The 143747-nt window shown below is 44.7% G+C and overlaps 7 protein-coding genes and 1 long non-coding RNA gene across 9 annotated transcripts; 6 read left to right on the forward strand and 2 right to left on the reverse strand.

The window, feature by feature from the left end:
• Positions 1-6529: 6529 nt before the first annotated feature.
• Positions 6530-9406, forward strand: LOC311315321 (zinc finger protein Eos-like; the record flags this gene model as incomplete). The annotated part of the gene is made up of 7 exons (XM_084445972.1): positions 6530-6569; positions 6681-6785; positions 6903-7160; positions 7464-7631; positions 7757-7906; positions 8069-8200; positions 8438-9406. 7 exons carry the CDS (start codon positions 6530-6532, stop codon positions 9322-9324), a joined length of 1740 nt encoding a protein of 579 aa, XP_084302098.1. The 3' UTR covers positions 9325-9406.
• Positions 9407-13186: 3780 nt separating this feature from the next.
• LOC311314865 (small ribosomal subunit protein eS26) lies at positions 13187-15060 on the reverse strand. Its single transcript, XM_084445381.1, has 4 exons — positions 15018-15060; positions 13939-14116; positions 13504-13634; positions 13187-13273 (listed from the first exon to the last, which is right to left on the reverse strand). The coding sequence occupies exons 1-4, from the start codon at positions 15018-15020 to the stop codon at positions 13238-13240; spliced, it is 348 nt and encodes a 115-aa protein (XP_084301507.1). The 5' UTR covers positions 15021-15060; the 3' UTR covers positions 13187-13237.
• A 2435-nt stretch (positions 15061-17495) lies between these two features.
• Positions 17496-19822, reverse strand: fkbp11 (FKBP prolyl isomerase 11). The gene is made up of 7 exons (XM_084445845.1): positions 19548-19822; positions 19248-19414; positions 18937-18999; positions 18148-18235; positions 18004-18037; positions 17792-17862; positions 17496-17708 (listed from the first exon to the last, which is right to left on the reverse strand). Exons 1-7 carry the CDS (start codon positions 19621-19623, stop codon positions 17506-17508), a joined length of 702 nt encoding a protein of 233 aa, XP_084301971.1. The 5' UTR covers positions 19624-19822; the 3' UTR covers positions 17496-17505.
• Positions 19823-32816: 12994 nt separating this feature from the next.
• On the forward strand, positions 32817-33941 carry arf3b (ADP-ribosylation factor 3b; the record flags this gene model as incomplete). Of its 2 annotated transcripts, XM_084445847.1 has the most annotated exons (4): positions 32817-32964; positions 33106-33216; positions 33387-33511; positions 33780-33941. In XM_084445847.1, 4 exons carry the CDS (start codon positions 32817-32819, stop codon positions 33939-33941), a joined length of 546 nt encoding a protein of 181 aa, XP_084301973.1. The 2 variants fall into 2 exon arrangements, with proteins under 2 accessions (XP_084301973.1, XP_084301974.1); XM_084445848.1 differs by lacking the exon at positions 33106-33216.
• Positions 33942-38698: 4757 nt separating this feature from the next.
• On the forward strand, positions 38699-60971 carry erbb3a (erb-b2 receptor tyrosine kinase 3a). Its single transcript, XM_084445811.1, has 29 exons — positions 38699-39069; positions 43787-43944; positions 44566-44752; positions 45658-45783; positions 45876-45938; positions 46123-46241; positions 46440-46581; positions 47704-47817; positions 48066-48183; positions 48316-48389; positions 48486-48576; positions 48786-48803; positions 49316-49533; positions 49786-49918; positions 50068-50161; positions 53686-53840; positions 53962-54015; positions 54492-54633; positions 54717-54836; positions 55178-55276; positions 55376-55561; positions 56167-56322; positions 56553-56628; positions 56723-56869; positions 57155-57252; positions 57382-57567; positions 57674-57742; positions 57861-58128; positions 59708-60971. Exons 1-29 carry the CDS (start codon positions 38988-38990, stop codon positions 60574-60576), a joined length of 4362 nt encoding a protein of 1453 aa, XP_084301937.1. The 5' UTR covers positions 38699-38987; the 3' UTR covers positions 60577-60971.
• A 276-nt stretch (positions 60972-61247) lies between these two features.
• pa2g4a (proliferation-associated 2G4, a) lies at positions 61248-67992 on the forward strand. Its single transcript, XM_084445404.1, has 13 exons — positions 61248-61421; positions 62464-62592; positions 63858-63963; positions 64806-64875; positions 64999-65091; positions 65222-65285; positions 65411-65489; positions 65631-65709; positions 65836-65969; positions 66104-66198; positions 66281-66408; positions 66580-66633; positions 66732-67992. Exons 1-13 carry the CDS (start codon positions 61340-61342, stop codon positions 66792-66794), a joined length of 1176 nt encoding a protein of 391 aa, XP_084301530.1. The 5' UTR covers positions 61248-61339; the 3' UTR covers positions 66795-67992.
• A 746-nt stretch (positions 67993-68738) lies between these two features.
• LOC311315235 lies at positions 68739-70098 on the forward strand. The gene is made up of 4 exons (XR_014630667.1): positions 68739-68770; positions 68873-68899; positions 69646-69668; positions 69783-70098. It is a non-coding gene; the product is annotated as an uncharacterized lncRNA (long non-coding RNA).
• An 834-nt stretch (positions 70099-70932) lies between these two features.
• crbn (cereblon) lies at positions 70933-95261 on the forward strand. Its single transcript, XM_084445924.1, has 11 exons — positions 70933-71020; positions 71488-71597; positions 71736-71938; positions 73382-73531; positions 76393-76555; positions 77181-77243; positions 77390-77474; positions 78248-78363; positions 84067-84131; positions 89592-89723; positions 93495-95261. Exons 1-11 carry the CDS (start codon positions 70948-70950, stop codon positions 93676-93678), a joined length of 1344 nt encoding a protein of 447 aa, XP_084302050.1. The 5' UTR covers positions 70933-70947; the 3' UTR covers positions 93679-95261.
• The last annotated feature ends 48486 nt before the right edge of the window (positions 95262-143747 follow it).

Consider the following 143747-nt stretch of genomic DNA (forward strand, 5'->3'; position numbering starts at 1 on the left):
ATTGGGTTGGACTTCGTCACCGGTCTCCCCCCATCCCAGGGAAACACGGTGATCCTGACCATCATTGACCGTTTCTCGAAGGCTGCCCACTTCGTGCCGCTGCCTAAGCTCCCCTCTGCCTCTGAGACTGCGGACCTGCTGGTGACTCACGTGGTCCGTCTCCATGGCATCCCCCTCGACATTGTGTCAGACAGGGGGCCGCAGTTCACCTCTCGGGTCTGGAGGGAGTTCTGTCGGGCTATGGGGGCCACTGTCAGCCTGTCCTCGGGCTTCCACCCCCAGACCAACGGGCAGGCGGAACGGGCCAACCAGTACCTGGGCACTGCCCTGCGGTGCATCACGGGCCGGAGCCCGGCCTCTTGGAGCGAGCGCATCTCCTGGGTCGAGTACGCCCACAACACCCTGCCCAACGCCTCCTCAGGTCAGTCCCCGTTTGAGTGCTCCCTGGGTTACCAACCGCCCCTTTTTCCTGAGCAGGAGGAGGAGCTGGCTGTCCCGTCAGTCCAGGCCCACATTGACCGCTGCCGCAGGATCTGGAGGATCGCCCGCTCGGCCCTGCTCCGCTCCACCCGCAGAAGCCAGCGGTATGCCGACCAGCGTCGGACCCCGGCCCCCAACTATGTGCCTGGCCAGGAGGTCTGGCTCTCCTCCAGGGACATTCCGCTGCAGGCAGGTTGCAGGAAGCTGGTCCCCCGCTTCCTCGGCCCCTACGTCATTGAGAGCGTGGTCAACCCTGTGGCGGTCAAGCTCAGGTTGCCCCCCGCCATGAGGATCCACCCGGTCTTCCACGTCTCCAGGATCAAACCTGTGAAGGTCAGTCCCCTTTGCCCCCCAGGCGATGCTCCTCCCCCCGTCCGCCTCATCGACGACCATCCGGCCTGGACTGTCCGGCGGTTGCTGAGGGTCCGTCGCCGGGGCCGGGGTCTGCAATACCTTGTCGATTGGGAGGGTTATGGGCCTGAGGAGCAAAGCTGGGTGCCCCGCAGGCACATCCTGGACCCCTCTCTTGTCCGGGATTTCCACCGGGCCCACCCTGGCCTGCCTGGTCGGTCGCCGGGAGTCGCCCGTAGAGGGGGGGGTCCTGTCACAACCCATGCCTCTAACCCTGCCTCTCTGCCTGCCCCTAACCCTATCTCCGAGAACGAGTCCCCTGGCACCTCCCAGAGGGCGCAGAGGGAACTGCGGGCTCGTCGGCGTGAGCAGCTGCCGGTCATTCCGGTGATTGCACCCCATCCTGGCCAGCCACCACCTGCAGCCCATCAGCCCAGGAGGTTAAGAAGCCACTCCACACAGCATGCGGCGCCAGATCGTTAACCAACCAACCTAGTGGGTACACGTCTCTAGCTCCCTGCCTCGTCTGTCTTTTGAACCTTGCCTTACCCTGTTCTCCCTGTCTTCCCAGTTCCTGCCTGACCCACGCCTGTACGATTACCCAGCTCCTGCCTGACCCACGCCTGTACGACAACCCTGCTCCTGCCTGACCCACGCCTGTACGACAACCCTGCTCCTGCCTGACCCACGCCTGTACGACAACCCCGCTCCTGCCTGACCATCGCCTGTACGACTACCACGCTCCTGCCTGACCATCGCCTGTACGACTACCACGTCCCCGCCTGACCCACGCCTGTCTACGGATCGCGTTACTGCCTGCCTCTCCCCGGATCGCAATAAACGTGCCTACGGGCTTTCACCCCAATCGTGTCTGCTCTTGGGTCCTCCATCCTGACCCCTAACAGGATCGCTGTGCTTAGGTTCTCGTAGAACTTCTCCACTTCCTCAACTGGTGCTGCGTTGGTGGTAGAGTACACACTCAGTCGTCATAGTGTCCCCCCGAGGGAGGACCAGCACCACCATCCGCTGCTTGGTTCCTGCGGACTCCCGCCGCTGGAAGTATAGGATTCTCGATGATCGGTGTCTCCATTGTCAGGCTTTACAATGCTAGTTAAGGACTGTGGGGCGCAACTCCTCACAGCCCTACTCTGGACGCTTTGGGCTTAAAGCCCTCATCCACCCTTGCTCCACACCTCCAGATGGTATACGGTGCGGAGCCAGGCCTGTGGTTTTTGTTCCAAGTTACCTTCTCCTAGATGGGTTGCCTTCTATGGCTATGAGCCCCATCTGCCCATGCTATTTGCCCATAGCTGGGACAGTGGTTGACAGGAGCCAGGGCGTGTCCACACACAGGTGGGCCTGCGCGCCTTGCCTCTGGGGCCCACTGTTGCTCCGAGATCCCCTACAGTTTAGCCTGGGACCGTGAGGTACCCAGTTACCATGTGTGGCCACGGGGAGGCACTGTAGGAGTCTTGGCAGTGGAGTGGCTTTGTACCGGCAGAAGGAAACTTACGCACTCGGCTCCTCTTTTCACCCTCAGGAGGGCTAGCCAGCCGCGGTAGCTGACAGCAGAGTAGCAAGCAGCATGCACTAACTACAAGCACTACTACCACAGATCTACTGCACTACACATCACACAACCCTGCACAGTAATGCACACACAATCATACTGTAAAATGCCTTCATATAACTGGCATGTCTGTGGTTGATGCAAGAATGCATCAGAGCTCATCAAGAATGGTACTTTGTCTTCTTTTTTGGACCATAGAGATGAATAACATATTTTCTTGCAACCGGTAGAGCCTCTGGAAGGCAATCAGTCAAGCCAAAGGTTCTCAGATCCTGAAGCTCATTTATGTGCTTGTCAAGTTTATATTGTCAAGTTTAAAGCTGTGGATTTGCCTATTTTTATGTAGGTCTATCTCGCATCAACCTGAATATGCTTTTGAACAGCACGTCCTAAGGGGGATGTACCAAACTGACACAGTCATGTCGCTAAACCCCTCCTTTGGAATCCAGTTGGAAAAGGTTGGATAATAAAATATGATGTATCACTACAGCCAGTCCTTTTCAAAAAGGAGGCTGCACCGAAAGCTGTGAGAGATCTCATCCATCTCTATTGCAATGATACAGATTGCAATACAACAAGAAAGTGCCAGTGTCTGTCTGTGGGATTGCACTGCACATAATATTGCTCCTGCACTTCCATAGACTGTCCTAATGCTAGTGACTGATTCACCCCCTTGGAAAACAATTTTGACCAGTAATTATTCAGTTCCTCCCCCACTGCTCAAATAGTCTGTTGATTTCTAAATATCACAAAAAGTAACTAAAAAAATTAAACTGAGAATAAGCACTTTTTCAATTTTTCAAGAATGGCACAGAAAAAGTAGTGTATTCCACTGTGTGTACTTAACCCATACTGCACTTTAAGTCTGACTACCATATAGAAGGCTGCCAATATAACAATATTTGTCATTCCTGCTGCATTAAGGTGTATGAGATATAACCTGATCGTCATCTATAGATTCCATATGAATATGAAGTGGGTGAAAACATGGTATTCCCTGTTATTAAGCAGTCATTGTGTTGTATGAAGGCATTTTACAGTATTATTACACCAGGATAAGAAGTAACTCAGAAAAATAAAACTTTGCCATATCTGTCTGTAACACGGCCTAGTAGTCTATAAAAGCCTGCTGATTCACAATACAATAATATTGTGACACTTTGGTTGGTTTGGGGTGTTAGGGTTCTACCTGTAGACAATCTGTGGAAATATAAAGTAAATCCAACCAGTAGATGGAAAATGATGCAGGATTACCTTGGAACTCCTTTTTCAGGGCAGGCCTGGAGTATTTGGCTCTTTTTTGCAAATGTGGTGAATCACTTTATTGAAGAATTTCATGGCTTTTTCAAAACAAGTAAAAAGTCTGATGATTCATTTTATGAAGGGGATAAGTCAAAGTTATGAAAAAATAAGGTCAGATTTTGTTAGAGTAGGACCAGGATTAAAAGTGAATATTCCTTATACAAAATAACTTTTTGCTCTTTCCGCCTATAATAAGGCCTTATATAGAAGGCTGCTGATTCAAAATAGAACCAAATATTGTTATCCTGGTTGCAAGGATTATCTTGGAATTCCCTCTTTCAGGTTAGGCGTTTTTTGTACTTTTTTGGCATATGGGGTAAGTCAGTTCACGGATGAATTTCATGACTTTCGCAGTAAAAGTAAAACTTGGGACAATCCATTTCATGAAGGGGACATATTAAAGATATGAAAAAACAATGTCCCGTTTTGTTCTACCCCGGGAAGGGGTATCTCAAAAACTAAGGCTCTTTTTGAGGGTTGGTTCCTCCACTAAATGTCTCATCTATCTGGCAACCAATAAAGCGCATTTAAGATAAGTGAAAGGGTGTCTGTATTTCATATGGCAGTATGCTTGATATGATCTTTGGAATAAACCTGGTGTGTGGGGGGGTATTTTCTCATAGCAGGTGGGGATCATCTTTAGATCAGGTTCATGATCAAGGTCAGGTTCAATGTAGCCTACCTATAATGCGAATATCTATGTTCCCCTTGTGAGAAGGAAAAAGACACATAGCATTGTGAAGCATGCCCATGCTCTTAACAAGGAAATTCAGAGCCATACTCAACAGGAAGAAGAGGGCCTTCGTGGCAGGGCGAGGACAGGGAGAAGGCCGGGTCAGTCAAGAAGGAGCTAGGAGGGAGGTGAGGCCAAGAACAGCTTGAGAGAGGCTGGAGGGCAAACTTGAGCAAAACAGCACCAAGGAAGTGCGGGACAGAATGAATAAGATCACTGGACATATCCAACCAGGTCCAGCTGTGGGGGGAGGCCAAGAACGTGCTAATGAGCTATAACCAGTTTTTCCAACAGGTTTGACTCAGCTCCCACCCCTGTGACCTCAGAGACCATGACATGGTGGCTTGGATCACAGACTACTTTACCGGCAGGCCACAGTATGTCCAACTGCAGGGCTGCCTGTCTGATGTAGTGATAAGCAATAGCGCCCCCCAAGGAACCATACAGTTCACCCTCTACACCTCTGACTTCAGCCACAACTCTGGAGCGGAGCGTAGCCTACCACCTCCAAGAAATTCATGATTGAGCGTTCATAAACTCTCGCTCTTCTTCTCTCCATCAAACATTGTAATTCACCGACGCACCACCTGCGTCGCCAGTTCCCCCTGTGTTCAAAAAGGGTGTAAAAATCCGTCTAAATCGGTACGCCAAGTTGAGAGGTGTCCTACAAAAGCGCGTAGAAAGGCGACTAAATATCCGCCCTTTTTGCTTGATAGATCGCGCTGTGGGGGGGGGGAAGGCGTACGCCTGAAATCGCGGAAAAGACCGTGTAAAAGAAGGCGTACCTCAATGATAAATGAGGCCCCAGACTTCTACAGCGTGACGATCTGAAAATCACTTGACACTGCACTCAGAGGACACACTCAGACATGGAGAGGATGCATTTAACACTAAAGTGATATGTGCAACAAGTTGTGCACTTGAGTAATGTAGATTGTTAGGCCCCATATATGTTGTATTCGAACTCGATTCTTTCGACATTCTCTGTTATGAGAAATCATTGGCGTTGGATTAAGTGGGTCTGTATCCCGGTGTTTCGCGGACACCGGAAATTGTTTAGAATTCGAGGTGAACGCTGCCGGGAGATGCTGTCGTCGCAAGAGAAAACAAGCGGAGAAGAGACAGACACATAAAATCAGAGAGACAGGGCCTTTCGTGCAGGTAACGTGACATCTGGTGGCAGATATGTGATTGGGAAATGCATTTAACAACTTATGACTTAGTTTAAGTGTTTGCGATGTTAAGTTTATGTCAGGCGATGCTATCGACCAGAGATGCTAGTCGACTGATTAGCTGTCTAGCCTAGCGCATTTTTCTGGGCGGTGGGTGTCATAGCAACCGCTGTAAGAAACATTATTCCCGTGCTGTAGCAGGCTAGCTAGCCACAGGCATGCTAGCTACTAGAATAGGTAAGATAGCTAACTAACCAAGACGTAGCATTGGGATTGGACAATGGACACTGGCAATAAAATATTTGGAGCTGCTTACTTGTTTATAGCACGACTGGCTACGTGTTTTTTTTGTTATTATTGTGTCGATATTATGAGCTGTCACTTCATATATCACTAGCTAGCCAGTTTTGTTTGCTAGCTAGCAGTAGCTATTCTCGCTAGCCTCAAGTATGCTATCTGACGTTAGCTACGTCACCTAGCTAGGCGTTAGCAAGCTAGTTAAATATTTGTCAGCACAACAGTTTGTCTACCTAGCTAGCCAAGTTAGCTAGCCCTGTACTGCTAGCAAGCAACAATGTTTGACAGGTGCACGCACCGAAGGTGAAGTTGGCTAAAAGTATGTTTGTTAGCTTGATGTAACGCTCATTTTCAGTTACAGTACCAATTATCTGTGAGCTGGTAGTCAGACTATATTAGTTAGCACACAGGTTTCACCAGCCTCATGCATAACCATTGCAAGTTATGTTATAGATAACTATGCAGCTTAGCAGAACTGGTTTCTAGCTACATGTCTGGTTATCATATTTTGTTCAACATCGTTATTCATCAGCTACTTTTGAGTGTTGAAGTGTTAAATGTGTGTGTGTGACAGAGAGAAACATTGTCAGCTGCTTTTTTCCCCTCCATTTAGATTGTGTGAGTATGGATGCTGAGGACTGCAATGGCCGATCCTACATGTCAGGTAAGACCATAGTATTTTAATGAGTACACCAGGTTTTGTCCCTGTGTGTGCCGGCGACACCGGGGGAGGGCTGTCAGAACATGTTCAGACTGTGTATGCTGTGGACCACAGGCAGTGGAGACTCTTCAATGGAGAGGGAGTTCTCAGGGGCCCTGGGAGGTCCAACAGTGAGCACCCCTAACAGCCAGCACACCTCCCCTACCCGTTCCCTCAGTGGTGAGTGCCAAACAGTTTATCATGCTTGTCATTGGTTTCATCATCATAGTCAGTATTTCAGCTCTCATATCCTCATACCTCTGTGGGTATCCTCTCCATCTCTCTCTCTCTCTCCAGCCAACTCCATCAAGGTGGAGCTGTACAGTGACGAGGAGGGGGGTCGTGGTGCTGGGCTGGAGGACGAGGGGGGGGACAGAGTGGATGAGGGGGGCCCTGAGCAGGGGAGAGAGCCTGGAGGCTACAGGGATCATGCCAGTCCTGAGCTAATGCCAGCAGGTGCCACCAGGCTGCCCAATGGGAAGCTCAAGTGTGACATCTGTGGAATGATCTGCATTGGCCCCAACGTCCTCATGGTGCACAAACGCAGCCACACAGGTGACTGATCGATCGATTGATTGATTAGTCCTTTGTACTAACAGATATAGGTTAATTTGTTGTAGTTGGCTGCAATTTTGCCTTACATGGTTAGTTCATTTTTATCACATTCTTTTTCCTTGAGTAACCAATGTTCATTATTTAAAAGATCTGAGGGAATCAACTTCTGTCAAGTTAAGGGTAAAATGATTTTATGTAAGTTGAGTGGGCTAACATGGGGAACAAAATTGGTTTCACACTGGTGTAAATGACTAGGCTTGGTGATGAACAGCATGTGTGTAACCGAGTGTGATTCTACCTCAGGTGAGCGACCATTCCAGTGTAATCAGTGCGGTGCCTCCTTCACTCAGAAGGGGAACTTGCTGCGCCACATTAAGCTGCACTCTGGGGAGAAGCCCTTTAAATGCCCCTTTTGCACCTACGCCTGCCGCAGACGAGACGCTCTCACTGGCCACCTCCGCACTCACTCGGGTGAGAGGGATTCACACACACACACACACACACATGCACACTTCAGTCACTCACATTATTCACACAGACACTTGACATGAATACACTGTTGCTATGTAATTGTGTCCTTGTTGCTCTGTCTCCAGTGTCTTCTCCCACTGTGGGGAAGCCCTACAAGTGTAGTTACTGCGGCCGCAGCTACAAGCAGCAGAGCACCTTGGAGGAGCACCGCGAACGCTGCCACAGCTACCTCCAGAGCCTGGAGACCCCGCAGCCGCCCGGCGCTCACAACCAAGGTAGAGCTGTTTATCTCCACACACACACACGGCGCCATCATTACCACCCACGAATCAAAACACACACATAGAGTACATGCGTTTTACTTAACCTTACACACACACGCGCGCGCAATGTAAAAGTGATCTATTCTCGTGAAAGTGATGCCATGTGCTCTGCAGGAGAGGAGCTGAGGGACCTGGAGTTCATGCCTGACTCGCTGATGCAACCCTCCTCAGACAAGATGGCGTTCATCGACCGGCTGGCCAACAGCATCACCAAACGCAAGAGGTCCACGCCGCAGAAATTTGTCGGTGAGCACCTAATTTTTGATTGTGAGTAGGGGAGGTGAGCAAGAAACGGCTCATACACACAGGGAGTGAGCACGAACAGGTGCTGCATCTTCAGCAGGTCTGGGAACAGAGGATCGTACTGTACAATCAGCTCCCAGCTGGTTCCTTACTCTCCTCCATGCCTTCCGGTGTGGTTGAGAGGCCAGCTTGGGTGAAGGTCGTGGAAATAACGCCCGCTGCCCGTTTTCTGCCCCGCAGGACAGAAGCACATGCGCCTCAACCTGGCGGACACGCCTTACGAGCACAGCGCCGCTTTCGACAAGGAAGGGGAGACGCATCACGGGGGTCTGGAGCAGCCGCACTTCCCCGGCCTAGGAGGAGGAGGAGGAGGGTTCCTGGGGGTCCCAGGAGGAGGAGGGGGATCAGACACCCTGCGACCCCTGCGGTTGTCGGAGCTCCGGCCAGCCATCAGCTCGGCCCACGCCCCCATGGCTCCGCTGGGGCCCAGGCTGGACTGCACGGGGGCCGGGGCGGGGCTGGGGTCGGCGGGGGCGGGGGGGAGGGAGGCGGCCGAGGGCCACGAGGACTTGCCGCCGGGCCGAAGCCGCGCCCCCTCGCCCAGCAACGGCTGCCAGGACTCCACGGACACAGAGAGCATGCCAGATGAGGTGTACGGCAGCACGGCGCCCGCCCTGCCGCTCCACAGCAACAACAACAACAACCATCACAACCTCCACCACCTCCACTCCAACCACCACCCTCCGCCCCCACCTCTGCTGCACCACAGGGCCAGGGACAGACTCAGCCCCGGCCACGCCAAAGACAGGGACGGGGAGAGGGAGGAGGGAGGGGGTCACCCAGTCGCCCCCGCCCTTCCAGCCCTCCCGCCAGCCCCGGGCTCCCCCGCCGCGCCCTCCTCCACCTCCAGGGAGGCGTTCCGGGTGGTGGACGGGGAGGGGCGCGCCGTGCGCTCCTTCCGCTGCGAGCACTGCCGGGTGCTCTTCCTGGACCACGTCATGTTCACCATCCACATGGGCTGCCACGGCTTCCGCCAGCCCTTCGAGTGCAACATCTGCGGCCACCGCAGCCAGGACCGCTACGAGTTCTCCTCGCACATCGTACGCGGGGAGCACCTCCTGGGCTGAGGAAGGGCTCCTGGCCAGACCGGCTGCTTTACATAGGGCTGTTTTTAATCTGAGACAAAGACCTGGCTGGGTTTGGTCTGCACTGCACAATCACAGAGCTTAGAACGGAAGGGGGCAGGTGTGGAAGTATGAAGCCGCTTTTGTAAGGGAATTTTACACAGGCATTGTTACTGTTACTATAGAAACCTTGAGTCCAAATAGGCCCGATAGATGGAATAGCATCATTCTGACAAGGAGACTCACCACTTTGCACTTTTCGCAGTGGATAAATTCTTAAAAATAAAAATGCACTTTCAAATTGATTTTATTCTTAAGTAGATGAAGAGTCAATGCACTTTTTTATCCTCAGAAGTGCCTTGTCTGGTGTGGTCTACCTTCTCTCTCTAATCCAGGGGGAACCCTGGCGCACAAAACTATGATGCTCCACAAATGTGATTTATATGTGTGACTTTTTGAATAACGTTAGTTCTCTTCTTCTGCACTTTAAACTAGCTAATGCAAAAAACAAAAAAAACACAAAAAAAACTTTGATAAGCTTACAACTTGCAATGCAGTAAGACAAATCACCAGTCTTCTTTAGAGGACTTTGTTTTTCCTGGAATTTGTTTAACTAAGACCCATTTGAAAAGCACTTTTCACAGATCTATTCCATTCCCTAACTAACAGAAGCAGAGTGCCTGAGGGAGGGAGTCCCAGTGTTGCATAGGTGGTGTACAGTAGATCATGGTAATTGTTGTGCAGACCAGACTCAGGAAACCAGGTCTTAGTCAAATGGTTAGAGGGATTTGAGGCATTTGCCTCAAATATGGAGTGCACTTTTCCATTTTACTTTGTGTGTTTGTGTGTGCGTGTGTTCATTTGGACGTGTAGTAAGTTAAATGAGAGTGAGTTGAAGGATTTTAGTAGTGTGAATGTGGGGATGGGATGGGATACTGTATATTAGTTTGTTTTCTGTTTCCGCTGATGCTTCTGTTGCACTGATACCTGCCGAGATATGATGATTATATTCAACTATTTTTTAGAAGAGCTCATTTATGACCTGCACATTTCTCGGTGCAGTTTGTAGAAATAAATAAAATGTTTTTCCTCATTCCTCAAAAAAGTTCCACTGCCACGATGTTGGAGAAAGATGGAAGTAAGGTTGTTCAGAAATTCCCTTCATTATCTGGCCCTTCTTTGATTGATGAGAAAAACCAAAATTATTTACAAGTGAGATCTACGACCAGTTTTGATGTATTTCATTGTATTGTGCCTTTCATGATGCTGACCTCACTGATGATGCGTACGTACGGGGGACATGCATGCAGCACCAACAGCGATGTCTTGCCAGCACGACTTTATGGTTATGTTGACTTTTAGTGATGTGAAGATGAAGGGAGCCTGAAGATCATGGGTAAACCCAGATGATGGTACCACAGTCCCATTGTATACCTGATGCCCCATATAACCCCAGTTGCACTGTCCCCATTCATTTGGCCTATTCAAGATGATAAAATCGTCCTTAAGGAGAGTGACATGCCGGGGATAGAGAAGCACTTTTCAGGCATATATCAAAGATATTCAAAGTCTTTATTTGAAGAGCTCAAGTGCATGTGATCGCCACCTGCTGCTATGATGTGTATGAGTGAAGTGGTGTGCGGTCACAGTCCTTGGTGGTTGACAAGCTATGTACTTAGAAGACTTAGAAGTGACTTTAAAATGTCTATTCCACTCTTACTGTTTTTTTTCTTTTTCTGTTCTCATTTGAGTTGTATTTGTTTTTATTATAGAGAGCACTGATGTTCAGAAACCTCTTATTTCAAGATATACAAGCGACATAGTAAACAGTATTTTCTGCAGCACTGTGCAATGATCAAATTAACTGATAAATACTCAAATAGAATCAGACAAAAAAGGAGTAGGGTTGAAGGTCTGCTTCAGAGCCCGGTCCGTTATTCTGTCTGGTTTTCAGTAGGTGAAGGAAGTTTGTTGGATTTAGGCTGTAAAGCTTCCAACACATGAAGTACAGTATGACAGATGAACAGTGGAGCATCTATTATGATTTCCAAATGTGATACCTCAAATGATAATTGCCTGTTTTTGGGGTATGGGGAATATTGATGTAATCTTTTTATTTCTGGTGGTCAATTAAGTGGTTTAGGCAGCAATGTATCTTAACTCAGTACATGATTTATTATTGAAGTTATGTGGAAACATCAAATGCTCACAACATCAAGGCATAGTTGCACTTAATTGGTTGCATTAACCTCAATATCTGCAATGCTGTTCTAAACATTATGCCTTATCAATGGACACGTAATGACTGTTCAGCAAAGTTGAGAATGAACAGTATAAACGCAGTGAGAAATAGTCTGACTAACATCCAATTGAACTTCATCTGGCACCTCGGAAGAAAGGTTTTAAGGGGGTTCCTAACGATCTGGGGCCATATTAAAGTTTTGATGGCAAATGATGTATGTCAAATCTACACCAAATTGCGATTGTAAAATATAGCCATTCCCATGTGTAATTTACAGTACTTTACATTTGCATGAAATCTTCATTGTTATTGACGATATCAGCTTATTTGTGATGTTCCCCTACATTTTTGCATAGAAATCAAGGAAATTATCATGATGCTTTATAAAGTGTAAGAAGATATTGGAAATGGGGCCCCAGCTACAATCCTCTTGTTGGTGTAGTTTGTATGTGTTGTAAATTGTACTATTGTGCCTTTTGCCTAAGGTTTTCCACACCTTTAAATCTTGGTTGTGTCCCAATTCTTGATGTGCTCTAAGAAACCAAAACTTATTACATAATTTTTGCGTATTACACTTGGCAAGCATTCATATAATCTGGGCTCTCCTCACCAACCCAAATTGATAATTTCATGACCTAGACAGAAGGCACTTCAAATCAGATGGTTGTAAAAGTAGCACTGTGGGTCCAAATGTGAACCAGTCAGATACCCTTTGCCCAAACATGTTAGTCAACATCAAAGTAAATTCTACTTGTAGATCTCTGAAAACCAAATGGAATACATAGTAATAATGCACATACTGGTAACTGCCAAAAAACTAGATAAGTATGTGATTGGATCTTTGTATGGTATTGCGGGTCTCTTTAATTTGGTCATTTTACATGCCTTGATAAAACCATTCAATCAATTTGAAAGAGCTAGCCATGAATTGTTGTGGAATCTTATTAGTCAATGACTGTCCAATTGGATCTGCAGTTGTCAAGCTCATACTCTCAAAAGCTATGACCAGCACATGACTGGTTTTTAATGTGTAATATCACATTTTTGTCCTGCTTCCAAAGTGGAAATGTGAAGGCTGGATGGGTTTTCTTGGTGTGCTACACTGGACAGCTGTTTTTAGAATCGGGTGCATGTGGTACCTAAGCGCTAGCCGTTTTACTTACTCAGCTTCTCCCCCAAATAGTCTTATGGACAAAATGATAAAAGCTTTTGTACTTCTACTCAACACCCAGCCCTGCTTCAGAAAAACATATTTTGTTACTGATGTGTAGTTCATGTGTTGGCTTTTCCCCCTAGCGTTTAAATGTCCCTCTTCTCTTCAAAGTTTCTCTATTGCACTGTGTTTGTGTTCCCTTTGACTTGACTATCTGCTTTGTTAACTTTTCTCCTCTTTACCCAGTGAACGGTATTGTTTCGCTTTAACTACTGCAGAGCCTTTTTACCTGTATCATAATGTAATTATGTCTTTGTGTAATCAAGATTAAACTACTGTAAGTTTTGTACTGTACTGAAGGAGAGTCTATTCCAAATAAAAAACTACTTGACTGGCTGATACTTCCTTGATCTGCAGGACACTGGTTATAAAGCCTACATTGTCAGTGGTGTGACTTAAGTAATGAGAAGTTATTTTTATAAAGATGTTTATTTGATTTTTTTCCCACAATGTCTTCTTCCTCACATGGGTTTCGGAGGAGGTCTGGGTGCACCACCCTGTAAAGAAAACCTCATTAGACAGTTCATGTAGACCACACCTTAAATAGGACAGGCAAATGTAAGAGTTATAGTATAAATAGTTGATTTAATTGATGATTTAAGTATATCATCTAAAAGGTATACTGAGCTTTAGGTTAGTATGAGTGCATCCAGTAAATTTACAAGCTAGTACTCTAAGCTGCCGTGTTGGTTTTATTCTAGAAGGGGGCTGGTGGTGGGATACTCACACTTGGCCTGAACCTGGGGGGTGGGGTGCGGTCCTTCCTGGCCTCACAGGAGCGGTTTCTCACCACCTTACTGTGGATGGCACAGCTCACACAGTAGTGCAGCTTCACGTACAGCTTGGGCAGGACGTAGGCTGCAGAAGGCAGAGGACAGAAGTCATGAGTAAGATGTCAATATTATTTGAGCACTATTTCACCCTAGAGAACATCAATCGCATGGTAGAATGGAAGGGGAGAATTATTAAGCCCACTACTACATTTAGTAGAGTACAATGCTATTTGACAAATCTGATGGCAAGGTCAATAACAATTTCATCAATAGGTTACCAGGACTAAACTCTACAATCTGAACAACATAATGTACTGAGAGGGCAATTAAGGACTTTTTGGGTTTAATCCTCAAAATTGCAATGGTACCGGACACCTGAAGACACTCACAGTCAAAGACGCTGGCCTCAGAGATGTCCCTGACCGCTGCAGCTTCCACAATGTTCCTGATGACAAACTTCTTGATGGCCTTGTCCTTGGGGACACAACGGGCACAGTTGGTGCAGCGGATGGGCTGCACATGCCCACGGCCCTTCTTGGCACGTCCGTTGTTCCTTCTCTTCTTGGTCTATAACAGACGTACAAAGACAGATGCGTAAGGACATGTACGTGCTGATTATCGCTTACTTTTAACAGTACTCAGTTTACTGTGTAATGCATTGCAACTAACTTCAGGTACATAGACCCAATTTGCACTTTCCGTTGTTGGTTATATTTTATTTTTGCACTGTTGAGTCCTGCACCCTGTCTAATGTCTCCCTCAGTGTAGACTATGCACCATAAACCCTCAACAAATTCCTAGTACTGTATGTGTAAACCATAGATGGCAATAAACTGATCTTGAATCTTGTTCATACACAACCATAACTGGCCAAGGTAACCGCACTGAAAAGCTAATTAACATCCTTGACATTTAAATAAAACCTTGAGTAACTTGAATGGAGGAAAGGAAATGTAAGTTAAAACTAGTACTCAAATTTCAGTGCGTAACGTTAGTAGTCTAACGTTACTACAAGGCTGGCAATGCCGGTTGCATCAATGCATCTTCTGGGAAAGATAGTGCTGTAGAATGAAGTACTCAAAAAACCTTTAAAGGCTGTATGTAACTGGGTATTCCGAGTCAGGGTTACGAAGTGTTACAGCTTTCACTGACTCTTGGATGGTGAATTCCTAGCTCTTGTAGTAGTTTCTTTAGCTAGCATGCTAACATGGCTACTTGCTACGCTAACGTTAGCTAGTATTAGCTACCTGCTAACAAACTAGCAAGCAAGCTAGCTGGAATACACGACAGCCTCCGATCCCTAATATGTTGCTTTTCTCTCCATATATAGTGAATTCGTAGGTCATCTATTCTACAATAAAAGTGAGGTGGTGGTCTTATTAAGTATGAAACAATGTTTTGTTCAATACTGTGTTTTATGAACAATAATTTGGTTTTTGGGCCACGAGTGTCTGGGCCATGCACTCACCATGTTGGACAGGAGAATGGAAAGAGGACCGGAAGAGCCTGTGCTGGCGAACTATAGTCTATACTGTAAACTCTCGAGGTTCAATATGGTCTGAAAAAATATATTGAAACGTGTATTTATTTTCATACAAAGGTTCGACATATTATTTGAAGCGAAAATAATCACTGAATGATATTATATAGTCATCTTCTCTTACGTGGGAAATAATTATGTAGTGAAGGAGCTAGCGGAAGGATATAAGCAGTAAACTGGCAGTACTCTACCGGTGTCGCAATTTACCGTAATCTCTCTGAAAGGCTGTTACAATTATTTGAATGGAATGGGATTTGATTAATATTGCCCATGCAGTCAATCAATTAAGCAGTTGCAAACCAAAAGTTAATGTCATCAAGTTATTGGGAACTGTCTAGTACAGTTGATTTAGCTGGCGTAGTTACCCACATGTAGAAGACCAGACCAGACCATCAAATTGGAAGGCATAGACTTCTGGCCCAAGTAGGACTGCAACTGTGGTATTGCTTTGAATATGACCATTCCATGAAATGGTCAGTACATTACATTGTCGGGGTCCGGTAAGTAAAAACAGTTAGTCTCGGCTCAAATCAAAACAAAAAAGGCAATGAAAAAAAGTAGACCTAATGAAGAAGTGCTGTACTTACCTAACCAAGTCATTTGTTTAGTTTCAGAATCTAATTATCTCTGTGCAGTCAAGTGGCTATAAAACAGCAGAGCCACCCAGTAACATTAGGAGAGAGGTGAGATAGCAGCGTCATGTCCAAGAAAGGGCAAAAAAAGGGTTTGGGGGTGTGGTGGGCGGAGCAGGTAGCGATGACAGAGCAGGAGAGGCTCCTGTTGATGCATCAGAGGGCGCAAGCAAAGAAAGAGTTGGCCAAAAGGAAAGAGGACATGCACAGTTCCTCCTGGTAAGATCACATGGGTAAAAGCTTATTCGCCACACTTTCAATTGTCTCTATACAATGTATTCCCTTCCCTCCTCTTCTCCTCATAGCCTACAACCAGGAAGAGCTGCAGAAGGAAGAGAGGAATAAGCTGACCCAGCAATGGCGGACAGTTCTACGTCAGACGATCAGCTGAGTATCACCCAGGAGCAGCAGAGTTACACAGTGAAGGACAAGGTCATCAAGACTAGATCTCTATCCTAGTGCTTTGTGAGTGACCTGAGTTAACCCTAATCCTCACTTTCTCTCACAAATAGAGTGTGTCTATTTATCTGTCTGGCTGACTTCCTGGTCCATCTCCATGCTGCGCTCCAGGCTGAGCTCCAGTCAGAGGGAGAGCGAGGGGGTGGTGGTGCTGAGGGCTCGGGAGGAAGTCACCCTGCAGGTCTGCCAGCTCACCACCCAGCTGAGTCACGACCAGCTTACCAGCCTCCCCTTCCACAGCAACGACGAGGTCAGGAATCTGCAGGGCCTCACTGCTAAGGTGTTGTAAGACACACACACACACACTTATCTCACGTGTCAGCTGCCTCACACATAGTGTTAGTAATTCCCACACATCATAGATTCTCTTATCCACGCATACTCCACATTTCACACTTACTGACAGTCTGACTTGCCGTACACCTTCACTTGTGGCGAGTGACATTTACACTGTCTGTCCTTTTTCTGTCTGTTGGCTTCAGAGGGAGAGGCTGCTGCTCCTGGCTGAGATGGTAAATGATAAGTGGATTGCGCACCAATGGCGGCAGCTGCCATGCAAGGTGCTAACCTGCTCATTGGGAGCAATTTGGGGTTCAGTGTCTTCCCCAAGGGCACTTCGACATGTGGACAGGAGGAATCGTGATTCGAACCGCTGATCCTACGATACAAGTTCTACCTCCTGAGGCACAGCCGAATTGTGTCGGAAGCTGGAGACTGGGCAGGAGAAAGTCCTGTCTTTCGGGCTAAGTTATAACATGGTTCTCATGCAGGAGAAGGCCTCTCTAACCTTAAAGAACCAGCAGCTTCTCCGCCAGTACCTGGATGAAACTTTCATTAGCGATGACATCCTACGCCACTGCAACCCCCTGTTCATGGTCTCCTGGAGCCCTCGCGCTGCCGAGGACGGCCACACTGTGATAGAGGAGTGCACTGTACACTGCAGAGAGGGATACTCATCTAACTAACAGGTGCAACCAGGGGTGGATTGGAGGGTAAACCCAAGCAAACTCAGTTTACCCACCTCTTGAAAATGAGGCTGAGAGTTTACTCACCTATTTTCTGATCAACTGTATTACATCCAGATTGCCTGCACCTTTTGCACATTAACTACCATATATGTCACTACAAACTCTGTAGCATACCTGAACTTGATTTGTGACTAGGAGAAAACTATGAACTATCAATTTGTATAGAATCCTACTACCTATTTTATTTTCAGGCATCATTTTACCATATGCTGAAACACCTAACAAATAAACAAAAGGAACATCACCATTCACAATAATAAATTGTATATTTTATTTAAATAGTGTGACTATTGTGCATCATTTCTTTTTGCTCTTCTTGTCCTTCTTCTTGTTGGGCCGCTGGGCCTTGGCCTTGTTATAGAGGTAGAACCCCACCAAGCCCAGCAATGTGGGCACCAAGCCTAGACACACCAGGGGGAGCACATCGTTCACCATTCTCTGCCATGGCGTCTGTGGGGTCAGGGAAAGTACCTCCACCTCAAACTCAAGTGCAGCGTCACCTAGAGTAACACGGACAAAGCTTTAGTCATAATGTGCGTGTGTGTGTGTGTGTGTGACAGTATAGAGTGCATGCATATAGTACCAGGGATAGTGGGAGGGTATCCTTTCTTCCCATAGGCAAGATGAGGTGGAATAGTGGCCTTGATTTTTTGTCTGGGGGATAATAAGAAAGAAAACAGTATTTTGGGATGTTATATTTTAATGTATCAGGCCCACAATTTCAATCGTTCTTTTTGTCGGTGGATAGAATGCATTTCAATGTCTTTTCAACAGCTGAACATTGATTATACTCACCCTACACACAGACCCAACAAGCTTTGCTCCAGACCTGTCAAGAACATCACACATTAGCAACATAGTTTCTTATTTGTTACATGTGTTCCCATTATAGTATTGTATATTGTTCACATCACACAGAATTGTGCAATGTAAGTTTACCAGTAATAACGGTCCTCTTCCCCAGCTCCACAACGAGGGGCTCCCGGGACAATGATGAGTCTATCACCTTGCCGTCCGCTAGTTTGCCCTATTAAAAAGATCACACCCGGTTACAACAGTGATTGGACACGAGAGCAGTGTTAACAAAATATGTATCCTTCAACGAAAGAAATATAAATATATAAAACAACAATGCAAATTGTGTAAAGTAGTATGGTCGTTGAGAAAACAGTCTCGAAGTGGGTTGGGGCTCTGGCCATGCGCCCTACTGACGCAGCTGGAGTGCTGACGTGTTGCACCCTCATCAACAGCAGAATGTCTGGCACGCGTAAAAACGAGTATATTTAACACCGAGTAGTTAGTTAGGCTAAGTATACCGATAAGTAAAACACACAGTAAGCATAGATAACTAGCCGTCGGATACGTAGACACAATGACAGAAGTTTCAAGCAAGCTAGACAAAAAACACATAAAAATATCAACATTTGTTAGCAGGCTTTTTGCCCCGTTTCAAAAAAGGTGGACTATTGAAACAGCTGGATTCAAAGTAGCCTAAAGATTTTTGTGTGCACATGTGTAGTGCCACATCAATAACGTAGGCAAGGCTACCTATGAGTGCACACTGCAGCAAAAATCCTGCAAGCATAGTAAATATTACAATCACCCCGAATTTAAATGCTATTCTTAAATGATCATAGCTGCGCGAACTCTGCTGCAGGGCGGTGCCTTTGCTTTGAAAGAGAAAAATATAAGTTGAATGAACATGAATAGGCCTACACTTTTTCTTACCGTGTAGTGGATTTCAAGCGTGTCCCCCATTTCTGATAATACAGCACAAGTTTCAGGTTTCACCTAGAGGGAAGATGGAAAACGTTTAAAGAGTGCGAACTACGTTGCATTGTTTCATTCCATTCGAAAAAGGATTGATTCTGAAAAAAAGGATCAAAGGATATCAATGCGAACGATATATGCCTCATAACAAAACCTTGTCAATCAGGACAGGCAGTATGCTAAACTTTATTTGCAACACCGATCCTTGATTTTCAGAAGCTTCGCATAAATCAGCGAATTTAAATAGGAAATTAACTGTGAAAACTCACCAAGGTCTCCAACAGTAATTCCTCCACCCCATTTTCGTCAGGGTCAACGTCCTCTGCAGCAATACAGGCAAATGCAGCGAGAAAGACTAGGATGATAGCAGTCTTGACTTTCATTGTAGCTGAATCAACTTTTGAAGAAGCCAACCAACTTCCGTAAGTAGCCTGTCCTTTTGTAGCACAACAGAGACCACAGCGACCAAAGGGCGCAAATGTGTGAAGCGCAGATTCTTATTTTAAAAAAAGAGGCTTGACGCCAGTTAAGGATGAGGTGTTATTAAATGTGGAGATAAAGGGGCCGACCTGCGCACGTTGTCCCTGTCCCAACACCTGGGTCGACCGGTCCAGTGCCCGCCTGCCTCAAAGATTCCGCCAGCATCCCACAAGCCCCTGGTTGTTGGTTGCGCTTGCTATTCAGCGGCGCACGAGGGCAGTTTTTAGTAGGCTAGAAGGATTCAAATGGCTACATATAGGCTAGCCTACTCATTAGCAGCATCTGATCAAACATAGGAGGCTAATGTAATACGGGTTACTAACAAAAACACATTAGGTACCGCTCGCGACCAGACCTTGTGACCCATCCCAAATAAATCAGTGGTATAGGGCCTATAGGCACTCATCTGGTACAACAAGACAGCTTGTCTGACCTTTGGACCTTTGGACCCTCGTTCCCTCTGTTCAATGTTGCTGGCCGAACACATGCATCTCTCTGTTGGCACCACAAGAGGCAGTGGTCCGTCCATAGATCAAGGCTGCGTCCCGAATTGCATACTTTCATACCATATAGTATGCCAAAAAAGGATGTACTGTAGGATGTCCCAGTACATAGTATGCCACATGCAGTATGAGATGCATCTGGCTGCAGACAAAATGGCCGACCTCCGCAAGAGGCGCCTCCGCAGTTGACAGGAAATCACGTGACCTCTGCAGTTGACAGGGAATCCGTTCTGTTTTTTTGTGAGCATGCGCAAGAGGCTCCTCCACAATTTACAGGAAATCAGGTGACCACCACAGTTGACAGGAAACCGGACGGTCGTCTTTTTCGTGAATGACAGTGTGCAGTCCAAGCCCCCAGGATCAGCTTGGCGCATTGAAGCCACCATGGGCTTTCAGGCCAAGCCCGGTATTGCAAGTCATGTCACGGCATGCGGCCCAAGAACCCTTATTTCCCATGTTAGTGGATGATGATAGATAGGGCTAGAAAAGGAAAACAAAATTTTTCTGGGTATCATTCAGCATCAGAGACCAATCTAATCAATATAAACTTTTAATTCAATGGGGTTTTGGGGTTTTTGAAGCCACCAATACCTGTATCGAGCCATTTAAACATGTGCTGTGCACGAGCCTCGGGGACGCGCTGGTCGCGCGTTCGTGAGTCCTGCGAACTCGGGAAAGCACGTGACCATAGGAAGACCCGCCCTACTCTGCCTCTGATTGGATAGGAAGTCATGTAATGACGTCGCTAACATTTGCTATGCTTTAGCAATGAAGCTTATGATCATGCTAATCAGAACGTATGTCTATGATGCAAATGATCATGACATGTGGTTACTTTAGGACATCGTTGGAAAAGATCTAGAGGGTAAGTGGGTCAATGTTGAATAACTTAGCTAACATTATCTAATGTTACATTTCTTTATATTAACATCAACTATATTGATAGGCTAGGGAGCTATGCTAACGGTAGCTAATGCTAACGGCTTAGGGTTAACGTTAGTTAATGCTAACGTTACGTTCGGAGGTCTCAGATGTATTTCAATTTTAACAATGTTGAGCATGATCAATGTGACATTGTTCATACATTGATTACAGTCTGTAATCTTGTCTGGCATTATTTAGCTATAGTGGGCTGATGCTTGCTGCTGCTACTATAGCATTTGCCACATTATACATCAAATTAATCAAGCATAGTTAGTGTTATTACCTGAAGGCATTATTACCATTGCAAGTAAGCATGCCATGTATATGCCATGCCTGGAAATCAAATTAATAGTGTAATTATTCCCCATCATAGCTCATTGTACACTGATATAATCATTCTCCTTGCCTTTGCTAATACTCATCTCTTTTATCAAACTTTGTGCTAGGAAAGAAATCTGGCTGTCATTCATCGCTAGTGCTCATCCAGGCTGTTGTCATCTCCCGCCTGGACTCCTGCAACTCCCTACTTGCTGCCATCCTGCAGCGTTGGCCATCAGACTCCTGGAGAAAGCTGCTGCTAATCCCGTGTTCAACGGCCCCATGCTCTTCCACACAACTTCCCTACTCCTATATGTATAGTCTATATGTTTTTACGTGTTTCTTTACATGTCTTTACATGTGTATTTGTCAGGGTTTGTCTGTTAGTGATTGTCGTGTCCCCACTCTTGGCCTGCACCTTGACGTGGTGAGTGGGCTTTAAACCATGCCAGGCCTTTTATAGTTGTGTTTTGTGTTTTTCTGTTTGCTTAAGTGTCTAATATTGAAGGTACAAAACCTTTAAAAAAAGAAAGAAAAAAGAAGCCCCTTCCTTCCCATAAAATTCCTGCGATTGTAACAGGTGTATTGATTCCACCACACTTGCCCACACTGGGTTCAAACCCGGGTCCTCTGACTTAGGAACGCACATGACCACCTTTCTAGAACACTGCCACCAGCTATCCCAATGAAAAGCTAGCGAATCAATTGTGCACATGGGCAGTACTAATACTGAGGACAGAGTTTAAACCAGTTCAACCAGATATTCACTGAGCCTGACGGGCACCTGCCAGCTAAAAAACCTAGTACTGTCACCCTCCACTTCTGCTGCGCCTGTATCCAGCCATAGGGGCTGATTATTTATAATGATGTTGATGAAGTTTAAAACCTTATTTACACATAGTGTTTGCTGTTTTAAAAGATAAATGCAGTGATATGAGGCGCCACCTATTGGTGAGGACAAAATCATTTTTTGACTGACTAGATGAGATAATGAATTCCTGATGTGCATAATGATGTCACTAAATCCCACTGTGATTGCTTTTTCAGTCAGTGAACAGGAAGCAGAGCAACCCCTCTGTGTTCGATCACCTGATAGAAGAACCTCCTAGGTGAGACCACACTACAGTACGTTGCTCCAGTAAACATATGAAGACCCAGCCGTATTTAAGCTGTCTTGTCTAATTTGAGCTGTCTTGTGAAGTCCCTGTTTTTCACATACTCCCCCCAACCCCCCCCCCACCTACAGATGTGTAGTGCTCTGATCTACAGTCCCCCAAGTACAGGCAAGACCCCAGTGGCGCGGGTGCAGACTAACGAGTGTAGGCAGGGAAACACAAAGGTGTCTATAAGGAAAGGAGCTGACTGCCTTAGCAAGTGGGTTGGTGAATCAGAACACATAATCAGCTCTGCCTTCTCTTTTAGCCAATGGGGCAACTGTGGCGGTGGGGGGAGGGGGGTATAATTATTGGACAGGACACCTGACCATCATCCTCAGTGTTGACTGAGAGCTTGTGATGGCTGTTTGTTGGTCTCTCCCAAGGTCAACCTAATGAGACCCTCCTTCATCTTCTTCCACAAGATAGACCGGCTGGCCCCAGTATGCTCCAGCAGACAGGACCAGATACACAGGTGAGGCCTGTCTGTCACGGAGCCACCGCCTCGCTCCGCCTCTGATGTAACTCGGTTCTTCAGCTTGGCTGCGTACTTGATTGATGTTGCACATGGGCGATTGGAACTAAACTAACCTTGCGTTGCATTTGTCTCTCTCTCTCTGGCTCTATCGTGTCCACTCTGCTGGCGCTGATGGATGGGTTGGACAGTCAAGGGGAGCCAGTGGTCCAGTTCCTGTTCATGCTTGGTTGTTGCCTACTCACCTTCCCATCTCCTGCATCACCTGCCACCTGTCTCCACTCTGCCCAGCTGCACCTCATCCCTCATTACTCTTAGCATTAATACCAGTCAATTTCCCTTGGTTCTCTGTAAGATCATCCAGTCATCTACCAAGTCTGCTCAGCTCTTCTGTCTGCCATATTTTGGAGTTGTTTATTGAAATTGAGTTAAAGTAGTTTGTATGGGTCAAGCATCCTCCAGTTTGTATGACTCAAGATCTGTTTACTGCCATGTATATGGTTCACACATACTAGAAATTTGACTAGGGTTAAGGCATACACTGGTGACATGTTTTTAATTGTTTTGTGATCACTGTCTTTGTGATATTTTCTGATGACCAAGCCTTTGATCTAAGCAGAGCCTTAGCACATTATGGAGGAACCATGTCCCTTTCTTTTACCGATCCCTGAGAGCAAGACCTGTGAATGTCCTGAACAGTGTGGTGGCCACATTTGTTGGGAATTTGGGTGGAAACAGTGTGGAACATCATTGCATAGTTTGACTGCCATTTCATACCAACATTAAGAGAAAGTGGAGAAGTAGGCTATACCTAGAAAATACTATAGTTGTGCAATTCGTTTGTACAGTCTAGTAGTTAAATGGTTAAAAATGGGCAAGCAATAACATTGGAGGGAAATGTATACTGACACTGATGATTGTTTCAGAAATGGTCTGAGACAAAATAATGAAATGTTATACATCAGTATTGTGAAACACTGAACATATTTTAATGACTGACAAGGAGAGAGGAAACAGTCCAAGTTAATCAATAATAACTAGGCTCACTATGAACAGTGTGTATTATTGGCTCTGTTCTGACATCAGTGCACAGTTCATTCCACCACTGTGAGGCCAGAACAGAAAAAAGCCATGGCCGTTACAATCTGCCGTAGGGGGGCTTGGAGCAACTGGGGAACCAATCACCTCAAGGCAGCAGAGCTTGACCACAGCCTGGAGGTCGGAGGGAGCTGTTCATTTGCCCTGTAGGCTTGAACCACAGTCCTAAACTGGATGGGACAGCGCAGGGAGCCAGTGCAGAGAACAGAGTAGGGAAGTTTTGTGGAAGAGCATGGGGCTGTTGAACACCAGGTCAGCAGCAGCTTTCTCCAGGAGTCTGATGGCCAACGCTGCAGGATGGCAGCAAGTAGGGAGTTGCAGGAGTCCAGGCGGGAGATGACAACAGCCTGGATGAGCACTAGCGACGAATCACAGCCAGATTTCTTTCCTAGCACAAAGTTTGATAAAAGAGATGAGTATTAGCAAAGGCAAGGAGAATGATTATATCAGTGTACAATGAGCTATGATGGGGAATAATTACACTATTAATTTGATTTCCAGGCATGGCATATACATGGCATGCTTACTTGCAATGGTAATAATGCCTTCAGGTAATAACACTATGCTTGATTAATTTGATGTATAATGTGGCAAATGCTATAGTAGCATCAGCCCACTATAGCTAAATAATGCCAGACAAGATTACAGACTGTAATCAATGTATGAACAATGTCACATTGATCATGCTCAACATTATGTTAAAATTGAAATACATCTGAGACCTCCGAACGTAACGTTAGCATTAACTAACGTTAACCCTAAGCCGTTAGCATTAGCTACCGTTAGCATAGCTCCCTAGCCTATCAATATAGTTGATGTTAATATAAAGAAATGTAACATTAGATAATGTTAGCTAAGTTATTCAACATTGACCCACTTACCCTCTAGATCTTTTCCAACGATGTCCTAAAGTAACCACATGTCATGATAATTTGCATCATAGACATACGTTCTGATTAGCATGATCATAAGCTTCATTGCTAAAGCATAGCAAATGTTAGCGACGTCATTACATGACTTCCTATCCAATCAGAGGCAGAGTAGGGCGGGTCTTCCTATGGTCACGTGCTTTCCCGAGTTCGCAGGACTCACGAACGCGCGACCAGCGGGTCCCCGAGGCTCGTGCACAGCACATGTTTAAATGGCTCGATACAGGTATTGGTGGCTTCAAAAACCCCAAAACCCCATTGAATTAAAAGTTTATATTGATAAGATTGGTCTCTGATGCTGAATGATACCCAGAAAAATTTTGTTTTCCTTTTCTAGCCCTATCTATCATCATCCACTAACATGGGAAATAAGGTTCTTGGGCCGCATGCCGTGACATGACTTGCAATACCGGGCTTTGGCCACTACGTCAAATGGCTTCATGCGCCGGTGAGCAACTTTCATTGAAATGAATAGGCAGCCATTTTCAATGCCGTCTCCAGTTATATTATACCTCCATGGTGCAGTCAGATAAGAGAAGATATTTGTTGTTTGCGAGCCGCCATTAATTCCAGTGAAGAAGAAGATAAGATATTCTTTATTTATTCTTTATTAGTCCACTTGTTGCCGAGAAGCCTCTGATACTGCGACAAAGACAAGGTTAGTTGTCTTTTCTAAGGTTTTATTCAGTGTTGTCTATCAAACTTTATGCCAAGTGGCTCTAAGCATTTAGCTAACGTTAGCTAGCGATGTTTCGTTGCGTCATTGTTGCAGGTCATGTAGCTAGCTAAGCAGTTATTAAAATATTTGTGTAAATGAATTAGTTTAATTGAGTTTTTAAATAGATATCGTTTGAGTACAAACTGTTTGAATCACGTTACATTAGCTCGCTAATTGGCAGCAGCTGTAGTTAGCTGGTCGGATGCTAGGGAGATGTTTTCTTCTTTATTGGAAGTTGTATTGGACAGTTTTACTATCGGGAACTAGTCTGGCTAACTCCCAGAGCGTGCAACCAGTGTAGCACGCAGTTGACGTTACTAGCCTGACAGCCAAGGTTAGTGGGCTACCACTAGCTGGCGAGTAGCCTATTGTATGATTACGTTCATTTTATTTAGTGTATTTAAGAAAAATTTAATGTAACGGTCAGATTGTGAATACACCTTGGGGACTTTTATTTTGTTAGGCACGTATGAGTTAGAGGCAACGTCAGTGCCCCGCACTAGTCAGCTGTGGAGATACACTGGCATAGGAGAACTTGGTTTCCCACTTTATTTTATTCCTCAATACTAATACTGTTTTCTGTGCATAGTGCCGATCTGTGTCATGCATGAACAGAGTAGTAGATGTGGCCGTGAGACCAGGCATGGTATGTTTGATGTAGAGCAATAAACGGACACACTGTACTGGTTTATTTACATGGATAGACAACATGAATGTAATGGTTAAAAATATGCGTCTGCCTCAGGGGGGCCCTCCATCCAGCCCTCCACCCCGGGGACCCCCACCAAGCCCCTGGTCACACCCCAGCAGGCCCCCAACACAGGCCCATCCACACCCAACTGTCGCAGCCCCTGCCCCTGCAGGCCCACCATCCAGTGGCTGCAGACAAGACAGCAAGCCAGGTGAGCACTCTCTCTCTCCAGTGACATTAGGAACCGTGTTCAAGTTCAAGTTGATTTGTGTATAATGATGGAAGTCCTAGGCAACTTGAAAAAGTGCATTTGACATTTGGGACTTGTTTACTCAGATCCTATCCTCTCTCTGTTCTTTCCCCTCTTTCTTTCTCTTAAACTAGCCTCCAATGGACATCCTCAAGATCGCCATGATGGAGGCAGAGATCGACCCCAGCGATGAACCCATGGGGCTCGACTCCTCGAGCGACTGCAAAGAGGACCTAGACGTCATCGAAGAGTTGTAGAGTTATGAGTAGTACTGTAGCTGACCTAGTTCTTCTCATGCAGCCATGTCCGTCAACATGTGGGGTCAGCTACACCATGTGTGCCAAGTCCACAGTCATGAGACAGTTGTGATTGATGGGTTTCAGCTAGTTTCTTTCACCAGGCAATCAGGCTACTGAACAAAGGACACTAGTGACCTGTAGCATACTGTTGCATAGACTGCACTAAGTACTGTATACTGATCACTTATAACACTGAACATTGAGATAAGTATCGAGTAACAGGCTGAGCACTGTTATTATTGGGTAATGAGCCTAGCACAATCATTACTATGAGTACTGAGTACTGAGAACTTAAACACTGGACACTTGTGTCTGAACGCTGCTATTACAATGTCACACATTGTATATTTGAGTAACGAGCCGAGTACAATCAATGCTAGAGTACTGAGTACTGTGTTTTAAACATTGCATATCGTGGTGAGTGCTGCTACTACTATGTTGCACATGCGTGTATTTGTATTTGTGTAATCATTGCCATTGCAATGTGCCTAATTATTATGTGTGTAATTATTATGATTATGATTATTATTAACATTGAGTGTAATTATTGCCATTGCCGCTGCAAAGTCTCCATCAGGATTTTATTTTTAAGGATTTGATGAATATGTCAATGATAAAAACAGTAGGCTACATTAATTGCAGGACAGATGACTATGGTTTGATACTTGCTGATAGAATTTGTTGTGTTTGTGTTGAGAGGGAACAATCAATGTGAGCAGCTGAGACAGCAGGCCTGCTCCTCATCTGAGCACAAGCCTGTCACTTCTGCAGGAGATATATCTTAAAACCCTGCACAAATCACTAATTTTGAAACATCAACACAAACTCAGTTATTGGGAGTTGTTGTATTGTTGGGATTGATGTGAGGGGGAGGGGGACTTAGTGATAGGGAGGTTGCAAAAACAGCCTTTTTGTAAGCAGCCTGTTTCTCCTATGAAGTGATAGGAGACAGTCTTTTTCAGGATCACAGTTCTTCTCAAAATTATTCTTGTTGAATGTAGCCAGTAAAGGCTTACTGAATGTTAAACAAAAAAATTGAGATACACTTGGAGTTCTATTTGGCCATCTAGCTAACGTAATGCAATTGGTAGCTAACGTTAGTTAACTCATGACCAACGTCCGATTTCCTGTCCACTGCAGAGGTCACATGATTTCCTGTAAATTGTGGAGGTGCCTCTTGCGCATGCTCACAAAAAACAACGGATTTCCTGTCAACTGCAGAGGTCACGTGATTTCCTGTCAACTGCGGAGGCACCTCTTGCGGAGGTTGGCTGCAGCCAGGTACTCTTGTGCAGTATGGAAAAAATACCAGGACATACTACTACATCCGGTCGTATTTTGCAGTATGCAAGCCAGCACACTTTTCTGGCTATTCTCACCCACAATCCAATTGCACAACGGAAATTACATCACATGTGCAAGTCGCGACAATAGACGATTGTCGCTTTATGGACTGCAATGGATGAGGGCAAATTTCAAGGCGCAATGTATGCATATTGTGTGCAAAATGCATAGGCCTACTTTCTAGGGGCAGCTGTAGTACATACTGGCGGCGGCCGGGATGAAATCAGAGTCTGGAGGTGTTTGCCTCCAACTCCGCACGCCAGGTGTGGCCGGCCATCCTGCCTCGCTGATGTTAAGATCTCTGCATTGCTACAGGAGATCCCATGCGGCAGCAGGCACAAAAGGGTGTCTCGACTTGAGACGCCGGGGGGGGGGCTCCGCTGTTTCAGTGAGCCTGTCGAGGAGCAGGTGGTTAGGCTCCACAGCCCGGCAGGCGAGATGAGCTGTGGTTCCTGTGTGCCGGAGGCCAGCGGGCTGGATTCCTGCAAGGATGGGAAGGTTGTCCACAGGAGTGAGATGCAGGCATCCTCTCACGATGCACAAGCTTCGTTGATAGGCGGATCAATGAGTTGGGTATGAGCGCTGTGACACACCACCGGTGCGCAATATTCACTGGTCAAGTAGACCAGGGCTAGGGCTGCCATACGCAGCCTGACCGAACCAGTCGCCTCTTCAATGCCACACCAGTTGTTAACTTCTAGCGCAGTGACTCGAGGAATCGGAGGAACATGAGCGACCTGTCAAGTGTCACGCCGAGATAGGTTGGTTCGGCGCAGCATGTTTGGCTTCCTTGTTGTTAAGGTGGAAGGCCACCAACACCTCATTGTTCTCGTTGTTTACAATGGGTAATGAGGTCTAGGGTGCTATAGAGACGAGAGTTGTATGAGCACTATGAGCTCTAGGCTTTTTTTTTTCAGTTGAAAAAAGTTGAACTTTTTGGGCTAGAGCACAGGCTGTAAAAAGCTGTTCTGACGATTACAACGGTCGGGTATTGGCAAAACTGCATACAGCGAACGTTAGCACTAGCTAACATTAGCTAGCTATCTTAACTTGGCTAGTTAATCTGCAGTCTGCAAAAACACAACACTCGTTGCTAACATAGCTGTAAAACATTGGTGGTCTAGGCAGCTCTAAACTCCAACTCTAGTGCACTCTAAGAAGCTGTAAACTTGTCACTCTTCAGCGACATAGCCTTATTAGGGAATAGGAGCGAAATCCCTAGGGGGCGTAGCCTCCCGATGTAGAACTGCTTGCCACCGACAGCTACCGTTCTGTTATGGAAGCTGCTACTACTTGATTATATTATACCTCCATGCTTGTGAGCTTGTGAGCTAACTGGCAATAGCTATCTGGTTCCATCCTACTAACCAGTTCTGAAGAGAAACAAGCTAGGAATGAAGATTAGTTCCATGTTGGTGGTCTATTACTTTTCTTATGTTATATCGCCATCTTGTGGTACAAGCAGTAGCAAGACTGGACAAAAGCCCTCAGTTCAAATCAGTTTTATTTGGTGTCATAGGCTAGTACAAAGATCAATTATACATGTATAACTTGAAGTGAAATGTTATGTAAGTAGCCTATGAAAATGTAACTACAATAATGGTGTTTTATTTACTTTTCTACTAAATGCAAAAAATATACAGAATGGGACGAGGGCGGCAGTTCAGGACCCGGATGGCCTGGTTTAATAAGATCACTAAATGGTCTAAACTTTGTTTTGTTGTTTTATAGCTTTATTTAAAAACTTCACAGTAACAAAATATCTAATGTAACAGGAATCATCAAGATTCAGGATCTCATCATCATTGTAATGTTAGCTAACTGCTTTAGCCACTGACAGTTACCATTATGTTATGGAAGCTGCTGCTGGTTGTGACCTCAGGGAGCGTGTGAGCTAACTGCCTTTCATGGTCTTATTGTGCTGGATTAACAAACACAGGGGTAGGAAGAGCAGGCCAGACATCTGCAACTAACTTTACGATGATTCCTGTAATGTTAGCTGTTTTGCTGCTAATGCGAGTTTGAGTTCTCCTCCATTTATCTCAGAGAAACAGCAGTTGAACCAACAACAGCAAAATAGCTAACGTTACAGGAATAAACGGTGTAACTGCTTTAGCTACCAAAAGCTACCATTAATGTTATGGAAGCTGCTGCTAGTTGTGAGCTCATGGGCTAACTGGCTATCAGGGTCTTATTATTCTGGATTAGCATTGGAAGCATTTGAACTGATATGTCCAAGTGACAAGACCTATCTTAATTTAGCAGATGTTAGATTTCATGTAATTTCAGTTAACAGCTATTTCAATGGCATAGCTGGCTGGTTCCGTCCTACTAACCAGTCCTGAAGCGAAACAAGCTGGCACCAGCCCATAAACCAGGCTTCACCTGGTCTAGTTGTTTTGGGGGCAGTCCACTCAACAGCTCTGCCACTTTCAACAGCTATACCTTATGGAGACTGTTTGGAGAATTTCACTTTAGTAGACATATATTGTAAACTGATTGTATAAACTGATTTTCCTGACTTCAGATGCCTGCCTGACATGGAGGATGTGAATTTTGTCACAATAGCCTACTCCTCAAAGCAAAATTCAAAAGTTGATAAGAGCCTCTAAAGAGACACACACACACAACACTGTATTCACACATTCAGCAAACATATATTATCATGCCATATTTACACTGTGACCTGTTTGACTATAAGTAGAGCCATAGATAGGACCAAATATATAATGTCTGCTCTATTAGCACACTATCTTGTCTGTCTGCCAGCATTGAAATGGGTTTGCAGCATCGTGGATTATGTTACATTTTCAATTGAGAGGGGAAATGAAGGTGCCAAAGAACCTGTATGAAAACATGTATCAGCTGGTTTATGGTTAGGCCTATTCCATGTGGTCAGAATGAAGGTGTAGGCTAGGCTACTATTTAAAGTGTTTCATTATCGCGAGATTCGCGGGGGGTCTATAACTACATATCGCGAGGTTTCTTTTTACTGTAGGCTACATCCGAATGCGACTCGTTAGCGCTGGAGGTAAGTGGAGAGGCACCTAATAGCTTCATAATAACAAACATGATACAATTGGGACCTCATTTTGATATCATAAATTCTCTCAATGCACACGTGATCTGATGCATATAATTTCTCGATTTTTCCAGTTATGTAGGCCTAGATCTGACTTGCTGGAGGCTGGGATGGCGATGAATGGGGGTGGATATCATGGGATATGCTCGCACTGTCTGATGAACGTTCTGTGCTGAAACATGCTTAGGCTACACATTATTGCAAATAATTGGGATGTTTTTTTTATGATAGTCTTCATAACACAATAAGCGGAGTTGGTCAGATTTGGTAAACTGGCTATCTTTCTTGCTACCATTTTACATGGACCGGCAAAGGCCGTGGTGGAGTCCACTACGATGGTAACGGATGACTTGAAAGTCATTTCGTCAATGCTTTGGTTTGTAGCCTACGTTAAACATCAAAACTGGACGATCGAGCTTTGGTGAAATAACACGGGCACCTTGAATAACCGGACGTGAAGGTCGTCTCATTTTAAGGGGGGGACAATGCCCAATAGGGTCTTATTTTAATACGATTCTATTAGGTTGATGGTTGGTAACGTTAGCTAAACAGGGGTGAGTAGCAGATAGTGACTCTCGAGCAGGACCATGGACAGGGCACCAAAAGCGAAGGGGCTGGAAAATTTGGCTTCACTCACTTTGTAGGCTAACTTAATAAAACATAAGTTTAGATGTTTTAATATTGTATATTAAACCAGTTATACTACGAAGAGCTATTTAACATAAAAGATTCAAGATCTGTTTCAAGATAGTAGTCGAGTAGATCCATCTTGCAGATGTTTCCACGGCTTTCAACCTCCATATACTGTCAGCTGGTTGCTAGGCCTTTTCCAGTTTGGAGTTTGCAGTGTGTTGGTTGTGGCTTGATTATTATGCGAGTCTTCTTGGGGGTTGATTTGGAGGAGAGACAAAGCTGAACAGATTGTGCTCCAGCCTGGAGTCATGGCACCACCATAGTTGCTTCCTCTCAGTGTGAATATGATTATTGTAGTGTAGGCATGCGGGTGTACTGGTCTGTGTTTTTAATAATATGCATGGCGTTTTTTCATGGATATAGGTCTTTCATGTAGGCCCAGGTATGTCACTAATCACTAGTCTCAAACAGTCCATGAATGATTCACAGAGGTCTGGTCTTTTGACTTGAAAAGAGGGAGTGTGGGTGTGATTTACAAGCTGCCAGACGCGTGAGTGACTGCACAGTTGCCATGATTGCTTCTTATACAAAATGCATTTTTAGAGTGTGATCAGTTGACATCACTAAAAGATCATTGGATGTAGGCAGGGTCTGGCACAACTATCATCCGTTTTAGATCAAAATTAGGATTACGCTCCATGTCTGTTAGTATATTTACCAATCTCTGTCTGCATAAACAGTGTTCCTTGACACAACCAATCCACATTCAACTAAATTGTCTTCTCTGCCTTTCAGACATCCCTCCTAATCCAACCCCACTGTTTGATTGGACGAGCAAGGCCCTGTTGAACTCCAGTTAGCCATTCGCTGGGAGCTGCCGTCAAATCCTAACCGAATCTCGTGACGCATTCACAACAAGGAGAAGATCACTGTCTGAATCATGGGGAACATTTTCGGGAATCTGCTGAAGAGCCTGATAGGGAAGAAGGAGATGAGGATTCTAATGGTGGGACTCGATGCAGCAGGAAAGACCACAATCTTATATAAACTCAAACTGGGAGAGATAGTCACCACAATCCCAACCATTGGTACGTCCTCAGAAGACTGACGTGTCTAGAAATGTCTATATTGTCTATAAAGCCAGTAAGGGGTTTAATGTAGGTGTTATGGCTTATGTGTACCATGCTGTAATATGTATGGTTGTCTTGGCTGTGGGCACCATTTCCCAGGGTTCAATGTGGAGACGGTGGAGTACAAGAACATCAGCTTCACAGTGTGGGACGTGGGTGGCCAGGACAAGATCCGCCCGCTCTGGAGACACTACTTCCAGAACACACAGGGTGAGCTACATTGACAAAATACTACAAACACAGTGAATCCTTTGTTAGCTCAGGTTTTAGAGGGAGGAGATATGTTGAGCATGAAACACATTTCCTGAACACTCCACACTGTTTCTTTTTCACTCTCCAACCTGCCCACCCCCCCCCCCTTCTCTCTCTCCCTCTCTCAGGTCTGATCTTTGTGGTGGACAGCAACGACAGGGAGAGGGTGAATGAGGCCAGGGAGGAGCTGATGAGGATGCTGGCGGAGGATGAGCTGAGAGATGCTGTTCTGCTGGTGTTCGCCAACAAGCAGGTAAGATAAGACCGCCCTCTCCTCCCCCACATACACTATCAACCTCGCATGATCCGAACCCAGAACAGACCACTCAAACCAAACCCATTCCTCTTATGTCACGGCAAAAATGCCTGTAGTCAAGCCAGAACTAAACCCATCACTACCTTCCCTGCCCCGGATGAAGGAGTGAAAGAGTGGATGGATGGATGAAAACATTTGTGAATTCTTAAGAAATGTGATGCTTCCACACCACACCTAAATCTGACCTCTGTCCGACTCCCATCAGGACCTGCCCAACGCCATGAATGCGGCGGAGATCACAGACAAGCTGGGCCTGCACTCCCTGCGCCATCGCAACTGGTACATCCAGGCCACCTGCGCCACCAGCGGGGACGGCCTGTACGAGGGCCTGGACTGGCTGGCCAACCAGCTGAAGAACAAGAAGTGAGGGGGGCAGGACACCCCACCAGGGGGCGGGGGCTCGGTTAAAGGGTGTGGATGATGGGTGTGGGACGGTGCCGGGCATTAGCGGAGATGTTTTTTTTTTTGGTTTGTTTGTTTGGATTTTTGGTTTGTTATTTATTTCTTTTTAAACGAGTGATTGATCTTTTTTTCTTCTTCTTTTTTTCCTTTTTTGAACGAGGCTTTGAGAGCTATCAGTATTATAAACTGACTTGCCATATTCTCACCAGTTACTGATGCATACACAAATACACACATGTACACAAGCAAACACAGTTCACATCTCTGCTGACCCTTTGTCGACCTGTTGTCAGCAGGTGAGATAGATGGTAGGGTACTAGATACGATATTGAAACAAAGTGTGACTTCAAAACACACAAAGTGTGACTTCAAAACACAGACATTCTTTAGATATGTTTCTGTTATATAAACTACGTATGTTTTGCTCTCTTGTTTCACCAGTCAGTAACCTCTGATCCATTCAAGTTGTTTGTGCCTCTTGCACTGTTCTCTCTCTCCCTGACATCAGAGGACCTCTCCAACTAACCAGGGTTGACTACTATTACACAACGTTCATTAGCCTCACTTTGTAGACCTTGTAATAATTCCATCATGATTTTATCTTATGGTCTCTTTTTCATTATTGTGAGCAACCATGATGCATGATGCTGTGTGTGTGTGTGTGTGTGTGTGTGTGTGTGTGTGTGTGTGTGTGTGCGTGCGTGCGTGCATGTGAGCGTGTGTCTGTGTCTTTGCATATGGGTATGTCTGTATAATACATGCATACACGTGTGTGAGTGTGTGACCTTGCCGGGTGAGCAGGGGGTTTAGGTGGATTTTGCAACACGCAGAATATACAACCTTCAATCATTACATCACATTATAAACCCCAGCTGTACTCGGGCTGTCTGGGTCTCTATCTAGTCACATCCTCTCACTGCCTCTGTGGTTGGTGCTGTATTTACATACACTTGTCTGGTTTTACCGATAGTGATATAGGTTTCCATGGGCTGCGTTTTACCTCTAGATAAGGCCTACTTTCCTGTCTTTATTCTCTATCAGTCTAGCTTTGGCAACATGCGTGCGCTGTGTTGAGACGGGTCTGCTTCTGTCATGGGCTCCTATCCCTCTGGTGTGGTCGGGTCAGTGTGCAGCGCTGGATAAATGTACCGACCGAACTTCTAACATTCCTGATGTGGCTAGCGCTGCATGGCTTACCAGTGCCGCTTGATGTAGTCTGTAGTCTCAGTGGATAGCTGGATGTATAGATCGCTAACAGTGCCGTAGAATGCATCTTCTTTACACTCTGAATGAATAGATGTTTTAATGCTCATTGTTCAGACGCCTATGGTGGTGTCCTTGGATATGAAACTAATCTTGCAACTGTCATATCTTATGCGTCACACACACACACGCGCACCTGACTCATGCAAACACAAGTGTTGTTTTCTGCCTGCCTGCCTACTTGCCTGGCTTCCTGCCTGCTTTAGTTATTAGTCATATACTTACAGCATCATGTTGCTCTAAAGATTGTCTCTTTTGACTGTTTGATTTGAAAGATCCAATGATGGTATATGGGTACAAACTGATAGCTAAATATGATTGAATGTTCATGTTTTTGTGAATGACTACAAGTATTTATTTGACATCTTATTACTTAATTTATTTATCTATCTATCTGTAGTTAGGCACGCTCTAATCTGTGCAGTAAGAGTACGCAGTTAACCAATCAATCTGTTTATTGTATTTGTAAAGATTCATCAGAACATCATAATAGTAACTCCATGAACTGCCTGTCACTCTGCAACTCTGTTATCTCATCATCACCAATACCAGCAGAAGTCAGAGGTTACTGTCAAAACAGTGTTTTCATGTTTGACATAAACACTGTTATAGTTACAGTATAAAATACACTATATCCACCTAGTTTAACACTTCAGTATTCACATTCAGCATCTATGGTACAACTTGTGTTGAATTGTTTGAGTTTTGTGGCCTTATATTTAGCAATGTAAAGAATATTTTATTTCATGTTAGTTAGCAGATCAACCAATTAGGTACAGATTCTGTTTCACTGTCTATTCTGTTATACATACATACATATTCCTTTCTATATGCCCTCTCTTTTGACAATGACATATTTTGCTCCACAGTGCAAGATGGATTGGCATGTTTTCTGTCCTCCGTGTTCCTTTTGGTTGGAGTGTGCGTGGTTCATTTTTGGTAGTAGATTTCTTGTGTTTGGGTCAAATATTTTGGTGGTTTAGACTGTGTATGTGAACAAAAACTAATCAATGCAGAAAAAACATACCATAAATGACGTTTTTAAGAGCTTTATTGATAATTTTAGTACATTACAAAAATACAATACTTGACAGTTTAACAACAATAATCAGATTAAAAATCCAAAGTGCCATTGTGCAATAGCCAGTTGAATAACAGGCCTACAATTCAAAACAATATTACAAAACAATAAACAATTCAAGTCAGGTCAGATCAATTGTGGCCCAGTTAAGTCTCGGGTGTGTCCTGTTTTGATCAATGGTCCTTCTCCTTTTGAGTTCGGTTTTGATATGTTTGAAAACCATACATGAGCCAATGAAGGTGCCATCGATAGACATTTTGCACCGGGTTTTCCATAGTTTAAAAACAGTGATACAGATACATATATAAAACAGTTTATGGTTGTCGGTGCTGTCAAAATTGGCATAGGCCTACACCATTTTCCACTCACAAGGCACTTTGACTCCTATATCATACATTTTTTCCCATACATATTTGGCTCTATCACATTCTATTATAAGACTCATTTATGAACTCCTCTGTACCAATATAACTATAGTAAAAAGCAGTGATGGCCATGCGGTGTCGTCATGGATACCCCAGTAAGGCTGTGTGACAGGAACACAAAGAAACAACCTGCTGTGTTGAAAATGAACACATTTTCGGTACCTGTCCTGTTGGCTTTGTGTGAATGTTATTATAGAATCAATGAAACCAATCAAATAAGGTGGTGTTTTGTTTTCAAATCAACCCAGTGTGCATCTCGTATAGCTGTGACAGACTTCTCCAAATTTTGGATTGACCAGAAGAGGTCAGTGTACACCAAGTAGGCCTACTTCACCCCAAGCCTCTCTTTTGAACAGATCTCTGAAAATCACCTCCTGATTCAACCCCTGGCTATGGTGAAATATTAACTAGGCTATTTCATGGCGTCCTGCATAGGTCTAGAGGCTAGGGCATGTTATGGTGAAGATATGAAGGAACCTTGCTGTCAAATTCTTGAGTGTAGCCTATAGGTGATTCATTTTATCTAACCAGCCCAAACTACAATTGTTCATCAGTACTACTAAACACGCACACGCGTAAAACAGTTGCATTGGTTTAACTCACTCCCCGTCAGGCTATACCGCCCACCATAGCTTTTCGGTGGCGTAGCTGGCTGAAGCGGTGTTTATGAGAGGTAGTCATCGTTGGCAAGTCAGAGGACCCTAGATCAAACCCAGCATGGGCAAGTGAGGGTGGAAGTAATACTAACGAGCGACGCAGTGACACCTGTTACACACACACACACACAGACTGGAGGTACAGGCAGAGCCAGTTCCAGGGAGCAGTCTAGCTGGTTCACCTCCTCAATCAACAAGGGATGTTCTTTGTCTCGCCAAACCAGAATTAACCCCAGTCCAAGAAAGGTTCTTGAGACTTTTTCCACATATGCATGATCTCTCTCTGATCCCTCTCTCACATCTCTCTCTTCCTCTCTCCCCGCCATCCCCATATCTCTCTGTCTCGACGGCAAGCATCAGCAAAACCGAGAAAATGGTCAAACTATTAGGCCTATTATATAATTTTCTGCTTATAATTGTTGTGTTCAATTGGAACTTCTCTAGAAGGACTTAGGCTACTACGGCGCATCTTAAGGGCATCTTTCTGTCGCGAATAAAATGGAAAAGTTACATTTGCAGTATCAATGTGTATTCACTCGAGGCAAACACTGAAATATTTTATATGAAATGTGATTTGTTTTCTGTGACGCAAATTAGAGAATGTGCTAGAAGAATGTTTGCCCCCTCTGTACGCGCGCTTGTAGGGGTTGAGAAGTCAATTTGACCTATGGACAATGCGGTCATTGTGATTGCTCTGGTCTGGTCCAGCCCAGCACCCTTCAAAGAAAGAGTGATTAACCAGTCGCTGATACCGTGGTACAATACGGCCCTTCATGGTGAACAGCGGCGCTTCTCAGCAATGTAACCATCAGTAACCAGCTTGTCAAGGCGGCCCCGGAGCCAGAATACCGTGTCTATTGATTAGATAGACGTTTTTCAAAGTCAATTTGGCTTTTTTTTTCATTTTTTTTTCAAATAGGCCTACTGTCTTGAATTAGTTTTATGTTGTAGGTTGATATGTCAAATCCCCTTAATTCTGATGATTCACATGGACGCTTGAAGGTCTAATGATGAAAATGTTACCAGAATCGAATCCATATTTAAGATTTGAGAGGCTAGATAAGACATTAAATTATTCATATCCTAAGTAGCCTAAATCTTGTTTTATAAGGCTAGCGTTCTTGCTAAATCAACAGGGCTGGTAGTAGGCTGGAGCGCAGCAATACATCTAGGCCTACAGGCGCTTCTGCCTCTGATTGGTCCAAGAACAATTTTCCGCACCAATCAGTGACCGGTATTTGTTTTACTCATCGGAGAAGTTGACAAACGATAGTTTGTGCCAAGCTTGTCGGAGTAGCCTAACCCTCCATAGGCTATTGGAATTGACATACATAAGTTATTCCTTCTCGTGTATTTTCTGTTCACTCGATTTTAATAGGAAAAGACAGAGAAACAGTGTCAATAAATTTCGAGGACTTTTGAAAAGCAATAGTCAATCTCTTTCGGATACACCAGTGATAGTTGTACGGCTTTCTTTGAATGGGTGAACTAGCTGAACCAGCAAGAAGATAATAGTCTAGAGTCGGCATTTTCCCACAGGTCGTTATGTTTGGTAAACTAACGTTACGCCAATTGTTGCATTGAGGATGGTTCTACTACGACAGGTGCTCGGCTTGTGCGTCGCGCTACCATGGTTTCTCCAGCCCGTCTATGCTCAAACCCAAGAAGGTAAGTTAAAGTAGCTATCCAAAGTAGCCTGCCTACGTTAGTAATTTTGGTTAATCTCTACAATTTTGTTATTGAAATGCTGGGACCCAGTGTAGGCATGTATCTGTGTAACCTATTGTTGCCTCAAAAACTAACAAATACAAACCTAGGCTAGCACTAAATTCACAAAGTTGAATCGCAGTTAAAGAAAACGGTGTCTACAATAATGTCCACCTGCTTCGGAGTCAAAGGGCTATCTCTTACACTCTACCTGTCAATTAAATCAGTGCTGCTGTCAATCTGACCTAGAGACTGAACCAGTTTAGTGCAGAACTTGTTCTGAGTCACTCAAGCATTAATTCCCCCTCTCAGCTTGCTCTTACTTCTTAGTTTGTTTGTCTCAATTGTCTGTTTTATTCATAATTGCTGCTAACCAAAAGTAGGCCTAGCTTCTCCCTGAACATAAGAACTTCTGATGAGTCTGGTTTTTCTGGGACTTTTTCGTTTAACTGGTCTCCTGGTTTTACATTGCCAGCAGTGAACTCCCAGTGAGACAGGTGTGTGTGTGTGTGTGTGTGTTAAGAATAGAGAGAGGCGTTGTGATTTGAAACAGTCTTTAAACACAATATATGTGTGTGTGTGTATGTGTAAAGAATAGAGAAAGGTGTTGTGATTTGAAACAGTCTTTAAACACAATATGAGTGTGTGTGTGTGTGTGTGTGTGTGTGTGTGTGTGTGTGTGTGTGTGTGTGTAAGTGCGTGCGTGCATGCGTGTGTGCGTATGTGTGAAGAGTAGAGATTTGAATCACTCTGGGTAATACTAAGCACAACATGAGCTGAACTTTGGCTCCGGGCTGCTGGCTCCAGAGCACAGGGACATGTGGTGTCGCCCTCCTCAGGAGGTAAACACCGTCAGGTCAGGGAGGACATCAGCTGACCGACAGACACACGCAGCGCTTGGCATCAATTAAAGGAAATACACTGAGGCAAAGCAGAGAAAAAAACTAGAAGGGCCTGATTTTGATCTGCATCTAATCAATGAATGCCCCCTGGCCCATAGCACTGCAGCATAATTAGTAGTCATTCTGAACACTAGTGTATGGGTCTTTGGTTATTACGTGCTAATCACTAGTCATTGCATATTGTTCTATAGTGTTTATAACAGGATTGACTAGACCTGACATGAACATGTTTGCCAATTAAATATACTGTCTTACTGTAATCTCAGTTGGATGCTGTGTTTGTCATTAGGGATGGATAGGCTGCAGGGCCAGGGTGAGCTGTGTGTCAACTCCCATGGAAGACACAGATAAGGATAACGGCTCTGTAATAAACACCTACTGGTCACTGCGTCATCTCACACTTGGCTTGGTCCTATTTCCATCTCCTCAAACTTGTTTGTGTCTTCTCTTAGTGTTAAATAAAGAAAATGTTTTGTTACTCCTAGTCACATTCTTACGACTGGAACAGTCTCACATCATATCATATTCACTGCATGAGCTGTCCTTCAGCAAGGCTGACTGTACACGAAATACAACTACAGAGTAGTCAATATACTATATCTCCAGTGATACATCAGCATGAATTTAGATCTTAAGCTTGCTCTGTGACATAGTTGCTATGAGTGGTGAATCACTCCAAATTATTGCACAACCAGATTTGCAAATACCTGTAAACACGCTTTTGTTTTTCAACTCTAAAAAGACCTCCAGAACAGTGCGTTCCATACAGATAATAGTCTTGTTGTGTACTACTTCTCTGGTGTGACTCCTTCTCCTACTAATGCATCACAAAAGAAATATGCGGTCCCTCCTGTTACTGTGGCAGGTATTGTAGTGTGCTGTTGTGCAACCTATGGATTTTTCTATTTCCGTGAGCTCTTGGTCCTCTACTTTCCACCTGATCAGGCAGTGCCCCAATGTCAATTAATTTCATGTATGTGCATGTGTGTTTGTTTACAGTGTGTGTGTGTGTTGTGTATGTGTTGTGTGTGTGTGTTTGAGTGAGAGAGAGAGAGAGGGAGAAAGAGAGACAGAAAAAAAAAAGTAATCCGTCGTGGTCCCGTGCCAGGTTTCTGTTTACCTCACTCCCGTCCGTGGCTTTATTGAACTTGTTTACTTCCTCCTCATTCCTTTCTTCTCTCCTCCCCCCCTCTCTTTTTTGAGTGTGGAAACCTTGGAAACAGCTGAATGAAAATGACAGCTAAACCTGACCCAGGTCCACTGGCACTATGTAATGCTTTCCTGTGTGTTAGGTTACAGCCTATTACAGTGGGATAATAACACTACTATTTAGCTGTGACTTCATGTACACGACAAAGAACAAGAAATTCAGGTGGAGAAAGAACAAGGAGGGATCCTGAGTAACACACACAGAGTGCTTGTGTATGAAAAAACAGTACAGTGGAGTGTTTGAGAATTTGAGAGAGAGAGAGAGAGAGAGAGAGAGAACAGAAAGAGAAAAAAGAGAGAGGGTGTGAGAGAGCGAGAGGGTGAGAAAGGGAGAGAGAGGGTGGGCTTGGCCAAGAATCCTGATGTAACTTACTACAGGCACTTGTTTTCGCACTCTTTCAAAATAGGGCCATTGTATGTGTGTGTGTGTGTGTGTGTATGTGTGCGTGTGTGTGCGTGCGCGTGTGTCCGTGTATGTGCGTGCGCGTGTGTATGTGTGAGTGTGTGTGTGAGTGCATGTGTGTTCACTATATTTACTCCTCCTCCATCTGCCAACAGTGAAAGTGGCTCTTTGAGAGGGGAAACCCACTCACCCCTATTCAGATTCTTCAATTCATCTACAAATGTTGTATGTTACCTTGTATAGACATATATTTGTGTTTATGTGTCCTCTAGCAGTGTGTGTGTGTGTGTGTGTGTGTGTGTGTGTGTGCATGTGTGTGTGTGCGTGTGTGCATGCGTGTGTGTGTGCGTGCGTGTGTGTGTGCATGTGTGTGTGTGTGTGTGTGTGTGTTTCTGCTGTGTAACACAACATGCAGTATGTGTGCCCTTTGGAATGTTTTGCGCATGTTCTGTGCACGTGTGTCTTTACACCTGTTTGTTGTGTGTTCTTGGGTATTGTCTGTGCAAGCTCTCTTCATGACTGGTGTGTGCTACTTGTGTGTGCCTGAGAGTGCACGCATGCAGGTGTTCAGGTGTCTGGGACTATTTCCCAACAGGCAGTTCAAGTGGTTTAGTGTGAACAGCCCAAGCCATCCACTGATATCTCTGACCTAGCGCAGGTTGCTCCCAGTGCTTAGTCTGGGTGGGGCAGAGATAAAATTGTTCACTATTGGTCAATGTACACGTCTGAGCTAGTTCAGCGTAATAACAGACTAATTGGTTTCTAAATCTTTCCTTCTACTCCTATCTACTACAGTTTCACAAGGTTCATGACTTGCTAGCGTCATTAGCATATTCTGTCACATGCCATGTACTGCACTTGTGTACGATACTTGCAAGGTGTACAAAGTGCTTTTATTGTTTATGATACAGAACTTAATTCCCTCAACCAGGGAGTAGGTGAGTGTGAGAAATGACCCGATGACCTATAAAGGTGCTCTAGGTGGCTAACAGCAGCAGAATGCTCTTGAGGGAGACGTTGGGAATCAGTCAGCATCCAGGAACGTGTCCTGTGTCCTGGTAGTAGGTGGCGGCGCAGAGCCGGCCCTGAGATCAGGGCTGGGATCGATGTCCGACTTTGTTCACATTCCTCAGAATGGAGCCAGTAGCACCTGTGACCCCGTCTCCCTGCTTCACAAACACTGTAAAGTGTGTGCTGTGCTGCTATCTGGGTTGTAGGGCGGCTGGTCCTGCCCATTGAACCGTTATCACACGTAATCAGGCTCTCCAGAGAATCACCTGCTCTGGTTTCACTGATTGTCGTCACCCCCCCCCCCCCCCCGCCGAATGACGGTCCCTCTTGACAAACACACTACTGTGTGTGTGTGTGTGTTACGTTAAGTTCTGTATCATAAAGCACTTGTGCACCTTGTCTGGGTGTGCGTTTGCCTGTTTGGTCAGGGTTGTGTCTCTGTTTACTGTAAGCTCAACGTCGCTGTAAATTAGGGACACCTCAGTGCCTTTTGAGTGAAAATAAAGGTTTGAAATGAAATGAAATCAAAATGTGTCAACATTGCTTCAATTTCAGCACAGCCTTTTTCATCTAACTAACAACAACTAAGTTATATGCATTAGAAAAACAGATTACACTGAAGCCGAGAGTCAATGTTATGTTGTTGTGTACATGAACAATGTATATGTTGTGGTGTAGTCTCTTCCTTTTTTCCTCTCTGTCTCTCTCTCTGTTTTTCTCTCTCTCTCTCTTTCTCTCTCTCTCTCTCTCTCTCTCTCTCTCTCTCTCTCTCTCTCTCTCTCTCTCTCTCTCTCCCCTCCCTCTGGACATCTGGCTGAGATTTGAATAGCAAAGCAGTCTCTGTTCAAGTGACATTGAATGACTTAACTCCTACAGTCTCTAAACAAGGCCACGTATGTTTCTCTCAGAGAAAGACCTGCCCTGTATTACACCACTGGCTTCAGTGTCTTTCCCATTACATGCATCAGTGGCACGGAGAGATTAGCATAGGCAGCAGTGTGACTTGTCATGTGCTAATATGCCACATAGAAAGGTATTTGAGAAACCAAGCTCAATAGAATGCAATATTTCATAATTCAATATTCAATCAACATATTGTCTGTGAAATCTTATCTGATATGATCCATGTTAACTCTTTCTTTTCTCTCCATAGTGGTAGTGTGTATGGGCACCCAGAACGCACTGAGCGTGACAGGAAGTTCTGAGATGCAGTACAAACTGATGAAGGAGATGTACAGTGGTTGTGAGATTGTCATGGGCAACCTTGAGATCACCATGATGGAACACTGGCGAGATTTCTCCTTTCTGAAGGTGAGGTGTGTGTGTGGGGCTGTGTGTGTATGTGTGTGTGTGTGTGTTTCTGTATAATGCCTACAGTATACAGTACAGTAATGGGTATCTATAGAGCGCCGACCACTTTCTGACAATCACAGCTACTGACACGACAACTCACAATCAGACATTTCAGGCCCCAGACTTCCGTACCGTGCCCATAGGACCAAAACAGGCCTCGTATCTCTTTCTGCAGTGGATGATGTCACTGTCTCATGTACACAATGAAGTCCCTCACACTCCCCTGTACAAGCTCCCTCACCTCAACACCGTGGCACTGTCATAGCGACTAACAATACGCCCAAGGTGATAGGTCGGTCACAATGTTTTGGTTACCAGTTCAGCTGTGGTATAGAGTCACTACAAGCCTAAGTCTAAGATCTCACAGACAATATGTTGATTCAATTCACGCTGATAGGAAATTACTCGAGTGAGATATGAGTGAGGTGTACATTACAGTATCTATGTGATTAGTTTTAAGCGTGTGACATCGAACATGTGACGTCTAACCACAATCTCATCCTTTATATCCTCATACCCTTGTATCACAACTCCCTCTTTCTTCCTCCCCCCCCTCTGCCCCCCCCTACTTCCCCACAGTCTATCAGAGAGGTGACAGGCTACATCCTCATCGCCATTAACCAGTTCAGCCGGCTTCCCCTGGACCAGCTGAGGGTCATCAGAGGAACCACTCTGTACGAGGAGCGCTTCGCCCTGGCCGTCCTCGTCAACTACCAGAAGGACGGACAGTATGGGCTGCAGGAGCTGGGGCTCACACACCTCACAGGTACGCGCGCGCACACACACACACACACAAACAAACAACAGCAAGCCTATCATCAAGGTAATACAAAATTATAACATATGCCATTTAGCAGACGGTGTTATCAAGGCAAGAGACATGGTCAGTGTAAACACTTTTAGTTCATGATCACATAATGTCAGTAGTTGTAAAACAGTGGAGGGCATACGGAGGTATACAGAGTATACCCACTTCTTTATCCATGGACCCACGGTATACACATTTCTTTAAACACCACTAATGTAAAAACTGTAAAATTTCTGCTTCAGTATAACCACTTCTCTAGTCAGAGTATACCCACTTCTCTAGTCAGAGTATACCCACTTCTCTAGTCAGAGTATAGCCACTTCTTTACTCTCCTCTACACACCTGCGTGTGAACCTTCATGGTTCTGTCCCATCAAAGTGTCTGTCATGCATGTTACTACAGTACATCCCTCCCTCTCTCTGACTTGACTGTCAGCACAGTAGTCTTTGTGTGTGTGTGTGTGTGTGTGAGAGAGAGAGAGGCTTGACTGACAGAGAGCCTGCCAGGCAGGTTGGCGCTCCCACAATGTTCAACCGCACCCTCAGGTGTCAGTCATCACATTGTACATATAGCTCAAGAAAATGGGGAGGGGGTGTGTGCGTGTGTGTTTGTATGTATAAGTAGACTTCCTGTTGGGAAATACCTGGAATTTCCTACTGTTTGCCATGTGCCCCAACTGTCAGTGAAACATGAGCTAAAGCCCATCACAGTCAGAGCAGCGACAGACAGACCAACACTTCAGTACGAGACTGTGGTCTGGTTCTTGTCCCTCATGTTCTGACGTGTTTTGGTAATTACCTTGTCCGCTATTATTTAATTATGTGTCTTCTCTGTTTGTGTGTGTGTGTGTGTTTCCTCCACAGAGATACTTGAAGGAGGGGTCCAGATCATCCAGAACAAGTTCCTCAGCTACGCCCCTCAGGTGAACTGGCTGGACATAGTGAAGGACGGCGCTTCAGAGCTCATCATCAATGAAAATGGACCCCAGCGTGAGTATAGGGGGTCATACTGGCTGGCCTGGAATATTGAGGTTTCTCCGTGACCATAGAGAGTCAAAGCCCTTTGATTTCTAACTTTTCAGAGCCCTGTGATGAGGCATGTGGAGGTCCTTGCTGGGGACCCAACAATGACACCTGCCAGATCTGTGAGTCATTTCCTAAGTCATAACTCTCACAACAACCCCTCCTTGATGTGAGACAAAGAAATGCCTGTCATTTGTTTAAATCTGTCTGGCCCTCTTCCTGTCTTAACCTCTTAGTTTACTTCGTAAAGTGTGTGGAGAAAATGTACTTTAAATGGAAATAAACAGGAAACGGTCTCTCTTTCAGTGACCAAGACAGTGTGCGCCCCGCAGTGCAATGGGCGCTGTTTTGGGCGGAGCCCCAGTGAGTGCTGCCATATGGAGTGTGCAGGAGGGTGCACTGGACCCTTGGATACAGATTGCTTTGTGAGTCTGCAATAGTGCATTATACTCTCTCTCTCTCTCTCTCTTTCTCACACACACACGCACGCACACACACACACACACACACACACACACACACAGCCACACACGCAAAAACAAAGAATGTTTGATATTCACTGACTGACATACGGGCACAAACCATATCTGCCAAACATTTCACAACCCTTTTCCTTTCCCCAGGCTTGTCGGAACTTCAACAACTCTGGCTCCTGTGTCCCTCAGTGTCCTCAGACGCTCATCTACAACAAGCACACCTTCAAACTGGAACCCAACCCCAGTGCCAAGTACCAGTACGGCTCCATCTGTGTGGCCCAGTGCCCCAGTGAGTCCCTGTACAGACTACATGACCCTGTCCACTAGGGCTGGATATCGGTACTCGATACCTTGTAGTAGTGGATCGAAACAAACTGATACCAAGTAGCATCGAAACGTCTTCAGTCAAACCAATACTTCATTCGATCCTTTTTGTACTAAGATCTAGGAAAAAAAGATGTTGTAATATGGTCCAATCACCGCAAGCGTTCTTCAATTTAATGCGACGCGTGATTGGCTCATTACGGCAGACAGCTACAATCTGTCTGGTGAGATCGAGTGCAACTGCGAGTTGTTGACACAGTTTAGCACGCTGAGGTAATGCCACCAAAACGCTCAAAGGTATGGTTATACTACACACCTATGGCGCATGGTAAAAATAAATGCATAAAAAGGCGGATTTCCCCCATTACCTAGCTAGCTAGCATTAGCAACCCTACTGTAATGCATTGCTTAGTGCATTGGTTACTTAGTGGTAGTTTTAACTTCTGTAGCAGCGAGATGTGTTTAGGCTAACGTTATTAACTAATGTTATGCTTAATGTTAAGACCCCCCTAGGCCTACTACCACCACAACTGCTACTGCTGATGTTGCCACCCCCAGCAGCAGCCTTGACACACCGTTCACATTAGCTGTAAGGTCACGGATGACTAAAAAATGTGTAGTCACTGTCAGTAGTTATATTGTAATAAATGCAGTTTGATACTTAAACACTTTCAAAATGTATTCTTGTAAAAAAAAAATGAATGTGGGAGGATTGATTTTTACTCAATTGAATGCTTCCATTCACATGACGGTTATGGAATGGAAAAAATGCAAAAAAGAAATTCAAAGTATCGATTGAAGTATTCAATTGGTATCGGTATCACTTTAAGGGTACTGGTATTGGTACTGGTATCGTAATTTTTGAAATGATACCCAGCCCTACTGTCCACTATACCATCCACCATGACCAATGGCAACACAAAACCCAGTCAAGTTCATTAGCAAGCTTTACTTTATATACTGTAGGCCCGGAACTCTTTTTCGTTATCGATTGAATTTCTTGTTATCGTGATGTGTTCTGCTCTTTTTTTGTCAACCGACTTTCTTACTCTCCTCTCTTGCTCTCTCTCTCCCTTTGTCTCCCCAGCTAACTTTGTGGTGGATGGGAGCTCCTGTGTGAGCAGCTGCCCTGCTGACAAGACAGAGGTGGAGAAGAGAGGAGGGAAGAGGTGTGAACCGTGTGGAGGCCTCTGTCCCAAAGGTCTGTTACCCCCCCCCCCCCCCCCCCTCACTGGGAAGCCCCATACCGCTCCTGTTGATTATCTATCCTCACCTTGTATGTGCTCCTCTCCTCTTCTCTCCTGTTCTCTCCTCTCTTGGTCTCTCTCCTCCTCTCCTCCTCTCTTCTCTCCCCTCCTCTCCTATTCTCTCCTCCTCCCCTCTTCTCTCCTCTCCTCTCTTTCATCTCTCCTTTCCTCTCCTCTTTTCTTCTCTTCTCTCCCCTCCTAGCTTGTCGTGGTACAGGCACAGCCAGCAGACAGACGGTGGACTCTCTGAACATTGACAGCTTCATCAACTGCACCAAGATCCAGGGTAGCTTGCACTTCCTGGTTACCGGGATCAAAGGGTGAGTGACAGCGACAACCAATCAAAGTGGTCAACAGGTTATCTTTCTGTAATCAAATCACCATTCTGTCAGTGTTTTCTTGTCATTGATCCTCACTGTCTGTCTATACTGATCTCCTTGCTCTCTACACAGTGATCCATACAACAATATCTCTGCCCTGGACCCTGAGAAACTGAAAATCTTCAAAACTGTGAGAGAGATCACAGGTATGTGTGAGTCTGTATGTATTTGGAATATAAAGTGTGTGTGTGGGTGTGTGTGGTTCTCTGCTCTGCTTGTAACATAACATCTTTGGTTGCCAGATATTCTAAGTATCCAGTCATGGCCTGAAAGTATGGCTGATTTATCGGTGTTCTCCAACCTGGCAACTATACAAGGAAGAACACTCTACAGGTGACTTATTTATCAGCATTGCACTGATTTCCTTGTTATTCTCAACTCAACAATTTTGGTCACTTTCACTTTCCATAGTACAATATGTCAGCTGAACCATTGTCTGTGTTTAACTTTGCATTGTAGACTAAACCCTCACATGCATGCCATCTACTGTATCGCATTGTAACTCCGTTCCCCTCTCCCTCTCTCTCATGTTTCCCCATTAGAGGAGTCAGTTCTAAAAGGTACAGTTGAGTGTTGACCTACTCTTCCACCTGCCTACTTCCTAATATAACCTTCTAAAGTTCTGACATATCCTATGAGAATGGTTCCCATGAATGCGTAACACATTTCCTTTGAATTTTGCTCCTTGTTACTAGACATGACAACAGTCGGTTGTGGTGGGTTACTAATTTGGGTGTAGTAACTGTTCTCGTTGATTTCTCGCATACATTGGGAATATGAGTTTTTACACCAGTCTGGGATATGGGCATGGCTGGGGACCTGCTGGGCTAACTGGTTGAACTTTCACCACAATGATGAAACCTATGATTTTATTTCCATGACTGATTGTGTCGTGACTCTATACATCATAATTATGCTTCTCTGTCTGTTCCACTTTTGACCTGGCTTCCTCTCTGGGTGTTTTGCTGATTCCTAACCCCCTATGTCCTTTCTGTCTTCCTCCCCTCATGGCAACCCTCCTCCTCTTCCTCCTCCTCCACCTCCTCCTCCACCTCCACCTCCTCCTCCACAGGGGCTACTCCCTGCTGGTGATGAAGATCCCGTCGCTGACGTCTTTGGGGCTGCGCTCGCTACGTAAGATCAACGACGGTGGCGTCTACATCACGGGGAATCAGAAGCTGTGTTACCATCACACCGTGAACTGGACACGCCTCCTCAGCAGCAGCTCCCGCCCCCAGCGCCGCCACAAAAACGTTGACGTCAAGGACAACCAAGAGAAGAGCCAGTGTGGTGAGGAGGGCGGCGGGGCAGTCTGGGTGGAAGGATGTTTGTGTGTGTTTGTGTGTGTTTGTTTGTTGGAGGGCCATAGTAACCTTAAGCCATGAGTGGACACAAACACCATAAGCATAATATCATGTGTCATATATCACGTTTCATAGTGAATAATAACCTGTTTTTCTAGTAATGCCGTGTGTATGTACTGTGTGTGTGTGTGTGTGTGTGTGTGTGTGTGTGTGTGTGTGTGTGTGTGTGTGAGAGTAGTCGCAGAGGGCCACGTGTGTGACCCCCTGTGTTCCTCGGAGGGATGTTGGGGTCCCGGGCCGGACCAGTGTCTCTCCTGTAAGAACTACAGCCGGGGAGGGACCTGCGTCCCACGGTGCAAGTTCCTCTCAGGGTCAGTAGTGTTCTCCCACAAAACACAGGATACTGCGCTATGCAGAGTTTATCACAATGTGTCTCAAAGTGTGTTCCTGTCGCTGGATCTGCGTGATACTGTGGAGTGTGTGGGTCCTGTTTTGTGGCACTCTGCTCCTCTGTCCCCAGAGAGGGCCGTGAGTTTTCCGGGCCGAGAGGCGAGTGTATGCCCTGTCACTCTGAGTGTGAGGTCCAGGAGGGGAAACCCACCTGCATCGGTCCGGTATGTTCTCTCTCTTTCATCATCGAACTCACCTTTGACCTCTCACATTGTGTGTCTCTCACTACAACACAGTTCCGTCACTAGGGGCAAATTCACAAAGGGGTTTGCACGGGTTTTTTCTGCCGCTATACCTGTGCAAATAACTCAGAAATAAACCTTGCTATTCACAAAGCACTCGCAAAGGGTGAAATACTGTGCTAACTGCGTTGCCATCATCATAGCATTTCTGTGCGCTTGTGCTATTTGCGGATATTTAAATGAGGTAATATGGGCGGAAATTGTGCCCATTTCTATGCAAATGAGCCTCATTGCAAATACAGTCCAATTCACAAAGATTGGCGCTAATTGCCACATGCAGTTATACTGAAATTATTTGCATCTTCAGAGAGTTGGAGGTAATTGAAGCGCATTTATAAGGGTTGTCATGCTTAGCGTTTCTCATGTCAGCAGTTATTGTAGCCAGGCGAAGGCATCGTAATGCCAGGCGTGCTTGTGGGAGAATATTTCAAAGGAGAATATCACTTTTTCATTTAAGCGAGACCGAAATCATCCGGAGCCTACAGGTTGCCAGCTCAAGCAATTCTTGCTCTACTTGATGAAATCAAGGATGATATTGAGCCTGCCACCCAGAGATCCTATGCAATACCTGGCATTGTCAAACTGCTGTCAACACTCCAGGTTCTTGCGTCTGGCTCCTTCCAGACACCTATCGCAGGTGCCTCTGGACTATCGCAACCATCCATCAGCAGGGCCGTATGGGATGTTGTACCAGCCATTATTAGCAGAGTGGCAAGATACATCAAATTTCCCCAAAACAGACAGAAAATTGCAGAGACTAAGCAGTTTTTTAACATTGCCGGCTTCCCAAATGTTGTAGGCGCTCTTGACTGCATTCACGTACCTATTGTACCACCACAAGTCAATCAACACCCAGGTAGTGTGCAACGCCAGTAATATAATAGTGAATGTGGTTGCCAAATTCCCAGGGTTGGTGCACGACAGCTAGCCTACATTTTTTGGAAGAGCAGTCTGTAAGGAATGATGCATGACATGGATGACAATCCCTGGTTACTGGGTAAGAAAGTTCTTTTGAGAAAATGTTTGTGCTGTAATATTCATTGCGAAGGTGTGGGGGAAAAGTATGTGCTTTGGTACCATAGGTGACGGCGGCTATCAACTCCAGCCATGGCTGATGACTCACGTGCACAATCCTACTACCAATTTTGGAGAGGTGGTGTACAGTTGGGCTCACATCAGAACGCGCGGTGTCATTTGGCATCTTAAAAAGCCGACTTAGATGCCTGGATCATAGCGGTGGGGCAATGCTATAATCCCCCCAAAGTATGCCAGATCATTGTAGTGTGCTGCATCCTGCACCACATGAGAGCCATGAGAGCCGGTCTGTGCATGGATGTGGGTCTGCATCCTGAGGAGCACGGAAATGAAGACTCCGACGATGACCAGGCTACCTGCCCACCTGTCTCATGTGCGAGCAGATGAAGGCAGACATGTCAGGCATTATTTCACATGATTTACTTTGTTGTCTCTGCAACAAAATAAAGTTGTCAAATTACACCTTTGTGATCAAAAATACAAATAGCCTAGGCCTACATCATTAGGCCTACGACCAAACATTACATTAAAAGTAAGAAAAATAGCCTATGCCCAACCTCGGCCTAAAAATTCAGCACCATGGACAGCTCTGTTCAAACTAATTTATTTTGGGATGACATGAAAAACAAATGCAATGAGAAAAGATACAGTGACAAAAACAAAGGATAACCGTTTTTTTGCCCGGAAGTTATTGAATGATATTTTCTCCTTTGTTCTCTTTTTCCAATCATTCCACCTCCGTTTGCAGTCCATAAATTACTATTGCGTTTGGAAAAACCAACAGCGCTCACAGACTGGGATATTAAATCCCAAATGTTTTTTGCTTGTACTGTAATTGTGAGGCATAGGCTACATACCTGTGGACCTCGTCCATCAGGACTTCCAGTTTGCTCTCTGAAAATGTCATCTTTCTTTTTCTCTCTGCCATTGTCCACATGCATACCGTTGCATGGGCAGCATTTATAGTACTTTACCATATCAGGAGCAAATTGCACTCAGCTGCAACACCGTATGGGCGTGTTTGCGTAAGAATATCATTAGCGCAATATCTTTAGTAAATAGGTCGTTTAGACGGAGCACATAGCGGGCGCAAATGACACAGTTCATAGTGCTATTACCAGTTCATGGTGCTATTACCAGTTCATGGTGCTACTACCAGTTCATGGTGCTATTACCAGTTCATAGTACTATTACGATACGATACGATGAGTCTTGATGCCTTGTAGGGACAGCTCAGGACTATCAGTCCTCTTCAGTCCCTCTGTTCCTTGAAGTATGGGAGGGGCGATAGGAGGGTCAGATCCTACTATGACAGGAGGAGGACAGGTTATCACAAATATCATATTCCACATTATCTTACTCTTTTTTTTTCATGTTTTTCTTTCATTTTTCTTTTTTTCTTATTTATTCATGTTTTTAAATAGATAACTTAAAATCACTGAAATAGAATAAAATGTAGGCTACATTAGCATTTTAATAGAAAAGACAGTGGAGTGCTACAAAGGTATCTCGGTGGGTCTGATCTTTCTTCCCTGTATATGTTGATTTAAATATTGTTTGATGATAGGGGATCTGGTTCTCATGAATTGTCTTCTGAGACATCTTTTTTGTTGGATGAGCTGGATTAGTTGAGGATCACATTTGAGGTCCATTGATCTTTCTCTTGCTGTGTGAAGTATTTGTCCGAGCAGGTCAGCTCTTTGGTCGATATAGTGCTATTACCAGTTCATGGTGCTATTACCAGTTCATAGTGCTATTACCAGTTCATAGTGCTATTACCAGTTCATAATGCTATTACCAGTTCATGGTGCTATTACCAGTTCATAGTGCTATTACCAGTTCATGGTGCTATTACCAGTTCATAGTGCTATTACCAGTTCATAGTGCTATTACCAGTTCATGGTGCTATTACCAGTTCATAGTGATATTACCAGTTCATAGTGATATTACCAGTTCATGGTGCTATTACCAGTTCATGGTGCTATTACCAGTTCATGGTGCTATTACCAGTTCATGGTGATATTACCAGTTCATAGTGCTATTACCAGTTCATAGTGCTATTACCAGTTCATAGTGCTATTACCAGTTCATGGTGCTATTACCAGTTCATAGTGCTATTACCAGTTCATGGTGCTATTACCAGTTCATGGTGCTATTACCAGTTCATAGTGCTATTACCAGTTCATGGTGCTATTACCAGTTCATGGTGCTATTACCAGTTCATGGTGCTATTACCTGCCGCAATCCATTCTTTGTGAATTCGCCCCTAAGAGTTGAATAAATGCCTCCAAACTCTCAGTGTACCACTGCCATCTAGTGGTGTCATTGTGGACACCATTACTGGTGTGTTGTGTAGAGACATCTCCAGCCAAGGCTGATGACCAAGAATTGAATATTGTGTCTTTCTCCAGGGAGCAGATGAGTGTGTTGTGTGTGCCAGTCAGAGGGACGGTCCTCACTGTGTGTCCTCGTGTCCCGCGGGAGTGATGTCAGAAAAGGGGCTCATCTTTAAATACCCCAACCAACAACGCCAGTGTGAACCCTGCCACCTCAACTGCACCCAGGGGTGAGAGAGGATGTTCGTGTGTGTGTGTGTGTGTGTGTGTGTGTGTGTGTGTGTGTGTGTGTGTGTGTGTGTGCGTGCGTGCGTGTGTGTGTGTTAAAAAAAACCTTCTCTATGTTCCCAGGTGCTCAGGCCCAGGGATCGGGGACTGTCTGCAGTCCCCCAGATCCACCTCTAGGTGAGCATTTGCAATCTGTCTAGGAAGACACCATATGGTAAATGGTAAATGGACTTGAATGGACCTTAGCGGCACTCAAAGCGCTTTACAATGGCCTCTCATTCACCCATTCACACACACATTCAAACACAACAATGGCAGTAGCTGCCATGCAAGGTGCTAACCTGCTCATTGGGAGCAATTTTGGGGTTAGGTGTCTTGCTCAAGGACACTTCGACATGTGGGCAGTCGGAGATGGGATTCGAACCGCTGACCCTTCGATCATTGAACGACCCGCTCTACCAACTGAGCTACAGTCGCCCCTATGACTCCTCACTTAGACAGATCGAACGTATGGCAGACCTCACACCATGTCCCTCTGTTCTATGATGTTGTAATTCCCGCCCAGACATCTGAGTTAGAGATGATAAGGCACATACATACAGGTGGTTATTCTGTAGGCTGACGTCTCTCCTCCACTGTGTGTCTCTCTCCAGCCAAGCCACGACAGGCATCGTCCTAGGGGTGATAGCGGCGTGCTTCGTTGGCACCTCCATCTTCATTATGAGTGTCCTGTACCGTCGCAGTCTCGCCATCCGCCGCAAAAGGGCTATGAGGAGGTACATCGAGAGTGGAGAGGTAAGGCAGGTGTTCGCGAGTCTCATTTCTACACTGGATTTAGAGTGTGTGTGCGCTGACGTGTAATCTGTGTGTGTTCAAAGAGTTTTGAGCCACTGGATCCCAGTGAGAAGGGGGTCAAAGTTCACGCTCGGATCCTGAAGATCACAGAGCTCCGTAAGATCAAGCTGCTGGGCACTGGAGTGTTTGGGTCCGTCCACAAGGTACTTGGTTATGTTGCACTTGTCTTAATCGCTATGCGGTTGTTTTAATCGTCTGCCACTATGTTTGATTTGACTGTAAAGCACCTTGTGATTGTGTATCTTGAAAGGTGCTGTATAAATAAACTTTACTTACTTACTTACTGACATCGTCAAACGGAGAACATCATTGTGATTTCTTAATTGTTCATCCTCCATACCCTCCATCTTATCCTGTCTGGCTTCCTCTCTACAATTAATCTTTTTTCATTATTATATCTTCCTCTTGCTTAATCTGTCTCCCCTTTGTCACTCTATCTGCGTGTCTCTCTCTTTGTCCCTCTGTCTGTCTCTCGACCTCTCAGGGCATTTGGATGCCAGAGGGGGACTCCGTTAAGCTCCCAGTAGCCATCAAGACTATTCATGACCGAACGGGACGGCAGACCTTTCATGAAATCACTGATGTGAGAGAAGAAACGCCAATCATACATGTTTACACACTTCTGTGATTTGACCCTCTTGGTTTGATTCTGTTTACTGATGACCCCTTTGTGACCCTGCAGCACATGTTGGCGATGGGCAGTCTGGACCACGCTCATGTGGTCAGGCTCTTAGGCGTCTGTCCAGGTGCCGGTCTGCAGCTGGTCACCCAGCTCAGCGCACAGGGGTCCTTACTGGAATATATCAGGCACCGCAGAGACAGCCTGAACCCTCAGAGGCTGCTCAACTGGTGTGTGCAAATTGCTAAGGTGAGATATCCTGTGTGTGCATACGTGTGTTACTTTGTACATACTGTGGCAACCCCGGGAAAAGGGGAGACCAACAAACACTCAAACTTGGCAGCAGCATGGACAGAGGCCAGGGAAACAGCTTTGCAGTAGGCCAGTGGTAGGCTTTTTTAATAAAATTTGCTTTGCTTTATAACTGAAAGGTTTCTCACACAAAATCAACATCAAACATGAGGCAGCTCCTCTAACCGTTTCTCTCCCCCTCAAGCTCTTCTTGTCTGGGCTTTTTGAAAGTTCCAGTGGGCACACTCGCTGATTGCTGACTTTGCTCAGGTGTGTGGTATTGTTCCAGTTGCAATCACTCAGCTCCCAATCCCCAGCCTGAGCAAGGGTTATGAGAGCTGTAGTCCCAGGGTGGGCGGCCATTTTATGGCCTGTAGTTCCCAGGGGGCCATTTCTGGAGCCTGTAGTTGCTGTAGTCCAGGTCGGCGTCCAGCTTGTGGCTCAGGCTGCCTCCGGCGGCCATTTTGGGGAGCAATGGCCCCGGATTGCCACAATACGTGTGTATGTATTTGTATGTGAGTTGGTAGTTGTGATAGCAGAATCTATCCTCTCTCCGCTGTCAGGGGATGTATTATCTAGAGGAACACAGGATGGTCCACAGGAACCTGGCAGCCAGAAACGTGCTGCTGAAGAATGACTTCATCGTCCAGATCTCTGACTATGGCATCGCAGACTTGCTCTACCCCGACGACAAGAAATATTTCTACAACGAGGCCAAGGTCGGTAACCAGTCAAAGCCAATCCCTGAAGACTGTTAAGGGAGGGGTCATCATGGACGTTAGCCAGGGCTCACATGACACCCTTTTACTGCACTATTTTGAGAAAACAACTGATAGTGGTTTTACAGGCAGGCTCCATCTGCTCATTGCTACTACTACTGATATGGAGGGGTTGTCATGCACTGAACATGGTCCAGCTCGTAGTTATACATGTTCATCTCTTACTTCAGACACCCATCAAGTGGATGGCCCTGGAGAGCATTTTGTTTCGCAGATACACACATCAAAGTGATGTCTGGAGCTATGGTGAGTCTGCCTGGCATGTTTGAGGTGACGGTAGTTTGAACTATCGCAGTTTCTAATTTAGTAAGAGCATCATGACATAGATTCTGTCTGGCAGGCGTGACTGTGTGGGAGATGATGTCATATGGGGCGGAGCCCTATGCGGCGATGCGCCCACAGGAAGTGCCAGATCTTTTGGAGAAGGGCGAGCGTCTGTCCCAGCCCCAAATCTGCACCATAGACGTCTACATGGTCATGGTCAAGTGTGAGTAGGGTGGCTACTCTTTATTTGATTAACATGTATATAACTCCAGTACTTGCAAGAGGTATTTGTGTATGTCCTTTGCATTTTGTAGATATCCACTTATCACCAATAGCTCTGTACTACAGATACACCCAAGGCTGGCATACAATCATTATACAATATACACTAGACACTGCTGTCCAAATAAACAGGATTTCCACACATTTCAACTCTCTAGACAGCTGTTAATTGGTCCCCATCTTCATCAGCAGCAATCAAACATTGTTTCTGGCCCCTCGTTTTCAGGTTGGATGATTGACGAGAATGTCCGTCCGACATTTAAGGAGCTGGCCAATGAATTCACAAGGATGGCAAGAGACCCACCCCGTTACCTTGTGATCAAGGTGAGATATACAGTAGGCTACAGTAGGGAACGTGGATGAGTGAACTTCTCCTTTGAGTCTTCTCATTTACATGGTGAGAGTTGAGGTCCCCACAGCCCGTTCATGGTTGTTCTTCCTTTTGATCACCAGGAGGACCAAAGCCTGTCAGACTCAGGTCCGGACGAGACTCACCAGCGGGACCCAGAGCTGGATGATCTGGATGGGGAGCTGCAGGACCAGGAGGAGGAGGGGCTGGAGGACGGCATGGTTCCGCCCCCCCACTACCTATCCCATTCCAGGAGCATCCCTCGCCTCTCCAGAATGGACAGCCACAGGGTGGGTGGAGGGTCACAATCTCTCATACTTTGATCATCTTGGACTTAAATAATGCTATGGGTGATGGGCATATTTATGCATTAATCCTGTCCTGTTACATTCCCAGGGTGTCTTGTCGCAGTCCAGTCTGGCTGGATACCTGCCCATGACCCCAGGTGTTGATAACCCAGGACAGGTCAGTCTGTCTCCTTTATCTAACTGTGCATGTCTCCTGTTGAGAACAAAACGTGTTAACAATCTGTCTCATTATGTTCCTTGCACACTGGCGTCCCCCCCCCCCTTCCTGTCTACAGCACATGTGGCTGTCGCGTTCTCGGCTAAACTCCGCTCGCACCATGTCGGAGAGCTCTGAGGGGCGGGGCACCGTAGTGGAGCTGGAGATGAGTGAGGACTTCCCCCTGGCGGGCAGCCTGAGGAGGAAGCGGCATCGTGAGGACAGCGCCTACATGTCCCAGAGGGACAGCATGTCCGGGGGGCCGCCAGAGACCCCCTCCCCGGACACAGAGGAGGAGGACCAGAATGGATATGTGCTTCCTGGTCTGGGAGACAGCCCAGCTAGAGGTACTTATTTTGAGTGTTTGTGTGGATGATGCATTGTATGCGAAGTACTACCACAACTCTCCCTCTCCCTCTCCTTGCAACTATTTGGGGGCCAAGCAGCGAAGTTGCGAAGGCCTCCATTGTTCTTGTACCTTTTCTTATTGGGGTCCAAGCAGCGAAGCTGCGAAGGCCTTCATTGTTCTTCTACCTTTTCTTATTTTTTTTCGTTTTCTTTCTTTCCTTATTCTTCTGCCATGGGAGTCTATGGCAGCCCATAGAACCGTATGGTAAAAAGTTGTGAAAATTGGCACACTCATTCAGGACAGCGCCCTGACCGCCCTCACCAAGTGTCATGTCCACACCTCGCAACTCTGTAGCACCACAAAAGTTGGAGGTGCGTTTAGGCACGCAACTATTGACCTGTAAGCCCGATTTTCAAAAACGATGTACCGTTGGATTCCTTCCTTCCTTCCTTGGCTTGGCTTGACATATTTTTCCGCCATAATGGATTTCCCGCCATTTTGGATTTTGCACGAAACTCAGTGTGCACATTCTCTAGACCAATGTCCACAAAAGTCTTACAGGGATTTTCGATTCTCGAAGCGTTCGCCTGCTATGCCACCAAACAGGATATTGTGTCATATCTCAGTAAATTGTTAATGCATCAAAGCCACATTTGGCACACTCATCAGGGACAGTGCCATGACCCCTGTCAGCAAGTTTCATCATGACAGCTCGAACCCTCTAGTGCCACCACCATTTCAAAGTTGGAAGTGCATTTAGGCACACAACTTTTGACACGTGACCGTTTTTCAAAAATGAGGTACTGTTGGAATCCCTGGCTCATGCCGAGTTCATCGCACCCTATGAGGTCATTTTCCACAAGTTGGATTTCCCGCCATTTTGTATTTTGTGTAAAACACTTACCTCCTCTTAGGAATTTTCACCAATCTACATGAAACTGGCTGTACACATTCTCTAGACCAATGTCCACAAGTATTACAGGGATTTTCGATTTTCGAAGGTGTTCGCCTGCTACAGCCAATCGAATTTGGCGTCCAAGCCGCCAAACAGGAAGTGTGGTCATATCTCAGTTTTGATGTATCATAACCACATTAGGCACACTCATCGGGGACGGTCCCGTGACCCCTGTCACCAAGTCTATGTCGACACCTCGAACTCTCTAGCACCACCAACCTGTCAAAGTTGGAAGTGTGTTTATTCTGAACCGTAGCCCGATTTTCAAAACTGCGGTGGGGATTCGAATGCGGCTATGACGTGTTTCACTTGTCTTTGATGCGCTGGTTGCGTGTCCTGCTTGGCCCCCACATTACTGCTTGCAGCTATATTGTATTTTTTGTTTGCTATTCTTGCACGTTGCCTTCAGCACTAGATTATGCTCTTAGTCACTTGATTTAGACAGAAGATGCACTTCCTACGTTAAATGCAATTATTGTGAGTCCCTTTGGATAAAAGCGTCAGCTAAATGACTGCAATGTAATGTAATGTATGACAGAGACACATTTGAACGTCAGAGCCAAATGTCTCCAATACTGTAGATGTCCATATCTCATCCTTCTCTCTGTTGTCATTATTCCAGACACCCTCCTCACCCCCCGAATCACCCTGCCTCACGAGAGGACGTCGTCCAAGTTTCTGCCGTATTCATCGGGACACTTTGAGGACCCAGACAGTGCCGACGAAGAATATGAGTACATGAACAAACAGGCATGCATGATGTCCCTGTCACCCAGGCAACATTCTGGCCATCCCAAAGACGGCTCCCAGTGGCTGAAGATGAACCAGAGACGAGGTTCCTCATCACCAGGCATAGAGGGGACGGGTCAGCACACATCTGGCCGTCAGAGAAAGAACGAGGACAGCCGGGGTACAGACCCCAGTTCTGATTCAGACGACATTGAGGAACAGGGTTCCGGGGAGGTTGAGTACGAGTACATGGACATTAGAACGTTAGACATTAGAAGTGTTGGAATGGAGGAGAACGCCCTGCCAACACTGGATGCCCCCCATCCCAGAGCGACGGCAGAGGAGCGTCTGGGGATCCGAAGAAAAGGGGAGGAGGAGGAGGAGGAAGAGGAGGAGGAGGAGGGTGAATACGTAGAGAATGACTATCAGTACACTAACAGCCAACCCAAGCTGTGGCAGGCTCTCCGAGGCAGGGAGGGGCTGAGTATGCAGGTGGGGGGTGAAGAAGAGGTGATTGAGTATGAGGATATGGACTCCCTGGCAGTCCCTGGAGCCAGGAACCCAGTGGAGTACCAGAACATGCAGAGGGAAAGTGAGGGTGCCTCAGAGGACACGGGGGATCAGCACCCCGGTCTTGGGGCCTACGTGAAAGTGCGCGCAGGGGTGGTGGTCGGGGAGTCTGGTGGTGGAGATCGGTCATTTGACAATCCAGACTACTGGCACAGCAGACTGTTCCTGAAGCCCAACGCATTGCGCACCTGAGGGACTGTGGGAGGGAAGAAACGGGTTTGTAGGCTTTGCATTCCCACTGAAATTAATGAAGGACCCATGGAAGGAGGAGGGAAGCGATCCAAGCCATCCAAATATTACAGTGAATGAAAATAATGTGGTCTCAGTGTGTCCCTGTTTTATCATTTAGTCTCAGTGTGTCACTGTTTTACAATTTATGTGTCTGTTACAGGTTTACATTGATCTTGAATTTTTGAAAAACATTAACTTTGGGTATTATTACAACTGAGTGAGACACTACTATACTGTAGGCCTACGTGGCCAGATTAAAAGCATTGCTGTATTATTAGTGTTTACTTATAAGAACAAATTATGTTTTTGGACAATTTGACTTTTTCTATACATTATATTGTCTTGAATATCATTAATCTGAGTTTTTTTTTCTTTTTTCTACAAAATAAAGATGTTTGCAACTTTGGAATTGTGTGTCTGTTTATCACCCATCCTCACCTGTAGCCTACTACTCAAATGTGTTGCGGGTGGCGTGGCTGAAAGAATAGAAATTGACACACTGGGTTATAGGCGAGGAGAATGGGAAATGTAGTTCGTAGAAACTACAATTTAAAACAACGCGTCACGCATTTTGGCGGGTTTGAATATTGTGACGCAAATGCCTTCGTAGGCGTGAGGTGGGAAGGATTGGAGGCGAGGAGGGATTAGGGGACTGTGGAGCTGTGTGCTCAGGTTTACTTGTTTGACATATCGGTGGAGTGTTGTAAAGAAACCCGCTGTCAAGATGTCTGACGACGAACAAGAACAGACCATTGCCGAGGATATGGTTGTCACCAAATATAAAATGGCAGGTGACATCGCCAAACGTAAGTTCTTTTAGCAATATGTGTGGGTGGCAGGAATGAGGTGACCTGCTGTCGGCCTGTCGTGGTTGTTCACCAGCAGCCATGTGCTTTGACATGCGAGTCTCAAAAGGCAGTGTACGACAAAAATTGGCCTTGCTTGCAAGAGTGCAAGCCCAGGTCACTTAACCATGTTGTAATAGATAGATTAAATTAGCTAACGAACTATAAAAGCTGGCTAGCTGGCTAACTAACGTTATATGACCCTGGTACTAGCTAGCCAACGCATCGATAGCTAGTTTACGTTAGCTACCTAGCTATGCGGCTATGCTAGCTAGCGAACACATTTCGTAGGGGCTTAGAACTGTCACTGCTGCTAGCTAGCCTGCTAGCTAACATTGATGCCTTTAGTACATTGGCATTAGTAGCTAGCTACTCCTCTTAATACATCCATGGAGCGAAGGCAGCTGGGTTGTCACATCACGTTGATGTAATGTTAATGTGTGTTCATTCAAACTATTGTTAGGTTAGTGCGAGAAAGTTTGCAGAGTATGTGAAAGAGCTTTGCCACCTTATTTCTACAACCAGTGAGTCGTTTTGTTAGCTTGCTGGAATACTGTTACTTTATCCTGACAATTACATTTAGGCTAACGTTAAAAAGACCAAAACACTTAAATGGTCAATTGACTTAATTATCCAGATTATTATCATAGCCTTGCAGTTCATTGTTACTCTCAAAGACTTTCACAGGCCTAGATCTAGTCGGTAACTCAAATGCTGATTTTGCTTTTTGGCTTGACCTCGTGAACTAATCTATGTCACTATACCCAGCCAGCCAACCATTGTATTTTCGGCACCCCAAACCTTTTCCAGCAACATAAAACCCCAACCAACCTCTGGGGTCTGACAATGGGGGCATATGTTTCCAATTCATAGTTTCGGACATAGCCTTTGATGTTGTGGATAGTCTGGTCCCGTCTCACTACACTTTTACATCTCCCCATCTCATTTGTCTAATACCTGTTCACCTGCTCCCTCTTTCTTTTCTCTCCCGTCTGTCGCCCAGAGGCACTGCGTGTGGTGGTGGAGGCAGCCCAGCCTGGGGTGTCGGTGCTCAGCCTGTGTGAGAAGGGTGATGCCCACATTATGGCAGAGACTGGGAAGGTCTTCAGGAAGGAGAAAGAGCTGAAGAAAGGTGAGGGGCCTTGGGGAGGTCCAGGAAGAAGTGGGAGAAGAATATGGGGCTATGCCATGATGAGAGAGAGATAAGGCTGTTTGTCTCCTGTTGATGTTTATTCAGACAAGAAAGTGGTTGCGAACCATGGTTTCATGGACTCATGATGGGGTTCAGTTTTTGTAGTCTGCATGTGGGCATGTCACACATTTAGAATGGGCCTGAACCTTGGGGTGGGTGTCTGAAATTAGATAAGACTTAGAAAAGAGAATGCTCTTTTTCGACAACCTGGACCTTATTTACGGAATATCATAAGACGTTTGACTCACTGAGAGAACTTTGGTGTAATTCGGAAGCCTGTAGAAAAAAATTAAAATCCAGCGCGAGCCAAGTATTTCCATGTAATGGCGGCGGACGGTGAACCGAGAATGCAGCTTCTAAAAAAATTATTTTCTGCCGCGAAACGGTTGTTTTCATCAATCTATTTTTATGAATCGCTAGTTGTGCTTCCATAGAGCTAGGGCCTGTTGTGGTTTTCACATGGCTCTGTAATATGATCTTTAGAAACGAAATAAGCTTCCCCACTTGCTCCAGCACGCATGCGCACAGCGCGCAGACTGGCTATTCTCCGTCTGTAGGCTACACTTGCGGCTCACATTCTCTATGCTACAATTGGCTTCCATCATATTCTAAGTCATCTTCTATATCCTCAAAATCTGATAAATATTCAACCATATTGCACACAATATTCCAGGCACCAACAAGCCGATTGTAGCGTAGAGAATGTGAGCCGCGAGTGTAGCCTACAGATGGAGAATAGCCAGTCTGCGCGCTCTGCGCATGCGTGCTGGAGCAAGTGGGGAAGCTTTATTTTGTTTCTAAAGATCATATTACAGAGGCATGTGAAAACCACAACAAGCCCTCGCTCTATGGAAGCACAACTAGCGATTCATAAAAATAGATTGATGAAAACAGAAAAATTTTCGCGGCAGAAAATACGTTTTTTAGAAGCTGCATTCTCTGTGCCTCGTCCGCCGCCATTACATATATATGTAGATATACTTGACTCGCGCCGGATCTTAAATTTCTTCTACAGCCCTCCGAATTACACCAAAGTGATCTCGGTGAGTCAAACGTCTTATAATATGCCATAAATAAGGTCCAGGTTGTCGAAAAAGAGCATTCTCCTTTAAAGCACTAGTAGGTCTCTGAAACACACACACTCAAACAAACAATGCAGATGATATCCAAATGAAGGTTTGGTGGTTCTCTCTTCCCTCCTCCAGGCATTGCCTTCCCCACCAGCGTCTCAGTCAATAACTGTGTTTGCCACTTCTCTCCCCTGAAGAGTGACCCTGACTACACACTAAAAGATGGAGATCTGGTCAAAATGTAGGCACTTCCATCTACAGTAACTATCCCCTATGTCCTGTGTGTCTCCAGTCTCCCCAAGTTGTTATATCTCCCGTGTCTGTCTCTCTCGTGTCATCATGGGTCTGAAGGGGTTCTTCCTCTATGTTGGTCAGCTCTCATTTCCCTGTCTATCAGGTGGCAAACAGCAAGTAAGGTTTGACATGTAAGCTGTTGCAGCCTATTCTACCTGTCTGATCAGTTAGTGGTATCACTGTTGCCAATTGGCAAAATGCACATGGTTTGCACTAGCTTCATCTTGGTTTGCACTAGCTTCTTCATCTTGGTTGTTGGATTGCCACTGTGTCTTTGTCTCTGTTGAACATCCCAGTTTTGTTTTATGTCTTGTCTTTATTGAAGGATTGTCGTTGTTTGTTGAATCAAGAAAATTCAAGTGTTCTGATAGAGAGACAACTTGTAGGTGAACTACCAACTACTTGTGCATACATGCTTGTGTAATTCCCAGAGTTTGTTCAGAAGGAACCTAATTTAATACAGCACCTTTCAGTAATGAAATTACCAGTGGCGCTGGCTTTAGAAGATATAAGCATCCTGCAGTATTCTTCTAGGTTATCATGAACCACTAACAAATTGTACCCTTGGTGCATGTCCCCACCGTAATTTAATCATACAAAATAAATTGTTTTGCCTTCGTCTGACCTTGATCTGTCTATGATGTTTGTATGCACAGCGTGACTGGTTTAATCATCCATGTTCTTTCCCAACAACTGGGATGCATATCTGAAAGAGTGATGCACTTCAATCTGATTGATCATTGTGTTTCAATGTTTTTTCCCCCCAATCCTTTCGCCTTGTTTCCACAGTGACCTTGGAGTCCATGTTGATGGCTTCATTGCTAATGTTGCCCATAGCTTGGTTGTTGGAGCCACTAAGGTATGTCCTCTTGTGATTTAAAATTGTGTCTCCAGAACTGGTCATCACGCCCCTCAATGTAACAGTCCCCTTCAACCTTTTATATTTTATGATCCCCTGTCTTCCCTGTTCTCTCCCCATAAGGAGGCTCCAGTCACCGGACGCAAAGCCGATGTGATCAAAGCAGCTCACTTGTGTGCAGAGGCTGCTCTGCGCCTTGTCAAACCTGGCAACCAGGTAATAATATCCCCCTTCACGGCAGATTGTCCACCAAGACCCTAAAGCACAACAAACACTTTTCTTGCTGTAGTGTGGCTCTTTTTACACTAATTAGTCAGGTCATCATCTTTGCCTCTTCCTCCCTTAGAACTCTCAGGTGACAGAGGCTTGGAACAAGATTGCCCAGTCATTCAAATGCACAGCTATTGAGGGTGAGTGCCTTCATTGAATGAGGTATAAAAGCCAGTTAAAGGGAACAGTCATTCAACCCTCCAGCATGATTGGAGACATAAGTATATGCTTAACGTTATTGTTTCCCTTTTAATTTCCTTTGAAGGTATGCTATCTCATCAGCTGAAGCAGCATGTGATCGACGGAGACAAGACCATCATTCAGAACCCCACAGACCAGCAAAGGTACACCATTCACTGTTTACCTAGATCATGCACCTCTGGCATTTCTCCTGTTTGTAGAACATAATGCAAAGTTATCACTATAGTGCCTCACCAAAGGCATTTCAGTGGCAAAGAGGATACTAATAGGATGCCTTTTGACAGGAAGGACCATGAGAAGGCGGAGTTTGAGGTTCACGAGGTCTATGCTGTGGACGTGCTCATCAGCACTGGGGAAGGAAAGGTGAGTCTTCAGATCAGTACACTTCACCTTGTGTCCTTCCCGTCCCCGGCTGTGCAGTGGTGATGTTTCTGCCAAAGAACCTGAACTGACGGATCTGCACCTTTCTACTCCCTGTCCTCTGCCCAGGCCAGGGACGGAGGCCAGAGGACCACCATATATAAGAGGGACCCCAGCAAACAGTACGGGCTGAAGATGAAGACCTCCCGCATGTTCTTCAGCGAAGTGGAGCGCCGCTTCGACGCCATGCCCTTCACCCTGAGGTGCGGTAAGATCATACTGTGTCCTCCACCGTGCCGATGTTTCTCGCGTCTCAGTTCAAGCACTTTTTTCAATTTGTGTGTTTGGAGGACTTTGAGAACTTAACTCCTCTTTTCCCTCCCTCTCCTGACCTCAGGGCGTTTGAGGACGAAGCCAAGGCCCGTCTGGGGGTAGTGGAGTGTGCCAAGCATGAGCTGCTACAGCCCTTCAGCGTTCTCAATGAGAAGGAGGGTGAGTCTCTGTCTCTCTCCTTCTGTCTCGCTTCCCTTTGTGACAGCCCTCCTCACGCTGTCTCTCTCTCTCTCTCTCTCAGGGGAGTTTGTGGCCCAGTTTAAGTTCACAGTGCTGCTGATGGCCAACGGCCCACTTAGAATCACTGATGGACCCTTTGAGCCTGATCTCTACAAGTCGGAGCACGAGGTGCAGGATGCTGAGCTCAGGGTGAGACTCCCAGCCTACACTCATTTAAACTCCAGGGCTCCCGCTCACACTTAACATGCATAGTCATGCACAGGGGATGAACACTCAAGAAACTGGCTTAGGATACATTTATGTGAAAGGATTGAGCTGCATGACAAATAAGACATGGCAAATGATCTCCCTCCTCCACAGACCCTTCTACAGACCTCAGCAAGCCGTAAAAAACAGAAGAAGAAGAAACAGAAGGTATGTTTTTCCTCAGTTGTGTCATGATTTCAGTAATGATTATGAAGCTGAGTTTTGCTGGATTTTCTTCTCAACCTGTTGACCTGTGTCATCTGCAGGCTTCCAAGACTGCAGAGAGCGCTACTGGGCAGCCGACTGAGGAGACCGAGGCAGCAGAGTAGACACTACTGGTCCAAAAAAAACAAAAAAACAAACTCTCTCTCTCTCACTGTCACACACACAAACACCCCAAAGAACAGCAAGATAGAAAGTGAAATTTACTGTCAGCCTCTTTTTGACCCTCACTCTTTTCTAGCATTGAGGCCCCAAAATAAATCGGATGAATTTGATGATGGTGATCTTATTAGAGTGCACTAAATTTCTTAAATACACACTTGTATACCATTCTGTTGAAGATCCAAGCAAGTGTGAGGCTTCATGCCTAAGTGAACGACATGGGTCTGGCCATTGATACTGTAACTGGAATGAAAACTGGGGAAGCACCCTTTTTGTAGAACTGTTTTGACACATTGTTAGGTAATGTACCTGACTTATGAAAATGTTGCAACCTATAGGTTAAGGGCTATGAACTAACCTATAGGTTGTGTTATGAACTTTCTAAATTAAAGTTGTAGAAACAAATGGAAGAAAATGTAAATTGTTCAAACGGATGGTCAATAATTGTATTTTTCTGTTAATTTCTTCCACACAGACTTTATATCTGTTATTCTGAGAAGGGACTTGGTTAACCCTTTTGTTTTGGATGATCACATACAGTCCAATAGAATTCAAATCATGGATTCTAGAGCGTTTTAGAACATTGATTCAGAATACAGAATTCCAGCACCAACACAGCTCCACTTTTGGGAACATTCTGCTACAACTACTGCCATCAGACCTGAGCCAAATGGTATTTGGAAACCATTCAAAATACTGAAGCTGTATTTGGGCTTGCTTAATGCTATTGAAGTAATTTAATAGTTGTAAAGTGCGAAAGCCCATACATGAACTCCTTGAACTCCAAGGAAGCTCCAGCAAATGACTGCTGATTTTGAAAGGATTTCCAATACTTTTATTTTTACCCAGGTCTGACTGTCGTCACATTCTTTTCTGGGAAAGTCATTTTAGGGACATTTGGTATTGTGAGTGTTGTTCAAGTTTGGTCTTTCATAAGGTAAACAAATCTGTTTCTCAAAGCATTTAGAGAGATAATCTTCCAACTTGACAGTTTGGTAAGGGAGGGTTGTGGTACGATACTCATCACTCCCAGTTCTTCGGAGAAGCTATACAATGGTGTCATCAAGAATGTTGCAGAAGGAAACATCAACAATACTGTATCGTAGGACTGATCTTTATAGCATAAACAGTATGCAGGACAAGTTTGTACCGTGTAATGAAATAAAATACTTTTGGAATATGTTATCTAGATTTTCTGTTGAGCATACAGCGACAAACACATGTCTCATGTCCTCCGACAGTATTAAGACAAAGCTGGATGTTTGGCAGTAGCTTAGTAGAATGTAGGACTACAGCTAGTTCAACAGCAGAAGTCGACTTTATTATAGTCAAATTTCGCATGAGTGTAATTTATCACTAATGGTCTATAGTGCAAATAAATAGTGGTTTTCAGTAATATTTTACTGTCAGTTGAGTAACTATACGTCTACTGGGATAGCCTCTGACCACCTTTGCCCAGATTTCATACATGTATGTGGGCCTACAGCTCGTTCATAAGTGATCAAACTTCCCAGATTACAGCCCTATTTACATAAAGTGCAGGTGCATCAGATGAGTTCACATAAGAAAGACCCCAGCACACGTAGGCTACACTCTTGTTTGTCTTGGTTTCATCTGTTCTGGTGTTTCTTTCCATTTGCGAAGACAAATGAAATACTGTATATGCAAGTGCCTATTTTGTTTGTGACAAAGCATGTAGGCCTACATTGTTTGCAATGATGTATATGAGGAAAACAAACAAGTCGAACTGGTATCGTGTAGATATTTGTTTTCTAAAACATACATGGATTTATATCGCGAACTAATTTACCAAAGTAAATTTTGCTTAGCTAAGGGCGCTAGAATATGACGTCAACTTAGGTATAAAAGGCTCCTATTTTCGTCGTCACATCCTCTTTCAGTTGGTCTACTCGCTCTCGAGGTAAGAGTGCTGATAAATTTACACCATCGGAATCCAACTCTATCCGATGTAATTTGAAGCCATCTGTTATAGGTATTAACTTTGTTTCATTCTCCTTTACAGACACATCTTCACAAGATGAGAGCCAAGGTGAGTGGACAAGTAGTTGAAATATAATTGCTAACATCCTCGTTCGCTCTGTGCTCCCTTCAGTGTAGCTAGCTGATTTGTGAGCTGGTTTTCAAAATGCTTACTCAAATTGAATGATCTTGCATCCTTTTATATTTCTTATCCACTTGGTTAACATTTTTTACAAGTAGATTTGGCTGCAAGCAGTGTTCGCTTTGTCGCTAGCTAATGTTTTGGAAATAAGATCCAGGGCCTCGGCTGGCGCAGTTCTAGTAGTATACATACCTTCGGTTTGTACATGGCTTGGCTGTATTAGCTGGTCAATTGCATTAGTAATTCATGATACCGGTGTGCGGTTTCGGCGCATCAACGTTACTTGAAAGGTTTTTGTCAAACATTGGCAGACGTGTTTGTAATGCTACCATGCTTCCCGCGCGTGGTTGTCCCAGTAATTTGACGCATGGGATACTGCGACAGGCGGAGGCACAGGCCCAGTTTTCCGCTGGCATGATTGAGTCAATATCAAATGCCAGAATTGGGGTGTGTAGGTCGTCTCGCCCCGAAAATTGCATGGCGTGCATTACTGATGGCAAATGGGATCTTGAGGACAGTAGGCAGGGGAGATTGTATTTTCTGTAATTGTTTTGTAAAATTACCTGTAACGTTGTGAGCACACCAGCAATAACATTTCACTGATTGTACTTTACGTTTTGATGTGATAGATCTCAATCTGAGACCTTGATGCTAACGTTTGCTTTATTTTACAGTGGAGGAAGAAGCGTATGCGCAGGTAATCATTTCTTGTAACATTATTGAATGCATCAACTTTTCTGTGGTGATAAAAAGATTTTGGTTCTTCCCATAGAGTAAACATGACTGACTTGGTGATCCTTTTCGCAACTAGGCTGAAGCGTAAAAGGAGAAAGATGAGGCAGAGGTCCAAGTAGACCAGCCCCCCTCCCCCCTGCAGCTGTGAGCCCTCCATGCCCTCCCTGGTGTCCATGTGCCAAGAGCAGAAGCATGGTTGTCTGAAGCCGCCCTTGTCGTGAAGACCCTAACCCTGGTTACCCCACCTGTTACCGTGGAGGCTGGCTGTTGACTGCTGACGGATGGCAAGAGGACTTGGTTCTACTCCTCAAATCTGGACTTGACCATCTGCACAGCACAGTTGCCTGTTGTAAAGACCACAATTAAAACGTTGCTTTACTAACTAAATAAGATACTGGTGTGATGCCCGTTTTTCATATTGACTTTTACATTGTAATATATTAGTCTTGCTGCATACTGAACTATTGATCATGTATCTATTCCAAGGGTTTAATGAGCAATAACTTGTAATTCTGTTAGGTTAACTTGCATTTATTAATGTACAGGGCAGTGTGTATGCCATAGGACATGCCAATCAGACCAGTGATTCTAACTGACTTGGCATGTGCGCAATACTGAACCACTCCCACCTTGATATTCAAAATGGCTGTATTGGAGCCAAATGGTGAGCCATTAAGACTTTTTCCAGTGGTCTTAAAATCCTGCGTTGTAGAATTTTCATGCACTACTGGGGTGTTTTCTGAATATAGGAAGTTGTGAGATGTCAATTTGCTAAAACGCTGCAGACAATGAACCATGTTGCACATGGGGATGTAAATGATCGAGTAGGATTTGTCTAATCCCGTAAATGGAGAAAGTCCCTGTGATCAACATGTACCGGCTAATGTTAGATGGTACATATAGTAAATATGGTGTACATCTAGTACAATATGGACATGTTTGCGTGTCTATTTACAGCACTCATTTGCCTGGGCAAAGAACCAGAACCTACCCAAGGCTCAAATCTGGATTAACGTTCCTTGAAATTGCTGGTGTTTCAAACGTAATATTAGTTCAAAGGCCGTAGCGAGTCATATTGTAGTCTAGCCATGGATGTATTAATAGAAGAGTCTAGCCTAGTGGCCATTGTTCGTAACTAGTAATGCGCCATTTTCAGGCGGTGGGTGGCGACAACGAGTCACACGAGGTTCGCAAACTGCGATAACGGAGCAGAAGTAGATTTAGATTGTAAACAGAAGGATATGGCTGACGACAGGGGTGGAGGCGACAACAATATCAACGACAACATGGGCAACCAATTACAGCTGCTACCCGGTACTTATTGCACTTAAATGTAATGACACCACACGAGTAATGTACGTTAGGATACATTAGTTAATTGCAAATAACTAACCTATAGCGTTGTTATGCTTATCAAACCTTATCCTTGTTAGCAGACCATAGCTAGCTAGGAGCCAGTCAGCTTCAAGTCTTACAAGGCCATGGTCATTTTGGCTGCATTCTCACACAGACAACGTTATGTGAATCTACCACAGTCAACACGTATTGCAAAAGTTGTTGGGCGAAATATGGTCATGTATGTGTAGATATGTGTCACTGTCATGCAAATACCCTTGAGTGTGGCCCGGGGAAATGAAATAGAATGTAAACTCCAACACAAAATGACGAATGAACATCTTGGCTAGATCCGTCGTATGTCTCGAAATCAATGTAGAGAAGTGCATGAAGAGTGTTGGGATACAGGACCATTGCTCATATCCCTTGCTATACCATTGTGACAGGCAACGAGGATGAAGAGGAGGAGGATGAAATGGAGACCGAGGATCACGACAGTGAGGATGCAGAAAAGCCACACATCAACTTTGACCCCAGTCTTCCCACATCGCATGCTGTGAGTATACTCAACGAAATTCCCATCTTAACTTTCTGAAATGCTGCACTTTCTGAAATGCTGCGCCCTTCCTCAGTGTGTAACTTGTTTTCTTTTACGTTAATGTCGCTCTCCCCTCCACCACCCTGGGCGGTCCAGTACCTGGGTGCGGATATGGAGGAGTTCCACGGGCGAACAGTTCACGAGGACGACAGCTGCCAGACCATCCCAGTGCTGCCGCACACCGCCGTCATGCTGATCCCGGGGCAGACGCTGCCGCTGCAGCTCTTCAGACCGCAGGAAGTCAGCATGATGCGCAGTGTGATCCAGAGAGACCGCACCTTCGCTGTGCTCGCACACAGGTACCGTCTGAGACAGAGGGAAGGTGGGAGAAAGAGAGAGAGAGACAGAGAAGGTGGGAGAGAGAGAGACAGAGAGAGAGAGACAGAGAGAATCACGTGGGGGAAGAGATTGAGAATGTTCAGGCTGAGCAAGAGAGGGCGAATGGTTATTCCGCTCAACCGGTATCTCTTAAAATGGTGTGTACAACCCAAAGGGAATATACTTGAAGGAGAGGCCTGGGTTGCACGCAAAACAGAGTTCAAAAAGTTATTGTCTGGCTTATGCTTATTTTTGACATACTGATGAAGGCCTAGCTGCTGAAATGGCTGTTTGCTCCTCTGTGCATGCATGAGAATTAAAAGAAAGAACTTTTTGAACAAGATCTCTCTTTTTTGAGTTAGAGAGGGCACCATCATAGAGAGTGTTGCATGCGTTGTGGAAAATAATTTTCTTAACTAATAGGAAAACCAAGAAAGACTATTGTCTCTCAATTAAGCATTTATTCAAAAACTCTGCAGAGGGATTTGAGTTCACCAGCCTAACGACATAAGTTGCTAGTGAAACCCAATTCATAAAAGTGTGACAAAGGAGACACAGACAAACCTTTACACACTAATCAAAAGAAGGAACAAAAAGGTGTTAAAAAGAAAGGGAAATCCAGCTCACGCCAGTAACTCAGGAAGACAGGGAGAGACACATTTGTAGCTCGGGAGGTAGAGTGGCTGGCTGGGATTCCAAGGTCCCCAGTTTGATCCCAGCTCCTGACTTTGTGCCGACGTGTCCTTGAGCAAGGCACTGAACTGAAAATTGCTCATGTGCGGCGCGGGGGTGCAGTACCTAGTACTGTCGCCTCACAGAAAGAAGGTCTCCGAGCCTTTCTTTGCAGAGTTTGCATGTTCTCCTTCTGTTTGCAAGGGTTTCCTCCTAAAAGAACCCAATACGAAAAACACGCACAAGAATAGATGTTCTTCAGTCCGGTCTCTGACCAGGACTTGGCCTGAGCACTTGGACTTGGTCCCTGGGCACCATGAGCAATGGCTGCCCACTGCTCCTGACTGCCCCCAGAGGAGGAGAGCTTGGATAGGAGAAATGCAGGGAACAATTTCCACTGGACCCAAAGACGTGTGTGTGTGTTGTGATTTGTCTCTGCTGTGTCGCCCTAACTCGTGTGTTTGTCACAAGTAGCCAAACAAAGACCCCTCAAGGTCCAGAAAAATGTAAATTTCCTGGGAGTAAAGAAAGAGATTTCTGTCTTCCAAGGTGTGAGCTCTAACAGGAGGGGTCTCCATGGAATCACATATGTTCTTCTTTTCTCACAGGAAAACAGGATGCTGACAGTTATTGAGAGCTAACCAGATAAATGTATTAACATTTGATCAAATCAAAAATATGATCATACACATTAGGCCTGTATCTGAATATCTCCAGGGAGCCTCTGGTGACTGGATGCTCTTTGTCTCTAGTGACGCAGGCGAGCCACAGCCTGAGTTTGGCACCACAGCTGAGATCTACGCGTACCGGGAGGAGCAGGAGTACGGTATCGAGACAGTCAAAGTGAAGGCCATCGGCCGGCAGAGGTTCAAGGTCCATGAGATCCGTACTCAGGCTGATGGGTAAGAGGAGACAAGCACCCTCGTCCAGCCAATCACCACGGAGCAGAATATAAATCTCTTTAAACTGGCCAATGGGAATGAGCTTGGCTACCACAGGTAGATACAGTGATTGTTATCTATTTAAAACAAGATTCTTGTCTTGGAAGAGAAGCAGCAGATGGTGGATTTCTTTTCTGCAGCAGTTGAGGATTTAGTAAGTGAAATAAATAACCACTAGAGGGCGCACACATCATATCCACAACGATACAACAAAGGATGAGAGGGAGGAGAGGATAAATCTCTCTCAGGTTGAATTCACAGAAAAACAACTGTTTGCAATTGTCATTTTTCCAAAAACAGGTTATTCAGTCACACTGATGGTTTTGACAGTAGTTATCACTGAATTCAATGCGCTGTTGTGCTGTGATACAGATCTTTGTCACAGACAAAGAATGCTCGCTCCTGCCACTTCTCGTAAACCCAATTTAATTTGTTGTGTGAGATGCCTGTGAGACAGAATTGTTGGCTCATGGATGTAATTTACAACTTCTCACAGGCTGTGAGCCACTTGGCTCATACCTGCAGAAATTTCTAGCGCCTCACACCGAGTTAATGTCTCACAGCTTGAATTGGTTGACTGGCCTGGGGATATGGAGTGTTCTGTGTTGCTAAGGAGATGAGAAATTGTTTGCAGTAGTTTTCAAAACAATTCACAGACATTTGGAATAGGAGATACTGCTCCGGATCCATATCTCGCATGTCACAGAAGAAGTTAAACTCTCTGTTCAGCTCTTCTGTGGACATTCCAACTTCTCTCACACCTTCCTTCTCTCAATAAAAGGAGATTGAGAATGACCTCTTCTTCCTCCAGCAGTAGTAAATGGGCATCACCATCTTGCTTGGATAAAAAGGTAAACAAACCAGTATGTGATGTCTACTTGCCATAGAGACTACTTGCACACACCTCAGTGCAGCATCTACTTTGCCATTGACACAGGACGCTTGTCAGTGAGCTGATGTTTTGAGTATAAATGTCCAGAACCATGGGCCATTAGCCTATCCTAAACTAGGCTTTAGGAGCCAACCTCTACCTAAGCTGTTCGGGATCTTTTCCACATCACCATGGTAACCCAGCCACTTGGAACTGTCCATGGTGCCATGTTTATTCGGACATTACATTACAGTCATTTACAGGACATCTTGCCTTTCAGCCCTCACCAGGCTATTCATCAGGTGGATGACATAAAAGCCCCCTGAGGGTGGAAATCACGCTGACTTCCTGATGCACTCTTATGTATTTTGTCATTTACACAACGCAGTGTGTGTCCTTGTGTCTGTCCACTGAATCGATGTCAGATCTCTCTGGGAGGGACTGTGTCTGCGTTCAGCTGCCTCCTCCCTCTATCACATGTTCAGCTGCTTCCTCATCACATGTTCAGTTCCTTCCTCCCTCACATGTTCAGTTCCTTCCTCTATCACATGTTCAGCTGCTTCCTCTATCACATGTTCAGCTGCCTCCTTCCTCTATCACATGTTCAGCTGCCTCCTTCCTCTATCACATGTTCAGCTGCTCCTTCCTCTATCAAATGTTCAGTTCCTTCCTCCCTCTCTGTCACATGCTCAGCCTCCCTCTCTAACACATGTTCAGCTGCGGGGCACCAAGCATTATTACCATCCGTTGCTACATACCTAGACTCACGAGTCAGTCTCTAAACGCTGTGCACAACTAGAGACTGAAAACATTAATCCAGATTTCGTTGCTAAAAGTGGGTGGAAACAATTTGAGAGATTGAAAAAACCTGCACTGAAGAACCAATCCAAAGTCGTGGGATCAGTCCTTCGTAATGGGGCGGTGAATGTTTTGCTTTGACTCTCCACTCCAGTCAGGGACGAAGATAGAGGGAGGACATAATTTCCGGTAAGGCGGGTCCTTCACCCTATTGGAGATATGCAGTGGCTCTAATTGGTTGCGCCAGTTTTCATCGCTGTTCTAGCGATGATTTTCAACTGAGATGTCTCCAGGCTTTTGGAGGCGGAGATCTCCAAAGTCTGGCATCGTGAAACTACTATATATCTAATGAAAGCAACAACAAAAAACTCTTAAATGGTCCTAATGCGTGTCTTGGAAGAGTTCTGGAGTTTGTGCCATAGTGACGGTGCAGAGTAACTAAAAGCAGACTGTCCTAATTCTGAATTCATCAAGGGGACCTCAAGGGTTGACCAGTCCTGAGTTCGCACCCCTCTAGTGACTTATGAGCGGTGTGTCTAATAGTTTGCTAAGGAGGTTAGGTTTGGGGAAAGCCACTGCAAAAGAGCCTTGTTCATTAAAAAGAGCAATGGATCGACCTATGTGACTTGAGAGAGGGTGAACCTATATCACCATACAGTGAACAGTGATGTGTATTAAATTATTGATAAATAGATGTCTCCCATTGCTCGTGTGTGAGTGTGCTATATGATGAATCACCAGCTTATCTACATATGCTTTTTGAAAATCATCCCCTTCAGATTTAACATCTATCCATTCTCCATTCATCATATTAGGTGAATAGAGTTTTGTTATGTAGCAGTTAAGACGTTTTTTTCAAGGGTGTATAGATAGCGTGTGTGCACCATGTGCAGGTGCCTGCATGTGTGTGAGCTAGGCATGCCATGCTTTTTATGGGTATGATTCTACGAAGGAACGTTCCTCATTAACAATGAATAATACTGGACTGAATACAGTGTGTCCAGACAGCAGAACATTTCGGGAGAGACAGGGTTTTTATAGAGCCTCATATGTTCATCAGTATTCACTGCACATCTCTAAATTCACCTCTGCCATTTGATCCAATCCAAATACACGTTCTCCCTCCCTCCCTCTCTCCCTCCCTCCCCCCCAGGATCAGACAGGCTAAGGTGCAGATCCTCCCAGAGCGCGTCCTGCCGGACCCCCTCGCCGCGGTGCAGCTGACGCCCCTGTCCCGCCTCCACATGCGCCCCTCCTGCAGACCCCCCACCCAGAGCTGCACACAGGCCCAGCGCTGGTGGGACGCCTACCGCCAGGTCCGCCCCTCTCCCCCAGCCTCTCCCCAAGCCTCTTCCAACGCACACGTTTGAGTTAGGAAGCCCCTGGTATTAAATCCCCAGATGACTTTGGGAGCATCGTTCACTTGATTTTTTGTCTCATGGCGCTCTGCTTCTCTGGACTGTGTCTCCATTAACAGTGAGATCATGGACCTTGGACCTTGGGGTTGGGGGCGGGTATCATTTGCATTTGTATTGCTTTCATTAGTGTGTGGTTGGTGTGATGAGAGGGAGCGACAGGGAGTGGAGGATCAGGTCAGGGTGTGGAGGATCAGGTCAGGGTGTGGAGGATCATGTCAGGGAGTGGAGGATCAGGTCAGGGTGTGGAGGATCAGGTCAGGGTGTGGAGGATCAGGTCAGGGTGTGGAGGATCAGGTCAGGGTGTGGAGGATGGAGGGAAGGTTAATTGTTTTTTTTAGTGGGGGTGTTTAGATGTTTGACACTTGGCGGGGAAAATGACAGTGATCAGAGCTGATGCTGCTGAGACTAGGGGGGAGCAAAACAATACCTGAGAAGGGGGGTTGAAAGCGAACCTGGCAACCCAGTGGAGTGTCATTCTGGAGTGTTTGTTGCCAATGATACTGATGGTGTTTTCTCTCCTCAGAGGAAGTTCCACTGTGCCAGTATGACCTCATGGCCACCTTGGGTCTACGCTCTCTATGACTCTGTGAGTACTGCCTTTCCTGTTACCGGACAGAATGATGCCACACATTTGGCTGCTCTATTTGTTACAGTGTTGGTGTGGAGTGTAGTGTGTTAAGGACATCATGAAAGTGATGGTCAATCCCGTTGCCCTGCCCCGTTTTTCTCCAGGAGACTCTGATGAACAGAGTGAAGAAACAGCTCCATGAATGGGATGAGAATCTCAAGGACGATTCCCTCCCCACAAATGTCATAGGTGAGCCTCCATTTTGGTCCGTCTGTTCTATCTATATATCCACCCTCCAGAGAACAGATGCTATGACCTTAGTAGGTCTGCTGGTGTCACAAAAAGGGTCCAAAACCAACTCTTCCAATGATGATAAAGTCATCATTGGTGGTTGTGTTCCATTGGACGTCCTTTTCCTGTCACAACAGCGCACAGATCTGGCTGCTGTGTTTGCATATTGCTGTAATTCACCCAGCAGATATGGATGTTTTTTGTCATTAGTCATGTTTTCAAAATGTCTTTGGGTGTTTGTAATCTGTGGGAAGCACAGCATGTGTTTCATGTCTTGGTATAGTTGGCAAGTAGGGTTCACAGTCTGTCTTCTCTTGGGAGCCGGGTCTGCCTGTATGCCTCGATGAGTCTCGACATACAGTAGTCAAGGACTTCCTTAGTTTTGGGTCAGTCACAGTGCTCAGGTATTATACCACTGTGTATACTCTATTTAGGGCCAAGTAGCGTTCCAATTTGCTGTTTTTTGGTAGATTCTTTCCAATGTATCAGATCATTTTCTTTAGTTTTTCTTATTTGGATTAATCTAGTGGGATTTCTGTCTGGTGGCCCTGCTTGTGGAGTCCCAGAAGCAGCTGGCTGAGGGGTCATCTCTTAAATCTGTAGGCGGGGGCTTTGTTATGGCGCGTGTCTGGGTCACCTTCCTTTAGGTGATTATAACATGTAAATGCTCTCTTTTGAATGTGGATATTTAGTCTCTCTGTGTATCTCTCTCCACCCCTCCCCCTGCTTAGACTTCTCCTACAGAGTGGCAGCCTGTCTGCCCATAGACGACGCGCTGAGACTACAGCTGCTCAAGATTGGCAGTGCCATCCAGAGGTTGCGCTGTGAGCTGGACATCATGAACCGGGTGAGAAGGAGACACACACATGCACACACACACACACACACACAAACACACACACACGCACACACCCCTAACCGGCCTGAGTGGTAATCAAGTGGCTCGCTGTGCATCTCCCATCTTTGATCTCCACTACTTCTCTTCACTGCTCGATCTATTAACGCACTCTATCTTCTCCCCCCATCTCCTCCTCCATTAATGTGCGGTGGTATATTTAGCCGTTGTCTATATATAGTGATGATTATTACCCTGCTGTCTCCGGGTCTCAGTGGTGTCTCCGGGAGAGGCTCCCGAGGCCCTGGGCCAAAGGCCTGAGAGCTTAAAAGCACCTCTCCCTCTCCCCTCCCTCACCCCACTCAGCTCCATATCCACTGTAACCCCCCCACGACACACGCTCACTCTCTCTCACACACACACACACACACACACACACACACACACACACACACACACACACACACACACACACACACACACACACACACACATTTCAAACTCTTCTCACCCCTTTCTCTGCTCTCCTTACTCTCAAGCTAAACTGCTCTCCTTTGTGACACACGCACGCACGCACGCACGCTACACTGAAAGCTTTCTATACTGCTGTGTAAATAGAACAAGGGGCACTGGACTGGAGGTCTTCACGGGTCAGGTAAATCCGAGAGGACCCGAACCAGACCCGGGTCCACATTTCCACGCTTTTATTATGGTCAATTGGGTTCAGGTGGATCCGATTCTATTACCTCGGGTCCCGGGTCTGTTTATCATTATGCGTAATACCCGAGAGAAACGCATGGCGCGAATTCAGTGAGACCGCGGGCGTGACGCAAGCGGAGACACGGCAGCCACAGTAGGCTACCTTGTGAAAAATAAGCTGAAAGAAAATGAATATAAAGAGGTCAAACCTAGCGGCAGCTTTGTGTAGCCTTATTTATTTACAGCCGTTTCATTTCCATGCTGCCACATCACAGCCTGACAAAACAGTGATTGATCCTGTCGAGATTGAAAGGATAAATCGCAATTCCATCCAACTGTGATGCAACAGCATGCAACACCAAGCAGCCTCATCAAGACATGAATACAGTAAATGTCTCAACTCTGGACAGAGCTGGAAGTCCACAGAAACACAATGACATCTGGAACATAGTCATTAGGGATGTGATGTATGTTAAGCTGCTGGAACAGTTCTGGGCCTCTCTCTCTCCCTCTCTCCCTCTCCCTCTCTCTCTCTCTCTCTCCCTCCACCTCCACCACCGCTTCATCCTCTATCACACAACCTCTGAACGAGGATCTCTGTCTCTCTCTCTCTCAAGAATTTCTCTGTCTCTCTCTCACTCTGACATTCAGTTCAGTGTGCTTTCTTCGCATTAATGTTTAAGTTAAACACTTTTGTCAAAGCCGTTCACAGCAAAGGGACAATATATACAGTCAGTGGCCACTTTATTAGGTACACCTACTGTATCTAGTACCGGATAGGAGTACCCTTTTTTGCCCCCAGAACAGCCTGCATTCTTTATTTCATTTAATTCCATTTAATTTCAATCCTTTATTTATACCCGTAAAGCACTGAGGTTTCCCTCATAGCACGAATTCAACCGGGTGCCCTCCCACACACCACTGTTTTAAACTGCTGTTATTTGAGCATTTGTGGACTTTCTGTTAGCTTAAACGGGTCTGGGAATTTTCCTCTGACCTCTCATCAACAAGATGTTTTTGCCCACAAAACTGGATGTTTTTTGTGTATCAGCATTCTCTGTAAACTACAGACTAGTGAGTGAAAATCCCAGGAGGGCAGAATTTCTGAGATGCTCCACGTCTAGCACCAGCAATCAGACCACAGTCAGTAAAGACAGTTGCTTAGATCGCTCGTCTTGCCCAGTCATCTGTCGACCAACAACTAAAACTCTTCAGCATGTCTACACACTGCACCCACATGTTTCACTGTTTGAACTAGCAGGTTATTCCTGCAACGAGCAGGTGGACCTAATCAAGTGGCAACTGAGTGTAAAAGTATCAGTACAATTATGATACAGTACAACCCGCGCATATGTGCACACAGATGATTCCTTGGAATTTTGAGGTTAGGAAAAAAATCTTGTGCGTTCATCAGGAGTGTATGGGAAAGACATGATGGCAGTGAGTAGAGGAAATTGTATCATTACCATAGTAATCAAAAGGACCATTCTAACAGGTTGAACAACCATTTCTTATGTAAGACAGTTAGATTCTGATTAATTATCGTACAGAGATTTTTTTTTTTTTTCTCCTCTTAAAAAAAAGACTTGGTCAAACAGCAGTGTTGTGTGCATTATTTTGTTATCCTGCTATAATTATAATGTATTTATTATTTATATATATTTTGCCCTGTGCATGCAATTCGTTAGCTACATGTTTTACCTGCCAACAGTATGCACAAGGCCCAAGTGCAACAGAATCTCTAGTGCCTGTCGGCTCAGTTTAGGCTTAGCGACTGTAAAAAACTGTCAGCATAGGTTAGTTGCAGCATTAACGCACCGAATATCAATTTGTGGTCGAACATTTATAATGCATCCTCATAGAACGACTTGAATTAACCATTTACAGTTTGGTGTAGTTGTCTGTAGACTAGAATACATTGTAGCACTTGCCAGGAGTTCTGTCTCATATCTGTCTGTCCAGAGGTCATTCCATCAAAATATATGGGAGTGCATGAAAAGTTATTGAAAGGGAATTTTATTTTTTAACATTAGGCTATAGTATAATGAACACGGAAGTACAGTAGGCCTACTGTATATGTAATGTATGCAGTGCTAAACATAGCCCTATTGTATGATATATCAGATTTCTCTGATGCAATAAGGGCCAGTGATTTTTAGTGTTCAGCCCAGTAACGTTGAAAAGCTAATGGCCCAGGTGTTCAGTGCTGTCATTTATTCAAGTCAAGTAATGTTTATTAAAAATAATTGTGTACCTTATTTGCAGTTAATGTATTTTCATTTCAAAGCAAATCTATACAAGTCTCCGATCACTATTCAGTATGAAAAAAGCTCATTTCAGAATAAGAATTAATTTTATTGCCATTGTAGTTTTTCAACATACTAGGAATTTGCTTTCGGGCATGGTGCATAACATGGAGACAACATTGGACAGGGTGCAGGGATGAGACAGGACAGTGCAAACAGAGGACAGTTCAAAGAGCAAATACAAAATACTAGTGCAAAATAAGATATAATATTTTTTTTTAAAAGACAGTGTAGTACGGTCAGTGTATATACAGTGAGTGTGTACATTTTGTAACGTGTACTGTACAGTATGTGAGTGTGTGTATATGGTGTGTACAGCATGATATGTGAGTGTGGTGTGTCCTATGTACAGTATATTTGGTGGTCATGTGCAAGTGTGTCTCAACGGTGCCGGGGTCCGGGCGGGTTGGAGGCAGTCAGAGGGGGCTGGTGGCCATGGGGAAGAAGCTAGCTCTGTGGCGTGCGGTCAGGCCCCTGCAAAGTAATGACTGGGCCCCAGAAAAAGTCCAGTGAATGCCCCCCCCCCCAAACCTGTTTCACTCAAACCAATGTGCTCTCAAACAGAGAGACTGACGCAGTGTTAAGGGCTAGATAAGCACACGTGATGTGCAGGCACGCACACCCTTACACTCTCTCTCTCTCTCTCTCTCTCTCTCTCTCTCTCTCTCTCTCTCTCACACAAACCCTTACAACCAGGTCAACAAAGATCTGCTACACTCAAAACACAATGCTTAGATGTAGAAAGTATATTTTCCTACCTTATAGCTTCTTCCTCTTTGCCTCAGGCTCTTACAGCAACATCCTCCTGGTCTTCCTGGATGCAGTCCTTTATAATGTCATTAAAGTCAATCTTCTGAGCCAGTTCGCACTCAATGGAGAGTATTGCCAGGTTATTGAGCCTCTCCTGACTCATTGTGGAGCGCATATGATTCTTTATTATTTTTAATTTGCTGAATGATCTCTCTCCTCCTGCTACACTTACAGGTAGTGTGCAAAATATGCGCAGCGCAATGCAGATGTCACCATAAATGCTCTCCGTTAGCTAGCTCTTCTACTTCTTGGCAGTTAACGTTACCCTGGCTCTTCTGCGCTGATACAAAAAAGTTTGTAAGAACATTTTGTTTATTCGGGTCCAGTGCCCTTGATTGTTCCATGTTTTTTTTCTCCTTCCTTTTCTGTGATCCGGATTTATGTGTAGGTCCCGGCATAGCTAATTCCTAACAATACAACTAAGTTACCTGGCTAGTTAAAGTTTTTTTCTCCCGCATAGGGTATTTTGAACAACGCACTTCACACATGAAGTTGCACACAATTGAATTGGCTATACCATTTTGGGGGAGGTGGGGGGGGGGGGGGTAATTTGGTAATATGCTACATTTTATTAAAGCAACGAACCACATTTGGGTAAAATATAGTTTTGTTCTAGTAAGTGATGGAAACTTTACAAAACTTTATTTTAGCTGATTCATGGGCCCCCCCCTAAGGGCTGGGCCCCCCAAAGCGTTACCCTTTATCCCCCCTTATGCACGGGCCTGCGTGCAGTTGTGGTCCTGATGGACCGCAGCCTCCTGCCTGAGGGGAGTGGCACGAAGAGATTGTGGCCGGGGTGGGAGGGGTCGGCCGCAATTCTCCTGGCCCGCTTCAGGGTCCTGGAGTTGTGCAGTTGAGTTGGCTTCCCAAGTAGTCCATTGTGGCATTTTGGTGCCATCAAAACATGTGCTGATGCCACTAGCTGAAAAAGTTATGGGAAATGTAAGTCTGGAGCCCTCTGCCAAAAAAACCTGACTTCCCACATTTTTTAATAAGTAAGCTGAATCGTCCAAACAGTCTACTCAGAAAGATAATACATTGACATTTATTATCTTTTAAAACTCGCACCCCCAGGACACAGCATTCAGTCGAATTGCGCATGCGCAACTTTGTGCTTAAACTACACAGTAGTAGCTAACTATTCCGGTGTCTATGGATATCATGCGTTTTTTAGCTCAATGATATCATGGCGGGGGTGAGAAAACCGAAGCGAAACATCACGGAGGAAGCCAGAAAAGGAAAAAGACAATCTGACAAACTTTATGAAAAAACGCTATGTATTGCTTTAACCAGGTTTAGACCTATTGAGATTAAAATCTCTTTTTCAAGAGCAAACTGGCCAAGAATGGCGGCATTATAAAAATGTTCATACACACTCACTTTAAAATGGAGACAATGGACTGATGTATTCATGCATAGCAGATCACCATAGTCAAGAACAGGCCAGAACGTCACTTCAACCAGGCTTCGTCTGACATCAAGAGGAAAAACAAGACTTGTTTCTAAAATAAAAACCTAACTTAAATTTCAACTTTGGCACCAGACTCTGTATAGGAGGTGTAAAAGAGTCATAATGTGCCGCAGGGACTCCACGGTTGATGGACCCACATCACTTGGTGTTCCCACTGTGGCATGTCTTAGGTGTGTGAGGTAATTCCTCACGCTAGTTATCTCTCATCTTTGACTGGAGATAACAAGCAGCCCTTGCCACTGAGGGACACACTGTTCTATCAAGGGGTCACACGGGCCGACTGATGACGAGCCCATCTTATCAGGCCAACTACAGCGCAGCGTTAGACAAACATGTAGGAAGGGAGACGCCCGGCGTGATTATTAGGGTGAACGTGAAGTTGTCATGGAGACAGACACCATTAACTGTTTTCTGTGTTCTTTTCTACAGTGCACCTCCCTGTGCTGCAAGAACTGCCAGGACACAGAGATCACCACGAAGACCGAGATCTTCAGGTGAGCCACGAAGAAGCTCCTCCACAGCTCCGTCTCTGGCTTTGTGTGTGAGGAGAAGCTCAGTCTCTGGCTGTGTGTGTGAGGAGAAGCTCAGTCTCTGGCTGTGTGTGTGAGGAGAAGCTCAGTCTCTGGCTGTGTGTGTGTGGAGAAGCTCAGTCTCTGGCTGTGTGTGTGAGGAGAAGCTCAGTCTCTGGCTGTGTGTGTGAGGTGAAGCCCAGGCCTGTATTACACTTATGAGTTTTTTCATGGATACGCTTTCGAACGGGGGGACCCGTGATTAGATGCAAAATTACACGTAAAGGTCTGTTCTAATCTCTCATCACTCTAACATGCCCCAAAACGCATATCACACCACCATTGAAGAGCATATCAAACAGGTGATTTCAAGTTTGTTCTTTAGCAATTGTATCTGTTTCTTGGCTATAACAGTCTAGAATGTTTGAAATTTAAATTGCAGTTCCACGAGTTACTCTTTTCATTTTTTCCAGTATAACTCCATTAATTCCTATTTTGACTTTTGATCATAGACTCACACACGAAGAAACTAATCCATAGGCTATTGTTCAATGATTACAGATCCGATTTCAGAATATTATTCCTGATTAAACTGTACAACATATTTGAGGGGGTCTTTTGCAAAGACAGACATCTCCGTTTGTAGGTGTATTAGATATCCTAAATCATGTTTGCCCATATCTGCGGTGAGGAGAGCGGATATGGTTTAAAATAGTAGGCCTACATTCATGATGGTGATGTCAACAGATCGACAACATGCCGGACATGACTTGTTTTTTTGTGTCCCTTTGGTTAAGTTTACATTTTTTAGGTTAAAAATTTAAAATAAACTTAAAGATTACTTGCATACATTCTTTACTGACAACCTGCCCTAAAAAGTTGTGGTTTTAATTCATTTCGAGAGAATTATTGAGTAAAAATGGCAAAAATGTCTGTGGTGTATAACCATAAAAACCAAGTACAGAAGAATTCAAATTGCTCAAAAGAGCTGAAAGTCTAAAAAACAACAACATATAAACTAGTTTGGCATAAAATTACATCATAACTATTTTAAAGTTAATAAAAGAAGTGGAACTATATTGTTCTGGATATTATAAATAATCCGGGGAATCATGTCAGTCAGTTCAACTTGCATAAGTGTCTAGATGGTGTACCACCATATAAGGATTTTTTTTTTTAAAGATTTTTTACAAGAAGACAATTTTGGTGGGAAATGTATCACAGAGAAGGACCCCTCTATGCTCTTCATGGTTGCATGTCAAGGTTAGTAACTCTTAGAAATATTGAGATAATTTGACATTTTAGGGTATGGTCAGGTATGATTAAGTTTACATGTCAAATGGTGTAACCAGTGGAAAATGGTGTAACCAGTGAAAAACATTGATTATTGATCTTTATCATAAAAATAAGTATTTACTTTAAAAAGTATGTTTGAAAGTAGCTAGGTCAACTAGCTAGCTTTCATGGGTGTCCATGTAAATGCCTGACAAATTTGATTTTTAATGTGTAGCTGTTTCTGTCCAGCACGCCATTGCAAAGCTACAGCTTTCTTTTAATTTAATCCAGGAAGCTCTTTTTAATCTTAAATTAGTTCTTAATGCTAGTAAAACCAAATTTATGATTTTTTCGCGTGCTAGAAATATTAATTATGAAGACATGCAAATCTCTACCGCTGGCGGTTCTAGGATAGAGAGAGTCACTGAATACAAGTACCTGGGTGTGTGGCTCGATGAGAAACTTACTTTTAAATTCCATATTGATAACCTTGCCTCCAAGCTGCACCAGAAAATTGGTTTCTTGTACAGAAACAGGTCCAGCTTCCCCTTAAGCTGTAGGAAAAGGGTTCTAAAGGCAGTGTTCCTATCAGTCTTAGATTATGGTGATGTTGTGTATAGGAATGCGGCAGCCTCAACCTTAAAGCCTCTGGATTCAGTCTACCATTCTGCTATTAGATTTATTACAGGCGCTAAATATGACACTCATCACTGTGCTCTTTATGATATGGTAGGATGGCCTTTTCTCACTGAGAGACAAAACTATCACTGGTATTTATTTATTTTTAAAACCCTCACTGGAAAACACCCTTTTTACCTCTCACAGATTTTATCATGGAACTATGGGACCTATTCCACACGATCAGTGAACTGCTTTTACTCAAGGTTCCCCGGGCTTACACTGACATTGGAAAATCTGCTTTTTGTTTTAATGCCCCTCACTCCTGGAATGCAGCCCGAGGGCAGAACGAAAGGGAGAGGAAAGATTGCACAAAAAGGGAGGACAGTACACAAGGACAGTCTAGCACTCAGGCACACAGTGTGGGGGGGAAAATTTCACACAAACAACTCTCACACAACACAACAGCAAGTGAACCTAGGAGTCCATTATGGTGAACAAATGGGTTTTTAACAATCCTTTAAAAGTCCCTACGGTGGGAGCAGACAATGTGAATGGGGAGCTTGTTCCACAGTTTTGGAGCCAACACAGCAAAGGCGCGATCTTCCAGCCTTACTGTGTTGGACCATGGAGTTCTCAGCCACATTTGGTCGTCCGACCTGAGTCCCCGCGAGCTGGAGGTTTTGACCATGTTGCAATTGATTATTATTATGAGTACACCTACATACACTCTAGGTTGATAAAATATAGAATATTTAGCACTTTTCTCTGGTTACACCACTTGACATTAAAGGTGCATTTGGTCTTACTTTTTGAAGAAAAAAAAAGTGCAAATGTTATTTCAAATGACATAAAACCAACATAAATACAAAATCCACATATTAACACACCTGATGCATGCTTTTAATACAGTATTTCCCCCAAATGTTTTTTTCATCTTTCCCACCCTTATTTGTCACTAGCTGCGTTTCCATTACACTTTTTCACAAAATAAAAGCAATATTTCGAAAGTTCAATTGCGACTTGCAGGTGTTTACATTGAAAGGTGTTTTGCGCAAGAGCCGTAATTCTCGTAGTCAAGTCTCGCGACGCCACACAATTCACGCAAAGCGCAACTAGGAAGTAAACCGTGGATGTATTAAGTAAACAAACCGTTGTAATATTTGAACTTTATTTTAGCTTTCCCCTTGGCTCCGCTCTTAAACAGCTAACGTCTCCCAGCTAAGTATCATTGCTTTAGGGTCTTCCACTTGCTCCAGAGGCATATCGCGTAATTTTTTGAAGCGAGCAAATCACGTGACCCTACCTCTTCTTCTCCTGCCTAAATTCGAAAAAAGTGTTTCCATTACGCTTTTGCGATATACTTCTATATCGAAACTGCTGAAAAACCAACTCATGAGAGCGTAAAAACGGAATTTGAGAGGTTTTTCAAAATTTAGGTGTTTCCATTATCAATTTTTTATTGCGATATTTAGGTTTTGCGCAATTCTAGGTGTAATGGAAACGCGACTACTGACCCAAAAACATTCACACACAGTACGGTGCACTCCAAGCTCTCCCCCTGCAAACCCCAGTCCAAACCCTGTGTCTCTAGCACCCTCACACAGGTAGGTGGCTTCGTTCTAAATTTTGTTTTCATATTGTATAATCCAATCCAAAAAATGACTGGAGGTGAATGGGTAGCTCTAGCACCCCCACACAGGGAGCTGGCTTCGTTCTAAATTTTGTTTTCATTCATGGATCCAACCCGTGATTCGGATCCGCCCCACAATTTAAGAGGTTGGAAGTTGGCTCATGCTACACCCCTCCACCAAGTTTCATGAAAATCGTTTTTGGTAGTTTTTGCGTAATCCTGGTTCAAAAAATGAATGGAGGTGAATGGCCCCTTTGGGCACCCCGTGGACCTGACCCGTGCGTCGGATCTGCACCAAAACGTTTGTTCTAATTTGGACCATGCTACACCCATCCAGTTTTGATAAAATCGGTCCAGTAGTTTTTGCGTAATCCTGCTAACAAACACACGCACGCCACCGAAAATATTACCTCTCACCCTGCGGAAGACTTGAGAACTGGGTCGGCCTCTCCGGTCCAGTTCTTGACTGGTTCAGGATTTATCTGTCTTTAACTGGCTGAGAGTTCTTCATCGCCCTTGGTGATCACAGCTCAAAAAACACTTCTATGGTTGGGTAATGGGTAGCCAGGTATCGAGGGTTGGTTTCTACATCTTCAGGGGACTCGTGCTTCCAACAGTACTACACCCATAAAATAAGACCTTCAAAATTTTGCTCGCACATTGCACCGCACACCTACTTTCATGTGTGCCCACCGACCTCTGGCTACACTACTGACACACACACACAAACCTGGTGGGAAGGCTGCATCAGCTTTTCATATTAGCTATATTAGTGTTTCTCTGAGGCCCGAGGCCTGCCTGCAGAGTTAAACATTTAGGATAGATTTGAATCACTCCTCCGACTCACCTCTGTCCAAGCGATTCGATTATGATAGATTTGAATAGCTTCTCTTACCTTTGTCCAGGTGATAAAGTTAGGATAGATTTGATTCACTCCTCTGAATCACTACTTCAGGACGTGCGTCACAATCTTTCAGACACAGCCAGTCTACCTTGTAATGGACCAGACAGAAGAATTCTCACTATGGTGATGTTTAGAATTGTATTTTTTCAAATAACTTTTCACCCTTTTCAAATACATTTTCACCCTCAAAATGGTGTAATAATGTGGCTGTCTGTGTTATTAAGGTCTGGGCTTACATCACTGTGGCGGAAGATATGCTTTCTGCATAAACACTCAAAATCTATGGGGTCATTTCCAAAGCTCTTGTACACTGTGTGTGCGTGTGTGCGTGTGTGTGTGTGCGCGCATGCGTGAGCCTGTTAGTTGTGCTTGTATCTAATGCTAAGTGACACGTGTGACCAAAAGTGAGCCAGCGAGATTGGCCAGGCCCGTGTGGGCTCCTTTGGTGATAGTCTCTGCTGGACAACAACCAGACGGTCCCGGCTGATGACTGACCCTGTGTTTGATATCCCAGGATGGAGAGGGGAGTGCACTGTGGTCAGATTTGAAAGTGGATGGAGTGAATGAATAGATGCATTTGATTTGTCATTTCCGCTAACTAATAGATGTCTTGCACTAAGGTTTTTAAGAGCTAATTGGATTGCCTCTCGAAGCCCGGTTCAGATACGGCAGCCCAGACGAAACACTGGTTTTAAAACATTGGTTGTCTTCTCATGAGATTTCACATGTTAATCTTGAAAACACATTTTTGAATATTTGGTGTTCCAAAAAAGCAAATAGAGACCAATGCAATTCCCTTCTTAAATGGCTTAATGTTCAATAAAAAACAATTTGGGGGAAAAAGGCCTCTTATCTGATGTTGTAGCTATTTTGTGCTCTCTCTATCTCTCTTAGGATGCCATAGGATGCTAAGCCTGTCCTTGTTGCATCCAACATAGCGTGCATTATCAATGACTAGGATCAAACCGAGTTTGCCTGACCCAAGTTTTTCTGTCACTCTTTCTCTCTCCCATAGTCTGTCTCTGTATGGGCCCATGGCTGCCTATGTCAACCCTCACGGGTACGTCCATGAGACCCTCACCGTCTACAAAGCCAGCAACCTCAACCTGGACGGCAGGCCGTCCACTCTGCACAGCTGGTTTCCAGGGTAACACGTCTCTCTCTCTCTCTCTCTCTCTCTCTTCATTCTCTCTATCTCTTGCTCTCTCTGTCTATACGAAAACCTACTCACTGGCACACATAAGATGCATATCGGTACTCCACACACACACACACACACACACACACACAAAGCGATAGACACCCGCTCTGTGTCCGTTAAACTAGATTTTCAGATTACATACAGATCCGCACCACTGAGGTTTTCTTAAAGGACAATGCTCGTTATTGACAACCTGGACCTTATTTACGACATATTATAAGACGTTTGACTCACCGAGATCACTTTGGTGTAGTTCGGAGGCATGTAGAAGAAATTTAAAATCCAGCGCGAGCCAGTATATCCATGTAATGGCGGTGGTCGGGGCACTTAGAATGCAGTTTCTAAAAATCTATTTTCTGCCGCGAAACGGTTGTTTTCATCAATCTGTCTTGATGAATCGCTAGTTGTGCTTACATAGAGCATAGGCCTGTTGTGGTTTTCACATGCCATGATCTTTAGAAACGTCTTTTGAAACGAAATAGCTTCCTCGCACAGCGCGCTATCGTTGCTCCAGCACGCTGTGCACATGCGTGCTGGAGCAAGTGAGGAAGCTATTTCATGTCTAAAGACGTTACTAAAGATCATATTACAGAGGCATGTGAAAAACAACACAACAGGCCTATGCTCTATGTAGAATGAATGACCCCAGAATTACATGTGAATTGGTGTGTGTGGTCAAGCTTTAAGTCTTCTGTGAGGTGGGGGAGTATCGAAAAGACAAGGTATATGCACATCCCCAAGAAAACTGGTGCTGGACCACAAAGACTCAAATTAAAGAAATTAAAACATATCGTTTCGCCCAGCAAGGGCTTCATCAGATAGATATATTCTGTTTGATTGGTGAATAAAGCACGGCACAGCAGTATACTATGTGCAGACATTTTCCTTTCTTTAATTTCAATAGGGGAGTGTGGTCAAGCCGTCAGTCTTCTGTGTGAGATAGGGGAGTGTGGTCAAGCTGTCAGTCTTCTGTGTGAGATAGGGGAGTGTGGGCTCCTCTGAGTATCTGTAGTCCAGTTGTTCCAGGGGGTTGTTACAGAGTTTTCACACTTTGATGGAAAGAGAGAAAGGGAGCGAGAGAGAAAGAGAGAGAGAAGCGTTAGAGACTCAGATCAAGGTTCAGATCAAAAAGTTGACAAAACTAGCACTTTTGAGAAAGTTGATAATTGCTCTACCACCGTTTAGGTCATACAATTGATGTGAGTGGGCACCGTGAAAAATCATTCAAAAACATGTTAAACTCTCGATTTCAAAGACAAGAAGCTCACGAGGGGGTAATTGGTGTCCGTTGGTGTTCTGACATCAAATTCGCCGCAAAGTATGAATCCTGTACGGTTTTATTGATCATTTTATGAAATCCATTGACTTGTATTGACGCGACCGTTGTAGATGTGTAGATCAATCCGCAGAGGGGATTCAGGAAGCGGAACTACTTACCGTAGCTATTGTTATTCTTTATGTTGCTAGGCTACCTAGTATGCGGAAGTTTACACACGTATGTGCTACGACTAAATAGTTACTTTATGGCGAAATATATGTCAGAACGCCAACTAACACCTCGGTGAGTTTGTCTTTGAAATTGAGAGTTTAACATGTTTTTTTAATGATTTTTCACGGTGCCCACCCACATCCATTGTATGACCAAAACGGTGGTAGAGCAATTATCAGACTTTCTCAAAAGTGCTAAACCATTGTATATGATCATAAGTAACCTTAAAACAGGGCTAAACATGATTTTTCCCTTTACTACTCCTTTAAGGACTTGACAATGGTGATGCAATTGGACAAATGCTATCGTCAAAGGCTATTAGCAATAGACAAACACAATAGGCACAATGGTCAAATTTTAGTATGTTGCTCGTGTCCGTGGAGTTGCGTCTCATAAAAGGGTGAAATAATTGAATGAAGCGGCACAGGTGTGCCTTTCTCAATCCAATCAGGTGTGCCACAGTATAAAAGACAGGCTAGGTGTGGATGAATGAGCATAGAGGTGGAGTGGAAAAGAAGCATATTCTTTAGGCTATGCAGAAGGAGATCTATTATTCTTGTGCATGAAGTACAGTAGAAGATTGCAGATTACAGAGCCAAATAATTATATAAAATATTAGAGTTGCTTGGGAGGAGATAGCAGTAGCTGTAAGTACTTAATGAATTTCAGTTGTAGTCCTACAGAAAGATGTGGTGGTAGTTTTCTATGTCAATAAAATACTTAAAATGCTTTTAATTTTGAATCAGTGGCTATTGATCTATCGGTTTGTAGGCTAATACAAAATTCAAATGATGACAATTGGTGTAAGCCGACTAGACAGGTTGGAAAACAGACCAACATTTTTCTGAGGACTGTATTGTAGTGCTCCCCCTGACCGATCCAAACATCTGAAACGCATTTTCAGGCAACCAAATGCTCTCTCTATCACACTCCTGGCTGTTGACAGCAACTGATTAAATGAATGCTGTCTCTGAGAAGAGGGGGCGATATACAATGTATAAGCCACATGTTACATTATGATAACCACTGTCTCCTATAAGTACTCCGAATTTTCGTGCTTCCACGTGTAATAGTGCCATACAGTATGTAAACCACAAGGGTCCCCACTCCAAATGTTCAGGTGATTTGTGATGTGAGAGGTCAGGCTACATCACTCATTGATGTAAAAAATACCCGGGTTCAGCGCATGGTTTGTTATGATAAGCGAATTCTTCTCTTCCTCTACTGTCTTCCAGAGTGAAGGTCTGTATGGTCGGCATGGGAGACAATAGTTATCATTAAAGACTCCCTTGGATTTCAAGACATCTATTGAGCTTTTTAACACCTCATTAAATAACATTTTCATGAGTTTCAGTTGAGTTTTGACAGCTCATTTATATGCCAGAAGCTTCATTTAATATTTGGGGAAATCATAACAATAATGGCCACAGTCCTCAATGTAAACAGATTCTCAAGAATGCTTTATTTTATTAACTAATGTATTTATTTTTCCTAAGTCCCTGCTCCTCCTCTGTGATGACAAGAACGGATGCGCTTTGCCTCCCGACACTCCCATGAACAACTCCATCTACTTTGACGCAAACTGGCAAACACACTTTATGCAGCACAAAAATTCCAAAATGCCTATTGCCTTAACGATTGCCAATAGTGTAAGTGATTCCGCGTGACCATTTTCAGTGCCTAAGACTGGAAAACACTCCTCATTGTGGATTAAACCTGTTTTGAATCTCTACAAAATGGGCTAGATTAGATCTGACACCCCTCTCAAAGACTGAGCTGCTGCCAGAAAGACTGAGAAGGTTCTGAGCTGAACAGGTGTCAGATGTGAGCTGAGGCTAAGAGCTCCTTAGTGTGCCTGGACTGGACTCCTGGCCAGTTCCCACGTGAAAAACACAGCCAGGGCTTTGGTCTGAGCAGGAAATGAGCTGGGAGCTAATGGAGAGATGAGAGAGGGGATTGCTTTGATTTACCACAGTCTGTGTGTCTGTCATATCTGAGTAGAGAGAGAGGGAGGGTGGAGAGAGAAAGAGGGGGAGAGAGAGAAATGCCGTTTGGTGCTGGTGGTGAGTGAATGGCCGTGCAGACTGGGTAAGTCCTCAGTAAACCCCGGTGTTTACCAGCATACTCCGTCAGACTAAACAACACTGCCTGTGAGCCACAAACATGCAGGGATGTGAAAGACGCCACCTTTAATCGGCGGTGCTCTCTCCTCTCTCCCTCTCATTCAGCTATGCCTGGACCATCGCCCAGTGTCGGAGCTGCGGATCTCACATGGGCTGGAAGTTCACGGCCACCAAGAAGGACTTGTCCCCGCCCCGCTTCTGGGGTCTGACCCGCTCTGCTCTGCTGCCCCGGATCCCCCAGAGCGACGGGGACGAGGGGGACGAGGGCTCCCGCCTGCTCTGCCTGTGACCTGGGACCACCTCCACCACCGCTTCATCCTCTATCACACAACCTCTGAGCGAGGATCTCTCTCTCTCTCCCTCTCTCTCTGTGTCTCTCTCTCCCTCTCTGTCTCTCAATGTCTCTCTCTCTCTCTCCCTCTCTGTCTTTCTCTCTGTCTCTCTCCATGTCTCTCTGTCTCTCTCTCTCTCCCAATCAGTCAATAGATCCCACCCACTGACAATCCTGGCAGCAAATCCACCATATTCATGTAAAGGTCATTCAGCCTGTTAATGGCACCTAACAACACAAAGGCAGATAAAGACATAAAGAAGCAGGGATAATGGAGAACGGAAAAAAAAATGGAGCGAGACCTTAAAAGACAAGTGTGATGAAATGCACTGGTGAGGAAAGGTGGAGACAGGAGAATTAGAGGGTGAAAGACATTTCTTCTGCAACACGGGCGCATCGTACTCACAGCATGCTACTCTTGACCCGTCTGTCTGTCTGTCCAGCTGTTGCGCTCTCCGCCAAGGACAGAAACACTGCTCAGTGCTTAGTGATTCTGCATGCAGTCAAGCTGGGGGGGTTAAGGGTCACAGGCACATATCAAGAGTAGCCCCTAACACCTTCTGATCTGTTGCAAACCAACCACTTGTGATCCAATTAGGATTGTGATCCACTTGGGATTCACGTCCAGGCAGTTTGTCCTTCATCTCCTTATTTCATGTCAACTTCAGCTGAAAAAGGTTCACTGATGTCCAGATAGGAGACACACAATCGATGATTGGCCAGATGAAAGGCAAACACAGCGTTTGGAAAGATATGCTTCTTTTACACAAAGTGTGTTGATATTTGAGATGCTTTGCTGATCTGGTGGCAAGGTATGGAGAAGTGTGCATTTGCAGGGTGGAATTTGAATGAGGTATCCCTCCAGGCTATTTTTTGACATGCATATTTTGTTTTCATATTGTTACATTGTTTTGAAAATACATGTTATATAAATGGAGAAATATTGGTATCTATTTTGTAATGAACGATGGTCCACTGTACTGCAAAACACTGTGCCTCTGGAGACAAGCATCACCTCTGGTTACCTCCTGTTTGTGAGTGAAGACTAGAGTTAGTTTGGTGCCTGTTTTAAACTAAAAGACTGGGGATAAGGAATGACAGAAGGCTGTGAAGGTGCAGAGACTGTTCTCTAGAACCTCAGGCGATCCATGATTCTGTTCTGTCATTCTGATTCTGTTTATGATGAACGTCAAGTTGTGTTGGCGTGCCGACAGTACGTATGTTCTAAATCAGTGTGTATGGGTTTGATCTGACGATGAGCCGCAGAATCACATGGAACATTCGTACTGTCATAAAGAGTGGACTGTTTCTTTAGATCGGTGTCTTAGTTTTAAGCTCTGAATTGTACTTCTTGCTTAACGTGCAAGGTTATTTTGGCTCATGTTTGTATAAATGTAATTGTAACCAAGCAATGATTGCAATGCTGGTCTGATATAGATGTATATCTCTAGAATCTCCACGCTCTCTGATCCTCATCAGTCATGGGTTTCCAATGTTGGAGCATGGTAAAACAAAGTATTTGTTTAGCAGAGCTAAAGTAATTTGACGCAATAAATGTTTTACTTTACAACATTGTTGTGGTTCTTGTGGTTTGACAAAATCTTTTTGCCCATGTAAGCAATCTGTGTATTATGTGTAGTGAGTCCAGTGTTCATTTTGACAACAAATTTAGTTTTAGGTATATTCGTTTGACTAAATGGAAATTATTTGCTATATTTTAGTCATCTGAGAATTGTTTTAGTTTTAGTTGACTAAATAGCATTAAGATCGCAATTGATAAAATCAAATGGACTTAGTCAAAGTGTAATGCATTATTTAACAATTTCTCTGGAATTTCCAAACTCATACTCCTGGAGGAAACATCTGTTAGACTGATAGACAAAGCTACTGAATTACATTATGCATTCTCCTGGTCTGTGTTCAATGTTTTTCAGCGCGAGCTACAACTTTCACGGAAATCTCAGCATTCTGATTCAATCTCTTCCCAAATTGTCCCTCCCTAACATTTTTGTCTAGTTTTTATTTGTTGACAAAAATGTCTAGATTTTGTTGTAGTTTTTGTCATCATAAATTTGTTTTTATTTATTGTCTCGTGATTGGATGATCACCATTTGCCATGAGATAACTTCAACCAATCAGATCAGCAAATCATATAGGAACTAGCGTTAACGGCCGTACTGGCCATAACTGTCATCATGTTCACACCGCCCTAGTCTACAATCAAGCGCCAGAAAACATGGGCAGAGGGGCGGAGCCAGCGAATTAGCCAACCTTTCAGATCCAGCTGCATTTGAACATTATTTAATCTGGAGCGTATAGTCAGGACTAAATGTCCTAGGGCCAGGACTAAAAACTCACACTTTGCCATTGTGTTATAAAAACCTCAGTGAAGTGAGAGTTAACCTGGATCATCAAGTAAATCGCACCTTGTGTGCAAGATATGCTCCCGACAGCTCACTAGAATACAGGGCTTGTTAGCAATACTTGAAAAGTGGACAGTGACCAGAGGCCAAATCACCCTGTATGCACAGCCCACTATCTGCGTGGGCATCCGATTGGATTCTCATAGGTGTCCACTAATGTCATAGGTTGAGTCAGAAGTTCTTGCCATAGCGAGAGATACTGGGTACTCAAAATAACACGAAATCTGGACTCCACCCTTCTGCGGTGTAATGTGGACGGTGATGTCATCACCGGATTAGGCTGCAGCTCTGAGCGAAGAGATAACAGCCCTCCTCAGCAAGGATACTGTGACATTGGTGCCCACAGAGCTTCAGAACAGTGTTTTATTCAAACCACTTCCTGGTTGTAAAGTGTACAGGAGGGGTGTGCCTGATCCTAGATCTATGCGTCTTGAACCTCCATATCAAGACTCGTCCGTTTTGCATGCTCACCGTGAAGGTGTTGCTGAGACCGGTCCCAGAAGACGACTTCTGTGCAGGTATCGACCTGAAGGACGCATACTTCCACAGCCTTAGTACGCCAAGGCACAGGAAGTTTCTCCGTTTTGCCTTCCAGGGGGTAGCCTATGAGTACACCAGGGTATCGTTCAACTACAAAACTCCCTCCGAGCATTTTTTCTCGTTGCATTGAAGCGGCCCTGCAACCACTGTGTCATTAGGGTATCAGAGTTCTGACGTACCTCGACAACCTTTTGATTCTACCTCCTTTCATGGAGCTGGCAGCTAATAAAGTCAAGCTTGTAATTGCTCACCTCTCCGACTTGGGGTTCGTAATAAACTGGGAGAAGAGCACTCCCAGGCACAGCCAGCAGGTGACCTATCTAGGTCTGCAGCTGGACACCGTGCCGACTGACCAAGTCTCGCAGGGTGGGCATTCGATCCGCCCTCGGACGTTTCCGGGTCAGTCATACTGTGATGGCTTTATCCGTCATGAGGCTGCTCGGTTACTAGCAGTGCAATGCAGTGGTTCCCTTGGGCCTCCTGCAGATGCACAGCATCCAGCAATGATTCAGAGGCCTCCGGTTGGATCCAGTGCGCCATTGGATGTGGTTGTTGTTTGTGCCAAAATCCCTGGCCAGGGATCTGGCCTACTGGGGGATCCTCGGACCTTTATGCGCCACATCAATCTCCTGGAACTGGAGACTACTGGTCCTGAAGTACTTTGAGGCGCTGGTCCAGTGCCAGGATGTGCAGATCAGGTCGGACAACTGGGATACAGTAGCTTACATAGATAACCTACTTGGCATTTCAGCAGTTGAGAAATTACAGAAAGGTTGGAAACAAAAGAAACACTAGATACAAAGTAACATAAAAGACAGGTGGGTAGGGGAGGGTAGCAGTATAAAAAAAGAGGGATATCAGGGACTATATACATCCATATGTACAGTAGCTGTGCAGTATAGAATAGGATAAGGTATATGTGTACCTACATACATTCAGTCAGTATAAATATAACTATACAGGTAGGTAAGTCAAGGAGTATACGTACGTACATGCAAACATACATACAGGCTGTGTAGGCATATCTAGTAATATACATGTATACATACATTCGTGCACACTCCTATGACACACAGAACACTCAGGCACTGTTATATAGTCTGATGGCCGCTGGAACAAAGGAACGTCTTAAATCCGTATTGCGCCTGGGTGGGATGAGCCTGTGGCTGAAGGTGCTCCCCATCTGCCACAGCTCGCCATAGAGGGGGTGGGAGGGGTTGTCTATGATATACTTCACTGCCACAGACTCCAGGCTGTCCAGTTGTTGCCCCACGACGGAGCCAGCCCTCCTCACCAGCTTGTTAGACTCCCGCGACTTAATGCTGCCTCACCAGCAGGTGACGGCAAAGAAAAGTGCACTGGCTACAACAGACTGGTAGAACATCCTCAGTAGCCTGCTACACACGTCGAAGGACCTGGGCCTCCTAAGGAAAAACAGTCTGCTCTGTCCTTTCCTGTAGAGGGCCTCAGTGTTGTCAGTCCAGTCCAGTTTGTTGTTCAAGTGCATTCCCAGGAACTTGTAAGAGTCCACCATCTCAACTTCCTCCCCCTTGATGGTGATGGGGCTTGGAGGCCTCCTGTTCTTTCTAAAGTCCACCACCAGTTCCTTGGTCCTGCTGATGAGTTGTTGAGTTGGAGCTGGTTCTCCTCAGACCATTCAACTAATATCTTGACCACATCCCTGTACTCCTACTCATCGTCTGCCCTAATGCAGCCCACAATAGAATTGTCCAAGGACTTCTGGAGGTGGCACGCTCCAGAGTTGTGGCTGAAGTCAGAGGTGTAGAGGGTGAACAGGAAAGGAGACAGGACATCAACCATCAACTGGGCGGGCGGACTCTCACGCTCCATCGCGCAGCCTTTCTCTTTGTCAATGAGAAATGGTGCAACGCCGGACACATAACTGTGAAGGATAGCATCTACACTCCTGACATTGAGCTGCTTTCGACAGGACAGACCATACCATCTCCCTAGCGAATTCTCGCACGCCATTGTCATCTTTGTTTACATTACTCTGTCAGCAGTGGCTGCGCACGCCTATGATGTCATCCATTCCACAGTCTGTAAACTAAATGTTAAACTGTCGCAATGTGGTGCTGGAAATTAAACAGCGCCAGCTCCAATGGCTAGGACATGTCCTCAGAATGGACCAGGGGCCTCATTTATAAACGTTGCATAAGTACAAAACCGTGCGTAACCCATGCTGAGCAACTTTCTACGCAACTTTAGGTATTTATAAAAAACGAGCTGAGCGATAAGTTGGCGGAAGGTGTGCGTAACTCTGCGCACACTTCGACCCTCCTTTAACTACGATAAGCATGTTTCTTTAGAAAGGGGAAAACGCGACTCCGATGGCAGAGGGATGAAAGTCGGGAAAGTCTGCGAAACACATGACATAAACGGAATCAATCGCCACCGTAGCCTAATCACGAAATAATTGCTTTGGATGTGTCTGTGAATTGACCCATTTGTGTCATAATATAATGTTATGTTGTAGGCCTATTCATTTATAGGCTATCCCGAGAAGAATCACGGGCAGTAGCCTATGAATAAAAGCTACATTACGTTGATAACACAACACGACACGAGCCTATAGGCTTATCATAGTAATGATTCCGTATGTCGATAGCCTACAACTATAAGGCCTACCGCACCAAACAAATGTTGCATTCGGCGTTGAAGTATATTTATTCAGTTAATCATTTATTTAGTTAATTATTCTTATATTTAATTATCCACCTATTCATTCGTTAATGTATTTATGTATTTATAGCCTATATTTGATTAGGCTTTTATGTAAACCCGAATGACCACGGAGGCAAGCCGCAATAACAATGATGTTGAGCGGTGAATGGAAATGTCCTACTTGAGGTAACTGTAGGCTACAGGCTATATTGTACATCATCATATATCCTCATATTGTCTTATGATTGTCATGTAGCAGGCATACGAGGAATGTGGGCCTAAAAACGCATGTCATCCCAATGCTCACATCCCTACTAACACACGCAGGTTGCGCAAACGTTCTACATACGGCCGCTATAGGTGACGATTAATCTGCGCCACGTGCGGAAATTACGCGGCCATTTACGGAAACGCGAGATCTGCCGATTAGTAGCCGCTACGTTAGAACGACACGTCATTCAGAAGTTGCGGCCGCGTGCAAAGAACGCACGTGATCACGTGGGCAGGAACTTCCGTTATAAACTCACTTGGCTGACACTAGATTTACAGGTATTTATATGACTTGGTCTGCACGTCTTTTTCGCACGGTGCAAATATGGTCACTTACTTACTAAACCCTGACCACTGGCTATATTTAGCATTTGCAGTACCACTGGCTATATTTAGCATTTGCAGTACCACTGGCTATATTTAGCATTTACCAGTACAAAAACAAATTAATGCTATATGGGGATATAGCAGCAAGCATTATGATACAAACCAATATAAGACTGAACACCATTAACAGTTTAGAACATTTTATTACACAAAGTACATTACAAATTAAAAGTATACATATTTACAAGGATGAGGTTTACGGTCTGTCACATTACGCATAGCCAGAAAAGCATAAAAAAGTATGTACAAGCTATGGCTAGCAACCCATTATCTGACAATTGCAAAAGTTCTAAAAACTAAAATGAAACAAAGTGCGCATTCTGTGGCAGGCTGACCGGGAACAGACCGTTGTATCCCACAAAAAAAAGGTTAAAATTTACAAAAACTATTTACAAAAAAGGCATCCATTCTGGCAGGCTGGAAAGGCAGGTTTAGGGAGACGGGCTGGGGGTCACCCACATCTGAATCGAGGGTCTGGGCAGAAGAGGTCATCCTCATCTGAATACTCCACTGTGGTCAGGGCTGGAGCTGCGGTCAGGGGCTGGGCTGGGGAGGTCAGCTGGGCTGGAGCAGATGCCTAAGGACATAATGAAATGGCTGTAAAAGCAAGTCGCATACGTTCATTGGAAGCGTGCCATGTCACTGGATACGAGAAAATTAACTGCCTGACATCACATACCTTTTTGCATCGAGCAGGGGCATGTTTCAGCAGCTGGGCAGACACCTCCGTCACAGTGGTACTTGGCTTACAGGCCATAACTGCACCTTTTAACCAAAAAGGGAATGGTTTCAATGCACATGGCATGAAGCAAAGACAATGTATTATTTTGCGAAAATATGAACAATCCCTTACGTAATATGACATTGTAGAGGGTCATATTCTTCAGAGGCTTCTTCCCCCTCTTCCCATGGATGCTGTAGACACACCACACTCTGTGTATGGCAATGGCTGACAGCACCCGCCGGACCACATCTGGCAGATCTTTGCCGCCAATGGAACTCAGATATCGTGTCTGCAAAACATAAAGACAATCATTTACTTTTACATTTCCTTAACACTTCCCTGCAAAAATAAGGAACAAAGTTCTGCCCTGAAGTTACTCACCATCTTCCTTTGATGATCCTTGTTCTTCAGCTGCTCCTCCAAGACCAGCAGCTCCTCCTCCGTTTTAGCAGGGTGCAGGTAATCCAGTACTGCTCCCCGATAGCTGTCTGCAGACTCGCCGGACAGTCTCTGCTCCAGCCTCTGCTCCAGCCTCATCATTGTCTGTGCCATCTCCCTCAGACTCTGCATGACGCTGGAGAACTGCTGACACATCATCCTCTGGAAGTCTGGATATTAAACACAGATGTGGCTATAAGTAATTGTACGGTCCCATAATGGATATTCAACTCAAAGTATATCCCTACATGCAGCATGAAGTAGTTCACAAAATTCAGCATACCAACATCTGCAGAGCTTGATGGCAACACTGCTGGAGCTGTTGGTCTCACAGGCGATGGCATCAGAGAACTACCTGAAAACCAGAGGATAAAGGGATGAGCAGGAAACTATGGTGCTGGCGGCGTAGTAATTCTGGCATAAGGGGAAGAATCAACTCGACATGTCAGACCCTGACCTGGTCTGGCCGGGGTGCTAATCGCTGATGCATGCTGCTCGTGCCTGGACGTCTGAAGGGCCTGGGCTCACAGCGCCTTGGCTCAAAGGACCCGGGCGATGAACATCTACTGCCGAGTAGTGAGATGTGAGATGAGCGAATTAGTGAACTGAGTACTTGAGTCTTCAGAAAGTCCTGAGTTAACTGTAAGTGTGCAAATATGCATAGACATTTCACCAACACAAACATGCATGGATACCTGCATTGATAACTGGCAGAGCAGGCCTTCCGGCTCTGGCACCTGGCATAGCTGGTCTGGTCTGAGTTCTGCCGACCGGCTGCCTGGGCACTGGAACATATAGTAGAGGTAAATTAGCTCAGATTAGTCAACTCAAGTAGTACTCTTTTGGGACTGTTGAATGCACTTTATTATATTACCTTCGTCACTGGAGTCATAGTGCGTGTTGCGCTGTCTCTTCCTTGTGTCTTGGGAGTTAATCCATTGATGACTGCTGCTCAAACACCTTCGCCAAGGCACTGGCTACTTCATAATGCTCTGTGTGTTCCTCAGCAGAGACATAGGTTGTCATGGCTCCTCTTGATGTGCTTGTGGAGGTAGATCTGGGAGGTATAGGAGAATGGGCACTCAGAGCAGGAGAACACCCAAGTCTTGCACAACTCTAACATCACAGCTAGGAGAGCGAATGAGAGAGACCATTAAAAAGGATTATCTCACCTGTAGTACAAGTTCAAATATAGAGTGATTATACGTCATTGTAAATGAGAGCTTACTCTCAATTGATTCACGAGGTTCAATAAAGATTGAATGAATATGTAGCTAGTGGGGGGTTACAACCACACAACTGTGGAAAGAGAATGAGACACTTGGTTCCCTCCTCTACTGGTGTTCATGGCCATGGCCACACACCTGGAATACTCCAACCCTGATTTAAAGGCATAAAAGTTGGGAACATATTCTTGAGACGGTTCCTAAAACTGGAGGGAAAAAAAACGGGAAAATGATCTTCCCTCTCCTCATCACTCACTTCTGCATGGGGCTGAGCTCTACCCTGTCAGCAGTGGCAATACATGGGATAGCGGCTCAGCACACAGGAGAACTGCACAGAGAGGAAGGAGGAGAGAGAAAACCAACAACAAAAAAGGCAAGAAGGGTTAATAACTGAGCGAATCTTGCAAGTTTGCACTACAGGGAAGCAATTGCTCAATTTCCCTGATATTGTGGCGTCACTGGCGTCAGTGATGCGTCTTATGAATCTCACATGTCTACCGCTAACATTAACTCAATATCAATATTCCCATTTGTCTATCCCGTCTATGGAAACGTATGTGCATTTGTACTTACGTGTGCCTGCCTATATTGATGATCAGGTGTTTCTCCACCTAAGGGCTGGCCAGACAGAACCATCAGAGACCATTGGGCTGAGCTGAGGAGAGAGCGACATGTTAGAGTGTATGTGTGCATATGTATATGGTGCTCTTCTGTTAATACTCATGAGGGCATTCAACTGAACAAGACTCACAGAGCCTGTGGTGCTGTCCCAGGACTGCCCCTGGCCACGCCTGTCCCCGTCTTAGCACCTCTTCCTGTCCCGCTCACCTGCTTCTTGCTCAGTTCAAACAAGAACTGGGAGGTTGGCAACAGAGCATGGGAGGGGAGAGAGGGAGAGAGAGAGAGTGGGTGGGTGACCCTCTCGTTGGCTGACATGCACACTCCACAGGACCACGTGATTTCTGACACGTTTAGAGGAACAGGGCCACATGTCTACCACCCTTCACACTCAGTAATTAAATAGATTTTGCAAGACACTATATTAGTAGTCCACATCATGACCCTACTAACACAGTACGTAAAACTGACGGGACACATTGGTGGTATTGTGGTAACTTTGCGACGGTACCAGCAGCGGACCTAGCTGACACCTAGCTGACACTTGCCTTTTCAGTCGCAAAATAACCAAAATAGCCGTCCTCAAGGACACTGTAAGGGAACGTAGCCGCCACTGCTGCTTAAATCCGTAACTACGATGTAATTAAATAACGTGACAATGTGGTTACATCACAGTCCAAATCTGACTTTATTGGAAATGTGTCACAGTGGGTCAGAACATTTGTAAATTACTTAGGTTTTAAAATAAATTTTGAAGTCATACAGTTACAGAATTGTAATAATGAGGAGAAATCCTGCATGTCTGTTTTGTGTGTAATTTCTCATTTACAGTTGATATAAACACTAAAGATTTGCAGTCTAGGCCTAATAAAAATAATGATAAAAAATATGCCTATGAATAAAGTCCTAATTTTGCAACCTAAATGTGAGCAATGAACGCTGAGCAGTGAACGTAAAACAAAGAAAGCAAGGCATTGGGCTACTTTCTTAGGTGACACAATTGAAGAACTAGACAAACAAGTTACACACTGGTACAGTAGGTGGCTGTATGCACATTAAAGTTGTTTGCGATCCGCCACTAAACCCAGCGAAGAAGAAGAAAACGACGACGGGGTATACTTCCGCCGAAACAGAAACGATTGAGAAAGACCATCTTTGTCTCTTCCTTGTGTCTTGGGAGTTAATCCATTGATGACTGCTGCTCAAACACCTTCGCCAAGGCACTGGCTACTTCATAATGCTCTGTGTGTTCCTCAGCAGAGACATAGGTTGTCATGGCTCCTCTTGATGTGCTTGTGGAGGTAGATCTGGGAGGTATAGGAGAATGGGCACTCAGAGCAGGAGAACACCCAAGTCTTGCACAACTCTAACATCACAGCTAGGAGAGCGAATGAGAGAGACCATTAAAAAGGATTATCTCACCCGTCCCGCTCGCGGGGATCTTTGTCCCGCGACAACACAGATCCTGTAAGTATCTCAATTTCAATGTATACAGAGCTAGCTATGTATTTTGGTATCGTCCCAGATAAAACACCAACGTTATGTGCAAGCTACCCTTTTGTAATGATTATCTATATGGAGATGCTCTCTTTCCAATGTTAGCTAACTAGCTAGCCAGCTAACGTGATTAGCCTTTTTCTGTACATCATGGCTAGCTAAGTAGCCTACGTAAAATTACTCTGTCGCAATTATTGTTATAACTTTCGCTTTTGTGTAATTGTAGCTTAAATTATAATGTTGGCTTGGCAACGTGAGAATATTTCAGTTGTGTACACTATAACTTTTATGAAGTGTTGTCGTGGGCCATTGTTTCCTAATTACGGGCAATGGTGGAGTCTTCTCAAGTCTAGCAGACTCGTGCGAGCTCCTGCACGTTCGTACTGTTTCATCGCTTGGAATAAAATGCGATAATTAGCTTACTCATTGATTTTGCATCAACCCACGACACCGTTAGTATGTGTTTGTTTTTAGGCATTCATTTTTCCGAAGTTAACGTTAACAGAATACTAGAAGCCCCAACAACGGAGCAAGGCTAGCTAGCAGGATTTGTTATAGCAGCCATCTTGGCTTTTTTGATTACAGCAGCCATCTTGGTTGTTTTCCGATGTGATTTCATGTTACTCTTAACTGTTGAAATGGTTGCTCATGCTGTCAAACGGGTAAAGAATTGTGTACTACGTTTTCACTCACATACAAATCCAAATTTTGCATAATAGGTACTCATGATGTGGACTACTAATATAGTGTCTTGCAAAATCTATTTAATTACTGAGTGTGAAGGGTGGTAGACATGTTGCCCTGCTCCTCTAAACGTGTCAGAAATCACGTGGTCCTGTGGAGTGTGCATGTCAGCCAACGAGAGGGTCACCCACCCACTCTCTCTCTCTCTCCCCTCCCATGCTCTCAGTTGCCAACCTCCCAGTTCTTGTTTGAACTGAGCAAGAAGCAGGTGAGCGGGACAGGAAGAGGCCCTAAGACGGGGACAGGCGTGGCCAGGGGCAGTCCTGGGGCAGCACCACAGGCTCTGTGAGTCTTGTTCAGTTGAATGCCCTCATGAGTATTAACAGAAGAGCACCATATACATATGCACACATACACTCTAACATGTCGCTCTCTCCTCAGCTCAGCCCAATGGTCTCTGATGGTTCTGTCTGGCCAGCCCTTAGGTGGAGAAACACCTGATCATCAATATAGGCAGGCACACGTAAGTACAAATGCACATACAGATGTGGGAACATAAGAATGTAACTTGACCCGCGGTATTCTAACAGGCGCTTTACGGCATTCCGCACCACCGCTCGCCTGCCCATAGGGGCGCAGTAATACCACTCATTGACCCATTGCTGTAGCTCATCTCGCACATTAGATGAGCCTACCGTTCTCAAACTCCTTGTTCTCTGTCTGGTTGTAATTTAATTATTACGAACAAAGCCTATCTATTTATAGTTTCTATCTCTGTAAATGTCGCCGGGTCTATATCTGTTAACTGTCGGGACAAGTAGAAGTTTAATACATTAGGCTGACTGAGTGTTCTCATATGGAACATGGCATCAGGACGAGTAAGATGGCTAACGGAGATGACCAGAGATGTGTTTGAAATGGTTCACTCACTCCCTATTCCCTATTACCATGGATGTATTGAGTGCGACTCATAGTGAACTACATAGGGAATGATTTAACAGTTTTGGGACACTACATGGAATGTAACTGCGTAAGATATTCATGACTCAAACAAGCAGACGCGCCGATCACTGATGGCAGCAGGTTGAAATATCAGGTAGTATTCAGGTTCCATGTCTAGTTGAATGATAAATCCCATATAAATGGTTGGAATTCTAATGATGTGCAAGAGTGATTTTGTCAACTTTAGTGCTGTCTGCTAATAGCAGGCTGTGAAGCTGCACGATAAGACCGTGATAGCAAGTTAGCTCACGACAGCAGCTTCCATAATATTAACGGTAGCTGTCGGTGGCTAAAAAACAGATAGCTAACTTTACAACGTTGATTCCTGTAGCTATTTTGATTTTGATGCTATTAGTTCAACTTCTGTTTCTCGGGCAGGAACGGAGACAAACTCGCATTAGCAGCAAAGCAGCTAGAGGAATGATCTTAACATTAGCTAACTGCTTTAGCTACTGCTAGCTACCGTCTTCTTCACTTCTCCTTCGGTAAAACATGACACCGTTGTGTTGTGGTATTGTGGAGGGCTTAGGCAGAAGCAGGAGGAGAAACCACTTTTGCCCCATATAAGTAAAATAATGGTCTCATAAGCATTTTTCGATTGTAAAATTGTGTTCACTTGTTTTAGTTTGCAAACATATGCAATTTTCTTAGCATATCTACTGGCTACATGATAACATAGCTGCAGGGGTGCGCGAGTGACATTTGGGCAGAATGAACAGGTGAAATGAAAGCTCTCGAAGAGATCTTTCTAATGCTATTGGTCAGTTTTGTATGTAGTTTTAATGTGAAAGATACATCTTGAATGCAGTCAAGACAAATTATTTTGCCTCTTAACTTTTGTCAAACCCCCTGGTTCCAGTCAATTGGATTATAGGCTATAGGCTACTTTCGTTTACAATGACGTTACCTTATGAACACAAATAGCTTAACCTGTAGGCCTACATAAAAACAATAGCCTAAAACCATGTTTATTTACAATGTATTTTCTTTCATTGATAGCATGCCAATAGTTAGGGTGAGGAAAACGACGCGCGGTCTCTTTAGCCCTGAGACCATCAGGCAGGCAGCTCAGGAGGTCGTTGAAGGCTATATATTATTATGATATTATGTCTAATAATACATTCGTTGAAAGTACACAGGCGGATCTACTATACGGAATTGGACCAAGGAGTGTTCTCATATGGAACTAGGCTGCACACGCCCGCCCGCGACAAGAGCTGAATTGTAGTCAGCTTTCCCCGCTGCGCGCAGGACGCGTGCGTCCCCCGCTGATCCGAGCGAGAACGCAGGCGGAATGTCGCTCCCCGTCTGAAACGGCATTGACTCCTGGAATCCCAAGGTCTTTCATATTGAAATTCTCTTGATGGTCTGTGAAGTTGCGAGACGTGTTAAGGGAGTGCATCAGTCGTGAGTTGACAGTAGGCTACCAGCCTGTGCTGCGCTCAGCACAAAGTTGGATGAATGGATGGACTTATTGGAATCCTGGAAAATGTTGATTGCGCTCTAAAATCATGAAAGCATAAATGTAAAAATGCAGCAACAGAAGTAGTCTAGATGAGATGGTGGTTTAAATGAATGGCAACACGTAGCCTAGAGGAAAACATAAATTGAGACTGGTGATAATGCTGATAATCTACAGTAGGGCCTACCTCTGGCTGAGTTCATGGTTACAACCATTCATCTCTTACACATGGGCCTATACAATACTTGCACAATCTACTTTGGACGTTAAATCCATCTATCAATCAAACTAGCGAATTAAATGGCCGGTCATGGCAAAGCACCCGCTAACGCAGGCTACCCCCCTCCCCACGATCCAGGGCTAGGAAACCGGTTCATCCAGTTTATTTGAATATAAAAGAATTTGGGGGGGGGGTGTTACATTAGTCTAGTCCAGGTTCGCTGGCGAGTGACGAGCTAGTCAGATGGCGCATGCATGTGTGGACATTGTAGGCCGATTCTGTAAAACCTAAACAATAAAAGTAGGCTACGTTCAACATTCATTGGAGTGGTCCAGTTGGATAGGCTAGTCTAATCTAAATAAATTGAGGACCTGTATTTTCAGTGTTTGCTGGTAGCGAATGCCACAGACAGACAGGAAATCTTTTCGTTTCATTGTTTCATTGTTTGTGCTATGTATGCACAAGATAGTTAATGTTCGGATATAATTGGCAGTAGGGCGGGAAAAAACCCTATCAAAGGCCAAGATTAGAAGGGATTTGAAGATGTAATTGGCCTTTTTTAATGGGCCTACTTTATCTTGTGATGCCTATTTGAACGGACTGCATCGATCAATGCAATGACTCTCCATGTTTTTCAGTTTTACCCTTTTCATCAATAAAACATCATTTTTACATTCATGTCTCAACCATTATTATCGAATTATCTAGTTGATATATGAATAAAACAATAAGCCGTTTTAATGGCTATGGGCTACTAGTTGTAGCTATACACGAGTTGATGCGCTCTGCTCTTACGCACGGTTGAGGCGGCAGCTCAAATACACTTCGCACATATCCTCTGCTATAGCCTCTCACAGACAGCTAGGTGCACTTCATGCATTGGTAGACAGTTCTGTTCTTGCTGCAGCTTGTCTTCACCATGCAGGTGAAGACAAACAGCCGGTGGCTGTTTGGACGCCAGAGCGCGCAGCTCTTCAGCCAACTGGAGGATGTCGCGTCTGGGGAGGCTCTGCGTCTCTCCACCAGTCCCCAGCGAGTCCAAGCTCCCCCAATGAATAATACTTATTTATAATAGCCTACGTAGCGCGAAACTGTGCATATAATAGGCTGTAGCCAGCGCGAAACTGCGCATTCCCTATAGCCGTTCATGGAACGACTGGCGGCCGGTATAAATAAATAAAAACATACACGATATTTTCTTATTTGAATGATCTTGAATATATATATATTCAAGATCATTCAAATAACTAAATGTTGTGTATATTGTGCATGTGAAGGCACTCACTGTCAAACCTGCCGCTATCTATGCACAAGATAGTTAATGTCCGGATATGATTGGCAATGAGTGATCTTTACTCATGGCGACTATGTCAATCTTGTATGGATCCACAAGTCGATCAAGCTTATTTTTTCTTTGTATCGTGCTGAAGCCATATTGCGCTCAGACTTGGCTACATTAGCTGGTGCCCCGTCTTCAAATTTACTTCCGGGAGTAGCCTACCAGTTGAATGCGTTCCAGAAACAAAACGCAAAACAATACTGTTATTTTGCGCATTTGACCTAACAGCCACCACGTCTTGACCCGACGTCAGTTACCGAGATAGATAGGCTACTGTAGGCCTAGATATAGGTGTTCGTAATAATTAAATTACATCCAGATGGAGAAAACGTGTTTGAGAACAAGGTAATAATAACAATTAAACGTTATTTGTATAGCACCTTTCATACAGATAAATTCAGCTCAAAGTGCTTTACAACAGAGCATTTAAATTTAAGAATGTGAAACTTAATGATGCTTCATTCGTAGACTATAGGAGAAAAACAGAGCCCAGCCTGCTAAATCTACTCAAAGACGCCACCTGGTGGTGCATCACTAAAACGAAATAACGGAATAACTTCCCACATCTGTACATTTCCATAGACGGGATAAACAAATGGGAATATTGATATTGAGTTAATGTTAGCGGTAGACATGTGAGATTCATAAGACGCATCCCTGACGCCAGTGACGCCACAATATCAGGGAAATTGAGCAATTGCTTCCCTGTAGTGCAAACTTGCAAGATTCGCTCAGTTATTAACCCTTCTTGCCTTTTTTGTTGTTGGTTTTCTCTCTCCTCCTTCCTCTCTTTGCAGTTCTCCTGTGTGCTGAGCCGCTATCCCATGTATTGCCACTGCTGACAGGGTAGAGCTCAGCCCCATGCAGAAGTGAGTGATGAGGAGAGGGAAGATCATTTTTCATTTTTTTCCCTCCAGTTTTAGGAACCGTCTCAAGAATGTGTTCCCCACTTTTATGCCTTTAAATCAGGGTTGGAGTATTCCAGGTGTGTGGCCATGGCCATGAACACCAGTAGAGGAGGGAACCAAGTGTCTCATTCTCTCTCCACAGTTGTGTGGTTGTAACCCCCCACTAGCTACATATTCATTTAATCTTTATTTAACCTCGTGAATCAATTGAGAGTAAGCTCTCATTTACAATGATGTATAATCACTCTATATTTGAACTTGTACTACAGGTGAGATAATCCTTTTTAATGGTCTCTCTCATTCGCTCTCCTAGCTGTGATGTTAGAGTTGTGCAAGACTTGGGTGTTCTCCTCCTCTGAGTGCCCATTCTCCTATACCTCCCAGATCTACCTCCACAAGCACATCAAGAGGAGCCATGACAACCTCTGTCTCTGCTGAGGAACACACAGAGCATTATGAAGTAGCCAGTGCCTTGGCGAAGGTGTTTGAGCAGCAGTCATCAATGGATTAACTCCCAAGACACAAGGAAGAGACAGCGCAACACGCGCTATGACTCCAGTGACGAAGGTAATATAATAAAGTGCATTCAACAGTCCCAAAAGAGTACTACTTGAGTTGACTAATCTGAGCTAATTTACCTCTACTATATGTTCCAGTGCCCAGGCAGCCGGTCGGCAGAACTCAGACCAGACCAGCTATGCCAGGTGCCAGAGCCGGAAGGCCTGCTCTGCCAGTTATCAATGCAGGTATCCATGCATGTTTGTGTTGGTGAAATGTCTATGCATATTTGCACACTTACAGTTAACTCAGGACTTTCTGAAGACTCATGTACTCAGTTCACTAATTCGCTCATCTCACATCTCACTACTCGGCAGTAGATGTTCATCGCCCGGGTCCTTTGAGCCAAGGCGCTGTGAGCCCAGGCCCTTCAGCCCTTCAGACGTCCAGGCACGAGCAGCATGCATCAGCGATTAGCACCCCGGCCAGACCAGGTCAGGGTCTGACATGTCTCATGTACAGTTGATTCTTCCCCTTATGCCAGAATCACTACGCCGCCAGCACCATAGTTTCCTGCTCATCCCTTTATCCTCTGGTTTTCAGGTAGTTCTCTGATGCCATCGCCTGTGAGACCAACAGCTCCAGCAGTGTTGCCATCAAGCTCTGCAGATGCTGGTATGCTGAATTTTGTGAACTACTTCATGCTGCATGTAGGGATATACTTTGAGTTGAATATCCATTATGGGACCGTACAATTACTTATAGCCACATCTGTGTTTAATATCCAGACTTCCAGAGGATGATGTATCAGCAGTTCTCCAGCGTCATGCAGAGTCTGAGGGAGATGGCACAGACAATGATGAGGCTGGAGCAGAGACTGTCCGGCGAGTCTGCAGACAGCTATCGGGGAGCAGTACTGGATGACCTGTACCCTGCTAAAACGGAAGAGGAGCTGCTGGTCTTGGAGGAGCAGCTGAAGGACAAGGATTATCAAAGGAAGATGGTGAGTAACTTCAGGGCAGAACTTTGTTCCTTATTTTTGCAGGGAAGTGTTAAGGAAATGTAAAAGTAAATGATTGTCTTTATGTTTTGCAGACACAATATCTGAGTTCCATTGGCGGCAAAGATCTGCCAGATGTGGTCCGGCGGGTGCTGTCAGCCATTGCCATACACAGAGTGTGGTGTGTCTACAGCGTCCATGGGAAGAGGGGGAAGAAGCCTCTGAAGAATATGACCCTCTACAATGTCATATTACGTAAGGGATTGTTCATATTTTCGCAAAATAATACATCGTCTTTGCTTCATGCCATGTGCATTGAAACCATTCCCTTTTTGGTTAAAAGGTGCAGTTATGGCCTGTAAGCCAAGCACCACTGTGACGGAGGTGTCTGCCCAGCTGCAGGAGATGCTGAAACATGCCCCTGCTCGATGCAAAAAGGTATGTGATGTCAGGCAGTTAATTTTCTCGTATCCAGTGACATGGCACGCTTCCAATGAACGTATGCGACTTGCTTTTACAGCCATTTCATTATGTCCTTAGGCATCTGCTCCAGCCCAGCTGACCTCCCCAGCCCCTGACCGCAGCTCCAGCCCTGACCACAGTGGAGTATTCAGATGAGGATGACCTCTTCTGCCCAGACCCTCGATTCAGATGTGGGTGACCCCCAGCCCGTCTCCCTAAACCTGCCTTTCCAGCGGTCTGTTCCCGGTCTGCCTGTCACAGAATGCGCACTTTGTTTCATTTTAGTTTTTAGAACTTTTGCAATTGTCAGATAATGGGTTGCTAGCCAGAGCTTGTACATACTTTTTATTTTTATTTTCTGGCTATGCGTAATGTGACAGACCGTAAACCTCATCCTTGTAAATATGTATACTTTTAATTTGTAATGTACTTTGTGTAATAAAATGTTCTAAACTGTTAATGGTGTTCAGTCTTATATTGGTTTGTATCATAATGCTTGCTGCTATATCCCCATATAGCATTAATTCGATTTTGTACTGGTAAATGCTAAATATAGCCAGTGGTACTGCAAATGCTAAATATAGCCAGTGGTACTGCAAATGCTAAATATAGCCAGTGGTACTGCAAATGCTAAATATAGCCAGTGGTCAGGGTTTAGTAAGTAAGTGACCATATTTGCACCGTGCGAAAAAGACGTGCAGACCAAGTCATATAAATACCTGTAAATCTAGTGTCAGCCAAGTGAGTTTATTACGGAAGTTCCTGCCCACGTTTTTTGCACGCGTCCGCAACCATATTTGCACCGTGCGAAAAAGACGTGCAGACCAAGTCATATAAACACCTGTAAATCTAGTGTCGGCCAAGTGAGTTTATAACGGAAGTTCCTGCCCACGTGATCACGTGCGTTCTTTGCACGCGGCCGCAACTTCTGAATGACGTGTCGTTCTAACGAAGCGGCTACTAATTGGCAGATCTCGCGTTTCCGTAAATGGCCGCGTAATTTCCGCACGCGGCGCAGATGAATCGTCACCTATAGCGGCCGTATGTAGAACGTTTGCGCAACCTGCGTGTGTTAGTAGGGGAGTACCTATTATGCAAAATTTGGATTTGTATGTGAGTGAAAACGTAGTACACAATTCTTTACCCGTTTGACAGAATGAGCAACCATTTGAACAGTTAAGAGTAACATGAAATCCACCAAGATGGCTGCTGTAACCAAAAAAGCCAAGATGGCTGCTATAACCCTACTAACACAGTACGTAAAACTGACGGGACACATTGGTGTAATTGTGGTAACTTTGCGACGTCACCAGCAGCGGACCTAGCTGACACCTAGCTGACACTTGCCTTTTCAGTCGCAAAATAACCAAAATAGCCGTCCTCAAGTACACTGTAAGGGAACGTAGCCGCCACTGCTGCTTAAATCCGTAACTACGATGTAATTAAATAACGTGACAATGTGGTTACATCACAGTCCCAATCTGACTTTATTGGAAATGTGTCACAGTGGGTCAGAACATTTGTAAATTACTTAGGTTTTAAAATAAATTTTGAAGTCATACAGTTACAGAATTGTAATAATGAGGAGAAATCCTGCATGTCTGTTTTGTGTGTAATTTCTCATTTACAGTAAATATTAACACTAAAGATTTGCAGTCTAGGCCTAATAAAAATAATGATAAAAAATATGCCTATGAATAAACTCCTAATTTTGCAACCTAAATGTGAGCAATGAACGCTGAGCAGTGAACGTAGAATGCAAGGCATTGGGCTACTTTCTTAGGTGACACAATTTAAGAACTAGACAAACAAGTTACACACTCTGTGCCAGTAGGTGGCTGTATGCACATTAAAGTTGTTTGCGATCCGCCACTAAACCCAGCGAAGAAGAAGAACTAAACTTCCGCTCCGTTTGAAACAGAAATTATTGAGAAAGACCAACTTGCTGTCTTTGTGTCGACAACACAGATCATGTAAGTATCTCAATTTCAATGTATACATACATACTATGTATTTTGGTATCGTCCCAGATAAAACACCAACGTTATGTGCAAGCTACCCTTTTGTAATGATTATCTATATGCAGATGCTCTTTCCAATGTTAGCTAACTAGCTAGCCAGCTAACGTGATTAGCCTTTTTCTGTACATGGCTAGCTAAGTAGCCTACGTAAAATTACTCTCGCAATTATTGTTAAAACGTTCGCTTTTGTGTAATTGTAGCTTAAATTATAATGTTGGCTTGGCAACGTGAGAATATTTCAGTTGTGTACACTATAACTTTTATGAAATGTTGTTGTGGGCCATTGTTTCCTAATTTCGGGCAATGGTGGCTAGCAGGCTCGCGCGAGCTCCTGCACGTTCGTACTGTTTCATCGCTTGGAATAAAATGCGATAATTAGCTTACTCATTGATTTCGCATTAACCCACGACACCGTTAGTATGTGTTTGTTTTTAGGCATTCATTTTTCCGATTTTAACGTTAACAGAATACAAGAAGCCCCAACAACGGAGCTAGGCTAGCTAGCAGGATTTGTTATAGCAGCCATCTTGGCTTTTGGCACGTGGTCCTGTGGAGTGTGCATGTCAGCCAACGAGAGGGTCACCCACCCACTTTCTCTCTCTCTCTCCCTCTCTCCCCTCCCATGCTCTCAGTTGCCAACCTCCCAGTTCTTGTTTGAACTGAGCAAGAAGCAGGTGAGCGGGGCAGGAAGAGGCGCTAAGACGGGGACAGGCGTGGCCAGGGGCAGTCCTGGGACAGCACCACAGGCTCTGTGAGTCTTGTTCAGTTGAATGCCCTCATGAGTATTAACAGAAGAGCACCATATACATATGCACACATACACTCTAACATGTCGCTCTCTCCTCAGCTCAGCCCAATGGTCTCTGATGGTTCTGTCTGGCCAGCCCGTAGGTGGAGAAACACCTGATCATCAATATAGGCAGGCACACGTAAGTACAAATGCACATACGTTTCCATAGACGGGATAAACAAATGGGAATATTGATATTGAGTTAGCGGTAGACATGTGAGATTCATAAGACGCATCACTGACGCCAGTGACGCCACAATATCAGGGAAATTGAGCAATTGCTTCCCTGTAGTGCAAACTTGCAAGATTCGCTCAGTTATTAACCCTTCTTGCCTTTTTTGTTGTTGGTTTTCTCTCTCCTCCTTCCTCTCTGTGCAGTTCTCCTGTGTGCTGAGCCGCTATCCCATGTATTGCCACTGCTGACAGGGTAGAGCTCAGCCCCATGCAGAAGTGAGTGATGAGGAGAGGTAAGATCATTTTCCCGTTTTTTTTCCCTCCAGTTTTAGGAACCGTCTCAAGACTGTGTTCCCCACTTTTATGCCTTTAAATCAGGGTTGGAGTATTCCAGGTGTGTGGCCATGGCCATGAACACCAGTAGAGGAGGGAACCAAGTGTCTCATTCTCTCTCCACAGTTGTGTGGTTGTAACCCCCCACTAGCTACATATTCATTCAATCTTTATTTAACCTCGTGAATCAATTGAGAGTAAGCTCTCATTTACAATGACGTATAATCACTCTATATTTGAACTTGTACTACAGGTGAGATAATCCTTTTTAATGGTCTCTCTCATTGCTGTGCAAGACTTGGGTGTTCTCCTGCTCTGAGTGCCCATTCTCCTATACCTCCCAGATCTACCTCCACAAGCACATCAAGAGGAGCCATGACAACCTCTGTCTCTGCTGAGGAACACACAGAGCATTATGAAGTAGCCAGTGCCTTGGCGAAGGTGTTTGAGCAGCAGTCATCAATGGATTAACTCCCAAGACACAAGGAAGAGACAGCGCAACACACGCTATGACTCCAGTGACGAAGGTAATATAATAAAGTGCATTCAACAGTCCCAAAAGAGTACTACTTGAGTTGACTAATCTGAGCTAATTTACCTCTACTATATGTTCCAGTGCCCAGGCAGCCGGTCGGCAGAACTCAGACCAGACCAGCTATGCCAGGTGCCAGAGCCGGAAGGCCTGCTCTGCCAGTTATCAATGCAGGTATCCATGCATGTTTGTGTTGGTGAAATGTCTATGCATATTTGCACACTTACAGTTAACTCAGGACTGTCTCAAGACTCATGTACTCAGTTCACTAATTCGCTCATCTCACATCTCACTACTCGGCAGTAGATGTTCATCGCCCGGGTCCTTTGAGCCAAGGCGCTGTGAGCCCAGGCCCTTCAGCCCTTCAGACGTCCAGGCACGAGCAGCATGCATCAGCGATTAGCACCCCGGCCAGACCAGGTCAGGGTCTGACATGTCTCATGTCGAGTTGATTCTTCCCCTTATGCCAGAATCACTACGCCGCCAGCACCATAGTTTCCTGCTCATCCCTTTATCCTCTGGTTTTCAGGTAGTTCTCTGATGCCATCGCCTGTGAGACAAACAGCTCCAGCAGGGTTGCCATCAAGCTCTGCAGATGCTGGTATGCTGAATTTTGTGAACTACTTCATGCTGCATGTAGGGATATACTTTGAGCTGAATATCCATTATGGGACCGTACAATTACTTATAGCCACATCTGTGTTTAATATCCAGACTTCCAGAGGATGATGTGTCAGCAGTTCTCCAGCGTCATGCAGAGTCTGAGGGAGATGGCACAGACAATGATGAGGCTGGAGCAGAGACTGGAGCAGAGACTGTCCGGCGAGTCTGCAGACAGCTATCGGGGAGCAGTACTGGATGACCTGCACCCTGCTAAAACGGAGGAGGAGCTGCTGGTCTTGGAGGAGCAGCTGAAGGACAAGGATCATCAAAGGAAGATGGTGAGTAACTTCAAGGCAGAACTTTGTTCCTTATTTTTGCAGAGAAGTGTTAAGGAAATGTAAAAGTAAATGATTGTCTTTATGTTTTGCAGACACAATATCTGAGTTCCATTGGCGGCAAAGATCTGCCAGATGTGGTCCGGCGGGTGCTGTCAGCCATTGCCATACACAGAGTGTGGTGTGTCTACAGCGTCCATGGGAAGAGGGGGAAGAAGCCTCTGAAGAATATGACCCTCTACAATGTCATATTACGTAAGGGATTGTTCATATTTTCGCAAAATAATACATTGTCTTTGCTTCATGCCATGTGCATTGAAACCATTCCCTTTTTGGTTAAAAGGTGCAGTTATGGCCTGTAAGCCAAGCACCACTCTGACGGAGGTGTCTGCCCAGCTGCAGGAGATGCTGAAACATGCCCCTGCTCGATGCAAAAAGGTATGTGATGTCAGGCAGTTAATTTTCTCGTATCCAGTGACATGGCACGCTTCCAATGAACGTATGCGACTTGCTTTTACAGCCATTTCATTATGTCCTTAGGCATCTGCTCCAGCCCAGCTGACCTCCCCAGCCCAGCCCCTGACCGCAGCTCCAGCCCTGACCACAGTGGAGTATTCAGATGAGGATGACCTCTTCTGCCCAGACCCTCGATTCAGATGTGGGTGACCCCCAGCCCGTCTCCCTAAACCTGCCTTTCCAGCCTGCCAGGATGGATGCCTTTTTTGTAAATAGTTTTTGTAAATTTTAACCTTTTTTTTGTGGGATACAACGGTCTGTTCCCGGTCTGCCTGCCACAGAATGCGCACTGTTTCATTTTTGTTTTTAGAACTTTTGCAATTGTCAGATAATGGGTTGCTAGCCAGAGCTTGTACATGCTTTTTTTTTGCTTTTCTGGCTATGCGTAATGTGACAGACCGTAAACCTCATCCTTGTAAATATGTATACTTTTAATTTGTAATGTACTTTGTGTAATAAAATGTTCTAAACTGTTCAGTCTTATATTGGTTTGTATCATAATGCTTGCTGCTATATCCCCATATAGCATTAATTCGTTTTTGTACTGGTAAATGCTAAATATAGCCAGTGGTACTGCAAATGCTAAATATAGCCAGTGGTCAGGGTTTAGTAAGTAAGTGACCAAATTTGCACCGTGCGAAAAAGACGTGCAGACCAAGTCATATAAATACCTGTAAATCTAGTGTCAGCCAAGTGAGTTTATTACGGAAGTTCCTGCCCACGTTTTTTGCACGCGGCCGCACCGTATTTGCACCGTGCGAAAAAGACGTGCAGACCAAGTCATATAAATACCTGTAAATCTAGTGTCAGCCAAGTGAGTTTATAACGGAGGTTCCTGCCCACGTGATCACGTGCGTTCTTTGCACGCGGCCGCAACTTCGGAATGACGTGTCGTTCTTACGTAGCGTCTACTAAACGGCAGATCTCGCGTTTCCGTAAATGGCCGCGTAATTTCCGCACGCGGCGCAGACGAATCGTCACCTATAGCGGCCGTATGTCGAACGTTTGCGCAACCTGCGTGTGTTAGTAGGGAACAAATCCTGCTAGCTAGCCTAGCTCCGTTGTTGGGGCTTCTAGTATTCTGTTAACGTTAACTTCGGAAAAATGAATGCCTAAAAACAAACACATACTAACGGTGTCGTGGGTTAATGCGAAATCAATGAGTAAGCTAATTATCGCATTTTATTCCAAGCGATGAAACAGTACGAACGTGCAGGAGCTCGCGCGAGCCTGCTAGACTCGAGAAGACTCCACCATTGCCCGTAATTAGGAAACAATGGCCCACGACAACACTTCATAAAAGTTATAGTGTACACAACTGAAATATTCTCAAGTTGCCAAGCCAACATTATAATTTAAGCTACAATTACACAAAAGCGAAAGTTATAACAATAATTGCGACAGAGTAATTTTACGTAGGCTACTTAGCTAGCCATGATGTACAGAAAAAGGCTAATCACGTTAGCTGGCTAGCTAGTTAGCTAACATTGGAAAGAGAGCATCTGCATATAGATAATCATTACAAAAGGGTAGCTTGCACATAACGTTGGTGTTTTATCTGGGACGATACCAAAATACATAGCTAGCTATGTATACATTGAAATTGAGATACTTACAGGATCTGTTTTGTCGCGGGGACAAAGACAGCGTGTTGGTCTTTCTCAATCGTTTCTGTTTCAAACGGAGCGGAAGTTTAACCCGTCGTCGTCTTCTTCGCTGGGTTTAGTGGCGGATCGCAAACAACTTTAATGTGCATACAGCCACCTACTGTACCAGAGTGTGTAACTTGTTTGTCTAGTTCTTCAATTGTGTCACCTAAGAAAGTAGCCCAATGCCTTGCATTCTACGTTCACTGCTCAGCGTTCATTGCTCACATTTAGGTTGCAAAATTAGGACTTTATTCATAGGCATATTTTTTATCATTATTTTTATTAGGCCTAGACTGCAAATCTTTAGTGTTAATATTAACTGTAAATGAGAAATTACACACAAAACAGACATGCAGGATTTCTCCTCATTATTACAATTCTGTAACTGTATGACTTCCAAATTTATTTTAAAACCTAGATAATTTACAAATGTTCTGACCCACTGTGACACATTTCCAATAAAGTCAGATTGGGACTGTGATGTAACCACATTGTCACGTTATTTAATTACATCGTAGTTACGGATTTAAGCAGCAGTGGCGGCTACGTTCCCTTACAGTGTCCTTGAGGACGGCTATTTTGGTTATTTTGCGACTGAAAAGGCAAGTGTCAGCTAGGTGTCAGCTTGGTCCGCTGCTGGTACCGTCGCAAAGTTACCACAATTACACCAATGTGTCCCGTCAGTTTTACGTACTGTGTTAGTAGGGATGCCGCTTTGGTAGAATTAGCTGTGCGCAAAACAGCGCATGGAGGTGATGCGTCTCCAAGTTGTAAGAACACAAGGGAGCAAGTTAGATTATTAATTGGCCGAATCGTCATGTGTGTAGCTATAATTACGCTTTATAGAATCACATGAAACTCATCCATGGACCCCATATATTTACAAGACCTCGATACAGGCACTGATATAGCTGGATAATAGTAGGCCATGACGCACTGGGCCTTGGATATGCCGGGACTTGGCACAGATGTTCTAATATGTGCTTGGCTATCCCGCAACATCCATTAGAACACGCAGCTTCTATATGCCTACAGAATGTTTTGAGAAAGTATGTGAAATGCATGATATCCCGGAAAATACACAAATTGGCTGCTGCAAAGAACCCTCAGATCTGTCGTACAGTTACATTGGGGATACTTGCCTTAAGTAGTCAATATAGGCCTACATGTTTGCATTGTTATGGATGTCATTGTAAATTGACCCGTTTATACGTTGATAAGTTAGGCATTTTATTCATGGGCCACCCTGTGAAGCATTAGATTACATGCAATATAGATCCAAACCCCATTACCCATGCAACAACACTATAGGCTTATAATGATTATCAGTTTGGATATAAGCAGCCACCTAATAAGGCCTACCGCACTAAACGAATGCCAATATAGCCTGCATGATAGATAATTCATTATAATCTAAATGGGACCACTCAGGCCTAACAGGTGCTCTTATCAGTCGTGCACATGTGAAATCATCGTTCCGAAAAGATCCTTTTGCGGCGTCTCTACCTCGTTGACCAATACCTCCACCTCGCATCGGTAAAATGTATCTTTCTCTTTTTGCCTTTTGCACTCGGCTCCATTGTCGTTGCATATGTATAGGCATATCACTGACCATTTATAGGCAATTGTGGGCGTTAATTGGGGTGTGATCAGAATGCGCGTTCACGTGCGCCAAGTTAAGTGTTGATTGTGATTTATAAAGGGCAGCTGGCGTAGGCGTGCCTGAGTGAACATGGGTTGTGATCAAGCCCCCAGGATCAGCTTGGCGCATTGAAGCCACCATGGGCTTTCAGGCCAAGCTCGGTATTGCAAGTCACGTGACGGCATGCGCCCCAAGACCCTTATTTCCCATGGTTTGTGGATTATGATAGATAGGGCTAGAAAAGGAAAACAAAAATTTTCTGGGTATCATTCAGCATCAGAGACCCATCTAATCAATATAAACTTTTAATTCAATTGGGTTTTTTGGTTTTTGAAGCCACCAATACCTGTATCGAGCCCATTTGAAACATGTGCTGTGAACGAGCCTCGGGGACACTGGGGCGCATTCATGAGTCCTGCGAACTCGGCGGAAAACACGTCACCATAGGAAGACCCGCCCTACTCTGCCTCTGATTGGATAGGAAGTCATATGTAATGACGTCGGCTAACATTTGCTATGCTTTTAGCAATGAAGCTGCTATGATCATGCTAATCATAGATATGAACGTATGTCTATGATGCAAATGATCATGACATGTGGTTACTTTAGGATATCGTTGGAAAAGATCTAGAAGGTAAGTGGGTCAATGTTGAATAACGTGGCTAACATTATCTAATGTTACATTTCTTTATATTAACGTCAACTTTATTGATAGGCTAGGTAGCTATGCTAACGGTAGCTAATGCTAACGGCTTAGGTTTAACTTTAGTTAACGTTAGTTAATGCTAACGTTACGTTCGGAGGTTTCAGATGTATTTCAATTTTAACATAATGTTGAGCATGCTCAATGTGACATTGTTCATACATTGATTACAGTCTGTAATCTTGTCTGGCGTTATTTAGCTATAGTGGGCTGATGCTTGCTGCTGCTACTATAGCATTTGCCACATTATACATCAAATTAATCAAGCATGGTTATTGTTATTACCTGAAGGATTACCATTGCAAGTAAGCATGCCATGTATATGCCATGCCTGAAAATTAAAATCAAATTAATCAAATTAATAGTGTAATTCTTCCCCATCATAGCTCATTGTACACTGATATAATCATTCTCCTTGCCTTTGCTAATACTCATCTCTTTTATCAAACTTTGTGCTAGGAAAGAAATCTGAGTGCGATTCGGCGCTAGTGCTCATCCAGGCTGTTGTCATCTCCCGCCTGGACTCCTGCAGGAAACAGTCCAAGTTAATCAATAATAACTAGGCTCACTATGAACAGTGTGTATTATTGGCTCTGTTCTGACATCAGTGCACAGTTCATTCCACCACTGTGAGGCCAGGACAGAAAAAAGCCATGGCCACGCCAATCTGCCGTAGGGGGACTTGGAGCAACTGGGGAACCAATCACCTCAAGGCAGCAGAGCTTGACCACAGCCTGGAGGTAGGAGGGAGCTGTTCATTTGCCCTGTAGGCTTGCACCACAGTCCTAAACTGGATGGGACAGCGCAGGGAGCCAGTGCTGAGAACGGAGTAGGGAAGTTGTGTGGAAGAGCATGGGGCTGTTGAACACCAGGTCAGCAGCAGCTTTCTACAGGAGTCTGATGGCCAACGCTGCAGGATGGCAGCAAGTAGGGAGTTGCAGGAGTCCAGGCGGGAGATGACAACAGCCTGGATGAGCACTAGCGCCGAATCACACCCGGATTTCTTTCCTAGCACAAAGTTTGATAAAAGAGATGAGTATTAGCAAAAGCAAGGAGAATGATTATATCAGTGTACAATGAGCTATGATGGAGAAGAATCACAATATTAATTTGATTTTCAGGCATGGCATATACATGGCATGCTTACTTGCAATGGTAATAATGCCTTCAGGTAATAACAATAACCATGCTTGATTAATTTGATGTATAATGTGGCAAATGCTATAGTAGCAGCAGCAAGCATCAGCCCACTATAGCTAAATAACGCCAGACAAGATTACAGACTGTAATCAATGTATGAACAATGTCACATTGAGCATGCTCAACATTATGTTAAAATTGAAATACATCTGAAACCTCCGTAAGTAACGTTAGCATTAACTAACGTTAACTAAAGTTAACCCTAAGCCGTAAGCATTAGCTACCGTTAGCATAGCTACCTAGCCTATCAATATTGTTGACGTTAATATAAAGAAATGTAACATTAGATAATGTTAGCTAAGTTATTCAACATTGACCCACTTACCTTCTAGATCTTTTTCAACGATGTCCTAAAGTAACCACGTCATGATCATTTGCATCATAGACATACGTTCATATCTATGATTAGCATGATCATAGCAGCTTCATTGCTAAAAGCATAGCAAATGTTAGCCGACGTCATTACATATGACTTTCTATCCAATCAGAGGCAGAGTAGGGCGGGTCTTCCTATGGTGACTTGTTTTCCGCCGAGTTCGCAGGACTCATGAACGTGCGCCCAGCGTCCCCGAGGCTCGTTCACAGCACATGTTTCAAATGGGCTCGATACAGGTATTGGTGTCTTCAAAAACAAAAAAACCCAATTGAATTAAAAGTTTATATTGATTAGATTGGTCTCTGATGCTGAATGATACCCAGAAAAATTTTGTTTTCCTTTTCTAGCCCTATCTATCATAATCCACAAATCATGGGAAATAAGGGTCTTGGGCCGCATGCCGTCACATGACTTGCAATACCGAGCTTTGGCCACTACGTCAAATGGCTTCATGCGCCGGTGAGCAACTTTCATTGAAATGAATAGGCAGCCATTTTCAATGCCGTCTCCAGTTTATATTATACCTCCATGGTTGTGATACGCAGCGTTTTATAAATCGGAGATTTTTTTGTGCGTATATTTTCGTACTTACTTAGCTAAGCAAACTTAGTTACGTGGATTCTACGCAATGTTTATAAATGAGGCCCGAGGACTGTATCCCCAAAGTAGCCTTGAGATAGACTCCACCTGGAAAGAGGAAACAAGGGAGGCCAAAAACAATCTGGCAAAGAACTGTGACCTTGGAAATGAAAATGGCTAACCTAACCTGGGACAAGGCACAACATGCTGCAAAGGACAGGGCCAGATGGAAGCAGATAGTTGCAGCCTTATGTTCCTCAAGGAACGAAGAGGATTAATGGTGCGTTTGTTTATAACTGGGAGGTGGCAAATTGCGACTTGCTACTAGGAATTATTAAATAAAACACCGCATGAACTCGCACTTCCTCGTCGCAAATTCGGATGTTTCTCAGCACCCAGTAGCTCGAATGCACTAGATATAACTAGGTAACTGTGATATAATGGTATATAGCTCGAATGCACACAGGTCGGAGGTAGGTATTTTGCCACTTGCGACTTGCCACCTCCGACCACAAACGAACACACCATAAGTACAGTGAAGTACTCGCACCCCTTCACTTTTTCCACATTTTGTCATGTTACAACTTTATTCAAAAATTGATTAAATTATTTTTTCCCCCTCATCAATCTACACCCCATAAAGACAAAGTAAAAAAGTAATTTTAGAAATTTTTGCAAATGTATTAAAAATAAAACACTGAAATAACATATGTACGTCTGTATTCACACTCTACTCAGTACTTTGTTGAGGCACCTTTGGCAGTGATTAGATAAGCACGCCTTTTCTAGTGACACACCTGGGGCTAATTACAGTGCACACCTGAGAATAGTTGGGGACATCGGTAGCTCTTGTCCAAACATCTTGCAACAATGGAATGTGAGAAAATGCAATTGATCGGATATGATTTGGAAAGGAACACACCTGACTACTGAGAACTTCTGGAGGTAGCATGATCCAGAGTTGTGGCTGAAGTCAGTAATTTAGTATTAGCCCACAGTTGACAGTGAGTGTGAGAGCCAAAACCAAGCCATGAAGTCGAGGAAATTGTCCGTAGACCTCCGAGGGTACAAAGACATTTCTGCAGCATTGATGGTCCTGAAGAACACAGTGGCCTCCATCATTCTTAAATCGAAGAAGTTTGGAACCACCAGGAGTTTGGGAGTTTGCCAAAAGGTACCTAAAGGACTCTTCAGTGAAGAGTACTCTGAGAACTCTGACCTGCACCTGCTTCTTTCACCTAAAGAACATTGAAAAACTCAGGTCCATTGTCTCCCATGCAGAGCTAGAAATGTCTGTACATGCTTATATATCATCAAGACTTGATTATTGCAATTCACTCTTCACCTGTTTAAACAAATCATCTGTCGACCAGCTGCAACTGGTCCAAAACGCTGCGGCGCGGCTCCTCACCAGATCCAAGAAATCCTGTCACATCACCCCCATCCTGGCTGCCCTGCACTGGCTCCCAGTGCACTATAGGATCAACTTCAAGGTCCTGGTGCTCACCTTCAGAGCCCTCCGTGGCCACACCCCCACCTACATCTGTGACCTCATCCACGCTCACACAACCAGCCGGTCGCTGAGGTCATCCGACCAGGGGCTCCTGGCGGTGCCTTGGACCAGGCTTAAAACCAAGGGGGACCGGGCTTTTGGGGCGGTGGCCCCAAGGCTCTGGTACGCACTCCCCCAGGACTTGAGAGCCTCTGCCTCAGAAAATACTTTGAAACTGTTGAAAACGCACCTGTTCAGACATGCTTTTGGCTGCTAGTAGCTCTGATTGCTGAGTTTGGTATTGTCTGTCGTTTCTATGTGGTTGTGGTTCTCTTTACCTGTGTATTAATCTCTTTCTGCACTGCACTCTGTATTGCATCACACTTTGTATGTCATTGCACTTTTACTTTGCTTTCTTATATTGTTTTTAATCTGGCTTTTTAATCCCTGTGCAGCACTCTGTGCATCCGTGCTGTGAAGAGCGCTATACAAAGTAAGTAAGTAAGTTTTACTTACTTACTTACTTCAGTGCTTTTGTCATCCTGTGTGTTTCACTGTGATTTGGGAGAAACATGTTTCGCTCCCTGTATGTAGGCTACGTCATGTACAGCTACTGTTATGTGAAATGGAATGACAAAGTAGTGAACGAGCATGTGCAGGATTGATTATCACGCTGATAAAGGCAGACAGACAGCAGACTGTCTTTGTTTTGGCTACATACAATTGGCAACATTTTGAATACAGCTTTCCATTGGGGACTTTTTTGTTGATATTTCACTTTATAGTGGATGCTGCCTTTTGGTGCTATACACAGAAGGCCTAGAGGGAATACAACAGGGGACCTCTGCAGTCATGATTCTTTCAAGCAAATGTACATTATACTATAATGTAAGGGGGCGCAGATGCAGTAAGTCATGGCAGGTGCATTTTGAACAGGCACTAGTAATTATGAAAATGTGTTTTGCCGAACCACAGCAATGCAACAACAAAAGTGTTTATCATAGCTTCAAGGAGTGACTAAGCCTAATGTCGTCTGAAAGGCATTTATACTTATTTTGTATTCCTGCTCATTTGCACTTTTTATTGAACCTTTTCTTGGTTGTCTGTAGCCTAACTTTTCCTTGCGGCCATCAAGGATTTAGCTATGCTCAATTTGACTGGCTACACATTAAACTTGTGCATACCCGCTTCTTCTAATTCGTTTGGGTTGGTTGTTATTGTTCTCTCCCCCCCAGGCTCGGGGCCGAGGGGCTATCCTTTTACCACCCCGAGCCTGGGTGAGGGGTCACCCGTCTATACTGTATATCCGGGCACACCGCCACACTCGCACACCGCACAGGATACCAAGCCCCATCTGTGCATCGATGAGCGGAGGATTAAGCCTCACCCACGCCGGTCTGGGTAAGTCCATCCCGGGAGGGGAAGGACCGGTGGCCGGGATGAGTCTGGTGGTTTTTGCCTCCCACTCTGCACGCCAGGTGTGGTCCGCCCATCCTGCCTCTTAACAACGCCTGATGTTAAGATCTCTGCATTGCTGCAGGAGATCCCGTGCGGCAGCCACAAAAGGGTGTCTCGACTTGAGACGCCGGAGAGGCTCCGCTGTTGCAGTGAGCCTGTCGTGGAGCAGGTGGTTAGGCTCCACGGCCCGGCAGGCGAGACGTGCTGTGGTTCCTGTGCGGCGGAGGCCAGCTGTCTGGATGCCTGCGAGGATGGGAAGGTTGTCCACAGGAGTGGGATGCAGGCATCCTGTCACGATGCGCAAGGCTTCATTAGGTGGGTTGATGAGGCGGGTGTGAGCACCAGGCCGGTGCGCAATATTCACTGGTCAAGTAGACCAGGGCTAGGGCTGCCGTACGCAGTGTTTTTGCACCGGCACCCCAGCCTGATCGGACCAGTCCCCTCATCAACGCCACACAAGCTGTTAACTTCTTGACTCAGTGACTCAAGATGTTGGCGGAACGTGAGCGACCTGTCCAATGTCACGCCGAGATAGGTTGGTTCGGCGCTGTATGGCAGGAGTGTACCGTTGGTGTGCACTCGGAGCTCACGTTTGGCTTCCTTGTTGTTAATGTGGAAGGCCGCCGACACCGTCTTTGCCTCGCTGAGCTTCAATCTCCATTTTCCAGCTTGCAGGTGGGGCCGCAGTGCCATACAGTGTCATAGGCAGCTGTCAGTTCTATAAAGACGGCGCCGGCCTTCTTTTAGCCGAAAAGCTGTCCTCGATGTCTTGAGTCATCAAAGTGACTTGATCTACGGTCGATCTCCTGCGTCAGAACCCGGCCTGCTCCTGTGGGAGCCGTGGGTCGATGGTTCGACACGGGTGTAGATGAGACGCTCGAGGATCTTGAAGGGGATACATAACAGAGAGCAGAGTGCATACCCGCTAATATCGATACAACGCCTTTGTAATTTGTTATCGCATGTGAAAAGCGAAATTCCATATTTTTTTTAATCTTCCATGGCACTGGGTGTGGTTGTTAGGAGATTTAGAACAGACTGCAAAGCCTTGGTATATCCACAGGTAAATATAATATAGCACCATGTTATTATCAGGCAACATGGATCATCTCTATAGTATACTGTAGAAACCTCAAGACACTTCACTCATCTCATAAAAACATTGTGAACACACAAGAAATATGGCTTTGCAATACAGCCCCCCCCCCCCCCGCCGGGCATTACTTTCGTTTTCAAGTGGCTTACCTAGGTCAAAACAAGATCCTCAAGAAACTTCCAGAGAGCGTGTTTGTCACATGTTGAGACATCCCATGCTCCACTCAGGCAATTGGGGGCTTTTCAAAGCCAGCAGATGCTCTTCTCACTTTTCCACCTTCCCAGCAAATAAAGGTAAGTAGCGGGGAGGATTCAAAGACTTATTTGCAGGGTGAGCTTCAGAGAGAATGGAAGACAGAAAGGTGCTGGTGCACACCTCCACTTCTCCTTTCAGAATCCTCAATGGGGACCAATTACCCAGGAGCAGAAGGCAGAATGTGATTGTGTGTGTGTGTGCTGATGTGTGTGTTGTGACACTGTGTCATACAGCTTTAAGCCTGCAGGTACACGTGCAGTGGCTGCATCAGAGCCTCCCTCCCTCCCTCTCGGGTGGACTCCCTGTACTGGAGTCATAAAGCCGATATTACTGGCTTTTATATTACTTGCGATATTACTCACGTTACTGCCAAAGAGCCATATAAGCGTGTGTGTACATCGCCAAGTAACCTGGAGGAGTTATGATTATTTATTTATTTATTTATTTATTATCATTAATAATAATAAAAATTAATAATTCATTTGGATTTTTTGTATTTGGATTTTTTTTTAAATTCAGCTTTCTCTTCTTGTCATTTATTTAAAAAAAAATAAAAAAAATAGTGAATTTGTGATATTGAATCCCGGCCTTAAATATCGGCTATCGGCCATACAAAAATGCATATTGGTCGATCTCTACACCTGATCACGCTCCTCCAGACAGATATGACAATCCTCAGGAAAGAGGAATTAAGGGGACTAAGCCTATGTAATATATCTCGCATCCACTAGCTGAGGCCAGATACACAACACCACTGCATGTCTTCAGTCTAGTGTGTGTGTGTGTCTCTCTCTCTCGCTCTCTCTCTCTCTCTCTCTGTCTCTTGATCCCTTACATTCCCCTGTTAAAACTCTCAATAGAACATGTTAAATAATAATCCTAAAAAATTCTTATTCAAAATGGCCATATCTCGACATAGGAATGTCATAGAGACGCGGTTTGGACTGGCAGAAAGGTCTCAATGCAAGTAATGCAGCAATACCAAACAGGTCTCACTCACACGCACATGCACAGAACTAAAACAAAACGTTGAGCGAAGCCAATTCCCTGTGTGGGGGGCGCTAGAGACAGGGTTTGGACTGGGGTGTGCAGGAGGAGAGCCCCAATGAACCGCCCCCTGCCGGCTCCGACTCAAGCGGGATGCCACAGAGCCCCCCAAACAAGGCCACCCATTCACCTCCATTCATTTGGACTTGGGCTCAGGAGCCAAAATGTCATTTTTAGATAGATAGATAGATAGATTGATTGATCAGTAGAGCACGACAGCTCCAGAAACACTGTGCACTAGTGATGACAAATTTAGTTTTCTTAAAAATGCAGGTCTCTCTGTCCCATGATCAAGGGACACAGACTGTTATTCTCAGATATCTTACTCCTGTGTGTTGTGCCATACTGCACAGTATTGGTCTGAAAAAGAGTGCAGTATACTCTCCTCTTCAGACCATAAAAGTGATTTCAGATTTGTTTTGGGAGCACACCAGTGTTGTGTCTTGTGAGCTGTATATGATGATGATTAAAGCCAAACATGTAGACCTACTTCAAAAAGCGATCGTAATAACAAATGAATCAGGAGCACCAAGTGCTAGTGTCCCCAATAGTAAACCTAGCAATGTTCTTTGGCAACACATCCACGCATGTGGATTGGTCCATGTGAGCATGTGCATGCTGACCCAAAGGGAACCATATCCATAATCATCATGCAGAGAGAGAGAGAGAGAGAGAGAGAGAGAGAGAGGGAGAGAGAGATGGTAGTCACCCATGAAAGAGAGTGTGGAGAAGACAGTTACAGTATGACTCATCCAGGCTGTGATATTCTACTGGCCACTCTGTGTTCATGTGCCTCCAGAGCGCACATGCCGCCTGTACAGCTATCATGATGGTTTGCACAGTACAAATCAGGATGTTTTCTACCCTGTATTACTGCTGGTACTGTATTTGTTTATGTTGAAGTGTGTTGATCTTTTGACACACACACACAAACACACATACTAGTGCAATACAAGACCAGAAGGATGCCATATAAACTACTCTTTCTCAATCTGTTGATGTGTGATTCTCAACGCTTATGAGCCATGTCCTTGTATTGTTATATCTGATTTGGTAAGAGTGTAATTGGGAGATAATCAGCTGTCATGGTAACCACCTGCGCACTGTGCTCTGGGTATGTTTGATTTCCCTGACTAATGGTAGATCTGGCCATCTTGTCCAATGGATGGCCACTGTGTTAGCCGGATGACTCCGGGAGGTATCGAAGCGGAGCATCCAAGGACCCGACGTTGATTTTCACAGTTTCCCATGTGCCTCAAAGCCCAGTACCCAGCGTGTGCTAATCCCATAAAGAGTGCTTGGAATGAGATGCTGCTGTCGCTGATCAGGGATCAGCTCCCAGTAAGACTCTCCATGCACAACTGACTCCAACATGATCTGATTGTCCACTTGTGAAGCTCATGTGGTTGGTATTCTGTAATGTCCCTTACTGATGTCGGCAGGTCTATACTGTACTTAGGACCTCATGGTAAAGCCATTTGTTGCTGATACAATATGTCTGCTGTGTTGCTCGGACCACCATTTAATTCTATACTATCCCAGTGAATTACTAGAGAATTGCTCAAGATGTTAAAGCACTAACTCTCAAAACATAAACATGATAGGCTAGTGACAAAGCCCCCAAAATTGTGAGACCCCTACCGGATGAAACATGAAACTTCACTTACCTAAGCAAACGGGTCTATTTTAACAAATGCTGGGTTTTGAAGCCTCGGCGCTACCAATAAATAACTTATTTAGATGCGTTCTGTCCGAGTGAATTTTTTTTTCCGAGGTAGTCTTCTTCTGTGGTGGTGGTGGTGCTTTGAAGCTTCAACCCAGCATTTGTTAAAATAGAACCTTTTGCTTAGGTAAGTGAAGTTTCATGTTTATCTGACACTTGTAAATATGAGCGCCTTTCCTAACTAGGCCAACACCGATTTATTTTGACGGCAAAGTGAATGGACCAGCAAAGGACTGTTGTCTGGCATGAGCGAGCGGAATGCGACAACGGGACTGAGAAGGGCTACATTTCAACCAGACATTCCAGTGAAACCAGGTAGTCAAAATAACTTACCTGATATAAAATGGGCACCGCAAGTCCGTACGCTTAATAATGGCGACTTCGTCTGTCTTCCTCTGCTACTGTTTCAAGAATGCGCGCGCATACTTGTGCTGACTAGGCTGTAAAAGGGTCTATAATGAACAAATATGACCCACGCTCGTTACATAACTTCTATAACATCCAGTGACGAAATATGTTTGAACTCACAACCTTTGCGGTGATAGGCAGCACACATGGAGGTATAATATAAACAGCGCACTATCCACTCGGCCACCGCTGACCTGGGAAATCTGTGGAGTCTTTTTGTTTTGATGTTCTGGGACCACTGCCTCTTGTGGTAGCAACAATACAACTGCAGGTCAACAACGATAACAGGGAAGGGGAGAGAAATAGGATTCCCTCTTCTTGGTGTGTCGGCTTACAGCCAACACACAAAAACAATGGCATAAAGTACAAAAACAGAAAACACAAGGACAAAGAAACATTAAAGAACACTGGAGGCTAGACAGAGGCTAGTCTGAAAGGATGAGTCTTTAGTTGAGTTTTAAAAAAAAGTCAACAGAGGCCACAGAATGTAGGTCCAATGGAAGGGAGTTCCACAGCCTAGGAGCCACAACTTCGAAGGCTCAGTCACCTCTAAGGTTACCTTCTAGGATTCTTGAATCTTGAATATTTAGTCGTTAACCTTGAGCAGGGGACAACCAATAGGCCCTGGTCAGACGGCCTCAGAGATCTGCTTGTGATGTAGGGATGGAGCAGGTCACAGATGTACAGTACGTGCCTGACCATGCAGAGCTCTAAAAGAGATGACCAGTACCTTAAACTGGATCCAAAAACTGATGAGGAGCCAGTCTAAGAAGACTAGGGTGGGAGTAATGTGCCAGGACTTTCTGGACCTAGTCAGCAGCCTTGCAACAACGTTTTGGACCACGGACCACAAGATACAAAAGCATGAATAATCATTTCCAGCTCCGCTTGGGACACCACAGACCGAGTTTAGCAATATTTCAAAGATGGAAAAAACAGTGCATACAAGATTTCTGAGCTTAGACTGTACCATTGCTGAGAGGGGTCCCATACATTGAGCAACTTTAGCAGTGACATTCTCTGAACCAATAATAAGAATCTCTGTCTTGTCAGCGTTAAACTGAAGGAAGTTGTTGGCCATCCAGTTAAACAGTCATGTAAAACAGACATAATGTATGTACAGTTGAATATCATCAGCATAGCAGTGATAAAAGATATCTTTAAATTTGCTAATAATCAGTCCTAGGGGGAGCATATATAAAGCAAACAAGATAGGACCCTGAACCGAAACCTGGTTCTGACTGCTCAAGCTTGATGTCATTAGCCCCAACGTGGATAACGACTGATGAGACCAGTGGATGATCATTGACCAGTGATATGACTACAGAATTAATGTCTGAGACCTTGGCCCCTGAGAAGCAGTAGGTTTTAGCCTATAACATGGCGCACCATCGAGGAGGCCACAATGAGCACGGCGGGGTGGGGGCTTGACATGCGTGGGGGGCACTGCTTTGGGCCTCTCAGCCTGCTGACTCCTTGGTGGTGGGGCTGCTCACAGCCCGGGGAGACAGGGGGAGGGGACGGTGGGTAATGATGGTTCCCCCAATGAGGACCAAGTGGAGGTCCGGACTGTCCTGGTTTGGGGGCCGCTCATAGTGTAGCTCAGGGTGGCAGGAGAGGATCATGTAGTGCGAGGGGGAGACAGTGCGGGATGAGGGGTGAACTGTGCGGGGCCAGGATGCAGAGTAGGTTTGCAGCTGCTCACACTTCTGGGCCTCTTGGCCATGGGTGAAGACGGGTGATGATTCGGCTTTCCCAGCACATCAAAGCTACGTATTTCCCAGCGGCACTGCTGTCGGAAGGGGACCACGGTAGAACATGCGGGTGTTGTCTGGAATGGGGGCCAGTGAGTCCAACAGTTTCTCATAGTAGCTGTTGGACTAGGACTAGGAGTGGCACGGGGCAGGACTTACACGTGAGGACTCCCAAAGGAGTCCACGGTGGAGAGGAAATTTGATTGCTAGCACTACACACGGGTCCTACAGGGAACGAAACCATCAAGGGCTGCGGTGGAACCTCCGGTAAGCACGTTGAGAAGCAGAGGACATAGATGAGATCAGCTTGTCCCGTGTAGGCTTGGTTGCTTTTCCTGGAGAGGAAATTTGATTGCTAGCACTACACACGGGTCCTACAGGGAACGAGACCATCAAGGGCTGCGGTGGAACCTCCGGTAAGCACGTTGAGAAGCAGAGGACATAGATGAGATCAGCTTGTCCCGTGTAGGCTTGGTTGCTTTCCCAGGCTAACTAGCAGCGGATCCACTGTAGCTAGCTTAGCTGTAGCCATTCCCAACTTTCGAGACTCAAAGGTTGTTGTGGAAATTTATGTCACAGAGTATTTATTGTTCAGGAGAGAGTGAATGCCAACATTCTAAGTTGAACCAAGTTTATTACATGCAAGCAGGCAAGCAGCACAGTAGCCACATACAATACATACTGTACAAACAGCACAGTAACATACAAACACCCCCAATAACCCGTCTCGAGAAGGGGACCGTCAAATCTCAGTTGCTTCATGCACACAGCAGACTGCAATGTGAGAAATGGCGGCTCAGATCTGCAGTTACAGTCAACATTTATACAGTCAAAAACAACCTTCAGGGCTCCCACAGGGCCTTGAAATCTTTGAAATTTGTGAATTTGAGGGGAAAAATTCTAGGCCTTGAAAGAGCTTGAAAATAGACATAAATAGGCATGGGTCATTGAAAGTGCTTGAAAATAGACATGGGTCACTGCTTTAATTTATATATTTTGTGCAAGAATATGTAAAAAAATGTAATATTAGTAAATATGGTATAATATGTCTGTCTGCATGTTTCCCGCCATCTGAGATTGAGAGTCGTGCGCGAGTCGCGCCACCTGCCCCAAAAAAAGTTGTGTGGTGAATTGGGTCCTTAAAATGGAGGGAATTGGGCCTTGAAAGTCATTGAAAGGTCCTTGAATTTGATATTGCAGAAGATGTGGGAACCCTGAACCTTGGTGTCTGGGCCGATTCCTAGCCCTTGCCTCCACCCCCCAGTCCAGCCGGAATCCTGTTTTGACGACAGAGAGACTGGCAAGGCTGGGGCGCGAGCAGAGACAGTTACTTCTACAAAAACATAAGATTACAAAGTACACAGCATTCTTTCTCTAGCCAAGGTATGAGAGGCCAATTCTGTGCCCTAAACAGCAGACACTGTTAAAGAGATCTAACCAAGGTCTAGTATGTCAAATTAATTCAAATAATGTCTAATAAGACAGAATTTCCCATTACAAGGTCAGAACCAAAACGTCTGATTGTTAAAAAACGTTGCTATGTTGGACTAAAAGAATGGAAACCACCAATGGCCGCGTTTCCCGATAAAGAACCTGCTTAAAGGAAAATGCTCGTTTTTGACAACCTGGACCTTATTTACGACATATTATAAGAAGTTTGACTCACCCAGATCACTTTTGTGTTGTTCAGAGGCCTGTAGAAGAAATTTAAAATCCAGCGCGAGCCAGTATATCCATGTAATGGCGGCGCACGGGGCAAAGGGAATGCAGTTTCTCAAAATCCATTTTCGGCCGCTAAACGGTTGTTTTCATCAATCAGATTGCATGAATCGACAGTTGATATTCCTCTACGCGAGCCATTCTTTCGGTTTTCAAATACGTGGTCTGTAGCCTCTGTAATATGATCTTTACACTGGCTATGCTCCCTCACATTCTCTGCGCTACGATCGGATTGTTGCTGACGAATGACGACGACAATATTCTCGGCACCAACTACGATCGTAGCGCAGAGAATGTGAGCCGGAGAATAGCAGGCTGCGCGCTGGCCTGTGCGCATGCGTGCTGGAGCAAGTGGGGGAGAGGCTTGTAAAGATCATATTACAGAGGCTACAGACCACGTATTTGAAAACCGAAAGAATGGCTCGCGTAGAGGAATATCAACTGTCGATTCATGCAATGTGATTGATGAAAACAACCGTTTAGCGGCCGAAAATGGATTTTGAGAAACTGCATTCCCTATGCCCCGTGCGCCGCCATTACATGGATATACTGGCTCGCGCTGGATTTTAAATTTCTTCTACAGGCCTCCGAACAACACAAAAGTGATCTGGGTGAGTCAAACTTCTTATAATATGTCGTAAATAAGGTCCAGGTTGTCAAAAACGAGCATTTTCCTTTAAGGAACCCTTCTTAAGCAACCCTTTGTATGGGAGTTAAGAAGTACTTTGGAGCTAAGTGTTTCTTAACTCGTTCGGGAAACCCAGCCAATATCTAAAAGCAATTGCAGAGATATGGTGTAAAACTTGATTAAAACGATAAAGTTTGGGAGAGCTACAGTACTAACAGAGCAAAACACTCAGACTACTTCCTCACTAGGCTATTGCCGCCCACCAGATATCACAATTGCAATTTACAGAATGCTCTAGCTCCTTTCGGTCCTGTAGGTACAGCCAACATATGTTGAGTTTTTTTTAGAAAAATATTAAAAATGTTTATTAGCTGTGCCGAGGTTTCAAAACCCACCACCCATATGTTCACGAAACCCTCATGCAACTGTGAGTCCCTCTGAAAAATTTCTGTGATGCTTATTTGACGAGCTTTGCTTTGCCAATCAGGCCAAGAGACTTAATTAAGGACTTTTGTCTCTGGTGGGATAAGGAACTTAAGATATCTGAGAGCATAAGCTCATCCTGTAATGGATTTTAACTGATCTAGTCAAAAAAGGATTTACCAAGATTCGCTCAAAAGGTTAAGTCTGGTTTATTGAGGAAACATACGAGTGCAAGGACTTTCTGGACAACGCAACAAGAGTGGTTTATCCAGAGAAGTGAAGCCTCCTGATCTTGGGCTGACTTTTATTCAAGCAAAACACAGGTATGGCGCTTCCAGGATGTGATTGGCTAATCCATTGTACGTCATATGAAAATGGCAGGCGTGGCCAAGAGTACAGACATGTGACATGAGAAAAAGGCGGCAATTTCTTGGGGACAAAGGGGACAAAGGATGGTTATTCTGGTGTACACAGATTCTAGGTGTGTGGACCTCCTGGAGGCCACCCTGTCTATGTGAACGGTTGAGGGAGGTGGTTAATTACAAAAGGAGAGAGAGAACAAAAGGTTTAAGGTGTTTGGATGTAAATTCTATAACAATCCAACATAGTGTAGAAACTCTGGGACGGAGTTGTAGTTGGTTGGCAGCAGGGGGGCGTGGCCCTGCTAGGGGTTGATAAACTGAGGTTTGGGGGCTCCCCGGTGGCTCTAACTAGCGAACATTCCCTCGGATGCAAACTTCAGTCATGTTATGTTTTTTTTCTCATGTATTTGGTCCTCTGAATGTTTTTTAACAATCAAAAGTGGGCCTACAATTTCACACATTGACACCTTGACGACCTTGACGACCTGAAACCAGTCACAAGCACCTCTATGCAAACCAATACTATATAGTCTATTTAAAGGACATGGCCAACATTTTAGGAAATACGCAATATGGAGTGGCGAGACCTGGACTGATTAGCCTGCTGCGGATCCTTTGGAAACCTATGGAACGACCCATGATACCCTGGCCTCGACTGCCTGTTATTACAGCTCTTTATAACACAATGAACCATATTTATAAAGTTATGGACGGTGTATCTAGATACGAGCTAGTCTATTGTAGCATCTAACTATGTGCAAGCTAATGATATCCACTCGTTGGACTCGTTTGTTTACCTCGGTACCTAGCTAGCCACAATGCTACGCGTTTGGATTGATGCGTATAATCCCTACGCCTGGTTCTAAAAAAAATAGTTCTAGTAGTTCTATATAGTATTTCTGCTTAGAAAACGAAAATGTTTAATTAAAAATTGTGATCACTCAACGTGGTAAATACACACATTAAAAACTCTAAACAGAATAGATTTGGAGTTGTATTGGGGGGTTATTTCGTGACATTTGGAAAGTAGGCTAATCGGCCTAACCTGGTACCAGTGAATGCCGCTAAGCTAGGCTAATCGGTCCAAGTCTCGCCACTCCATATTACACGCACAGAATTGAAAATGCTTCATACTGCTTGTCTAACCCCAGGGAAGATGGAAAACAAGCGTATTTCCCAAAATGTTGGCCATGTCCTTTAAAAGCAGGTGGTGATCAAATGTATCAAATGCTTTTGAGAGACCTATAAAGAGGGCAACACAGTGTTTCCTGTTGTCTAATGCTGAGATTATGTCATAAGTGACAAGAGTGACTGCTGAAATGGTACTGTGATGAGCTCTAAATCCTGATCGGTGAGCACTTAAAACTGAGTGACTTGAAAGAAAATATTTTAATTAGTTATTTACCAAGGTCTCCAGGACTTTGGCTAGGCATGGTAACCTTGAGATAGGACGATAGTTATCCAGTTTATCCCTATCACCCCCTTTGTGCAATGGGACCACCCAGGCAGATTTCGAGACCTGATGAAGTATACCAGATGCAATGGAGAGATTAAAAATGTATGACAACGGCTCACTAATGACTGGGGCTGCCAGTTTGATAAAAAAAAAAAAATCTAGATTGTCCTCACCAGTAGAACACTAAAGATTGCAAGATTCCTAGAATTTCAGGGAGCCAGCCCAGTATACAACCTATCAAATAAGTGCCCCACCTCAGTGAAGTAAAAGCAAGACAAATTTCATTTGGATCAGAGACCACACGATCATCCACATTAATACACAAGGGCAGTGAGCGAGATGGTTTGTTTTTAGTTAAGTCCACTGCACCCCAGACCTTAGCTGGGTTTGAATAGGAGTAAGAGACTACATGCAAAAAGTAGTCAGATTTAGCTTTCCTCACAGCTGTTCACCACCTCAATCTCAACCTGGACAAGACTAAACTGCTGTTCCTCCCAGGGAAGGGCTGCCCGCACCGGGACCTGGCCATCACCATTGACGACACAGTGGTGACGCCCACTCGGACTGCAAGGAATCTGGGTGTGACCCTGGACGACCAACTGTCATTCTCTGCACATATGTTGCACGCTCCTGCAGAGTCCTGCTCAACAACATCAGGAGGATTCGCCCTTTCCTCACTGACGAAACGGCGCAGGTGCTCTTCCAGGCCCTAGTCATCTCCCGCCTGGACTACTGCTGCAACTCCCTCCTTGCTGGGGCCCCGGCGTCAGCCATTAAACCCCTGGAACTTGTTCAGAAAGCTGCTGCTTGCCTGGTGTTCAACCATCCACCAACCAAGTTCTCCCCCATAACTTACCTTCTCTGTTCTCTACACTGGCTCCGTGTAGCAGCTTGCATCAGTTTAAAACTCTGGTACTAGCCTACAGGGCAATGAAATGAACAGCTCCCTCCTACCTCCAGGCCATGGTCAAACCCTACACCCCCTCCCGACCACTATGCTCTGCAACTCGACCACTATGCTCTGCGACCTTGGGCCGACTGATTACCCTATCTCTCCGAGGCCCCTGCGGTCGATTGTTGCGGTCACGGCTCTTCTCTCTCCTGGCCCCGCAGTGGTGCAATGAACTTCCCACTGACGTCAGGACAGCAGAGTCGCTGCCCATCTTTCGCCGCAGGCTAAAAACTCACCTCTTCAAGAAGTACAACCACGATTCTCCCTCTTAAGCACCTATTGTATTTTTAGTTAGCTATTTTGCATTTTGCCTTAATCACTAGATTATGCTCTTAGTCACTTGTTTTAGAAAGGAGATGCACTTGTGAATTCTGGCAAGTAGTAGTACATTGGCTTTTCCTACAATAAATGCAATTATTGTAAGTTGCTTTTGATAAAAGTGTCAGCTAAATGACTAATGTAATGTAATATGCATCATCATTGCAAACATCATGGCAATAATGTAGGTGTTAGTTAGGGTTTCATCCCAAGCCACGCCCCGGGGTCCTTCCTGTTCCGGGGAGCCAGGCTCGAGGCAGCAACAGGTGCTGCCCATCGGCAATCAGCCGCTTCAATCATCCACAGCCGGTCCTGCTACAAGAAGACGCTGAGGACTGCGCTCAGTGCTTGAACGTACTGAACCCATGCACCAACGCCACTGACAGGCTCCCTTAACGTGTGCTTTGCCCAGTTCTCCTTGTTCTTTACTCACCATTAGTTTTTTTCAGTTTCGCCCCAAGAACTCCCCCCCACATCTCTACCTCCACATGCACATACAGTAGGTGGATTGATGACAAAGATGAGAGAATGTGATAGTACTGCACCTCATTTACAACTCTTGTCTGTCATGGCACTTTGCTGACAGTGAGTGGTCCTCCAGCTCCAAAGACTCATTCACCCACCTACTCTGTGTGACCTGTGTTGACATGAAGCCATCATCCACTCCAGCTGCAGTTGAGCACCAGGATATGACCAGCATGTCAGGAGCGCTGCTGTGGATATCCTCAGGCTCTCTCCTCCTCGTACTCTACCTGCTGGCTGTGTGTGGGTATGGGTGAGTTCATAAGCATATTATGCTTGAATAGTGGGTATGGGTGAGTTCATTTTGTAATAGTAGTCAGACAACAGAGGCTACTGGTACCACACAACGCTCTGCTTTTGTCACTGAATGTGTGCCAGTCGCTATCTTCTGTAGGTCAAAATACCTACTGTCTTAGGCTAATCAATACTAACTGAGCAAATATTAAAGCGGGCTCTTTCATGCAAATGATGGCTTGCAAAAAAAATCACATTCCCCCAAATTAGAGGAAGAAGGAATTACATTCTTTCTCCAATCAGCCCAGTCTTTGACTAATGGGACCCTAAATTACAGCTCATCAGCACTTAGCTTCCCTACAGGTGGCCCCCAACCTCATCCTGGAGATTTCACTGATTGGAAGAGTGTTAAAGAACGATTAATAACAGCTCTTCTAAGCAATGTGTCACAGCCTCAACAACCTCTAATTTTCACATTTAAAACCATAAGAGAGCTGTAATCATATTCAGCACAAACAGGATCATTGGTCCTCATTCCTGAACGTTTTCTTAAGTGTCTTCTTAAATGTCTTACGAACTTCGTAAGACCAACCCTAAGAAAGATCCCCACCGGATTCATGAATGGGTGGAAATGTGTTCCTAAACCGCCAAAGTGTTCTCAGCTGTGCGCCCCTTCTTAAAGTCACAATGAAATGAAAAAAGCATTCTGTCCCATTTTGGTTAACATAATTGGTCATAGTGTTCACCTATTCAACGATGTATGCCAAAAAAATTACAAAATTCTACTTTTGTTGTAATCTTATATCAAAGTATATAATTTCTTACTTCCTGGAAAACGGTAGGTCACGTGCAATGACGACAACAGGTACCTTAGATTTTAGGCCAATAATCTCACGACATCCACCCCAATCAACGCTATCCTTCTATCGAATCTGTCTAAAGTTCTTAAAACCTGTCCACTTGTCAATGTTCCAATCAAATTCCTCTAAACATCTGTCCCACCCTCATAGCTTGTTTGCGTCGGAAATACAGTACGTCAAACTACGGAAGTTAGATGATCTCAAACGTCCGTTTCAGTCTGTTTCAGTGTGACTTTAAGTTGAGCGCGCGTTCTGTACACCTGAATTTGCATACATAAACGCCCCGCCAGCTACTTACTACAGGGTCGTGTGCACACAAAATCCCCAGACAGCGCGAAAAAAGTTGAGACGTTCCCAATTGACATGATTGATGTTCAAGGTCACGTGCAAATTCGACGTTTTAATCGTCACATACAACATACGAGTAAAATGAGCAGTGAGATGTTTTTCTAATGTGGACACTAAGCTTAAGCAAGGTGGAAAAAAACAATACAAAATAACAAAAGAAAAGACGGTAGGCTATATATGGACTTTTAATACAAAATGCAAAATATATAGCCTACATGAAAGGGATGGGATGTGCTGAGAGCAGATTCAATTGTACAGTTTAGTTAAATGCATGAGTAGGCTACTTATGGATCTTGATAGGCCCTGTATCTATATTATGTAGGACCATATGATATATTTTAGTTATGGATATTCACATGTTTATTTACAGAATGTAGATGTGTCCATTAGACGACTATAGTCGCGTTTCCATTACACCTAGAATTGCGCAAAACCTAAATATCGCAATAAAAAATTGGTAATGGAAACACCTAAATTTTGAAAAACCTCTCAAATTTCGATAAAACGTTTTTACGCTCTCATGAGGTGGTTTTTCAGAAGTTTCGATATAGAAGTATATCGCAAAAGCGTAATGGAAACACTTTTTTCGAATTTAGGCAGGAGAAGAAGAGGGAGTCATGTGATTTGCTCGCTTCAAAAAATGACGCGATATGCCCGGAACAAGTGGAAGACCTTAAAGCAATGATACGAGAAACGTGCGCTGTTTAAGAGCGGAGCCAAGGGGAAAGCTAAAATAAAGTTCAAATATTACAACGGCTTGTTTACTTAATACATCCATGGTTTACTTCCTGGTTGCGCTTTGCGTGAATTGTGTGGCGTCGCGAGACTAGACTACGAGAATTACGGCTCTTGCGCAAAACACCTTTCAATGGAAACACCTGCAAGTCGCAATTGTACTTTGTCTAAACTTTTATTTTGTGAAAAAGTGTAATGGAAACGCAGCTTATAAGGTGCTGTTGTGCTGATCGAGTCTGAGTATAGCGAGTTTAGTGCTTATTTATTAATTCACTGCCATTTGCAGTGTTTGTGTAGTGCTTTTATTTATTTTAGGACACCGCGATGCCTCATGTAGAATCATGAATGTGAAACGTAATTGGAAATTATACAAATATCCTCATATTTATGATCATTATTCAAGCCTAGAATGTCTGTAGAATTGATTTGATTGCAATCACCTTGGATATCTCATAAATACAGCCATTGCGAACGGGCGCGCTCCAATCTGGCCTACGACTGAATTTCCGCGTTCTTAAATCCTGCTCTTAGATAAGAACAAATCCAAGATAAGAAATCATTCAGGAATACCAGAATTGACCCGGGAACTTCGTAAGTGGAGTTAAGAAGAAATTTCTTCTTAACTGCGTTCAGGAATGAGGTCCATTGTGCTTTGATTGCCATCTTTGGGGGAAAATAACATTTATTATTCTGTTGACATGTGGAGATAAATGATTCAATTCCCCTCTTCAGGTTATCATCTGCAGTGATCCTCCATGATGGCTGACAAAGATCCACAACTATGTAATGTGACAACAAAGCACGTGGACATTCTCAGTCAAAACAAACATTCATGGCTGCCATAATGATTGTGACAAAAAAAACGTCTTTAACCTTGTCACAGTGACTTTGGCCTGGCATTACTGCCAGTAAGTAGCTAGGCACCATAGAGACTAATGACCCGGCCTCTAATGTGCCAGGGATTGCTGGTGTATGCTGTCTTTGTTGTCAGCAGACTAGTCATTATAACCCACTGCCTCTGCCTGTCCGTTTCCTACCTGCCACCAAGGAGGTATGTGTAACCCACTTCTGGATAAACATACGCTAGCTAGGTTCGAAAGGAGCAAGGTATAAAGTCAGTGCAATAACCACAACCACAAGTAAATCCAAATAGTTTGCAACTTAGTTTGCACTTTATATTCAAAAGGTAAGCAAACACAACATATATAGATTTACAATATAAGAAAAATAATAAACTGGGCCCAAATAAAATATGAATGGTATTGTGTGTGGATGTATGTGTGTGTGTAAATCGTCCTTGTTCAGGTGTCCTTGGTAGACGTCCAAGACTGTAGTTCAGTCAAACTAGTCTGGATCTGAGCTGACCCAATGTCTGATTTCTGTTTCTCACTCAAGACGTGCTGTTGTGTTGGGCTGGTGCCATGCCAACCTGACTGGCACAATCCTACCACAAGGCTGATGGTCAAACTGCTGTTGCAGTACTGTAGCTATGTAGATCCTGAATCCTGGAAACAAGTTGGGTGGCTCGCCATCAATTGGTTCTCTGGATCATCCTCATGGGGTTTTCTCAATAAGAGAAAAAAGACCTGACCTGCACACAAACAGGCTCACAGTCTTTCTATTGGTTGTACAACATCATTTCTAAATCTAAATCTTTGGAATCAACTGAGTACGGCTGAACACAATAGCCTACACTTGTATGAAAATAATATTATTCATCATTCTGTAGTCCAAATTTCACCTTCTCAATTATTAATTGTAATCCAAATTACTCATTCTCATATACAAAGTAGAATGGTTTTGTTCTACACAATGTAGTCTCACATATTAATAAACTGCATCATCCGTAATATTTCAAAAAGAATAGTACACAGTTCAATATGGAATCTGGAATATGATTAGCCTATCTTGTGAAGTGGTGAGGCTAGCTGACTTCACATCAAATTAATTTCTGCCTTTTCTTTCCTCAAAGTAATATGCTCCAAAATAATACTAAATTGTCTCTATAAATTCCCAAACCATTCACTTTCAACATACAAACATTCCAAATACACCTAACATTTGTTACACATAACTTAGTGTTCATTCTCCTTAGTTATCGATCTCATTGCTACAACATCGCGGCTACAACAATCTCAGCACTAGCAATGGAGGGAAGCTAGATTAGGCTAGCTCTTACCGAGTCGATGCAGCAAGGCAACAACCGATGACAAGAAAATGGATATAAAGGTTGTTGGTGTCCTTGCAACTTGTAGTAAACACTAATTCACTCTATCTTAACTCTGATCTTACTTCTGATTAATTCTACCCGTTTTCTCTGTAAAATAGTTATGCTTTTTCTCTCGACGTTTCTCTTCACGAGGCAACATGAGCTCCGCTCAGAACTTGTCCAGCCAAATCT

This window comes from Borostomias antarcticus (genome assembly GCF_949987555.1).
Source record: "Borostomias antarcticus genome assembly, chromosome: 11".
NCBI classification, from domain to species: Eukaryota; Metazoa; Chordata; class Actinopteri; order Stomiiformes; family Stomiidae; genus Borostomias; species Borostomias antarcticus.

Excerpts from the sequence above, each read along its gene's own strand:
- LOC311314865 (XM_084445381.1), bottom strand. Across the intron at positions 13,635-13,938 it reads TGAGGCCAGCGTCTTTGACT|CCTACGTCCTGCCCAAGCTG; the intron begins GTGAGTGTCTTC and ends TGCCTTCTGCAG. Across the intron at positions 13,274-13,503 it reads CCCCCAGGTTCAGGCCAAGT|GGTGGTGCACCCAGACCTCC; the intron begins GTGAGTATCCCA and ends TTTTCTTTACAG.
- fkbp11 (XM_084445845.1), bottom strand. The coding sequence starts at position 19,623 with ATGCTGGCGGAATCTTTGAGGCAGGCGGGCACTGGACCGGTCGACCCA. Across the intron at positions 19,415-19,547 it reads GACAGGGACAACGTGCGCAG|GACAGGCTACTTACGGAAGT; the intron begins GTCGGCCCCTTT and ends GTGCTACAAAAG. Across the intron at positions 17,863-18,003 it reads TTGTTGGGTCTGTGTGTAGG|ACAAAAAATCAAGGCCACTA; the intron begins GTGAGTATAATC and ends ATTATCCCCCAG.
- erbb3a (XM_084445811.1), top strand. The coding sequence starts at position 38,988 with ATGGTTCTACTACGACAGGTGCTCGGCTTGTGCGTCGCGCTACCATGG. Across the intron at positions 39,070-43,786 it reads CTATGCTCAAACCCAAGAAG|TGGTAGTGTGTATGGGCACC; the intron begins GTAAGTTAAAGT and ends TTCTCTCCATAG. Across the intron at positions 57,568-57,673 it reads CCAGAATGGACAGCCACAGG|GGTGTCTTGTCGCAGTCCAG; the intron begins GTGGGTGGAGGG and ends TTACATTCCCAG.
- pa2g4a (XM_084445404.1), top strand. The coding sequence starts at position 61,340 with ATGTCTGACGACGAACAAGAACAGACCATTGCCGAGGATATGGTTGTC. Across the intron at positions 64,876-64,998 it reads TGGTTGTTGGAGCCACTAAG|GAGGCTCCAGTCACCGGACG; the intron begins GTATGTCCTCTT and ends TCTCCCCATAAG. Across the intron at positions 65,092-65,221 it reads TTGTCAAACCTGGCAACCAG|AACTCTCAGGTGACAGAGGC; the intron begins GTAATAATATCC and ends TTCCTCCCTTAG.
- crbn (XM_084445924.1), top strand. The coding sequence starts at position 70,948 with ATGGCTGACGACAGGGGTGGAGGCGACAACAATATCAACGACAACATG. Across the intron at positions 71,939-73,381 it reads TTCGCTGTGCTCGCACACAG|TGACGCAGGCGAGCCACAGC; the intron begins GTACCGTCTGAG and ends CTTTGTCTCTAG. Across the intron at positions 76,556-77,180 it reads GGTGGGACGCCTACCGCCAG|AGGAAGTTCCACTGTGCCAG; the intron begins GTCCGCCCCTCT and ends TTCTCTCCTCAG.